This window comes from Cervus elaphus, chromosome 26 (assembly GCF_910594005.1).
Source record: "Cervus elaphus chromosome 26, mCerEla1.1, whole genome shotgun sequence".
NCBI lineage: Eukaryota > Metazoa > Chordata > Mammalia > Artiodactyla > Cervidae > Cervus > Cervus elaphus.
In genome coordinates this window covers 41632140-41757620 of record NC_057840.1, presented here as the reverse complement: position 1 = coordinate 41757620, position 125481 = coordinate 41632140, and the positions used below count along the sequence as shown (strand labels likewise).

At 46.6% G+C, this 125481-nt stretch overlaps 2 protein-coding genes across 2 annotated transcripts; one reads left to right on the top strand and one right to left on the bottom strand.

Moving 5' to 3' along the window:
* Positions 1-23284: 23284 nt before the first annotated feature.
* Positions 23285-48871, bottom strand: LOC122684342 (60S ribosomal protein L3-like). Its single transcript, XM_043888401.1, has 4 exons — positions 48866-48871; positions 48284-48289; positions 31348-31355; positions 23285-24547 (listed from the first exon to the last, which is right to left on the bottom strand). Exon 4 carries the CDS (start codon positions 24544-24546, stop codon positions 23335-23337), a length of 1212 nt encoding a protein of 403 aa, XP_043744336.1. The 5' UTR covers position 24547; positions 31348-31355; positions 48284-48289; positions 48866-48871; the 3' UTR covers positions 23285-23334.
* LOC122684341 (T cell activation RhoGTPase activating protein) lies at positions 25250-111974 on the top strand. The gene is made up of 14 exons (XM_043888400.1): positions 25250-25742; positions 39123-39205; positions 47630-47788; positions 77226-77396; positions 102490-102531; positions 103134-103218; positions 103309-103362; positions 103661-103727; positions 105028-105191; positions 105849-106010; positions 106476-106585; positions 107971-108166; positions 108896-109010; positions 109909-111974. Exons 1-14 carry the CDS (start codon positions 25671-25673, stop codon positions 111171-111173), a joined length of 2745 nt encoding a protein of 914 aa, XP_043744335.1. The 5' UTR covers positions 25250-25670; the 3' UTR covers positions 111174-111974.
* Positions 111975-125481: the final 13507 nt, after the last annotated feature.

Below are 125481 nucleotides of genomic sequence, written 5' to 3'. Positions count from 1 at the left end.
ATATCCTGTCTGCCACCCAAAAAGGTCATCACAGTACCAAGCACAGAGTTCAGTTCAGTTCAGTCATTCAGTCATGTCCAACTCTGCGACCCCATGGACTGCAGCACACCAGGCCTCCCTGTCCATCACCAACTCCTGGAGCTTACTCAAACTCATGTCCATCGAGTCGGTGATACCATCCAGCCATCTCATCCTCTGTCATCCCCTTCTCCTCCTGCCTTCAATCTTTCCCAGCATCAGGGTCTTTTCAAATGAGTCAGTTCTTTGCATCAGGTGGCCAAAGTATTGGAGTTTCAGCTTCAGCATCAGTCCTGCCAATGAATATTCAGGACTGATTTCCTTTAGGATGGACTGGTTTGATCTCCTTGCAGTCCAAGGGACTCTCAAGAGTCGTCTCCAACACCACAATTCAAAAGCATTAATTCTTTGGCGCTCAGCTTTCTTTATAGTCCAACTCTCACATCCATACATGACTACTGGAAAAACCATAGCTTTGACTAGACTGACTTCCAGGAAATGCTGATTGATCAGGTGCCATTCATTTAGTCCATTCAGTCAATATTTATTGTGTATCTGCTCCATGCCTGACACTGCTCCAGGCACTGCAGATCTAAAACACTAAAAACAGCAGTGATTACAAGTTAGCAGGAGATGAGTTTTAAAGGATAAGGAGCATCACAGTAAGGATGTCGCAGGCTACAGTAAGGGCTTGGGCTTTTGTTCTGGGAAATGGTGCATTGGAGGATTCTGATCATAAGAGTGACACTATAAGATTTACATAGAAGCAGAAAGACCAGTAAGGAGGCTCTGATGGTCCAGGTGAGGAAAGATGGTGCTTGGACCTAAAGGACAGCCATGGAGGGGATGAGAACCAGTGAGACTCGGGGTACAGCTTGAAGATGCAGGTTGGATGATTTTCTGACCGACTGGGTGAGAGGGAGCAGAGGGAAAAAGAGAACTGGCAACACCCAAAGTCCTACTGGTCTTAGCCTAGTTATTAATTCTCCACCAGGATGTTTGTTATTTCAGGATTTCACTTTTGGATTTGGTTTTAATAAAATGATCACATGAGAAGCAAAGCTCACAGGGAAGGCTCACCAAAGGGCAGTTTTCTTCCTCTCTCCCCTCCTTCCTTCCTCACGAAACATGCATGCATTCACCTGTCTCCCCAGCTTATTAGAGTCACTTTCTTCTGTGGACATTTCGGGGTAAAGTCTGAGGCGAAATCACCTCCAACTCTCCATTTGGATGACAACTTTCCATTTTGGATCAGAACAACTGGCCATGGACTGTTCAATAGTAAATGAAATAACTAACTTTTATGAGTCTGAATCCTGATTTGATTACAAACTTGAGAATGTGTTTAATCTTAAAAGTCATAAAAGAAACTTCAAAGTTTTCTCAAGCCTTTTGTTGTTGTTCTTTCATTAAGTTGTGTCTGACTCTTTGCAACCCCATGAACTGCAGCACACCAGGCTTTCTTGTCCTTCACTATCTCTCGGAGTTTGCTCAAATTCATGTCCATGGAGCTGGTGATGCTCTGTCATCCTCTGTCATCCCCTTCTCCTCCTGCCTTCAATCTTTCTCAGCATCAGGGTCTTTCCAATGCATCGGCTCTTCACATCAGGTGGCCAAAGTTTTGGAGCTTCAGCATCAGTCCTTCCAATTAATCTTCAAGGTTGATTTCCTTTAGGTTGACTGGTTTGATATCCTTAAAACCTTTTAAAAGACCTCAAAACACCTGACCTAAGAACCGTGGTCATCTATCCTGAATGTGATCATCTCAAATATATAAGCTGTCTGAAGTGTCCTTCCTTCCGGTCATTTCTTTGCCCATTCTATTGTTGCAATTGTCCAGATAGACTTCATTATTTTTTCACATAATTTCTCAAGATCCTAGTTGTTGCTCTATTTTGTTTATCAAAGCAAAACAGAGCAATGTCACTCTTGGGCTAGGCAGATCATCAGCTATTTAATTACGATCACTTACTAGCCTGCCTCCAAGTTATTTCTATGGTTTATGCCTAGTTAAGCAAATCAGTCTGTGTCCACACACACCATCTCTGGTTCTAGTTAGTTTTTTAAACAACCATGCATTCAAAGAGTTCAGCACTCTCCGTACACATTGTCATGGCATTCTTATGTGGCAAAGTAGATTAAAATGCTCTTCTGTTTCGTGTGGAGAAATAGAAACCAAGTTCAAATGCCATCCAGGACCAACTCCAGGAGGGTGTTGACAGCGTGTGTCTCAGACTGTCGTCTGACATCAAGTCTTGTTCTGGCTTCGGTTTGGCTCTTGGCTCTTTGGTTCCTTTTTAAGCCGTACATTTGAGTGTGTATCTTCACTGTGACATTGTACAATACCTATTACACAATGGCGGTGTGCACACGACGTTTAAAAGACTCGACAGAGAAACAGAATGAAGGAGAAAGCGTACTCATGCCTACTTGGGGTGATGCGGGGAGAGTATTCATTCAAGCACATCAGACCTGGAGGAAAACATCAGCCTCTTGGTTTCCATAAACAGAGGGGAAAGGGGGGAAGAGAAAAGCAAAGTAAAATAATGCTTCACCCAGTTGTCCGGAGCAGTGACCATTTTGTTCCACGTCCCACAGTAACCTCAGAGGCACCACTGTGATTTTACAGAGAGAAAACCAAGGCCCCAAGAGGGTGTGTGTCTTGTCCACCCCACTAGTGACCCATGATGGTGAGAGTCCAGCCCACGCATCTGACCCCAAGTGAATGTCTTTGCCATGGCACCAAGGCATCACTGTGGCATCTCCATGGCAACCATCAGATTCTCATGAGGACCAAGGCAGAGAGTGCAGATAAAAATACGTTTGTCTGCCCCATGTCCACTACATTTATCAGACACACCTCCTTTTTGTCCAAAAGGTGAGCGATCCTTCTGAGCCAGCACTTACCAAGACCTGACTACTACATCATTCATCTTCTGGAGTTCAGAAGGTGCTCCTTAAACACACTGTTGTGAATCCATCAATGCCTGAAGCTTGGTTCCTCTGCACAGAAGTTCTGACTTGTTCCCCCTGCAAGGCCACTGTCAAGGCAAGTTCTCCTTCATACAGATATCCCGGGACTTTGTGAAACATTAAGGATTAAGACATCAGATACCTAGCCTAACGTAGAAACTGTTAAATATTCTAATTGAGAATGTTTCTATTGCCATGATAGACAAGCCGACAGACCTGTATCATGGGGTCATAAGTCACACCTACTACAAATGGAAGCAGGTAAATATTCCAATTCTGTCCTCTACCTCTTGTCAACGGGCTTAGGGCTTGGGCTATATTGAGGGAAATTGTTCATTAACGTATTCCTTTGTTGTTGTTGTTCGGTCACTAAGACATGTCCGACTCTTTGGGACCCCATGGGCCAGGCTCCTCTGTCCTTCACTATCTCCCAGAGTTTGCTCAGATTCCTGTCCATTGAGTCAGTGATGCCATCTAACCATCTCATCCTCTGCCACCCCTTCTCCTTGTGCCATCAGTCTCTCCCAGAATCAGGGTCTTTTCCAGTAAGTTGGCTCTTTGCCTCAAGTGGCCAAAGTATTGGAGCTTCAGCTGCAGCATCAGTCCTTCCAATGAATATTCAGGATTGATTTCCTTTAGGATGGGCTGGTTGGATCTCCTTGCAGTCCAAGGGACTCTCCAGAGTCTTCTCTAGCACCACAATTCATAAGCATCAATTCTTCGATGTGTATTCCTTTATAGGACCTTTATTGAACAGATATTTTTGTGTCAAGTGATGTGTTAGGGTCTGAGGATACAAATGTGGCTGAGACTCAGGCAGCCCTTGCCTCAAAGAGCTCATGCTTAGGTCAGAGAGAAACAAGTCACAATCCAGGGGGCCGTGATCTTAGACCACGAAGCTCACAGGAGTTGTTCTCAGTGTGCTTCTCCCTGTGCTGCGCTTAGTCACTCAGCCATGTCTGACTCTCTGCGACCCCATGGACTGTAGCCCACCAGGCTCCTCTGTCCATGGGATTCTCTAGGCAAGAATACTGGAGTGGGTTGCCATGCCCTCCTCCAAGGGATCTTCTAGACCCAGGAATTGAAGTCAGGTCTCCCGCATTGCAGGCTGATTCTTTACTGTCCGAGCCTCCAGGGAAGCCCTGCCTCTCCGTACCCTTACCTTATTTCCTTTTCTCCCCAATGCTTTAAACCCTGTGTGTGCATTCCATAGGCAGACATCGGGCGCATCCACTCTAATTCTGTGTGATTGGAGGGGCCCAGCTGGGGGGAGGTGTTAATAAATTGGGGTGAAACCAGGGCTCAAAAAGTATGGTCTTTGAGTTGCAGTTGGCAGTTTCAGAAGTTGGCCCCGGCCGTGCGCTAAGAAAACACATATGTGGCCACCTTCCACCTACCTGTGCCTGACCCCATCTCATACCCATGACTGAATGGTTACCCAAGGATATTTCAGGCTTGGTATTTTGTATTTCTGCTCGGTTTTTTTTTTTTTTTTCTGTCTATTTTTCAGAAAGATTGCATTCCACTTATTCCAAATGCTGGTGGCTTAAAGCAATGCTCCTAGAGTGTTCTTCATCGTGTCTGTGGGTCAGGAATCTGGAAGCAGCTTGGGGGAGCAGACACGACGTCTGGCAGGTGGACTGAGGAGCCGCACCCCTCACTATCTACCCCCTGCCTTGGCTCTGATACCCACTAGATGTGGACGCTGCTACCCGACCAGGGCTGCATTCATCCGTTCAAGCCTGAATTATCCATTCAAGACTGAAAATTTCAGTCTTGTTTAGACTGTGATGTGTGTAAGGGATTAAATCATACAGTTTCAAAGGTAGGACACAGTGGTAATAGAAGGATGGAAAGGCAAGACTGGGGGGTTGGATTTGCTCTGAAGGCCAGAGGAAGGCACAAACAGAAAGCAGCCAGCTGATCTTTACAAAGTTACTGTGAGGTACAAGTGAGATAACCTAGGGGCAGGACGTTCAAAACAGTGAGAAGCAATACAATCCTAAGGGATTTACACTATAAAATCAGAATTGCACTCTAGAAAGATGAATTGGGCAAACAGATTGGATGGGGAGGGACTCAAGGCAAAGTGGCAGTAAGGAGGCTACTGACATAATCCATAAAGCATAGATAGAAAGCATAAAGGCCTGGGTGAGGGTTTCAGGAAAGAAGTAAATGTGTAGAGAGGATACTGTGAGAAGTAACAGAGTGTGGTATGGGGTGATGCGTAAGAAGCTCTCATGGGGCCCCAAGATTAATCCTTGGGCTTACCAAAAGGCAGAGACTAAATCCAAGTGCCCTCAACCACTACAGCAGCCTATAGTTAGAGATATCTTCCGTCTCTACAAAACAAACACAAAACCTCTCCAAACAAAAGTGCACCCCAAACACCCTGAGAAGAGTCAGCAGAAACAAGACTTAGGCTCCCAAGTACTTTAGATATGAGATGATTAGATTCAAAATGTTAAATGATTATATGTGATCTATGTAAAGAAGTAAAAATAAAATAAAAAATGAATAATGATTTGATCAATAGCCGAAACAACTCATAAATGAAAAGTACTACCATGGATAATAAAAGCTGAGTGGATAGTGAAAGAGCAGATTAGGAATAGTAGAAGAGACAATTAGAGAACTAGAAGACTGGTCAGAAAAAGTTACCAAGATTGCAGCACATCCATACAAAGATCGAAAATACTAAGAAAGAGAACACGGACAAAAGGACTAAGCTGAAGAGCAGTCTTAACAACAGGAGCCTGAAGATGGGGGAATAGTGTCTCTAGACTTTGAGAGAAAATGACCTCAAGTCTAGAGTTGTGTGCCTCGCAAAATTATCTTTCAAGTATCAAACCAAATAAAGGCATTTTCAGACAAATAAAAAGGAAAGAAGGCACAAATAAAGGGTAAATAGGAGTTAGAAAAGGAAGACACAATTGCATAAACAGCAAATATTAAAAGCAAAAGAAAATACTATGAATTATATAATTGTTTTATCTGTTCATCATAATTACTTGACCTGCTCATAAATATAATGGCAATAAATTTGAAAACTTACATGAAATAGGTTCCTGGAAAACTATCTTACTAAACTTGACTCAAGAAGAAAGAGAAGGTCCAAATGGTCCTACTGAAACAATTATTAGAGGAATTTAATCAGTTGTTTAAAATCTTCCTGTAAAGAAAATAGCAAGGTCAGCCAATTTTATGAGCAAATTCTACATAACTTTCCAGGAAAAATTATTCCTATCTTTTAAATGTAAAATGAAGAGCTGCTCCTCCAGGAGAATTCCATGAGGTTAATATAACCTTAATGCCAAAACTAGACAAAAAATGACATGATAAGAGAAAATTAAAGACATTATAATTGGTAAACATTGATGGAAAAATCCTAAAAAACATTTAACACCAAATCCAGTCAAGCATAAAAACAAAAATATATCTTGTCCAAATACGCTCCATCCCAGGGATTCAGGGGGAGGTTTAACATTAGGATAAATGTTATTGTTGTTGTTCAGTCGCTATGTCGTGTCCGACTCTTTCCAACCCCATGGACTGCAGCCCACCAGGCTCCTCCATCCCTCACTATCTTCCAGATAAATGCAATCTATCACATTAATAGATTAGAGGAGAAAGAACATATGCTCTTCTTATCTGACTCAGAAAAAAGTATTAGATAAAGCTTAATATCCCTTCATGTTTTAAAAAGTCTTAAGAAACTCAAAACACAAGGCAGAGTCCAGAAACTGATGAATACTATCTATAAAGATCTTCTCAGAGTTACTCAGTTTTCCTGGGTCTCTCCCACAAATACATGCTATTAAATTTTTGCCTGATTTCCTCTTGTTTAAAAAAAAAAATGAAAAGCTCCACACAGCAAACACCATTCTCGATTATGAAATATGAGAGGCATGGGGTTTCCATTCTCATCAGCTCTCTATACGGGCAGACTTGGCAACTAACCTTTATCTATTTCAGGCACTTGGCAATTTCTCTGCTGTTGCATTGCTTGTCATGTGAAAGGCAATCTTCTCCCCGTATCTTAGTAACAAGACAACACAACTTCATTACTCAAGTGATCCTCCTTTCTAAGATCCTATATAACACACAGTGGTCATCGATTTAATTTTGCCTTGTATGTTCACATACAATTACCAGGTTGGCTGTCAAAGGGGAAAAGCACATTTGACTTTATCTCCTCCCCTCTCTCTACATACTTTTGTTGAAATTTAGAGAATAATGGAAAACGTCCAGAGGAGAGAGAATTATAATACTGGCACAGGGGCTTTGCAAGGTTTTACCTAAGAGCTGGAGTGCTATTCAAAATATTTGACAGCCAATGTGGTAATTGTATATGAATATACAAGGCATAGCTTCATTTCTCCATACTCGCCCTGGTACATCCAATTCCTGGCAGTTAAGTTCTCAATATTGTTCAATTTTATTTATGGTTCCCATTATCCATAAGTCACCTGGGGCAATGAACCCCATGTGTATTGCTTTTAGTGATGGTATTTGCCCACATGGAGGATCTGATTTTTTCAAATGCCTTCAAATTCATATGCCTTCTGCTTCTGCAGACAGTTTTCTTAATATATATTTAAAATAAGAATAAAGCAATTGGCAAACATGATATGAATTAGAGGAACTTTTTGTACAATACTTGCCAATTCTTCTTGCTGACACTTGATGATTATGTCACTGTTTACAGTTGCTAAGGTGACCATGTGAGAATATTCAATTTTGGAATATTTCAAGTCCAAGTTTGTGGTTCATATCCTTTGTGAACCACTCCACTTATAAATAAAATTAACTTGAACCTGGGCCATTTCATCAGCTATACTTCTGGCAAGATAATACAAGCCTGTCGCATTCTAGAAATAATAAATAAGTTACTTATTGGCCAACCCACTGGAGAAAATGACATTTCATTCACTCATTTGTAAATAAAATCACTCTATCAGGAATCGAAGTGCCATAGTTTCAGAAAAACTGAGTAACACCACCCAACTGTTCAAAGAAAATCAAAATGAAGCCCCAAAGCCTCCAACTGTCGGTGGAAGTTTAAATTGTTACTTCAGCTTGGAGAGCAACTAGAGGCATTTGTCAAAATATTAAATACACATATTCTTTCTATTATTGACAAACAAGAAAGACACTCCCAGGCTAGATTTGAAAGAAAAACTAGAAAGCACAGCATTAGGAGAATAGGATTAATAACAAGGTCTCGCTTTTGAACTGTGGTGCTGGAGAGGACTCTTGAGAGTCCCTTGGACAGTAAGGAAATCAAACCAGTCCATCCTAAAGGAAATCAATCCTGAATATTCATTGGAAGGACTGATGCTGAAGTTGAAGCTCCAATACTTTGGTCACCTGATGTGAAGAGCCAGCTCACTGGAAAAGACCCTGATGCTGGAAAGATTGAGGGCAGGAGGAGAAGGGGGTAACAGAGAATGAGATGGTTAGATAACATCATCGACTCAATGGACGTGAACGTGAGCAAACTTCAGTAGATAGTGAAGGTCAGGGAAGCCCGGGGTGCCCCAGTCCAAGGGGTCACAAAGAGTCAGACATGACTGAGCAACTGAAAAATAATAAAAATGGAACAGCAGAGCCTTAGGGCAGAAACATTTAGCCAGATTCTTTAAGGTACCCCTTTGTAACTGATCATCCCCAACTGTTTTCCATTTTTTGTGTTTCTCAGGAGGCAGCACCTGATTGGCTTGGTTCGGTCACATGACTCCACCTCCCCACAAGAGGACAGGATGCCAAGCTTCTTCCCCAGACAGGGCAGGCACAGCCCTCGCTGTATTTGCTTTTATTTATTTGTTTTTTCTTTCATAATCTAGCTCTAATTCATCCCCACATCATCATTCTACTGACAACTCATGCTCTGTCTGCACCTTGATTCTGAGCTAATCTTTCTCCTGATCCACACTGGCAAGACTGCTCTGCCCCATATTTAATGATTTTTTCTGTTCTAATGTCTATGCTACTCTGTGTTTGCTTTTAAATAACAGCAGAAGACAAACATTTGAGGTGTTTTCTTACTGCATCTCCATTTCCCCAAAGGAAAACAGGGGTGCTATTATCAGAAAGGAAGAGAATGAAGGCTTCAGTTCGGTTCAGTTGCTCAGTCGTGTCCGACTCTTTGCGACCCCATGGACTGGGGCACGCCAGGCTTCCCTGTCCATCACCACCTCCCAGAGTTTATTCAAACTCACATCCATCGCGTCGGTGATGCCATCCAACCATCTCATCCTCTGTCGTCCCCTTGTCCCACCCTCAACGAATGAAGGATCAGAAGATCAAAACACACGAAATCAACCTGTGTTCTGTGACAGCAACTCCATGTCAGTCATCCGTCCAGAGAATCTATTCGTAGGTGTCACGAAGGTGGTAAACAATATTTTTGTAATACTATTCTTAATAGTAATTAATACACATAATAGGAATACGGGACTGGTTCAAGATTGTAAATCCAGACCCCAGAATTCCAGGCAGCAAAGAATATCAATGGACTGAAATGAGATGGACACAGGGTGATGTCTCATACAAGCTGGTAAGTGACTAGAAGAGATTTCAGAAAAGCGTGGAAAGTCTAATAATGGTGATGTAAAAAAATGTTAAGATGTATATGGAACAGGGAAGCCTCAAAAGATTTGATAAGAGGATGACTTTAATTTTGTCTTCCGCTGTTTCTTTAAAATGTCTCCAGTGGGATCAGGTCTTCTTCTGTCTTAGGGGGAAAACTCGGGCCAGGTTATGACTTCTGTGAACCTTCAATGTCTGTCTGTGTGTGTGTGCCTGTCTGTCCATCTCTCTCCTCTGTGTTTCTCTCTCTCTCTCCCACACACACACACACATGAGTGAGTGAAGTTGCTCAGTCGTGTCCAACTCTTTGTGACCCCATGGACGGTAGCACACGAGGCTCCTCCGTCCATGGGATGTTCCAGGCAGAAGTACTGGAGTGGGTTGCCATTTCCTTCTCCAGGGGATCTTCCGACCCAGGGATCGAACTCGGGTCTCCCGCACTGTAGGCAGACGCGTTACCATCTGAGCCACCGGGGAAGTCCACACACATATACACACACCCTGATCAAAGTTTATGTGTGTATATGTGTACCTACGTGCACATGTATACCTGCATGCACAGTCTCTCGGTCGTGTCCAACTCTTTGTGACTCCATGGACTGTAGCCTGCCAGGCTCCTCTGTCCCTGGGATTTCCCAGCCAGAACACCCCTCCAGGGATCTTCCTGACCCAGGGATCAAACCCAGCTCTCCCGCAGCTTCTGCACTGGCCAGCAGATTCTTTACCACGGAGCCACCTGAAAAGCCCACGTATATGTATAAAGTTGTTTAAAACAATGTGGAAGGACATGGTCTGTATCCACCAGGGTCCTGGCATTAGAAGAGAATTTGTCTGAACAGACTACTTACAAAAGGGAGGGAAGAATTTGGGGAAAGAATGGGGTTGAACGCAGGACCAACAAGAGCAGGGAACCATGGAGCTTCAGGGACCTGGAGAAGATGGCTTTTGGGGAAGTCAACTTTTGGTATTTGGTGGAGATGCAACCAACCCACAGTGACCCAACAGGGAGGCAACAGGGAGGAGTAAAAAGCCTGCATAAGCACCTCCCACCCTCCAGCCTCCTCCTGGTGCCTCCCATCAAAGGTTGGAGAGTAAAGCAGTGGTCCCCTCCTCCAGGATCTAGTGCCTGAGGCAGAGCTGACATCATAATAATAGAAATAAAGCGCACAATAAAGGGAATGTGCTTGAATCATCCTGATACCATCCCTCCCTCCCCCAGTCCGTGGAAAAAACTGTCTTCCATGAAACCGGTCCCTGGTGCTGAAAAGGTTGGGGACCGCTGCCCTCCATTACTCAGTAAGTGCTCACCAGCATTTAGAGCTAAGTAAACCTCAGTGACATGTATAGTTAAGCATAGGCCATTCAGAGCTCTCTACGGGAGTGTGGCAGAGACAGCTGAAACCCACCCCCTGCCGTAGCAGAACAATGACCCCCAAAGATGTCCTCATCTCCTGAACCTGTGAGGGTGACACCTTGCCAAGAAAAAACAGATCCTGCAGGTGTGATTAACTAAGAATCTTGCGATGAGGGAAACATTTTGGATTAGTTACTTGGGCTCAGTGTGATTAAAAGGCCCTTAAAAATGGAAAAATGAGACAGAGAGTCAGAGAATGATGTGTGACAGGGGAAGCAGAGGTCAGAGTGATGCGACTACAAAACGGGGAACGTGCACAGCCTCTAGAGACTGAGGAAGATTATTCCACTGAGCTTCCAGAAGGAGAGGGCCCCTGCCAAAACCCTGATTCCCAGACCCCCTCCAGCTTCTCCCCTGGGCCAGAGTGACTAGCCAAGTGACAAAGGGCCCAGACCCTACAGGCCCCCACACCATCAAGGTCTGAAGCCCTGAAAATGGATACAGCTTCCAGTTGCATCCTTGGCTTCCCACTTGCTCTTGGTTTCCACGATTTTACACCCATCTTAAGTTCCCTGCTGCCTGCCTTTCAGACTTCAAGCTCTAGCATCACACATAGGCAAGAGTTTCCAGAGAGATCATTGCAGTAGCTCCCAGGACTGCCTGTGGTCAAAGGTCAAATCTCTATAACTGAGCCCTTACAATTTATTGTATATATCTCTATTACTCTATCTATCTGTATGTATGTGTACTTCTATATTTATAGATAGGCGTCATAAGTATACAAACAGATGCTAGACAGACAGACAGGGAGATGTAGTTATCTCCCCTAGTGGGTGTTCTTCTCTGATCAAACCCTGACAGACACAAGGGGCTTGTCAACAAGTCATTGTCAATATCACTGTTGACATTATCTACCATAAAAGCCTTGGTTTTCTCAGGTTGTATTCTAGACTAGCCAAAGTCCTTAAAAGGATTCATCTATTTCCTATTCTTAATAATTAGCAAGGCAAATAACATCCACCTTATACTACCAATAGGAAAATAACTTGATAACAGAAGTCCCTTAAGGACCCAGTGTCTGGCACCCTCACCTTTTATCCATGAAGGAAAGACAAGGAGGAATAACTATCTGGGCAAACGGGTCCCTCGCCCTTTTTCACCTTGAAAAGGTCACAGGGCCATCACACCTCTGGGCCAGATCAGGAACTCAGTAAGTAGGATGCCTTCACATGCATAAGAACTAAATCCTTTGAATATTTTGCTGTGAAAGGGCTGATCTCCCTCTGCTTTGTTAGACAAAACTCTTGTGATTAGTTCTAACCAGGCTTGAATTGGGGATTACCTGGCCTTGAACAAGCTTAAAAGTGGAGCGAGTCCAAGCAAAGTATACCACAAGGGTGTGATTTTTGCACAGGATTTTTCCTACTTGTTGGTTTAATCAACTTTTAAACATCCCTGAAGGTCTAAGATAGACTTTCTAGGACACACACGCATTGCAGATCTTGCACCCATAAAAGTGTCATATGCTCAACACAACAGCTGCCCTCAGCATCATCTATTGGGCGCTTGCCCCCGTGTTGGTGCTGCATTTGGATCTCAGTTCTTGTTCTCTGTACGTTACCTGGATTTCTGTTTTGACGCCTCCTCCTATCAAGATGAAGGGTCATAATCTCAGGTAACTCCCCTCATTTCCCGAAGTTTAGGAAGCTCAGAGGCTGCACCGCCTTTGGGAAGATGCCACCTGACTGCTTCATCTAACCACATGAGGCCCCACTGAGACATCTCACATCCCTGACCACACCATCCTTCATACTAGTGGGTCTCCCTGTGAGTTCTGCGCCACACTTGGGACACAGGACCACTTGGCTCCTCCAGCACTCCACAGGTGGGAGTGAAACAGGAGGGAACTGGGCAGGCCACAACCTTAAAAAGAACGGCATAGCCGTGAAGTGAAGTCTCTTTGCGATCCCATGGACTGTAGCCTACCAGGTTCCACTGTCCATGGGATTTTCCAGGCAAGAATACTGGAGTGGGTTGCCATTTCCTTCTCCAGGGGATCTTACCGACCCAGGGATCGAACCCGTATCTCTTGCATCTCCTGCATTTGCAGACGGACCCTTTACCCACAATGCCACCTGGGAAGCCCATGCTTTACATGTTCCAAACAAGATTTTGATTCCCTCCAGGCCATCAACTGTGCCTTATAACTCTATATGTCCTTATTGGTCAGCAGAGTATCACCAATGCATTTTCATCTTTGGCAATAATCCTGTGTAAACTACATATACTTAGGTATGTCTGATGCTTTCACCATGCAGGGACCTGTGACTTAAGCGGAATACCCCAGGTGTGGACCCCATAGTGAAGACTCACGTGCAAGAAATGTGCTGATTGTGGAAGCAGTGCTCCCAGGGCCAATGGGGAGTGTGGAAGGCAAGATGGAGGAGGGGTGGGTGGACCAGCAAAGGCTCAGTCTCAAGCCATCACACACAGAGGGTCACTGCAGCCTGATCCCTCAGAGGAACCTCGGAGGATGAATTACACCTCAGGGTGGTTCCACAGGAACCAGGGAGCTGGGTCTGTGAGTGTCAGGGCTAAGCTGCTCCCATAGCCAAGGGGAATCCTTTAAAAAGTGTCAGGAAGCCCACAGGCATGGAGGGAAAGGACCCAAGAGGATGTGAGCACTGACCAGTGTAGCGCCCCCCACTGACCTGACAGGTGAAGAAAGAACTTCTGAGGCCAAGTACCGACACTGAAGTGCCCCACGATTCACTGGCCGTGAAGGTAAGACAAACAGAGGGAAGGGAAGAAAATGCTTAAAAACACTTCAGACAAGGGTGTGCACCCCTCCAGTTCACTCAGATCTTTTCATGGATCATGTCAGCAGTACGGTGACTTTTTGAGCCATGGATTCGAGCCAAGAATTTATCAACTAAAACTGCAAAATGTCACATAACGCAAATCATGGTTGTCAACACACACAAATGTCAGCTGGCAGGTGCTGGGACACAAAGTAGAGAATGAATTTTATCTGAAATTCAATTTACAGGTATTTGGAAGTATTGATAGTATGTAAATAATATTTATTCATGCAGATATGCTATGTAGTTTAAGAAAAAAAAAAAACTGGTCTCACAAAAAATTCCACAATTCTTTTACAATATTTTATCTCTAATATTTTAAAGGAGCATTTATTCTAGATAACTTGGAAAAGTTGGAGGAAGACTACTACTCCTAACTTTGAAGCACCTTTCTCCTAATTTAAAACAACGGTTCTCAAAGTGGTATCAGGGTGCTCCCAGGTCAGCAGCAACAGCTCACCCGAAAGCCTGTTAGAAATAAAGGTTCTCAGGCCCCACCCCAGACCTGAAAAGCGAAAGTCACTCAGTCAGTCCATGGGATTCTCCAGGCCAGAATACTGGAGTCGGTAGCCTTTCCCTTCTCCAGGGGATCTTCCCAACTCAGGGATCGAACCCAGGTCTCCTGTATTGCAGGCGGATTCTTTACCAGCTGAGCCACCAGGAAGCCCAGACCTGCTGCGTCATAAATGCTGAGGGCTGGGAAGGCCTCTAGGGGTAAGTTTACCCCACTGCCTTATTATTGGGCTTGGGCTTCCCAGTTGGCACAGAGGTAAAGAATCTGCCTGCCGATGCAGGAGACCCAAGAAACGCAGGTTTGATCCCCAGGTTGGGAAGATCCTCCCGAGGAGGAAATGACAACCCACCCCAGTATTCTTGCCTGGAAATTCCGTGGACAGAGGAGCCTGGCAGTTTACAATCCACGGGGTCACAAAGAGTCAGACGACAGAGCACGCACACACATACTTAGTATTGAATACATATGCTGTTTCCAACATTTCACTATTTAAAAAAAAAAAATATTTGGCTGCATCTTCATTATGCCATGGGGGATCTTTAGTTGCAGTCTGCAAGCTCTAAGCTGCAGCACATGGGATCTAGTTCCCTGACCAGGGATCGGAACCCAGGCCCCCGGCATTAGAAGTTCGGAGTCTCAGCCACTGGACCATGAGGGAAGTCCCCATTTCACTATTTCGAACAGTGCGTCAGGAAGCATCCTTATGCTAGATTTTTGTGCAATTAGCTGAGTGGATATTTCGCAATCTCCCCTCTCTCTTTCTGCCTCTCTCAAACAGAAGCTTTAAAAATGAGGAAACTGTTTTGCCTCTGCTGCTTTCCCCCTCTCTCACTCACTCTATGCCAAACCCCAGAATACACGCCAGGAACACGGGCAGTAGGGGAACACAGAAATAAAAAAAGACTATTAAAAACACTCGTTCCAAAGATTATATTAAGAACTCTAGCTTTTGATCCATCCCCTTGTATTTTCTTTTTACCTCCTATGGAAAAATCTTGCCTGCCTCTCTGGAAAAGCAGCCCATAATTTTTCCTCAACTGAACCGCAACTGATCCTGTCCATTTCTGTTCAGAGTTTACGGACAGGACTCACAAGGAGGCAGAAAGAGCTACGTCCCCTTTTAGGGTAAAGCCAGGGAGAGGATAAGGAACAGAGGGAAACTGAGGAGAAGAGAGGAGCAGAGAGTGAAAGGGTGGAAAAAGAGGTGGGAACCTTTCACAGGCTTGGGTCCTTAGGTGCAGAGCAAAGTAAAGTTGCCACCTGGCGCCCTCATCGCCGGAGCATCCATTATACGCATTTTACAGAGATACCCGGGCAATGCGTGCTTCCATAAATCCTCCAGCGTTTTTTCTTTACAACCTCAAACAAAATTCCATTTCTGCTACCGTGGCTGCCGGCCATCATAAATACATCTCCAGTAATTTCAGCTCCTGACATTGGCAGTGTCCTTGGGCTGAACTTAATCTGAAAAGCTGAGGTTGCAATCTCCTCAGCGGTAAATGTGTTTTCCCTTTGACCACATAATTGGGATAAGAAAGGTAACACCCATGGGAATATAAACGTGCCTCTGAAATTGGAAGAAAAAAAAAAGGTTAAATGAATTATGCATAGGCCAGTGATACCAATTCATCCACATATTTTCCATTCTCTTGTTGTCACTTGCACCGCTAAACTGCCAACTGCAGAGCTTCCCAGTAAACTGGCTGGGGCTATTATAAGTAAAATGTCAAGAGTTACCTGAGCAAGAATGTGAAAGTGACTAAAAATAATAGTACTATGCTACCACCCTGTCTGCAAGTGACGTCAATCGGCTGTAGCTGGTGGCTTCACCTGCCACCTCTCTTCCTTGATACCCACCAGGCACCCCCTGGGCCGCCCGCCTCCCAACCCCAGACCCCTCACAGTGCAGCTGCGGGCCCTGGAGACCCCGCCCCGCTCAGCTGCCACTGTCTCCGCCTCGCAGATCACCTTTCCGGGGCTGCCTGCTGGCGCCTCCGCCCACCGCACGGGGGCTCAAGGTGGGTCACTGTTGGGTTTATTCAGCTCTGACCCAGGATGATGCTGACTGTGTGTCTCCTGTCTGTACCCCCCCACCCCCGCCCTCGCAGACCCCGAGTCCTGTGAAGATGGGGCCAGTGTCTCCGTCCTTGCTTTTTGGATGTGGGGGTGATTTTCCCCCAGAGCCCTCAAGCCCTGGACACACACCCCTTCGCGCTGTGAGTTTGCAGTTGCTTCCTGCCCGGCCAGGTGGCGTCTACTCGCCACGCTCTTGACGCTAGGCTTGGCCACGTGGAGCGTCTGGGCCAATTGGACATCAGCAGAAGGAGCCCAGGCCAGGCTGGCAGAGGACAGCATATGACAGCATCTAATGGGTGGTTCAGGGGGGAATCAACCCTAGACCAGCGGGAGGCGGTGAGCGATCATAAAATGTCCGTGTCTGGAGACCGGTGGCTAATTTACACAGGAGAGGAACAGGGACTGTCCTAGTTTTCACGCACTTGGTAACCTCTGCTTCTTGTTCAGTCGCTCAGTCGTGTCCGACTCTTTGTGACCCCATGGACTGCAGCACGCCAGACTTCTCTGTCCTTCACAATCTCCCAGAATTTGCTCAAACACATGTCCATTGAGTCAGTGATGCCGTCCAAAACCATCTCATCCTCTGTCGCCACCCCCCCTCCTGCCTTCCATCTTTCCTGCTTTCCATCTCTTCCTGCTTTCCATCAGAGTCTTTTTCAATAAGTCAGCTCTTCACATCAGGTGGACAAGGTGCTGGAGCTTCAGCTTCAGCATCAGTCCTTCCAATGAATACTCAGGGTTGGTGTTCTTTAGGATGGACTGGTTTGATCTCCTTGCAGTCCAAAGTCTCAAGAGTCTTCTACAACACCACAGTTCAAAAGCATCAATTCTTCAGTGCTCAGCTTTCTTTATAGTCCAGCTCTCACAACCATACATGACCACTGGAAAAACCATAGCTTTGACTAGATGGACCTTTGTTGGCAAAGTAATGTCTCTGCTTTTTAATATGCTGTCTAGGTTGGTCATAACTTTTCTTCCAAGAAGTAAGCGTCTTTTAAGTTCATGGCTGCAATCACCATCTGCAGTGATTTTGTAGCCCAGAAAAATAGTCTGTCACTATTTCCCCATCTATTTGCCATGAGGTGATGGGACCGGATGCCATGATCTTAGTTTTCTGAATGTTGAGCTTCAAGCCAACTTTTCACTCTCCTCTTTCATTTTCATCAAAAGGCTCTTTAGTTCTTCACTTTCTGCCATGTGGTATCATCTGCATATCTGAGGTTATTGATATTTCTCCTGGCAATCTTGATTCCAGCTTGTGCTTCATCCAGCCCAGCATTTCTCATGATGTACTCTGCATATAAGTTAAATAATCAGGGTGACAATATACAGCCGTGACATACTCCTTTTCCTATTTGGAACCAGTCTGTTGTTCCATGTCCATTTCTAACTGTTGCTTCCTGACCTGCATATAGGTTTCTCAAGAGGCAGGTCAGGTGGTCTGGTATTCCCATCTCTTTCAGAATTTTCCACAGTTTGTTGTGAACCACATAGTCAAAGGCTTTGGCGTAGTCAATAAAGCAGAATAGATGTTTTTCTGGAACTCTATTGCTTTCTCGATGATCCAGCAAATGTTGGCAATTTGATCTCTGGTTCCTCTGCCTTTTCTAAAACCAGTTTAAATATCTGGAAGTTCATGGTTCACATATTGCTGAAGCCTGGCTTGGAGAATTTTGAGCGTTACTTTACTAGCGTGTGAGATGAGTGCAATTGTGCGGTAGTTTGAGCATACTTTGACATTGCCTTTCTTAGGGATTGGAATGAAAACTGACCTTTTCCAGTCCTGTGGCCACTGCTGAGTTTTCCAAATTTGCTGGCATATTGAGTGCAGCACTTTCACAGCATCATCTTTTAGGACTTGAAATAGCTCAACTGGAATTCTGTCACCTCCACTAGCTTTGTTTGTAGTGATGCTTCTTAAGGCCCACTTGACTTCACATTCCAGGATGTCTGGCTCTAGGTGAGTGATCACACCATCATGATTATCTGGGTCATGAAGATCTTTTTTGTACAGTTCTTCTGTGTATTCTTGCCACATCTTCTTAGTATCTTCTGCTTCTGTTAGGTCCATACCATTTCTGTCCTTTATTGAGCCCATCTTTGCATGAAGTGTTCCCTTGGTATCTCTAGTTTTCTTGAAGAGATCTCTATTCTTTCCCAATCTATTGTTTTCCTCTATTTCTCTGCACTGATCACTGAGCAAGGCTTTCTTATCTCTCCTTGCTATTCTTTGGAACTCTACATCCAGATGGGTTATCTTTCCTTTTCTCCTTTGCTTTTCGCTTCTCTTCTTTTCACAGCTATTTGTCGGGCCTCCTCAGGCAGCCATGTTGCTTTTCTGCATTTCTTTTTCTCGTCCTGCGCTCACAGTACGTGCATTTATGCTGGGCTTGCTTCTACTCTAGTTGTTGTTTAGTTTCTAAGTTGTGTCCAACTCCTTTGCAACCTCGTGAACTGTAGCCTGTAGCCTCGTTCTGTCCCTGGGGTTTCCCAGGCAAGAATACTGGAATAGGTTTCCATTTCCTTCTCCAGGGAATGCTCCCCTAACCCAGGGACCGAGCCCGGGTTCTCTTGCATTGGCAGGTGGACTCTACCGCTGAGCCACCAGCGGCTGCGTGCAAACCCTGTGTGGGTGCAGGGAGCCTGAGTCCCACTGGGTCTCCTCTGGCCTCGCAGCAGCACCTGGCAGCAGCCTGACCACAAGCACAAGCACAAATGCAAAAACAGGACAGCCAGAGAGTGTTTAGAAGGGGGCCATCCACCTAGTACAGACTCTGCTCCTGTTTTAGATTACCACCTAAGTCAAAACAAAGCCTGAATCTCATAGAGAATTCAGAGGCTTTCCAAAATCTGTCATAAACGCTAGCTGGAGAAATACTGGAATCAAAAACCTCTAAAAATCCTTCAAGATTTTAGAGTCCGTTCCATTCAAATCGATCCTCCCTGGGCCTCAGAAACATCAGTTGCAGTGCACAGACCTGCCACCAGAGGGAAGTACAGAGCCATCACGGTAAAGAAGAGACAGCGGAAGCCGCCGCCTCCTCCACTTGGGGGAGCAGAGAGCTTGTTGGCAACGGTTCTGCCTTCTGGTCCCATGGGTCCCAAAGATAGGGTAGTTCAACCCAACTAAGCCTGATAGGGGTTCAAATAATCCGAGTTCATCCTTTTATTCAAAGAAGAAAGAGTTTTCTCTTTTTATTATTTTCTATTTATTTGCATCTATTGAACAAACTTCCATCAGATGCCTACTATGTGCAAGAAAAAGCTATGTGAGAAGAAAAAGTTATTCACAGAACTCTAAATACACTTCTAGCATAGGCTGAGTTGATAGCTCTCAGAGATTCTCTCTGAAAAATTCACTAGTTATAGTCTTCAAGGAGCATAGAGAGTGTACAGTAGAAGGAGGAAAGGGTGCCTTGTTTGAAAATAACAAAGTCCCACCACTGGCATCATCGGCTCAACGGACCTGAGTTTGAGCAAACTCCGGGAGATGGTGACGGACCGGGAAGCCCGGCGTGCTGCCGTCCACGGGGTCGGAAAGAGTCAGACAGGACTTAGCGACTGAACAGCAAAGAGGACCACGGGTGTCTGTACTCGGATAGAAGGAAACACCCTGCTTCCTGCCCACAGGGCCCATCTCTGTAGAAAATCACTCTGTTCCCAGCCATTCATTCAGGGAGCAGACAATTCTGGAACATCAAGCTGTGTGCTGGCGGCCCACAGTCCATGGGGTCGCCAAGAATCGGACCCGACTGAGCAACTGAGCCCGCATGCACTCAGAATGTGCTAGATGTTTTGGGCATTGAGAAAAAAAGTGAAACCGGGTCCCCATCCTCAAGACTCCCTCATAACCTAGAGAAGTAAACAAGACTAATATGCAAGATGAGAGAGAAGAAAGTACTAAACTGAGGGGTGGGAAAATAAATGAAATAAGAGTTGGGAGGAAGGGAAAGACACCACTGTTAATTATGAGAGACGGGACCTTTGGAGGAGGCGCGGGAGGAGAGGAGATACAGGGACAATCATACCTGAAATGCAGGCAGCTCAAGATGCTGTGAAGTGATGTGGCCTTATCAGATGTATCTCTAAGACCATTTGACCTTCCTGAAAAACAAAAAAAATATATCCTCTGTGGACGGGAAGTGTCCCAGGGCCTCGCTGGGCTGAAGAGTGAGGCTTAGAGGCATAGGGACCCAGGCTTCAGGACCACCTCCCTGCCTCTCACCCCAGTCTGTTCTGCCCACAAGTATGTGATGGCATCTCTACCTCCCACATCCTATGCCTTGGGCTTCCTGCTGCTGAGCTGAGCATGGGGTAGGTAGGGAAGAGGACGGTCCCCTAATTCTTTGGGGGATTGAGCTTCTGTGCCCCCAAAAGCCACATCACCTGGGCTGCAGGTCACAGGGAGCGGCTCCGCTGACCCACCAGCATCAGCCCGCAGCATCTATCTCTAGAAGAGTCCCCATAGTCATCCTGCTGCCGCCTCCCCTCTCCACCCAGACTGCCCCACCCAAACCTTCTCACCTCTCTCCAACCACAAAAGAAAACCTCATCTCCATTTTAGCACACGAGGAGTCACAAACTAGCTTGTTCTTCTGTGTGACGCTGAGAAGATGGCTGATCCCAGATTCTGTAAATTACTCTGACCTTGACAGGAGTGTGTGCCCCGTGAAAGGAGCCAGGCAGAGAGACCAGGGTGAAGAGTCAGAATCAGCGTGTCGAGCAAGCCTGCTCCAAGAATGATGTCTAATCCAGTTTACTCACAAAGCTTTGCCTCAAGAGAGAAATCCTACCCTTTGGGTAGGAAAGTTTGGTAATGTTTAAATTGTCAGAAGTTATGGCTTTGTTTCTATAAACTTGGAATTTCAATTCCCTCAAGACTATACATCCATCCATTCTTTCAAAAAAAAAAAAAATGTGTATTTACAAAATGCTAGGCCTGCTGCTGAGCCTGGACCTACAGGGAGAAATACAGCGTGGTCCCCGTCCTGGGAAATGCGCAGGTCAAGGAGGCGGTGAATGTGTTAGTCGCTCAGTTGTGTCCTACTTTTTGCAACCTCATGGGCTGTAGCCCACCAGGCTCCTGTCCCTGGGGTCACAAAAGAGTCAGACAAGACTGAGCCACTAAGTATGCATGCAGGGGCCACTAGAAATGGAGACAGCACCCTGAGGGTTCAGATAAGAAACATTCAAGGACAGACAATAGACCGAAGGACCACACACAAGTGAGTTGTGAATAACAGCTGTGATGCCCGAGGAAACCCAGCCGGGACCCAAAGGGACCAGGGGCTGCTTGTCAAACCTCCTGCATCTTTGTTTAGCAGTCAGGGGAAGGGGGAAAAGTCGTGCCTAACCAAATGACAAAACATGCCAGGGAACGGATGGTATAAATAACAGACCCGGCTCATAAATCGGGCCTAGGGATAAGCAAGGCGTGTTCAAGAACCCGCAAAGCCGACAGCCTGGCTCCCCTGCAGAAAGATGGCCCAGGAAGCAGATCAGATTGGATGGTGGGCTGATCTGCTAATCTGCCACAACAGACTACCCCAGACAACAGACATTTGTTTTCTCTTGATTCCAGAGTCTCGAAGTCCAAGATCAAGGTGCCTACTTGCTTTCTCACAATGACCTCTCTCCTTGGGGTGTAGGTGGCCGCTTTCTCCCTGTGAATTCACATTCACCAAACTGTGCACCCTTAGGAAAAGGTTGTAAAAAGTGATTAACCGCTGCCTGAGTAAATGCCATCTGTAGGTTATGCCTTTTGTTGTTGTTGTTGTTGTTTAAACTCACAAAGAAAAGTTTTTGATTTGTTTTGTCTTCCACATCTCCTTTGACAGAGAATTCCTTGTACAAACGAGATAATTTTGCAGAAATCAGCCCTAACCCCTCTACTTGTATGATGATTTATGGGAGTTAGAGATGTCAATTTGGCGGGAGGATTCTGGGGAGACTCACAAAACCCCGAATCAGAAAGCACATGGCCCCCTGGGACCAGCCGCGGCCGTGAGGGTCCCCCACCTCCCGCCCACCCTCTGTGTCTGCCTCACTCTGCTTTCCCCTTTGCAGACTGGCTCCCTCCTCTTCCCCAGAACACATGGGCGTCAGTGGTCCCTTGAAACCCCCCCAGTTTTCCCTCTCAAAGTCCCTAGGCCCACGAGGTGGTGTCTTCTCCTCAGACCATTTGCAAATTTCCTGGGAAACAACTCGGTCCTATTTTGGGTCTGGTGGTTATTCCTGGAGCAAGAATTGACTGTGGCCAGGAGCCGTGTGGAAAAACTTTTGGCCCAGCCAGACCCGACCAGCCACAGCGGCAGCCAGGTCGGAGAACAGCTGCTCCCCCCAACCTGGGGGACAAGCCCCAAAGAACGGGGTGGAAATGCTATCCCAGAATAGACGCCGACACAGACTAATTGGCCAGAGGCTGCATGTATTTCAGATGACCTCACCTTTCAATTGATAATCTCATTAATACTGCTGTGCGGAAAAGGCTGGAAGCGAAGCTGTTTAATTCTCAGAGCTGAGAACCAATCCTAGTTCACTTCAGTTTCTCTTTTCTGAACTGACATCGCTCTGTTCCTCCCACATCATTTAAATAAAGTTAGAAAAGATAGGCTATCCACTCCATTATTCTTGGGCTTCCCTTGTGACTGAGCTGGTAAAGAATCCGCCTGCAATGCAGGAGACCTGGGTTTGATCCCTGAGTTGGGAAGATCCCCTGGAGGAGGTAAAGGCTACCCACTGCAGTATTCTGGTCTGGAGAATTCCATGGACTGTATAATCCATGGGGTCGCAAGGAGTCGGACACAACTGAGCAACTTTCACTTTCAGATGGATGAGGCATGATGCTTTCAATACGCAACCTTAAAACAGGGGTTTCATTTTAAATTTTTTTTTTTCCACTGGAAAATAATTTTATTGAGATTCTACCAGCTGTACAATCTGTTCTATTAGGCCCCTTCTTCCTTGGCAATTCGGTCCTTCTTAAGTGGTCCCATAAAGGCTTTCTTCTCCTCCACAGTCTGGAAGCGACCGTGACCAAATTTGGAAGTGGTGTCAATAAATTTGAGGTCAATCTTCTCCAGGGCCCGGCGTTTGGTCTGCACCAGCAAGGACTTGCGCAGAGTGAGCACTCGCTTCTTGGTTCCCACCACACAGCCTTTGAGCATGACGAAGTCATTGGTCACCTCACCGTAGTGGACAAAGCCGCCCAGAGGGTTGATGCTCTTGTCAGACAGATCGTAATCAGTAGAGGCATTGTTCTTGATGAGTTTGCCGTCCTTGATGAGGTAGCCCTGACCAATCTTGTAGATCTTCTTGTTGATCTCAGTGCGGTGATGGTAGCCTTTTTGCCCAGCCCGAGCCACAGAGAAGGCCACCCGGGCGGGATGCCAAGCCCCAATACAGGCAACCTTGCGCAGCCCTCGGTGGGTCTTACAGGGTAGCTTCTTGGTGTGCCAACGGCTGGTGACCCCTTTGTAGCCTTTGCCCTTGGTCACCCCAATGACATCAATCATCTCATCCTGGCCAAATACTTGGTTGACAGGGACCTGCTGCTCAAGCCTCTCGCGGGCCCAGTCCAGTTTCTCAGCCACAGTGCCTCCGTTCACCTGGATCTCCATGAGGTGGGCCTTCTTCTGGCGCAGAGGAAGCAGGCGCATCTGGGTGTGGGCAATGACACGGATGACCTGACAGCACTTCTTCATGCTGCTGAAGTCCCTCTCCAGTTGCTTCTTGCCATCTACGTCCTGCCACTTCTTGCAGTATTTGGTGAAGGCCTTCTTCTTAGATTTATGCCAGTTCTTGTAGAAGCGTCTTTTGCACTCGTCGCTGATATGCTCAGCAAAGATGGTCTTAAAGGTCCGGAGGCCTCGGGGTGTTTCCACGTAGCCCACGATGCCCACAATCACCATGGGCGGAGTCTCCACGATGGTCACAGCCTCCACAACTTCCTTCTTGTTCACCTTGGACCCTGGCCTATCGACCTCCCTCACAATGTGGGTCATGCCAGCCTTGTAGCCGAGGAAGGCGGTGAGGTGCACGGGCTTGGAAGAGTCATCCTTGGGGAAGCTCTTCACCTTCCCGCGGTGCCGGCTGCTGCGCTTCCGAGGCAGGAAGCCCAGGGACCCATGCCTGGGAGCGGAGAACTTTCTGTGAGACATCCTGCCGTCGGAAGCTGCCGGTAGAGGCCATTTTAAATTTTTAATAGATTCTCTGTACTTCCAAACTACCATAATGGGTGTAAATCTCTGCAAAGATGAACATACTGGGGTCTGCCCTTGCTTCATGCCCATCCTTATCTGCAGCACGCAAACTGCCCTGACATGAAATGCTACTTTTGTACCAAATCCCACTGATGCATGCAAGAGCAGAGAGTATGATATAACATCCAGGTAAATGGAAGCAGCCGAAACCAAGTCAGGCTGCTCAGAGAACTTGAAGAAATTATCGATTTTGAATCTTAGTTTCTTTAGAAAATCGGGTGTTGGGACCAGGTTATCTTTCAGGTTGCCACTAAACCTTAAATTCTGAAGGATCTTCTAAATGACTGTTACAGTTACTGATAGAAAAGTCTTAAGAAATCCGTGTGTTCCATTGATCACCAATATGAATGGATTCAGTCAAAAAGGGGATCTTCACCAAGAAAAAAAATTTAATTAACGGTCTCAAGTTCCCAGAAGAAAGCAAATCATTCGTTTGAGCTTCTATTCTCTCTGAAAAGGTTTCTCTCTGCAAAGGCGGGGAGCCCAGCCCTCCGCCTTCACGCAAGGGGCTTGTACCGGCCACCTGTGCGCGCTATAAAAAGCAATCGCTCCGGAGCCACTTCCTACTGGACACTCAGGGGACCCGTGCGCTGCTTTCCATTCACTGGCCCGCACTGTTCTCTTGGGTAAGAGTGGCCAACAGTTGATGGAAGCTTCTGCGATGAGAGGTGCTGGGCGACCCGTTTTGTGCAAGGATAACCCTACAAGTCACATTTGCTGAAAACAGACCCTGGTGGCATGAAGCTCTTTAGAATTCGACAGGTCAGACCAAGTGCAGGGTGAAAGAGACACAGAGAGAGGAGGAAGGAGAGAGAACTCGCAACTTTCTAGCCAGTTGGCAGATAGAGCGAGTCCCCGAGACAGAGGGCGGGCGCATGCGTGAAGCGCCGGAGCCCTCGGCTGGGAACAGCGCTTCTGACCGCACCGCCGCCCGGAATGGCCAGCGTGGGTCCGGGCTGCTCAGGTCCAGTGTGGTCGTGAGAGTCTGAGCTCCGCTCCTGGCTGTCCTGAGCTGCCCCAGCATGCCCGGTCCCCAGGCTCCGAGAGCACCCCCAGGGAAAAGCCGTGATGGGGTCCCCGCTGCAAAAAGCATGGTGAGTAGGGAGGCTTAAGCCTGAGGGTCCACTGGGTACTCAGATACTAAGGGGAGTGAATATAGCAAGTCTTCCCCCCCGCCCCCGCCAAAGGGGACTAAAAATAGACTCCAACTTAAAGGTCATTATTCAGAACAGTATATATTGGTTGACTCAATATTGGTTTATGTAGCTATCTAGAATATGTTCATATGAAGGTCTGAAATAATCTCTACTGGAATGTTAACCCTGGTTAGTTTAGATGTAAGAATTTTTGTCGATTGTGCGTTTTTGCTGTTTACCTATTACCCATATTTTCTGTTTTTCTACAGTGAGCGTGTATTTCTTATTTTATTTTTTAGAGACATACTTACTTAGAAATCTCAAACTAAAACTCTAGGGGGAGGAGGGGGCCATTTGTTGAGGCTCAGGGTTGGCATTGCATATCCTAACCCCCAAATCTACACCTCTCCTCCTTCTGTTGTTGGGGTCTTCTGCCCTTTATTGTTTTTAGTTCTTCCTCGAAGTACTGGCGGTAGGTTGCACTAGATATTGTGATAAAGAGCTCTCAAAGTGATTTTTTAAATTCACTTTAAAAGAAACATTTAGCATAGAAGAGAAAAAGCAAGTCTTCACATTTTCAGGAACACAAATCTCTGAATTTAGCTTACAGTCAAGAACAGTCATAATTCTGCGTACAGAGCACCAGCCCAGGCAGTAGGCATGATGTTAAATTATTGTGATTTGTTAATTCGTTTACAAATGACGTTAAATTGAAATCAACAGTTGCTTGTTGATGCTAGATCAGTTTAACACTTGTTAAGTGAAATGAAACGTCTGTTTATTTAAGGAGTGGATTTCTTTCTTAAAGATGACTCTGTAGCGTTCACATGATATGGTATATCTCGGAGCAAAGGGAAGGAGAAGGGACAAGAGGTTTAAATTTAGACCTCCTCAGCCAAATTTAAAGGGGCCGCAGGAGCACTTGACCTTGGCCCAGATTCAGGGCAGAAGTCGTTAGGGAGAAACTCAACCACCCCACAAGAGACAAGGCTGAGGGTTTGTGTCACCTCTTGGGACAGCAAGAGCGTGACTCCGTCTGAGGTAGACCCACCGGGAATCTTCCATCTCAGCTGGCCAGTGTTCTTGGAAACGAAGCTTTAGGGGTTGTTTCTTCTTTGTAACTGCACTTAGCAACTGCCCTCTCCACGTAGACACTCGTGCCGGTGACAAGCACAGATCAAATGCAGGCATGTGGAGGACCCTGGGCTGACGAAAGGGAGGAGCCCACGGCTGGTGGAGAAGCCCAGCGCAGACTCTGGACAGTGCAGTGAGGTCACAGGTGTCAGGGGAGTACGGAGAGGAGGCTTTCCCATGGGGAGACAGGGGAGCTTCTAGAAGAGATGCCCTGAGCCAGGTCTTGCAGGAAGCATAGGAGTTTGCCAGGCAGAAACAGGACCTGCAGGCAAGGGAGCATCCAGCCACGGACGGATGGAAGGTGTGTCCAGGATGTGCTGTTGGGATGCAGGGCCTGTGCTCCCGGTGAGGACTCACAGCTCTCCTGCAGGAACGTCACGTGATCAGATCTGTGGTTTAAGTGACAACCTGAGGGATTTCTCTGCAGGCCAGTGGTCAGGACTTCACCTTCCAATGCAAGGGGTGTGAGTTCAATCCCTGGTCTAGGATCTAAGATCCTACCTGCCTCTCTCGGCCAAAACAACAAAACAGGAAGCAGAAAAGATATTATAAAAACATTCAATACAGCCTTTAAACATAGTCCACATCAAAAAAAAAATTTTTTTTTTTTTAAGTAACAATCTGGCAACAATAGAGAGTGTGAGTTGGAGGGGGAGGAGATCAATGGCAGGAACACCTCCTGGTCTTGTTCCTGCAAGAAGAGGGGCAAGAAAAACAAGGGTCTGGGTGGGAGCCCAGAAGATGGGGCAGTTTGTGGGACCTTCTGGAGGCAGAAATCAACATGGCTTGCTGTCAGGTGAGGAGGAGTGGATGTGGGAAATGGGCCACTGTACATGCACAAACCTTTTGGGGGGGAAAAGGTTGATAAATTGAATATTAGTTAATAACAAAACTTCTCATTTGCAAGAAAAGAAAGACTGGTTAGAGTTCAACTTTTTAAATCATAAAGCAAAAGTAGTCTAGGACCTATAATTTCAGGAGCATTAGTTCAGACAGGCTTCTGTTAAGAACCTTCTGGACGCTGTGGTCCCAATATTTGAGTGGAAGCAAAAGCGAGCTAAATTTTTGCTTTTCCTTCTTTATCTCTAAATGGTGGTGTGTTCCTTGCTGAGGATAATGACCTCAAAATTGCAACAGTATCAGATTCTGGAAGAAAAGACAGGGGGATGCCAGGGACACAGGGAAGCCTGTTTGATTTGAAAGAGCTCATTCAGGTCCCCAACCTGCAGCAGCGGCTGGTGTACCCAGCCCTGCCCTCACCCCCCACCCTCCATTCTCCGCTGCCTGGGGGCTGGCATGGGGTGGAGGAGGGAGCCTTGCCCTTTCTGCTGTTTCTCTGTAATGATCCACTCTGGCTTTTCTCTTTGTTGCCTAGTTTCTTTCCACTGTGTGTAGTCGTTATTAAAAACAAAGGCCACGATGGCCACAGGGAAGGCCAGTGGAAGCCACCAAGGAAAAGGTCTGATGCTCTGTCATCACCCGAGGGGCTGGGGCCCTCCCAGGGAGCGTGAGCTGCCCTCCCAGCGCCACCTGGTGCCCTCACTGGTTGTAGCCAACCACTTTGGATCAGGCTGTGACACACCCGTTAGGCTTCACCACAAGCGAAGGCCACCCTCCCAACGCTGGGTCTAGGGCTGCGCCTGGCCCTGGATCCCATTTCCAGCTTCATCAGCCAACATTCCACCAAAGAGGGGCTGACCTCAGCCATCTGTCTCTGCTTCTCGCAGCCGCCCCATTGACTGGACTCTGGGAACTGGCTCCTGGGAGCTTCAGTGTGTAGTCCTTTGGGGACACCCAGGTCCAGCACCTCCCTCACCTCCTCCGACCTTTGGTGGCTTGCCGCCCAGCCCATGACCCCAGATTCCATGTTGTCAGTGATGATCACCTACAGAGGCATGCTGGTGGTCCTGCCAGGACCTGACTTCCTGTTAGCACACATCGCAGCCACTGAAACATCACTTCCGTAGGAGTGAAGGCCTGAGATGGCAGTGAGCAGTGTTGCTGGGCGGGTTGTCTGACATCCACGCATGGTGGTGGGAACTCAGAGTCAGGCTATGGTGCTTCAGATGGATCGCTTTGCAGATCCGGAAAGGGAAGAGCCCTCAGGCTGTGTCTTAGAAAAGAAGCCATATTTCATCAAAGGCTTTCTAACTTGTGATCCTAACTGACTTCATAGCAGAGCCATGTGCCATCAGGGAGGTGTTGCTGAGCGACCTGCAGGAACGTCTCTGCTCCCTTCTCCTTGCCCATTCTCCAAACACAGAGAGCCCTGGGATTCCTGGGAGGGTGGACTTCAGTCGGCAGGACCCTCGTGGGTGTGGGACATGCCGTTTGTTGTTCAGTCTCTCAGATGTGCCTGGTTCTTTGCAAGCCCACGGACTGTAGCCCACCAGGCTCCTCTGTCCATGGGAATTCCCAGCAAGAATACTGGAGTGGATTGCCATTTCCTTCTCCAGGGGATCTTCCCAACCCAGGGATCAAACCCGGGTCTCCTGCATTGGCAGGCGGATTCTTTACCACTGAACCACCTGGAAAGCCCAAGACATGCCCCTGCACAGTTACAGTCCTACAAAGGTAGTGATGCATCTGGGCCTGAAGACCTGCTGAGCTGCCTAAACCACCCTCACTTCCACCTCTTCTTTAGGGAGCTGGCCCGTATTCACGGATTCTGAATTATCTGCTCAAATCTAAGGGTCAGCCTGGTTCTCACGCCCAAACTGTAACTTCATAGAAACAGGCTGTGTGAGAATGGCAGCCTTGCTCAGCAAAATCTCATCTCTGTACCCTCCACCCCTGCAACCCATTTCCTTCAGATGTATTTAAAATTACAAAATTTTTGCCCGTTTGGAAACTTTATTTCCAGTGGGGCACAGAATCAAGATAATATTCAAAGTGTAACAGTCCTTTTATTAACTTGTAACAAACATGCTCCCGGCTCTTCCTAACAGACAAACATGGGTGCTGCTGCAGCTACTAAGTCGTTTCAGTCGTGTCTGACCCTGTGCAACCCCATAGACGGCAGCCCACCAGGCTCCCCCGTCCGTGGGATTCTCCAGGCAAGAACACTGGAGTGGGTTGCCATTTTCTCCTCCAACGCATGAAAGTGAAAAGTGAAAGTGAAGTTGCTCAGTCATGTCCGACTCTTAGCAACCCCATGGACTGCAGCCTACCAGGCTCCTCCATCCATGGGATTTTTCTGGCAAGAGTACTGGAGTGGGGTGCCGTGCCCTCCTCCAAGGGACCTTCCTGAGCCAGGGATAGAACCTGCATCTCGTGTCTCCTGCATTGGTAGGTTCTTTATCACTAGCGCCTCCTGGGAAGCCCAAGATATGACTCAGGTGCAGCGGAAAAAAAAAAAAAAAAAACTAATCCAATACCCATAATAATGCTGTGGGGATAGTTATCATTATTTCATTTTACATTTACATATGAATCATTTCATAATTCAATAATAATTATCATTATTGCCATTTTACAAATGAGAGAGGCATGGAGGTGAAGTAACTTGCCGAAGGTCATGGCTAGTCCGAGAAGAGCTGGATATGAACCCATTAAAGCACAGGCTCTGCTCTACGATCCTGGTCCTCTTTTAATGGTAAATAACAAAAGGTCCCCTGGAGGAGGGCACGGCAACCCACTCCAGTATTCTTGCCTGGCGAACCCCACGGACAGAGGGGCCTGGCAGGCTACGATCCATAGGGTCCAAAAGAGTCGGACAGGACGGAAGCGACTTAGCATGCATGCATGAGGCATATCTTAGTTCCCTGTCTATGGTAAATCACTTTGTGACTCAGCAGAGGAAAAACAGAGGCAGCTCAAAACGTCTCAGCCAGTGTCCTCTGGAGTGGCCCCCATGGGTCCTGCAGTAAGGGTCCTCCACCCCACCTCACAGACCCGACCCCAGTCTCCCAGGCACCAGCCCGCCTCGAGGTTCCCCCATCAGCCAAATCCACACCTCCCACAGCAGAGTTCCTTCTCTGTGCCCTAACTCCTTTTCCAAACAGCCGTGCTCTCAGTGTTGACCCTTGTGGGAGGTTAGAAGAATCTCTCTAAGGCACAGTTGACTGTGAAGGCTTTGGTAGAGTGTTTGCCTTTTTAAAGAGGAGCTTCTCTGATGGGTAGAAATACAGGCTATGTAGCGAAGAGAATTAAGAATTGAATTTGGGACATCGTTTTAAAACAAGTATTTTAATTGCGTTATCATGCACATACTTGGTTGTTCAGCCATCGCCACTAACTCCAGAACATTTCCATCACCCAAATCAGAATCCCCAGACATTAGCAGGAAACCCCCCATCCCATTCTTCCCACCTCCTGGCAACCATTAATCTACTTCCTGCCTCTAGAGATTTGTCTGTTCTAGACACTTCCTATCGGAGAAGGCAATGGCACCCCACTCCAGTGTTCTTGCCTGGAGAATCCCAGGGACGGGAGAGCCTGGTGGGCTGCCGTCTATGGGGTCTCATAGAGTCAGACACGACTAAGCGGACTTCACTTCACAGCCACTTTCTATAAATGGAATCATATGATACGTGGTCTTTTGTGACTGGCTTCTTTCTCTTAGCATGTTTTCCATGCATGTTGTAGCTATCATCAGTATTTTGTTCCTTTTTATGGCTGAATACTATTTCATTGTAGGAATAGACCACATATTGTTTATCCACTCATCGATTGATAGACATTGGGTTGTTCTCATTTTTTGGTGATGGGGAATAATGCTTCTGTGTACATTCACGTACAAGTTTTTGTGTGGACGTAGATTTTCATTTCTCTCGGGTAGATACCTAGGGGCAGAGCTGCTGGATCATAGGATGATGGAATGTAGTATTTAAAATGGGAAATTTAGAAGAACCTATTAAATCATAGTATGTTGGTGACTGCCCACAGCCATCCCACCGCTTACAGCTGTGGGACCTCAGGCAAAGTAAATGACCTCTCCAAATTTCAGGCAGTTGTTTTGTTTTGTCTTTACTGTTATTGTTGTTTTGTATGTTAAGTGTCTTTGAAAACACATGTGCCTCTCAGTTGTGTAGATAAACTAGGACATATACATAAAAGTGTCTATAAACAGTGCGGTGCGAGGTTCCTGAGCTATTATGACCACAGTCCATGTCAGGCAGGGGTGGCCATCGACATGAACCATTCTGCATGCTGGTGTTGGGAATCAGGGCTGGCAGCCCCAAAATGTGCCTCAATGGCATATCGGTTATTTTGAATTAAAGTTACTTAAGAAATGGACAGTGCAAGACAGAGACCCAAACCTGTGTTTCTTTGTCCTGCCAACTCCTCACAAATGCATTGTTTCTTGGTCTAAAAAGTATAAAAACTAAACCTGCTCTCATTTCTGTGGGACCTCCATGCCCGTGAATTAAAATGGGTTTTTATTTTCTCCTGTTAAACTGTCTCGTATCTATTTTATCATTAGTCCAGCCGCAAGAACGGAAGAGGGCTAAGGGTGTGAGGGTCAGCACATCAGGGGATGGTTTCTTTATAGCGCCCTTTGAGGGTCTTTGCCAGTGTTACAGATGTTTAGGTGCCTTCTGCCTCTCCCTAAAGCTGGTCTTGCTCACAATTTTGTTGCACTAATATATTTCTTGCTTCCATCACTCTCCTGATCCAGAACTTTCCATGTGTATAATATAGTTTGAATCCTTAACCCCTTAGTGATCTGGCCATCCTTACTTTCCATTTGTACCTACTTTCTCACTCACCCACTGACTCCTGGACACCCTCCGATTTCCTGCTCCACCGCCTTTGCTAGAACTTCTCCCCCTACCAGCACATGCCTCTCCCCACCCACGCCTGCCACTATCTGCATCATCTGCCCCAACACCAGCCCAGATCAAAGGTCACCCTTCCAGCAGGTTCTATCAGATCTGCTCTCACCAGCCCCAGCTCCATGCCAGAAATCACGTTTCCTCCCTGTGTTCCCATAGCATTCACAGCATTCTTCCAGAACATTCTCTCTGTCTTGGGGCTATTTGAATACATGTCTTGTTACCACACTGTGAGTTTGTTATTGTAACATTGTCCTTCATGATGTAGCATTGCTAGGGCCTTGCAGATAGTAGATATTTAAAGTTTTTCGAATTGAACAATTTGTACCCTTCAAAACAATGGGGTTTTCATAGTATGTCCTTAAATAACAAGTATCACCATGCTACAAATCTGTAAAAATAAGAACTGTAAGTCCTGCATTCTGTTGTTAAGAGTCAGCTCATGTCAGCAGGCATACCTTGGTTGATTGCTGGTTATGTAAACTTGGGCACATTCTGAATTCTCGGTGTTTTGATGTCCTTTTGGTAAAGATGGGAATAATAACTACCAACCTCCGAGAATTGCTAGGAGGAAAACAAATAAGACCATCTACACAATCCACTGGGAAGGTGCCTGACCTGCAAGAAGTCTTCAGTAACTATTAACTGTTACTCATCCCAAGGGTAATTTCCACCTGACTCTGCCTAGAAAAGCCTGAAAAAGGACCCTTTAGGTGACGCAGTTACCAACTCTGACCAGAAGGAGGCGCCCGGCCTCCAGGGCTGTGATCATTTAGCGTCCAGCTGCTGCTGCTGCTGCCAGCTAGAACCCTGCAATAGAGAATTCCGTCTGGGGGTGGCGGGCAGAGGTGTGTTGAGAAACATCAAGAAAACCTCGGATTTTAAAGGTCACCACAAGGGCGTTTGGCAAGTCCCACTGCGCCTCCATCTCCACCCACCACCTGTTTAGAAAGGGCAGTGGTGCTGAGGTGTGGGCCCACGGACTCGCAAGGAAGAAGCTGGATCTGAAGCTGGGGACACATATACTGGTTTTAAGATCATGATTTCTTCCAGGATTAGCTAAAGTGTATCCATCCAGCCTCGCTCGTGTGGTCACCTCCTGAACGTGGGATACAACGGGCCACGTGAAATCTCTTTCCTGTCCTCTCGTTCCCCCGTTTCCTCCTCCAGACAGGCTGTTCATCTGTGCCCTGGCCCTGAGCATCGCTGCCCACTCCCAAGTCCCACGTGCCCATTTTTATCATTCAGTAGCTAAGTCCTGTCCGACTCTTTGCGACCCCATGGACTGCAGCATGCCAGGTTCTCCTGTCCTTCAGGATCTCCCACCAGAGTTTTCCCAGGTTCATGTCCATTGAGTCGGTGATGCCATCCAACCATCTCATCCTCTGCTAACCCCCTTCTCCTTTGGCCTTCAGTCTTTCCCATCATCAGGGTCTTTTCCAATGAGTCAGCTCTTCACATCATGTGGCCAGAGTATTGGAGCTTCAGCATCAGTCTTTCCAATGAATATTCAGGGTTAATGTCCATTAGGACTGACTGGTTTGATCTTGCAGTCCAAGGGACTCTCAAGAGTCTTCTCCAGCACCATAGTTGGAAAGCATCAATTCTTCCCCCTGACCTGCCCCAATCCTACTTTCTAGGTCCAGCTCATAAGCCACCTCCTCCAGGAAGCCTGCTCTCACAGCTCTAATTCTACAAACTCCTCCTCTGCTAAGCATCTCCCACTGGCGTTTCCATGCAGTCAGACACTGTCCCCAGGGCTGCCTGTCAGAAGCTCCCCGAAGACAGGACACGCCTCGTGTGTGCCCTGCCAGTAGTCAAGGCAGGATCTTGCACGGAGCACCACAACTGGAACGACTGGAGAAGGGCCAGGTGTCTTCCAGGTGTGCGAGAACGAAGGGATGGCTCGTTAACCTGCACCATAAACAGAGAAAAAACCCCATCTCCTCCAACTCTCTAGTCAAAATATACACATGAAAGCCACTGCAGTTGTCTTATGTAGGTATGGTACATTACCTGGGTCCAGATCAATTCCACACTATCAGTATGTATTGATGTTTTTTTCACTTGTGGTTGGCTTTATGCATTTAGCATTTGGTGAGTCAACTCATTAGACGTTAGATTGTTGGCCCCCACACTGCTGTCAGCCTTGTGCCGGGAAGACAGGGAGGGGAGCCGATGTACCCTGCCCACCGGGGACTTACAGCTCACCATCAGCTCACACACCAACATCTTCTCTCACTTATACACACCTGACCCTGGGCTGCAAGACTCTGGGGAAAGAAAACAGAATAATAGGATACCGTCTCTGTCTTGGGGACTTACTATCTGATGGGGACGCAACTAAACCAGGTTCAAGGCACTCAGGTCATCAGCTTCTCAGAGGATCTGATGAAGGGCTTAGATAACAGGCTTTATTTGATGCTGTTCTGAGACAAGAACACTTTGAAGCACGGAGTAGTAACAGTTCCCTGGTGGCCTCGTGGTTAGGATTCCAGGCTTTCACTACCATGGCCCAGGTTCAGTCCCTGTTTGGGGAACCAAGGTCCCACAAGCTGTGTGGTGGCACAGCAAAAAATAAGTCAGTAAATAAACTTTTAAAAAATAAAGAACAAAGTTGTAGGAATGTTTTGAGGGAACAATAATCCTTTACACCTACCTCCACCTCCCAGATCTCCTACCTGCTGTCTCATATTTTCATTTCCTTTCATAAGAAAATAAAATATTTCATTTCACAGAAATGAGGCTTAGAGAACTGACTTAAACGAATATCCTATTCCTGATGGAGGGGTAAGGAAAAGCAGGAGAGAACCCGGGGCATGCCCATTTTACAGATGAGGAGACTGAGGCTCTGTACAGAAGACTCAGCAGCTTGGCTCAGCTCACAGGGCAGGTGGCAGCACTCCAGCCGAGACCTCCTGGGTTCAGACATCCCTCTCTCCTGCTCTTCACTTCCTTCTGCCTGCCAACTCAGGGCCCGAGTTACAGGGTATTTGGGGCCCTCTGCTGCCTCAGGGGATCCCAGCAGGATCAACTGTCGTGAAGCCAGGTGGAGAGAGGCTGAGGGGGAACACTGGTGTGAGGCCACCTCCAGGCAGGCTCCCAGGACCCCACCAGCCCCCCAGCCCGTGTGCGGCACCAACCCCTACTCCTGCAGAACCTGCTGGAAGCCACAGACCCACCGTGTCTGGAGCCAGGGAGCTCAGCCCATGCTTCAGGGAGGCGGTGCGAAGGAAACAAAGATCGTGACCCCCTCTGGCTGAGGACTCAGAAGGCGACCCGCCCACCGGGGGCAGTGGCTGGCTCCGCAGCGGCCTGGAGAGTGGGCAGTGTGGAGTGTGCCCGGCCCAGACGGTGCCTGGGATGCTACAAGAGCTTCCCACTGGCCTCTGTAGGTCCCACCAGCCCCAGCAAGCGTGTTTCTCCTGCTCACAGCTTCCCTAACGAAGCTGAGTTTCCCTCTGCCGCTACTTTGCCTTTCCAGAAAGGGCAGCAGGGAAAGAATGACAAGACTTGGGGGAATCTTCCAAAAAGGCCTTGCCTGACCCCCAGAGCTGGATAGAGCAGACAGAGGTGTGAAGTCGGACCTTCTTGGTTTTCAGAGCAGGTTTCAGCATCTTCAGATTCACCCCCTTTTCCCCTCTTAGGAAAACCTGCTTTTACAAAAAGAATAAATCACAGCCTGGAGGTTTAAATGAGTACGAGTGTCTTGTAATGTTATCTTTTATCAGGGGGGGCAGAAAACCTTTTGGACGGGAATGACTCTACAGGGGTGGCGTTTAGGCATAGCTGGGACACAGAACAGGTACCTCAGAGAAGAGAGCTCCTCTTCACTCCCAACACCAGGCTGGCTAGAAGAAACTTCCTTTGTCCTTGTTCCAGTTCAGTTGGACGGTTCTTCACATACCTGCCGCATGGTACTCTAGGGAGAGGTGGCCCAGCCCACCAGCATATCTTCCTAGGGACCATTCACCTCGATTTTGCCATCTGCCTCCCTTTGTTCATACACATGTGAACTCCTCATCGTCCCAGTAAGTTCACCCAAAGCTAGAAGCCATCCCCTACCCCCATCACTCTATCAGTGTGGTTGACAACCGTGAACTTTCTGTTTGACCTTGGAATGAGTTTTTGCATTTGATTATCAGGGGGTGGGTCCAATATTTAGATTTCTACCTGCAGTGAGATCTCATGACATGCCTAGAAAGAACCACAGCACTTAATGCTGAGCCGAGGCCGGGAAGGCCTGGTCCCCGGACACCAGGAAGACACGCGGTCCCCTCTGCTCCTGCACTAGCCGCCTGAACTCCGGGAATGGGCAGGTCCCCTTTTCCCTGCCGGAAATTCCTCAATGCCTACACAGTGGGAGGCAACAGAGGGTGTGCGTGAGTGCATGCTGTCGCTTCAGGCATGTCCTACTCTTTTTGACCTCATGGACTGTAGCCCGCCAGGCTCCTCTGTCCATGGGATTCTCCAGGGAAGAATACTGGAGTGGGTTGCCATTTCCTCCACTAGGGGACCTTCCCGACCCAGGGATCGAACCCACATCTCCTGCATTGGCAGGTGGGTTCTTTTCTGCTAGCACTGTCTGGGAAACCCCCAACAGAGGGTGTGAGATATCTATAAAGCACAATAGATTGGAATAGAAGCCCCCCCTCTCCAATTAAAGCTGAAATGTGGCTAAAGCCTTTAACTGTGTGGATCACAACAAACTGGAAAATTCACAGAAGGGGTCATCAGCAGATGGTTGGATAGCATCACCAGCTCAATGGACATGCGTGCATGTGTGCTTAGTCGTGTCCAACTCTTTGCAACCCTGCTGGACTGTCGCCTTCTCCTCTGTCCATGGGGTTTTCCAGACAAGAAGAATGGAGCGGGTTGAATTTGAGATGGAGATGGTGAAGAACAGAGAAGCCTGGTGTGCCACAGACCGTGGGTTGCAAAGAGTCAGACATGACTTAGTGACCGGACAACGACAGCAATGTGGCAGAAATCTGTGGCCTTTCTGAATAAAGTGCAAAACAAGACTCATTCACACACGTGCAGCTGGGTATCATTGAGAAAACCCTGGGGATCAGTGGATCAGTATTTTGCAGAAATAAAACCAAAGGGCTGCTTACGGGTTGTTGAATTGCCACACCCAAAAGGGACCACGTGTCCAACTTCAGTTCAGCATCTGAGTCGCTAAATTGAGCCCAGAAATCAAGGCTCTTGACTGTACCAAATGGGCAGGAGATGACTGGAAGGGGCATTGTGGGCAGAGCCTAGGCCGGGACTCAGAGACCCGACCTGACTGCACAGAGCGGGTGGTGGGGCGGTGGGGGGGACTGGTGAGAAGCCCCCCTGCACCTGCTGTGCCACAGGAGAGGATGCTCAGGCCAGCTCCGCCCGATGGTCCGTGTGTGGAGGTGCAGCCTCCTCATCCCCCCTCCTCCCAGAGGACTTGGTGTTTCCTGAGGATGGTGCTTTCCTTACGAAGGGGCAGACCAGGGCAGCCCCCTCTCTCTGGGTTCTTTGCACATTTTGGCTTTAATGAAAGATACTTCTATGGACATCTTTTGCAAGAAGGCTTTGTGGATGCCTGTTTTCCCTTCTCTCGAGTATATTTGTACGAGTGGAAGTTCTGATTATGAGGTTGAGATTTATGACATGTAGGTTTTGTCATTCAGATGAGTAATACAGGACTTCCACTCACACCCTGTTTGGCAAAACTGATCTCAAGGACTTGCCTAGCTACACAATGGCTGAGAAATTAAGGGAACACGTAGCTATTAATGTGAAGGTATTAAGAGTGAAGAAAGAATTGTTGTTGATGTTGTTGCTAGGTTGCATCCAACTCTTTGCAACCCGATGGACTACAGCACACCAGGCTCCTCTGTCCTCCCAGAGTTTGCTCAAATTCATGTCCACTGAGTCAGTGACGCCATCCAACTACCTCATCCTCTGTTGTCCCCTTCTCCTCCTGCTTTCAATCTCTCCCAGCATCAGAGTCTTTTCCAATGAGTCAGCTCTTCTCATCAGGTATTGGAGCTTCAGCATCAGTCCTTCTAAGGAATATTCAGGGTTGATTTCCTTTAGGATGGACTGGTTTGATCTTGCTATCCAAGGGACTCTCAAGAATCTTCTCCAGTGGTACAGTTTGAAAGTATCAATTCTTTGGCGCTCAGCCTTCTTTGTGGTCCAACTCTCACATCTATACTACTGAAAAAAACCATAGCTTTGACTATATGGACCTTTGTCAGCAAAGTGATGTCTCTGATTTTTAATACGCTGCCTAGGTTTGTTATAGCTTTCCTTCCAAGGGTTAGGGTTAGGGATTATGTTGGTGTAATCTCCACCATGCAACTGTATGTGGAAATTAAAATGAATACAAGTGAAAATATAATTGAAAAAAATAAAAAGACAACCACACTCTGCTTTGTTTCTGCAGCTCGGGAGCCTGGCCCAGCACTGCCCCTCAGTGCCAGCAACCGGACTGGGCAAGATTTTCAGCAAGGCATGGCTACCCACCAGGTAAGTGAAGACCTCCCTGCACCCCGCAGGTGACCGGAGGATACGGGTGGGGAGCCTCTCTGAGCGGAGGTGCTGCCTGGTTCTCTTCTCATTTCGTAGCCCGTCACTAGGGGGTCTCTGTCTCCAGGGCATGGTCCTCCCACAGCAGAAGGGTCGGCTGGTCCACGTGAAGGTGGACCAAGCAGAGGCCTCAGTTTACCCCCAGGTACCAGGCACCACGGGGGCAGAGTGTTGTTGGGGTGCTCATTGGCTCACCCCTGGGGGTCTTGGCATCATGTGGGTACCCTCCAAAAAGAACCAAAGAGCAGGAAAGAAACAGTTCACCAAAGTGAAAGGTGGATCTAAGACTGATGTTCAAATTCAATCTTTTTTTTTTGCTGAATTGGTCCAAGTTGGATGAGTGTCCATGTCCCTCCTGGGAGCTCACTCACCCCAGGAGGTAACCAGGGCAGAACAGCAGCATGGAAGAGCGCCTATTCTCGGGCATTTCCCATACGATGCCGCTCCTCGTCACCACCATTTACCTTCCAGCTTGCCTTGGGAATGGGCCCAATTTTTATCCCTACAAAAGTGGAGGAGGTTGAGTAGCTTGTCACAGGATGACAAGGACTGGGAGCCCAGTTCAGATCTGAGTGACGCCAGAGTCTCAGGGCTTCCCTAAAACTCTCTGCTTGGAGTGAGTTTACAGGGACCTAAAACATCATGGCAGGACCCTGGGAGGATGACCAAACAGAGCCCGCTCCAGGCAGTGGACAGCACGTGGCCAAGCCAGAGCACCCTTGGAGAAAGGAGGCCACCCCTGTGATCCCACAGTGGCCCCTCCTTTATCCCCAGACCCCATGCTTGGGCACAGAGCCCCCATTCCAGGATGCCATGGACACAGAACTCACACTTACTCAGACACGTGGAGAAGGTTCCCAACTCATGCTGGGGGCCAGGCTGCACTTGAGAGCCCCCGGGACCCCTGTAGAGTGCTCCCTCCCTCCCTCAGAGCCCATAGACCGCCTCCCTGAATGTGAAAGCTTGGTTCTTGCAGACAGTAGTTACTGCTTTCACACATCTCTTGGAAGCTTTTGGACAGAAGCCATAGCACTTGATGGAAGATAAGATTTTCCATCTGTTTCTAAAATCCCTCACTATCTCCTGTCGTTTAAGAGTGAAGGTCATACAGCTGTCATCCTGATGGGAGCCTTTGAGTCATTAGGTTTTGATATCATGACTTTTGTGGAAGGATGGTTGGGGGGCGGGGATCAGAGGGCAGGAGAGGCCTGAGGGGACACTGCGCACACAGCCCCCGCCTCTATCCACTCAGCATCACCTGGAGGAGGTACTGATCTCAGAAGGTTGCCCTGGCAACAGAGCCAGCTGTGGCGTGGTCAGGATCCCAGGAGGGGAGGGGAGGCCGCCCAGAAGGGGCTGGGAGCAGAGCAGAACACTTAGGGGGCTTGCCTGAGGGTCACTGAGCTGGGTCAGCAGCCCTGAGTCACAAACAGGTGGACTCACGGATGAGACACCACGTTGTCCTTGTTCAGTTGCCAAGCAGTGTCCAACTCTTCCCGACCCCACAGACTGCAGCACGCCAGGCTTCTTTGTCCCTCACCGTCTCCTGGAGTTTGCCCAAGTTCATGTCCATTGAGTCCGTGATGCCGTCCAACCATCTCATCCTCTGTCACCCTCTTCTCCTTCTGCCTTCAGTCTTTCCCATCATCAGGGTCTTTTCCACAAAGACACCACAGGTGATGGCAGATTCTCTGGTAAAGTGTTGGGAACTCACTGTCTCCATCAGGCAGATGAAGACGACTTTCCCAGGCTCTCCAAACATGAGGGAGAGTGGACTGAAATCATAGGTGATGCTCTTGGCCTACAAGAGGGCAAGGATGCCTGTGGGGGGGGCCGAGTAGGGGGGACCATGGCATCCCACACAGCACGTGTTGCCTGGGAAGGCCACTCCTTACCCCTCCACCCACTTGAGAGAAGAAGCCTGAACCTCACAGGGTGGAGGGAGGTCAGCAGAAGCCCTTTGAGACTACGGCTGGAGATGGTTAAAATCTGCTAGCTGGGTACCAAATATTTGAATCCATGTACTATGGTTTTGATCATCATCCTTAGTGGTTGAAACTTAGCATGAAGGTTTCTAAGAATATAGGGACTATAATGGTCTCTCATAAGGTAATATCCACAACAGGGAAGGATGAGAAAAATCAGGACTGAAAATCTGGTTAAGAGAAGAGACAATGATGGTGGGTGTTGAGTAAAACTCTCTCGTGGTTAAGCATATTCCAGAAGATAAGTGAAAGTAAAGTGTGTCTGACTTCACTAATGAAGACCGATTACGTACCTTTGCCTCCACGTTAGCACCTGTTTCACCCAGTGCTTTCAGGTGCAGCTTTCAGGAAAGAGAGCGGTTTCTTTCTTCCACTTACAGATCATCTACGATATGCAAGGCACTCTCCTGCGTTTCCTTCTGAGAGTATGGATAAATTCTGTTTGACTCAGCCAAGCTCATATCAAGCTTGAGGTCTGGAGGTAGTCCCATAGCCAGACCACCCAGCGTGCTCCTGCTTAGATACTTCTTAGAGGTACCTCTGTCTCTTAAAGCTAAACATCTGGTCACAGGGCAAGATAACCGTGTTTCTTTGGTAAGTCACTGGAAGCAGCGTGATTTGACTAATGAGTCAGGTTGTTTATTGATCACAGAGAGCAGCACCTGAAAGTGTTAGTTGCTCAGTCATGTCTGACTCTTTGCGACCCCTTGTCCACGGGATTCTCCAGGCAAGAATACTGGAGTGGGTTGCCATTCCCTTCTCCAGGGGATCTTCCTGACCCAGGGATCAAACCTGGTCTCCTGCACTGCTGGTAGATTCTTTACCATCTGAGCCACAAGGGAAGGCCACGCCTGTAGCTATACTGTTTGCTCAAACCTCAACACAGATAACAATTATAACTATTAAGGCTTCCAGGTTATCTTGCCAGTTGACCCCTGAGACCAGATGTTTAGATTTAGGAGATGCAGATACCTCTAAGAGTATCTAAGCACAAGCACGCTGGATGGTCTGGTTGTGGAACCACCTCCAGACCTCAAACTTGATATGAGCTTGGCCAAATCAAACAGAATTTACCCATCCTCTCAGCAGGGAATGCAGTAGAGTGCTTTGCATACAGTAGGAGATCCATAAGTGGCTGAAATATCCGCCCTGCTTATCAGGGTGGTGACCGCACCATTCAAATGCAAGTGACAATTTTCATATGACATTTACCAAGTCCTGTGTGAATCAGGCTAACCACATCTTCTGACCTGATTTAGCTCGGAATTGGTTTTTGTGTCTAATCTTAATAGCCTAGCTTCCAGGCTGTCAATCAAACAACAGATGTACTGAGCCCCTTCTGGGTACCTGGCACAGAGCTGGATGCTAGGGAGGCCGCGATGGATAAAACAAAGGCCCTGCTCTCGACATGGTCCCAGCATGGTGACAGGTGAACATGTAACCACAGGAGAACAAGACAGGCGTTAGAGACAGAGCAAGGTGCTGGCCAACCAAGGAAGCACCCACGTGTGCCGGAGAGTCAGAGCTGGTTTCAGTTGGATGGGGAATGGATTCTGATAGACAAGAGGGAATTGGCCAAGCTGGAAGGGACGACTGCAGATACAGAGTGACATGTCCTAAAGGGCTAGTAGTAGAGTGTCATTTATACACTCATGAAATTCCTATGGAATCATGAATCCTAGTTAGGAGACATAAAGTCCTTTGAGAGTCTAATTTTTTAAAATGATGTCCCCAGCCCCCACGAAGCCACCCTTGGACTCCTGTTTAGAAAATCCTCCTGTAGGATATAAAGATTTAGAGTCTAGAAACCTGGCTTTATCTCCTCCTCTGTCAACATTTATCTTTGGTTCTTCACTTCTCTGAACCTTGGGTTGCCCATCTGTAAATAGGGCTCATGGATTCCCGCCTAATTCACAAGGCAGATGAGAATTAAAATCAAGTGAGGCCATGTAGGTAAAGAGTATTCTAAACTCTAAACCTTCTGAAAGCCATGTATGAATTTTAGAGAAAATATTAGAGAACTAATGATAACACAATGATAACACAATGATAACACAAGGGCTTCCTTTGTGGCTCAGCTGGTAAAGAATCTGCCTGCAATGTGGGAGACCTGGGTTCGATCCCTGGGTTGGGAAGATCCTCTGTAGAAGGGAAAGGCTTCCCTCTCCAGTATTATGGCCTGGAGAATTCCAAAGGGGTCGCAAAGAGTCGGACACGACTGAGCGACTTTCACACTTTCACACAATGATAACATCACAGGAGGAAAAGAGGCTCAGCCCACAACAGCCCTGAGAATCTCAAAGGCAGTGGCAGCTCTGCAGGATTTTAAGTCTGGGACTAGATCAAGCTCATACACTTCAAAAAATCCCCAGAGAGTTATGTGGAGGATGGAGGGGTTCAGAGAGTCAGGGGAATTCAGGTCTGAGACAAGGAAACCCTGAGAAACTATTGAGTTACGCAGGAAAAGGCTTACACCCAGACTTCAGGGGAAAACACGCTGAAACGAAGTGCTTGGAAAGAGAGAGATGTGTCTATGTCTTTACTCAGAGCGGCTCCTAAAGCAGGCCACCCCAGGGTCCTAGGAAAAAGAGGACCCACATCTCGGCTGCCTCTAAACCCCAGCCCCCTGCGACACGTGACCTCAAGCTCAGGCTTCCTACTGCTGAGATCAGTTTAAGAGCACTTTGTTTCTTTTGAAAAACCACCAGTCACTCGGAGAACCCCTAAATGCTTCCTCGTTCTCCATTCCTTATGCCAGATCTAGACAGAGATGGAGTTCAGGTCAGAGAGTTGGACCAGAGTAACCTGGTTCCCGGCCCTTCCAGTGAGTGGTCCCTTTGAGCATACTCACTCTGCTTCCATGAGAAAACTTCTTTCTTCCCCTACCTGAAGCAAAGTGGTGCTGAAGAAGACTCTTGAGAGTCCCTTGGACTGCAAGGAGATCAAACCAGTCCATCCTAAAGGAAACCAGTCCTGAATATTCATTGGAAGGACTGATGCTGAAGCTGAAACTCCAATACTTTGGCCACCTGATGCAAAGAACTGACTCATTGGAAAAGACCCTGATGCTGGGAAGGATTGAAGGCAGGAGGAGATGGGAACAACAGAGGATGAGGTGGTTGGATGGCATCACTGACTCGATGGACATGAGTTTGAGCAAGCTCCAGGAGTTGGTGATGGACAGGGAGGCCTGGTGTGCTGCAGTCCATGGGGTCACAAAGAGTTGGACACGACTGAACTGACTGACTTGAAGCATGCTTGCAAGCTTGCTCAGGCCGGGAGCTGACTCTGAGCCCAGTGGGGGCCCTCAATATACTATATAAGTCCCCAGGTCAGGGTCTAGGGCAGTGGCTCAGGTCTCAAAAAGCGCGGGCAGCCAGCACTTTCACTGTGAGAAGCCGCCATCCGGCCCCACTCTAGGCTGGAAACTCATCACTACGTGGAAAGGCAAAGGGCAATGTTATTTCCATTCACCATGTATTTGCTACATCACTGGTTTCCTATTTCAGCACGTTTAAAAAAATTTCCCTTCAGGGGAGAGTGCTGAGGCACCTTTGTTGTGAAATATGGTTAACACAAGGTGCTTTTTTTTTTTTCACGACGTCACTCAGACTGGGTCTCTGTGTATAGGAAAACTAAAGCCTCTGTGACTGTACAGTCCCCTAGGATGTCGAAGAAATGCAGAGAAGAGGGAAGGGATGGTTAAGGGGAAGAGCAGTGAAATGTGAGGGGAAAGAAAAAACAGTGTCTAGACCAAGATCAAAATGTTGAAAAGCACTTGGCAGGGGCAGCATTCTAAAAAAAGAAACCTACCTACTTCCTCTTGCTGGTCATGGCTTATCTATGTGTCCATAGATTTTAAAGCTGAAATGACTAAATATCTGACAGGTTTAGATCTGTTACTCTCAATATAGTTGAGAGTAACTCTCAACTATATACTCTCAATATAGCTTATAACATCAGATTTTAAATATTCAAATATTTTGCTCAAGTCATCAGAGGCTCTGTATTAATGTATTTATGTGCTCTAAAGCTGCAGGTGACTAAGGTTGAAATGAGGCCAGCAGTCAGAGCATTGCCGTCCTGTGTTTAAATAAATGCTTAGAATCAGTTGACATTTAATAAGATGTCGGCTTTCTGGCTTTTTAAATAGCTGGCAGGGACTCTGGGCCCACATTTCTGTATGGTGCCGGTGGGCCATCCCTTTGAACACAGCAAGGCTTCTGCCATTTTTCCACAGACCCCCACCACTCCCTATTACATGCCACAATCATTCACTTTTCCCCCTGGCCCCTCAGGCATTTGAGGGTGCAGTTTCTGGGTCGGCAGTGAGGCAGGCTCTGCTGGGTGGGTGTAGTCAAAGTCCTTTGTACTCGTGAGCTTTTGTTCCTCCAACATATGGAAATAATGAGGCATTTCCAAATAAACTCAGAGACAACCAAAAGACATTTATTTATCTATTTTTAAACAAGGTGAGTTTTTTCAAATTTATTTAACCATAGTTGATTTACAATGTTGTGTTAGTTTTAGGTATACAGTTTCAGATTCTTTTCCATTATAGGTTATTACAAGATACTGAATATAGTACCCTGTGCTATACAGTAAATCCTTGTTATTTATTTTATATGAAGTGGTGAAAGTGAAAGAAAGGGAAGTTGCAAAGCAGCCCCATGGACTGTAGCTTACCAGGCACCTCCTTCCATGGGATTTTTCAGGCAAGAGTACTGGAGTGGGTTGCCATTTCCTTCTCTATATATAAAGTAGTATGTGTCAGTTAATAAACACAGTAGGGAGTTCTAGTTCCTGGGTCCTGTGGTTTGAGTACCAATTTCTCTACCCTGAGGCTTCCAGGGTCTCTCTATCTAGGGGCTTCCCTGCTGGCTCAGATGGTAGAGAATCCACCTACAATGCAGGAGACATCAGTTCGATGTCCCTGGCTGCGAAAGAGCCCCTGAAGGAGGGGATGGCTACCCATTCCGGTATTCTTGCCTGGAGCATTCCATGGATAGAGGATCCTGCGGGCTAGTCTATAGGGTGGCAAAGAGTCAGACACAGACAGACTGAGTGACTAACACTTCTCTACCCTGGTTCCCTCCCTGAATAGTTAAGTAGCCATCAACCAAGAGCTGGAAAGGCTCTACTGCACACACCCCCAGGCTTCACCCGGGGCCCCATCATTTCTGGACTGGAGCTTGTGCTGAGCGTAACTAAGTGGAGGCAGTGGGAGGTGTCGGGTGGGTGGAAAGGTCAGGAGGCAGAATGGTGCTAACCAGTGGGAACTCTTCATCAGGGCGCTCCGTCAAAGATTCGTGCCACATCATTGATTTCTGGAGAATACTGAGTATTGAAAATGTTCACGTTTGTTTTAAATAACAGAAATGGGTCCTTAAGCCCCAGCACAGCTTTATTCAAACAACACACCTGAATTAAACAGAAGGTTCCCTGTATAAAAGATCTGCCTCCAAGAGTCAGTAGTGCCGCCTTTAGGATGGAAGGAATGTGAGCATAAAATTAAAGCAACCGGAAAACAGGCCAAGCAGACAGCCATCTTGGTTGACTAATTTCAGAGTAAAACAGAAGAGTTGCCCACCTCCCCTTCTCGCCTTCCAAGCACGCACGTAGGCACGTATGCACTCACGTAGGCACGCACGCACGCACGCACACTGAGGTCATCCATGTCTGCCGGAAACCGAGTGAATGACCAGGAAGTGAACAACCAACAGGAACTGAGTGGTCCCAACTTTGTAAGAATCACAAGAAGATGCTGGAATCAAGTAATGAGTTTCCACGGCCTGCGCCTTGCAGCTGGTGTTTACTCCCCACGCTGCAGAAGCATGCTGTGCAGGAAAACCACTGATTTGGAGTCATACATTTAGATTTCACTGCAGGCTAAACCTGACTGCTACAACCTTTAGGGAAAACTTTTCCCAAGTAAATAAGTCCGAGCTTCCCACCCGTGTGCCACAAATGAGTGACAGCGATGCCACCTCACTGCTCCACTCGGCTGCCCCGCGCCTGGGGGCCCAGCCAACCTGTTTGCAGCCTTAGTTCACCTCCTGGGGACACAAAGAGGTTTGGGAAGCGTTGCCTTAGGTTAAAATTCTCGCAGAAATTCTAAACAGTTACATTATCAACATGTACTCACTATTCACTGACACAGGACCAACATTTCTTGACTGATGATGCTTTATTGTAAATCCAGTTTTGAAGAAAAAAACAAACAACTTGCAGTTAGCCTCTTCACTGTTTTCCCTCCTAATTTCCACCCCAGTTAAGCCATACTCCTGGTGACTTGCTGTTCTGAGCTGTGACTCCTCACATCCTATCTGTCTACCGACCACTGTCCCTAGGAGACTCATTCCTACTCTCTTCCACCCAGGAAAGGCCTGGCGTCCGCCATGTCCCTCCAGCAGCTGGACCTGCCCACCCAGCAGAGAGAGTCTATCCTCCAGAGCCCCGTGGTACTGATTCAGGGCCCCAAGACCAAGGAGAGGCATTTCTTCCTCTTCAGGGACTGGCTGGTCGTCGCCAAGCAGAGGTAAGTCACACGACCGGCACCATCTTCCTGTCTGTGAAAAGGCACTTTCTTTCCAAGTCCCCACTGCCTGAAGGCATCTCAAAGAGAGCTCGCCCTTCATTTGACAAGTGAGACCAAGAGACCGGAGAGGCTGCCTGCCTCGGGAAACATCACAGGTGTAGCAGGTAGAAAGCTAGGCCAGTTAAAGTATAGGAGGGTCATCATTTAAAAAAAACTCTTAGTGAACTTGCTCTTTTGGGTTGCTAAGAAGTGCATAAAGTGTTCACAGCAACAAATTTGAAATCAGAAATTTAGAAACTCAGTAATTAAGTTAATGTTAATTACCGTGATAATCATTTTTCTCTTTGGGGGAAAATATGCAATTATATGTCTTCAACATTTGTATTAGATCAGGAGAGGCTACATCAAAAGAAGTGCAGTATTAATTTTCTGGTTTGTAGGCTGACTGTGTATCAGCAATGTCTCTTGATTTCTTTCCCATTCCCCGGAAGGAACACGCGTCTGTATGCTCCTTTGCCTCAACCTGCTCTGGGCAGAGAGAGAAGGAGAAAGACCAGGTCCGTCTACCCAACTCCTCACAAGGAGCCTGTCCCTTCTTTCCTTCCCCCGCCACAGTGTCTGATAGATTAGCTGCACCCAAGTGAGAAATGGGACCAATGGTCACCCAGCAACTAAGTAACTCTCTTCATCTCCTCTGGGAAGGGGGAGGAGAGTGCCCAAGAGGCTGGTAGTGGGTGAAGAATACCCCCAGCAGAGCCAGGGAGATGGCCTGGACCAGTGGGGATAAACCACCCAGTGGGCAGCACCCTGCCCCACCTTGCCACCTCCCTGCCCTACCCTCCTGTCCTTTGGTTTGTGGGGGTTCCTCTCCTCCTTCCAGGGGGCCCTTAAAGCTTAAAGGGAATGAAAAACAACCTCTCCTGCATAGGGGCAAGGGGAGCGGTGACAGGAGCCACCAGGCCAGGCCACCAGTTGGCTTTGGCTGCAAGAGGATGTCCGATTCTGAATGAGGGACACAGCGGCCCTGAGTACGGGACCCAGGGCACCTGGGGCGTGACCCCCTGACCACGAACGAACCTGAGCTCCAGTTCGAAGCCCAGGGCAGTGACTACCCGGAAGAAAGTCACCTCGGAGCCTGGTCGGGTTTGTCTTCTGGAAATGAGCTGTGCCTGCCGGCTTCTGAGTCTTTTATTGCTGCAGCAGAATTCAGAGAGCACTAGACTCAAGTGTGTTACTGGGCCTGAGTGCCTGGGGAACACCCACCTCACTTTCGGAACTGAGCACCTGCCAGGCACATCACACGTGTCAGCTGGCTGAATCCTCCCAACCCATTTCACAGATGAGGAAGGTAAAGCTCAGAGAGGCTGAGTGCTTGTCGCAAGTCCCCCGAGAGGAAGTAGCAGAAGCAAGCCTAACACTTGCACCCCGTTTCTCAGAGGGCAGCACCCGGATCCTGGAGGGAAGCTCTCTGACTTGAGCTGCACTTCCCAGGGGCATGTGCACATCAAATAGGATTCCGCGGATTTTTCAGAAAGAAAAGGGCTCAGGGGATGTGTGACAGCCTTCCACAAATTCCACACTGGCAAAGGAAAGCTGGGATGGGGTTACTGCATATAGACCTTCGAGAACTTGTGGGATCGATTCTCCAGGGAACGTGTGGGCCCCCAGGGGGAAGTCCTGATGTCCACAATCAGTGCAGGGTCTTCATGCAAAGTGCAGGCCAGAGTCGTGAAAAAGATTTGAGAGACCCGGGGTCGTCTGGGCAGCAGTGGAGGGAAAGACCCTCCTTTGCATGGATGATGACTGAGGGGGGTGGGGGCATTGTACTTCTGTCTTATAGGAAGGAAAGCATTTGCAAATTTTTTATACTTTCATTTAATTTCCCTTGAAAAGTTCTATTTTAAGCTTTGGGGGAAAACGTGCCCGTTTTAAAGAGCTTCTCACACCTACCCACCGTGATTAATTTTCTTAGATGCTTAGAGATTTCAAAGAATTCAAAACGTATCTGGCATCCTCCCCTCATATTCCTCCCAGCCAGGGAAGTATTGTTTTCAGAGCCCTGAGAAATCCCCCGAGGCACAAACAGCAGCTGGGGAAGTCCTGCCCAGCACATCCCGAGAAAGTGAAGCGGCCCCTTCCTGCCTGGTGAGCACAGAGCTCCGTGCAGGCTGCTGAATCATTCCTCGCTTTCATTCAAACAAACACCCCGAGTCCTTCCTCAAAAGGCTCGCTCCTGCCCGCAGTCAGGGGAGAAACCCCGAAGTGGGCATCTGTTCAGAAGGACAGTCAGCCACACAGGCTCTGCACCAAGGCGGGTGCTGTGGATCGGCTGCAGGCACCTGGTCACAGCATCCCAGAGACCTTGCCAAACCCGACCACGTGGCTTCCCCAGCTTCAGGGCTGCAGCCAAGCCCAGACCTGAGCCTTCACACACCACTTAGAAAGGATAACACAGGAGCCCTCTTCCTCTTCCCAAAGGAGTCAGGCTGACAGCACTTTCTGAGTAGGTGGATCAGATGTCCACACACTCCCATGGCCCAGCCCTCGAACCCACCGCATCTCCTCTAATGGACCTTGTACTTCTGTCCTGACTGTTCCTGCCACCTGGAAGGCTGCACCCCTCTTCCAATGGCCAGCTCTAGCCCAGGCTTAGGGACACAGCTCAAAGCATACACTCTGAAACTGCACTGTTCTATATGCCTCAGTTTTCTCATCTGTAAAGTGGCAATAAAAACAACACCTCCCTCATAGAGTGGCTTTGGGTGGGGATGAAAAGGGTGGCTACATGTACAGAGCTTAGAATGGGTCTGGCACTCATGTTAAGCCAGGAGTCCCCAATCTTTTTGGCACCAGGGACTGATTTTGTGGAAGACAGTTTTCCCACGGGCTAGGGAGTGGGGACTGGTTTCAGGATGATTCTCATAAGGAGCGCACACAACCTGGATCGCTCGTAAGCCCAGCTTACAGTTGGGTTTGCGCTCCTTTGAGAATCTAATGCCCCCGCTGATTTGACAGGAGGTGGGGCTCAGGCGCTCATGCGAGCAATGGGAAGCAGCTGTAAATACAGATGCAGCTTTAATTGCCCGCCACTCACCTCCTGCCGTGTGGCCATGGACCGGTAGTGGTCCATGACCCAGGGGACGGGGACCCCTGTGTGAAGCATTTGCTATGAGGAACAGTCATTTTCTCAAGTGCTTTCCAGGAAGGATTCTGAGGTCCTACCCTTGGCCCAAAGAGAGCAGAGAAGAAAGGTCATAGCCCTCACTAGCCTGGAAGTTAATTGTTAATAATTAATTAACTAGTCGCTACTGTTATTGTAGAAGGTCTGCTCTGCCCGAGTCATTCTGCTATGTCTGGTGGTGATAGAGTCCAAGCTCTCAGACTCTTTATAATCTGATAGGAAAGGTACGGTGGACAGAAGGGAAGGAATGATGACTGATTCTTGAGTCTACTTTAGTTTGGATTGTTGTTTTTAATTCAAAGAGTGCAACTCCTATATGTTTGGAAAGTACAGTCAACTTATCTAATTTAGTTTAGAATGTTCTACTGTGTTTTTAGGATTTAGTCGGTACCATGTTCAACTGTGCATAATGAGCTATTTTAAAGAAATTTTGCTATACTTTTACAGTGTTCGATATCTGATTTTTAGAACCGTGAGCTGCATGGTTACTTTCCGATCAGTGTGATTAGCATCAGTGAGTGAAAATCTATGACAGTCTCAGCAGCATATTGACAAGAACACGCCCTTTGCCTCCACAGCCAAAGGGAAATGTCTTCAGTTGCATTTTACTATAAATAGCATGAGACACAAAGAAGTTAAGTGTATTTCATAACATGCCCAGTTCTTTTGAAATGTCCTTTTACCCCAAGCAGTAGCAGTTCATGGGTGATAATAACCACCCCCAGGACTGGCTGCAGAGCCTGGGGTGAAATGAAAATGTGGGGTGCTTGGTTCAAAGAGCAGAAAATGAAACCTAGCCCAGGGGTCTTCTGAGCATGGGGTCACCGTGCAGGTCAAATGTTTGTTCGTGGGTCTGGTTCTGGCTATCCCCCTTATGGAGTTGATGTATATTTTAGTACTGACATTAATGTATTAACATACTTAAGGAACTTCCAAGCCTAAGGCGTTTACTTGACATATTTACCAGCAGTTACCAATACTTAACAGGACTTCCCTGTAGCTCAAACCATAAAGAATCTGCCTGCAATGCAGGAGACCGGGGTTCAATCCCTGGGTTGGGAAGATCCTCTGGAGAAGGTTATGGCAACCCACTCCAGTCTTTTTGCCTGAAGAAGCCCATGGATAGAGGAGCCTGGTGGGCTACAGTCCATGGGGTGGCAAAGAGTCAGACAGGACTGAAAGGGCTTAGCACACAAGGACCCAGCCTGCTGAATATTGCAAACATAGTACGTGCTTGATTTGGGGCTTCCTTTGTGGCTCAGCTGGTAAAGAATCTGCCTGCAGTGCGGGAGACCTGGGTTCGATTCCTGGGTTGGGAAGATCCCCTGGAGAAGGGAAAGGCTACCCACTCCAGTATTCTGGCTAGGAGAATTTCATGGACTGTATAGTCCATGGGGTTGCAAAGAGTCAGACCCAGCTGAGCGACTTTCACTTCCTGCCAGTCATTGTACTAAATCCTTCACTTCTAGTAACTCACTTCATTCTCGAAAAATTCCTATCAGATAGGAAAGGACATCTTGTCACTCATCATTGTCTGTTCTTAGAAGGGAGTCCACAAGTCCAGCCTGCACCTGAAAGGAGAAAAATTAAACTTCACCTTTTGGAGGAGGATATGCTAAAGGATTCACGGGCATGTTCATGAGCGTCATATCAACATACAGGTTATGGGGACTTCCCTGCTGGTCCAGTGGTTAAGGATCCACCTTGCAAAACAGGGGATGTGGGTTCGATCCCTGTCTAGGTAACTAAGATCCCACAGGCTTCTGAGCAACCGCCCGCGTGCCACATCGACAATCCCACAACTAAGACTCGACACAGCCAAGTAAATAAATAAATATTTAAAGCAAATAGATGGATAGATCAGTTCAGTTCAGTTCAGTTGCTCAGTCGTGTCCAACTCTTTGCGACCCCATGAACCACAGCATGACTTCCTACTTTTGCATTCTAGTCCCTTATAATGAAAAGGATGTATTTTTGGGGTGTTAGTTATACAAGGTCTTATAGATCTTCATAGAACCATTCAACTTCAGCTTCTTCAGTGAGATAGATAGATAGGTTGTGTTTAAAACCATGAGACTGGTCCAGTTCAGTTCAGTTCAGTCGCTCAGTCATGTCTGACTCTTTGCGAATCCATGAGCTGCAGCACGCCAGGCCTCCCTGTCCAACACCAACTCCTGGAGCCCACCCAAACTTATGTCCACTGAGTCGGTGATGCCATCAAACCATCTCATCCTCTGTCGTCCCCTTCTCCTCCTGCCTTCAATCTTTCCCAGCATCAGGGTCTTTTCAAATGAGTCAGCTCTTCGCATCAGGTGGCCAAAGTATTGGAGCTTCAGCTTTAACATCAGACCCGCCAATGAACACCCAGAATTGATCTCCTTTAGGATGGACTGGTTGGATCTCTTTGCAGTCCAAGGGACTCTCAAGAGTCTTCTCCAACAAATCACCATAGTAGTGAGTGTCCAGAAAAAAAGAGAAGGGGACTCAGGACTGAGCCCTGCTATGCTACAACATGCAAAGGTTCCTTTTCTGCTCTCTAGATAGGAAGCCAGGCATTTCCCAAGGTCAACAAGTCCATGGGTAGTGGAGCTGGACCCAGGCCCCAGGCACTCAGGTCTCAGAGCCTGCACTCTTCACTGCTCGGCTGCTCTGAAGGAAAACCACAAAGGCCCAAGTTCAGTAAATAAACAGACAAATGGAGATCTGTAAACTGATATTTGCCATTTGATCTGGTGTTATGATATCCATGAAAATTATCATTTCTTCTTGGGTTCTTGGCCTTGATGTGCCTGTCCCCAGATGATGGTACCCATCATGGAACCACTCATTGGTCGATATGTTTCTTTGCTGAGCATCTCTCTATATCAGACACCATTCCAGGCACTTAAGATAAAATAGACAAAAAGCCCTGCTCTTGTGGGGCTTATATTGTAGCAAAGGCAGACAGAAAGTAGACAAGAAACATAATAAATGATCTAGAGATTCCTTGGTGGCTCAGACAGTAAAGAGTCTGCATGCACCGCGGGAGACCCAGGTTCAATCCCTGGGCAGGAAGATCCCCTGAAGAAGGAAATGGCTACCCACTCCAGTATTCTTGCCTGGAAAAGCCCATGGCTGGAGGAGCCTGGCAGGCTACAGTCCATGGGGTCACAAAGAGTTGGACACAACTGAGCACCTTCACTTTCAGTATGTTGGAAAGTGGTGTGTGTCATGGGGGAAAAATTAGAATTGGGTAAAAGAATCATCAATTCTGAGTTAAAATGGATTAAAGATCTAAATGTAAGACCAGAAACTATAAAACTCCTAGAGGAGAACATAGGCAAGACACTCTCCGACATAAATCACAGCAAGATCCTCTATGACCCACCTCCCAGAATATTGGAAATAAAAGCAAAACTAAACAAATGGGACCTAATGAAACTTAAAAGCTTTTGCACTACAAAGGAAACTATAAGTAAGGTGAAAAGACAGCCCTCAGATTGGGAGAAAATAATAGCAAATGAAGAAACAGACAAAGGATTAATCTCAAAAATATACAAGCAACTCCTGCAGCTCAATTCCAGAAAAATAAATGACCCAATCAAAAAATGGGCCAAAGAACTAAACAGACATTTCTCCAAAGAAGACATACAGATGGCTAACAAACACATGAAAAGATGCTCAACATCACTCATTATTAGAGAAATGCAAATCAAAACCACAATGAGGTACCATTACACGCCAGTCAGGATGGCTGCTATCCAAAAGTCTACAAGCAATAAATGCTGGAGAGGGTGTGGAGAAAAGGGAACCCTCTTACACTGTTGGTGGGAATGCAAACTAGTACAGCCACTATAGAAAACAGTGTGGAGATTTCTTTAAAAACTGGAAATAGAACTGCCATATGACCCAGCAATCCCACTTCTGGGCATGCACACTGAGGAAACCAGATCTGAAAGAGACACATGCACCCCAATGTTCATCGCAGCACTGTTTATAATAGCCAGGACATGGAAGCAACCTAGATGCCCATCAGCAGATGAATGGATAAGGAAGCTGTGGTACATATACACCATGGAATATTACTCAGCCGTTAAAAAGAATCCATTTGAATCAGTCCTAATGAGATGGATGAAACTGGAGCCCATTATACAGAGTGAAGTAAGCCAGAAAGATAAAGAACATTACAGCATACTAACACATATATATGGAATTTAGAAAGATGGTAACGATAACCCTATATGCAAAACAGAAAAAGAGACACAGAAATACAGAACAGACTTTTGAACTCTGTGGGAGAAGGTGAGGGTGGGATGTTTCAAAAGAACAGCATGTATACTATCTATGGTGAAACAGATCACCAGCCCAGGTGGGATGCATGAGACAAGTGCTCGGGCCTGGTGCACTGGGAAGACCCAGAGGAATTGGGTGGAGAGGGAGGTGGGAGGGGGGATCGGGATGGGGAATACGTGTAAATCTATGGCTGATTCATATCAATGTATGACAAAACCCACTGAAATGTTGTGAAGTAATTAGCCTCCAACTAATAAAAAAAATAAAAAATAAGAAAAAAAAAAAAGAATCAGCAATTCATAGCAAAGGAGGGGTCCTCATTGCAAAGGGGAGTTTTGAGCAAACATGAAGGAAATGAAAGCAGAGTGGATATCAGTATTCCTGGCCCGGAAAACAGCAAGAGCAAAGGCTGGAGGCTGGTGTGTGCCTGGCATGATGAAGGGCAACACGGTGGCCATGGGGGCCGGAGCAGAAGGAACAAGGGCAGGAGAATGGGCGACGTGGCAGCAGGTAACAAGTGCCCAATCAGACACCCCAGTGGGCTCGCAGGAGGCCGGACTCTGGCTTTTTCTCTTTGTTGAGTGAGATAGGAGCCCCTGAAGGGATGGAGCAGGATTGCACTGGCTGCTTTGTGGGAAATGGCCAAGGGTAAGGGTGGAACCCAGGGCAGAGAGAAGGATCGGGCTCACCTGGGGATGCGTGATCCAGGGGAGAGAGGGATTGCCCCATATGGAAGCCGCAGCCTGTTTGTAACCTAATTTCAAAAACGGCATTCGAGTTCTTCTGCCATAATCTGTTCAGTGGAAGTCGGTCAGGAAGTTCAGATCACACTCGGAGTGAAATTAAGATTCACGTCCTGAAGAAAGGTGTACAAAAAGCTGCGGGGTCATGTTTTTAAAACCATCACATCGACATGGGGATTATATTTAACAGCATGAGATTGGATAAGATCACCAGAAAAAGAAAGGGGGACCAAGGGCTGAACCCCAGGATGTATCAACATTAAAAGGTTGAGAGGAAGATGAAGACTACCCAAGGAGGTCAGGAATGAGAAATTTGTGAAATGGGAAGAAAACTAAGAGAGTGTGGTGCTTTGGAGCTAAATGAAGAAAGGGTATCAAGGAGGAGACTGGTCAGCTCTGTCAAATACGGCCGTCAGCAGGGTAACCCTCCTGGCCCAGGACACGCCCAGCTCGCACCTGCTTTTGTCCTGACATCATTACTAACAGTAACCCCTGCCCCTTTCACTCTTAAGAGCAGCCCAGTTTGACAATGAATTATATGCACATCCCAAACAGAAGTAACGTGAACTGTGAGATTTGTGAATTGGATCCGGAAACGCAGAGATCATTGGTAACCAGGGGAGACGATCTGATTAGTGGTTTACTGTGACACGTGTATCAGCGTCCTTTTCATTCAAAGTACTTTTCTATTAGAAGCTATTAATGGGACGTCCCTGGTGGTCCAGTGGCTAAGACTCCACGCTCCCAATTCAGGGAGCCTTCAATCCTTGGTCAGGGGACTATTAATAGATCCCACATGCCGCAATGAAGAGCAAAGATCTGATGTGCCACAACTAAAACTCAGCACAGCCAAGTAAATAAATAAAAATAAATATTATCTCAGAGTTATTAAAGTTATCATTAAGCAGACTATTAGCTATTAATAGCATTAACATAAGTTTGGTATGTTATTTCATGTTATAAGATTTGAAAAACCACAAATGGAGTTAGTTCACTAGATTTTAACTCTTCTCAGTCATCATTTGGTGTAATCACAGTTACACTGACGTCTGAGTCAGCTTTAACCCAAACTCACATTATGAGTTTGGGATCTTGAAAAATTGTGACTATTAACAATGCTGCAGAATTGATAGGTTCTTCTTGTCGTTGAAATGAAAGAATTTGACCAACTGGCCAAAAAGAGCCTTTTCAGTGTAACACAAGTATATAAAGTAGAAACAGACACCCCAGGATTTGTGTTTATTCATGAAATGCTTTTCATTTGATAAAATGCATAAAGGCTATGGGGGCTTCTCTGGTAGCTCAGCTGGTAAAGAATCCCCCTGCAATTCAGGAGACCCCGGTTCGATTCCTGGTTTGGGCAGATCCCCTGGGGAAGGGGTAGGCTATCCACCCCAGTATTCTTGGGCTTCCATGGTGGCTCAGATGGTAAAGAATCTGCTGCAATATGGGAGACCCGGGTTTGACCCCTGGGTTGGGAATATCCCCTGGAGGAGGGCATGGCAACCCACTCCAGTATTCTTGCCTGGAGAATCCCATGGACAGAGGAGCCTGGAGGGCCACAGTCCATGGGGTTGCAAAGAGTTGGACATGACTGAGTGACTGAGCATGTGTGAGTACATAAAGGCTTTAGTTACGGCTGGTGCGGGGCTTCCCCAACAGCTCAGCAATAAAGACTCCACCTGCCAATGCAGGAGATGAAAGAGACTCAGATTCAATCCTGTGTCGGGAAGATCCCCTGAAGGAGGAAAGTGGCAACCCACTCCAGGACAACGGAGCCTCACAGGCTACAGTCCTTAGGGTCACAAGAGTCAGCAAGGCTGACTCTCCTGGTTGCCCTGGCTCTCAGTCTCCCTGCTGGCTCCTTCTGAAGAGTTGACCCTCGTCCCCCTATTGCACCCGTCTCCACTCGGCCTGGGCCAAATTTAATCAACATCTGGCATTTACTTGCTCATCACTTTGCACCTCTTGATGGGTTTAGTCACCTGCCACAGCTGTGTGCGTGCGTGTGGTCCATGCCTGCACCTTCAGACCTGCTCGGGTCACAGGGTTCAAATACTACCTCACAGGGACCATTTGTCAAGTGGAAGATGACTCTTATTAACCTTGTTGAAAAATAAACTCTGGCTTATTTCTGGCGCGTTTCTGAAAAGGAGAGCTGACGTGAAGTTTCATTTTACTAATTTGGTCTGAGATCATTTTTTTCTTGGGTCTTCGGCTTCATTGAAAGAGAGAGTTCCATCCATAGGAAGAGGAAATGATCCTCATGGCTTAAGTGACGCCTGGTTAGAGAAAAAAAAAAATGTTAGAGAGGAAGATTGTTTATAAAATCTTTCTAAGTGTTTCTGGTATGAGTAGCGTTCTCATTTTAACTGTCAGAAACTCTGACATGACTGTTTTCATAAAGGATCCTACCAGATAGTCTCCATCTCTGATTGAGGGGCTCTGTCTGAGGAACTGGTCTGGGTTCATGACCAGTACAGGGTGTCTGGGTTTCTTTTCACAAGAGGGTCAGTCCCAAGCTGAAAAAAAGTCTGCCCGCTGGGAAGAGACAGTTAGGGAGCCCGGGCATGACCCAGAGGGTTGGAAACAGACCAAAAATCCAACCCTGGCTGAGCAGTTATGGTGAGATGAACTCTACAGCCTTTACAAAGAGCATCTAATTTTATCTTTACAGTCACCCTATACATCAGAGCTATATTAGTCAGCTAATGTCACAGAAATGACACAGAACAGATCATCTCAAAATGCAGTAGCTTACAAAAACAAGTGTTTGCTTCTTGTTTACACAGCTGTAAGTCACCTAGCATCTGACGGATGCAGCCAGGTTCAGCTGGGTGTGGGTGCCCACCACAGGTTAGGGTCACACGTTCCCCAGTGTCTCTTCTTCCGGGACACTCAGGGCTTGTGCTTCTGATGGTGATGGAGGTACAAGAGGGCACACTCAACCTCACAGGCATGCTTCAGGCCTTTGCTTGCCTCTTGTACACTAACAACCTGTCCCAGTAGGTCCAGCGGCCAAGGCCAAAGTCGAGGGTCAGGGACAAGATGCTCTGCTCGCCAGGAGGCCACGTCAGGAGTGCGGGTGTGTAGCACTGCTGTGGGAGCATGAAGACTGGGACCCATAACCAGATCCAGCATGAGTGCTGTTGTTACAGTCATCTTAGGGATGCGGATGTACCAGGAGAGGGTAGAAGGCTTGCCCAGTGGCCCGCTAATGTTAAGTGGAGACACTGACATTTAAATCCAAGCAGACAAACCCCAGAGCCCACAGTTACTCAGGACAGCTCAAAGGGGACCAGGCAGACGCTCCTGTGGGCCAGAAAGGACACATTAAAGGTCAGACACAGGGTGGGAAAGTCCAAGGGAAGGAGCAGGCTAGGATCAGCCTAAGAGGACTCCTGCTCATGCCCGTCTTGTATCCACCAGTACAGATCGCTTCCCATAGGCTTGTTCGTAGAGGTGTCTCCTCTAGGCCAGGGGGTGGGATCACAAATTGGCACGCTTATACCCCCAAATAAGATACTCCCCAAATCATTTCAGAATTCCAGTAGCTACATCTCCTTATATTTTTCTGTCATTTAAAATTGTATGCGATGAGTAAAACAAAAGCACCCCTTTATAAATAAACAGGTTGATATATAAATAAAAGTTTAAAAATATAACTATAGTATCTTCCTCCTAGAGCTTGAGAATTGGTTTATGGGAAGTTTTCTGTTACACTTTGGATATGTTTGAATTTATTTTTAAGTACATATCTATATCTATATAGATATATATATTCATTGAATTCCAAAATTTTTTCCTTTTCCAAAAAGCAAATTTAAACTGCGAGAATTTTGATCAGAAGCTAAAAATCTACCCTATTCCCGTGTCTAAGATAGGAATAAATTTCAGTTATTTTAAAAACTGTTTTCTACTATTGTAACCAATTATTGTATGTATTGGGTCAGAAAATTATAAATTCAATATAGCTTATTTTTTAATGTTTAATAACTGTGTTTATCCCTGGTGGCTCAGTGATAAAGAATCCACCTGCAATGCAGGAGATGCGGGTTCAGTCCCTGGGTGGGGAAGGTCCTCTGGAATAGGAAATGGCGACCCACTCCAGTATTCTTGCCTGGGAAGTCTCATGGACAGAGGAGCCCGGAAGGCTACAGTCCACGGGGTTGCAAAGAGTCAGAGACATGACGTAGTGACTCAGCAACGAGTTGGGTTAGAAAGTAATAAATTCAATATAACTTATTTTTTAATGTTTAATAACTGCTTATAACAAGAACAAGGTAAGTATCAAGATTGGTGAGAGGAGTTTTTTCCCACCTAAACTTTTTAACATTTTGGTTTTCTGTTACAGCAAAGTGGTTCCAATTTGGGGCAATATTTCTTAAAGTTTCAGTGAAATACAGTCAGTTGTGTTCTTTTATCAATTGCCTTTGGTCAGAAATAATCTGACCAAACCATAAGAGGCTGATAGATTATGAAACAGTGATTCTAAGAAAGTACCATCAAAGGAGAAATGACAATCCTGTTTTAACCCCAAAATAGATCAAGTTGTAATTCCTTAATATAGAGGTGATGCAACACTACTGCTTTCATGGAAACGAGGGGTTCTTATGACTGATGTCGTTGCACAGTTGGTGCATACGCCTCTCGTTCATTGTGAAAAGTCTACCTTAATTTCTATCCAGCTGCAGATAATTGCATGTACTCATTTTGTTTTCAAAACCTTTAAATATAACTGTAGTAAAATTTCCAACCATATTATTAAGATAAATTTGCTATTTAAAAATGGGATTTCTTGTTTCATTATTAGATATAAAATTTTTAAACTGGTTCTTGTTATATAATATTTTACATCTTGTGTGTGTGCTTTAGTCGCTTCAGTCTTGTCCGACTGTTTGTGACCCCGTGGACTGTAGCCCACCAGGCTCCTCTGCCCACGGAATTCTCCAGGCAAGAATACTGGAATGGGTTGGCATTCCCTTCTCCAGGGGATCTTCCCAACCCAGGGATCAAACCCCAGTCTCCTGCATTGCAGGCAGATTCTTTACCGTCTGAGCCACCATGGAAGCCCCTTTACGTCTTAAATGCTATTATTAAAAAATAATGCTTAGAATACATCAATCAGTCGTTTAACTCAAAAATGTAGAAAAGCAAAATTTAAAAACATCTAAATAAGTAGCAGAATTAAAAAGAAAGTTGAGTTGGAAATAAACAAATTTTTAAATGTCAAAATAAAAGTATTAAAATATCTGGCTTGCAATAGAAAACAAAAGCATTAAAATATTGGAATAAATCTAAGAAAAATGCTCAAGAGAAAATTTTGATTAAATTGGTAAATCTATACCCCCAAATAGAGAAGTTACTCCCAAAATCTTTTCAAAATTCCGCTAGTTATCCAAAAGTTTATTTTTTCGGTATTTTACTCTCATTTCATGTTGTCCACAATTTGAAATAAGCAAAGACTTGAAACCTGGAGAGTTGTACCATATTTACTGATAAAAAGACTCCATTGTGATGCTCTCCTGTCTCCCCCAAATTACTGTGTAAGTGTTGTACTGATCAAAAATCCCCAGAAATTTTAATAGAACTGGTTCTTAAATGTGCAAAAACAGCAAAGACAAGTTTGTCGAGAAAAAAAAAGGAAACAGGCCCAACCATCTACCAGAACAAGATTTGAAGTCATAGAAATTAGAACAGGAGGCTCTGGATGGTGGGATTGTGAGAAAGAAAATGTATGAGTAAACACACCCGTTACTGCAGAAGCAAAGTGGAGGTGGGAGGGGAGCTGTGGACACTTCGGGTGATGGGTCCCATGCTTAGAAATGTGGGCCCCGGGCAGCTCTGATGGGGCCCACATGGTGATATGATTCAGCAAGCTGAGTGTGTCTTCTCCATCTTGGCACTAAGCTTCCATCTCTGCAAGTTACCTGGCAATGCTTTGCATCGTCACAGACCATCATGCCTGATGCCGATACGTGTGTATAAATTTACTATCAGTAGTTTCCAATTTTATCATTTTCACAGAAATAAAATTTTCCTCAACTGTGCTAGTTAACAATGAATCCAGTTGAAATCCACTTTACTAAAAATCCCGTCCTTAAAAATTTTTTGTTTTCTAATGTTACATGGAATGTCAAACCCCTTTCTGTAAAGTATATAGCTAATACGGTAAAAAAAAAAAAAAAAAATAGGCTATTTTCTTTCCTGCCACTGTGCAGTGAATTCTTTGCAGGAGCCTCACCAGGTTTCAGTCTGGTGCTTGGAGGTCATTATCCAACATAATTCGCTTTGTCCTCTTTTCTTGAGAGATGAGCGCTGAGCCAGCAGTGTGGGCTTGCTTGCCTCCTTTGGGTGAGGCTGCTGGGTTTGGTGGTAGGCGGTGTGAAGTCCTGAAGCAAGTGTGGGCTCTGGAGACAGTCCCTCTCGGGTCATTTCTGGGCTCTGTCGTCCTGGGTTCCCTCACCTGCAAGATGACATAATCAAGCTCCCTGGTAGACTCTTAGTAAAAAACGTGATGCTACTGTGTCACCTCCTTGGCACTCAACAGATACTGGTTTTCTTCCTTAACTGTTGCTGTAAAAATGGGACTTCCCTGGTGGCTCAGTGGTAAAGAATCTGACTGCCAGTGCAGGGGACACAGGTTCAATGCCTGGTCTGGGAAGATCCCACGTGTTGCAGAGCAGCTAAGCCCTTGCGCCACAACTTATCCAGCCTGTGCTCTGAAGCCCGGGAGCCACAGCTACTGAGCCCTCGTGCCCTGGAGCCCAAGCTCCAAACAGGAGAAACCACCACCACGAGAAACCCACGCCCCGAAACTAGCGAGCAGCCCCCACTCGCCACAACTAGCGAAAAGCCCAGGCAGCAGCAAAGACCCAGCACAGCCAAACATGAATAAATAAAACTATAAAAAATGGAATGAATCTGTAAAATAGCGTGCGGAGGATTTAAGTGTGAATACTTCTGAAATCTTGTTAAGTTTGGGTTTTTTTTTTTTTTTTCCTTAAGTCATGGAGTCCCTTGTCCCAGGTCTATTTTTCACAGGAATTTGCGAATGTCATATGGGCTTCCCTGATAGCTCAGTTGGTAAAGAATCCGCCTGCAATGCAGGAGACCCCGGTTTGATCCTGGGTCGGGAAGACCCCCTGGAGAAGGGATGGGCTACCCACTCCAGTATTCTTGGGCTTCCCTTGTGGCTCAGCTGGTAAAGAATCTGCCTGCAAAGTGGGAGACCTGGGTTCGATCCCTGGATTGGGAAGATCCCCTGGGGAAGGGAAAGGCTACCCACTCCAGTGTTCTGGCCTGGAGAATTCCATGAACTATATAGCCCATGGGGTCGCACAGAGTTGGACACGACTGAATGGCTTTCACTTCACTTCACTTCACTTCTGAATGTAAGGATAAGAGAAAGCTGAAGGGTGGACACCCCCATCACAGAGTGGGGACCAGGAGAGCAGCCCCGGGGGGTCAGCGCTGAGGGCTCCCCCACTCCCCTTCCCTCTTTCTCGAGTCTCTGTGGTACTGTTGGCAACAGGAAGGAGGCATGAATGTTATGTTTTTTAAAAGGAAAGGAACAAAAAACAAGACCCTTAAGAGTGTTTCTTCCTGTTTGATGGAGATCATTAAGCTAACCACTTGAGCCAGAAGAGAGGGCAGAAGGTCTCTTCCTTTGTGTGTGCACGGCAGCACTTGGTCAGAGGGGACTCCCCGTGACCAATCCCCTGGGCAGGCCACCTTCCCACTGGCGGATGTGGGCAGTTACGTAGCCCAGCGTCACAGAGGGACCACCTCCTGTGATGCACAGGGTGGGACGGGCCCCGAGTTGAGATGGAGTGGGGCAGGGGTGGGGAAGGGAGACGGGCTGTTTACAGTGTCTTGCGGGCTTGGTGTGTCCCATATGTACCGGCAAGGCGTGACCTGAATGGCCTCTGCCGGGTGTCCAGTCCTGTGCTGCAGTGACCCCGGTCCAGCCTCTGTTCTGTTGACACAATGGACACTCGCTGCCCACCTCCTTCTCCAGAGAGAAACTGAAACAGACAAACTCCCGCAGAGAGAAATTGCCGCTGGGCCACGAAAGCTTCCACGTGCCTTCCGGTGCCCAGATGCCACTGTCCATGAGCTCGCTCGCTGTGGATTGAAGGATGCGATAAGAGCTAACATTCTACTGTTTTTATTCTCTGCCAGGCACTGGGCTAACATCTTTTATATTATTTATGTAATTTGATCCACGTAGAAGCCCACTGCTGGCACGTTTATTCTCACTTTGAAAGTGGGGTAGCTGATGCTTGGGTGACTGACTTCCTTGCCTGAAACGGCAGCTCGGGGAAGCAGTGAAGTCTGGATTTGAAGCGGGGTTTGCCCACAACCAAACCTGTGCTCTGAACGGCTCCATGGGGGCCGCATAGGTCTGGGCCCAGGTGTGTTCAGTTCAGTTCAGTTGCTCAGTCATGTCCGACTCTTTGCGACCCCATGAACTGCAGCACGCCGGGCCTCCCTGTCCATCACCAACTCCCGGAGTTCACCCAAACCCATGTCCATTGAGTCGGTGATGTCACTAGTTAATTTAGGCTTTCTTGATATACTAGCGAAAAAAATTGCAAAACAAAATTTTTAAGGAGAAACTCTAAACATTGGGTCACAGGAGGCTGTAACCCAGTTTTACCAAGGGACTCTGGCCACAGAGGCCATCTAAACTTGCCTTCCCCTCCTCCTCATTCTAGAGCCCAGGTGTTCTCTAGGAGCATCGTTGAATTCTTGGCAATTCAAAGGTCCTGGAAGATAGTTCATCTTTTAATTGTCCTGGGTTAATATTTATTCACTGCAGATCTCTGTTTATTTTTACTAAGTGCCAAGTATTTTTATTTTCTGCCAAACTACGAGCCTCAGAATGCTGTACTCTCTAACCCCAGGGAAGACCCAGAGCAAGGCCAGGAGGAGGAGAAAGGCAAAAGGAAGGCCATGCTGTCTTTGCCGGCTGAATCCCGTTGTCTCTGCAAGGACTTCAACTTCCTCCACCACAGTTTTCACTGGGGCAAGTTTAACTTGCAAATTTATACCAGGCTGACAAATAATAGAAGTGAGCAAACGAAATAATAGAGGAACTTGAAATTCTTCATCCTCTACTTAGATCATGCCTCTCCTGGACACTCATTTAGGGTATGTGTGCTGACTCAGCAGTAAAGAATCCACATGCCAATGCAGGAGACTCGAGTCCTATCCCTGAGTTGGGAAGACCCCCTGAAAAAGGAAATGGCCACCCACTCCAGTATTTGTGCCTAGAGAATCCCATGGATAGGGGAGCCTGGCGGGCTACAGCCCATGGGGTCACAGAAGAATCCCCCACGACCTAGTGACTAAACAACAATTCTCACAATGTCAAGACAGAGGCTCCTCTTTAGGGAGGGACTGAACAGTGTGGCTCAGACAAGAGCAAAATGTCCTCCTTTCCTTTGTGTGTGTGTGTGTGTGTGTGTGCATGTGTGTGCGTGTGTATGCACATGCTCAGTCATTCAGTTGTATCTGACTCTGCGACCCCATGGTCTATAGCCCGCCAGGCTCCTCTGTCCATGGGATTCTCCAGGCAAGAATACTGGAGTGGGTTGCCATTTCCTCCTCCAAGGAATCCTCCCCTCCCAGGGATCGAACCCACGTCTCCTGCATCACAGGCAGATTCTTTACCCCTGAGCCTCCTGGAATGCCCCCTTCTTCACTTCCTTCCCCCCAAATCCATTCAGTGCTCCGAACCATGAAACCAACCCCTGCCTGGTCTCCCTTGCCTGCCCAACCCCATCTCATCCTCCAAACCTTTAAGACTGATCCCAGCACACCTCCCCACTCACCTCTCTGCCATCATTTCCAAACCTCAGTGTCAGACATCTGAGCTAATTAAACCACCAATCACATCTCACCACTCCTGCCGAAAGCCCAGCACCTCCATGCGGCCTTGAGAGCACTCTGCTCTCCGGTCTGATGGTCTTTGCCTGTCCACCCCTACCCCACTGTGCTGGGATACTTAAGTTTCCAAAACTCTCCGCAACTCCCATTCCTGGGCCTTTATCCTTGCTGACTTTATCCTTGCTCCACCACGAATCCCCCTGTCTTCCTATAATTGTGCTGGACCACAGGCACCTCCTGGGTGGGGTGAGCCTTAGTCATCCTGGACCCCCACAAAGCAGGAGCTTGGCAGAAGGCCTCCCCCTGGATAAATGGAGACGTGCCCACCCAATAGGAGGATTTAGTAGTGTCAGTCTCTGTCATGTCCAACTCTTTGCGACCCTATGGGCTATAGCCCGCCAGGCTCCTCCGTCCATGGCATTTCCCAGGCAAGAATACTGGAGTGGGTTGCCATGCCCTTCTCCAGGGGATCTTCCCCGCCCAGGGATCGAACCCAGGTCTTCTGCATGGCAGGCAGGTTCTTTACCATCTGAGCTACAGGGAAGTCCCTATCCCACGAAGTCTCTTCAGCCAGAACATTTCAGAACAGCAGTACAGGGCAATGCATCATGGTCACGGGCGGAAGCTGGACCCGAGTTCAGCCCCATCTCTGCCCTCCGCAGAGTGTGGGGAAGTAACAGAACCGCAGCGCAGAGTGATGGGAAGGTTAGGAGAGACGGCAGTGCCAGGAACCGTGGGGAGAACGCCTGGATCCATGTGGCTCTCATTTTATTTCTTTATTTCCTCTTGATCTCTCTCAAATCAAAATCCAGCTTGAGAAGTGCTTTCCCTTTTCCCTGGGAAGGCTCCAGATGTCCGCTTCCGCCAGGGGAAGAGTCTTAATGACAGAGAGACCGGCATTGGGTCTGGAGGGTCAGAGGGTGGGCAGCCGCAGTGTGGTGGGCTCTGGATTCTGAAGGCCTGGAAAACCCATGGTTTACCACGGAAACCGTGACAGGACTTTAGATTAACACCCGCCCTCCCTTCCTCCCCCGGGGCCCCCCGGGCCCCCTCGAGTGAAAGGACAGAGGCCCCCGGCGCCCGCGGCGGGAAGCCCACTCTGCGGTTTGGCTTTTCCGGTCCTCCCACTCGCCGTGGAGTGGGCCGAGCTGCTGTTGCTCAGGGACCACTTCCCTCGGAGCGCGCAGGCAGCAGAACCTGCAAGGCCAGCGCCTCTGACGGGGCCCCTGAGGCTCAGCAGAGGCCAAGACATTTCCTGTGTCCCCCAGCACCGCTCCCTTCTCTTCTGAGTCCAGGAATCTCGCCTCCAATTGCTTTTGAGAAAAGTCCCCCATGGCAGCATCATTTCCCTGCAACAGCCACATCTTCAGAGGAACTACGGCCCGACTTTGAAAAGCTCCAAAAGGTGCCCTAAGAGCCATAGATCTGGGAAACGTTTCCTTTAAGCACAGGCCATAAACTGCATCGCTGTGCGCAGTGATCCCTGAAGGTTTCAGCATTAGAATCCTGTCCATTTCCCTTCCTCAGCTCTTCTGGAATCAGCTCTTCACGCCCCTCTCTGCCTGTCCAGCGCCGGCCTGAAAGGAAGTTCCCATGGAGATCAGTGATAGTTCCACGGACCAGTCAGGACCTTATTTGACTTGAGCTGGAGGCATAAAGTACTTAAAGTGCTTAATTTGATTCCCAAAGCAAGAAGCTGCTATCGAAAATAAGTTAATGACTCATTCTCATGGATGGGCTTGGAGGTGCTGGGAATGGATTAATGTGTTTTATTATCAACAAGCTTTTGTTAAACTTAGCCCTGTGCCAGACGCTATGCCAGTCCCTGGGTGCTCTGTCCATTCCATCTGGAAGGGCAATTGATCTAAATAAATAACAAGAGTTCAGGTCTCAAAAATCAGCTGAACTCAGAATCCTATTCAGTGTGAGCTTTGAAAGGTGTCCTGTAGTTGTTGAAACTGAAACTGCGGTGTTTATTTAGGGAGATGGTATTGTCTGTGCAGAAGGCAAAGGATCGATTTGGCGTCAGAAAACCTGGGTTTCTGTCTCAGCTCACCTGTGTATTAGCCGTCAGGTTTTAGCAAAGTCCTTGCACCCTTGGTTTCCTCATGAGAGCACCTCCTCGGTGAGTCAGAGCTGGAATTAAATGAGACAATGTGTGCAAAGCGTGCCTTGCAAATTCAGCTTCAACACAGGCTGATTCTTTCATAGGGTTTACACATGAGGTCATTGAAACTTTACAGAGTCATGTTTACAAGTTGTTTTATAGGAAAGCTGGCAATGCTTCCAAGCATGTTCACAGACTCAGTAGATTTCAAGGTTGAACAATAACATTCCAACCCAAACAACCAAATTCTGGGCAGCCAAAATTCAAGGGGGAACTGATAAGAAGCTAGGGAAAATGTGGAAATGATAAAAACAAAAAAAAAAAAAGGAAGGATGTGAGACAGAGGGACAAGAGAAAGGATGCATATGTGGTTGCATCTGACTCTTTGTGACCCCATGGACTGTGGCCCACTGGGATCCTCTGTCCTTGGGATTCTCCAGGCAAGAATACTGGAGTGGGTTGCCATGCCCTCCTCCAGGGGATCTTCCTGACCCAGGGATCGTCTCTTATGTCTCCTGCGTTAGTAGGCAGGACCACTAGCAACACCTGGGAAGCCTGAGAAAAGATGCAATGGAGGGGTAGTAGGCCGAAGAAAGGCCAGGGAGAAAGCCAGCCTCCCTGAGCGGAGGATGGGGACCTAGAAAAAGTGGGGGATGTTGAGGCTGGGGTACCCGATGGCTTCACGCAGGAAGGGAACCATGGTTCCTCAACCCAATAAGATCTTTCCCATCTCAGTTTCTTTGCATTTGCTCCTCCCTTTCTCTGGAATATTCTTCTAACCTCAGCCAACCACTCCCCTCACTCGTAACAATACCTTCATTCCCCCAATAAGTCTTCAGTTCTCAGCTGAATTGTCTCTTTTGCAGAAATGTCTCCTCTACCACTTTATCTGACATCACTTGACTGAATGGATGAGTGAATGGCAGGAAAAAGTTGCAGAAGCAGATGGAGAGCCTGAGGTCTAAGATGCTGAATTTCAGGTAGTTTAGCACCTACTACTGTGATCAGCGTTGCTGTTACTTTTTAACAAAGTGGCAAATATCTTCATGAGTAATGAAGAATTCAAATACCCATAGATTTTTTAAAAAAAAGTCTGATGCAGTGTTTTCATCTCCAGTGGGCTCCACTGAAGGTAGAGGCTTTGTTTATTCCCTGACACATCAACACTTAGTATAGTTTTTGACATATGGCTGGCACTTATCAAAAATTGATTGAACAGAGGAAAGTAGATCAGTTTTAGCAAAACTTTGTGGCACTTTGGCCAGTTGCTTCTGTTATTCTTTTCCTAGCTTCACGAGGAAATCACAGCAGAGTTGATGCCAAAGTTGAGTGGCTGACGATAAAGCTAGAGCCAGGAGTCAGCCACGCTGTCCCCTCTCATGTCACTTAACTACTACGTGTGTGACCAGGGGCCAAGCACAGCCCTGCATCAATAATGTGGATGTAGCTTTTCCTTTCTTCAGATGACTTTGATCCCTTCAAAGGATCGCAGTGTACTCACAGATTAGTTAAAATTACTGTTAGCACTAAATTTTTATCATCTAAATTTAGACATCATTTTATTTACATTTTCTTTGTTGAATTGCTTTTATTCCCATTTTTTTTTTCTCTTGTGAAAAGAAGGATAAAGCAACAGAAAAGCACGTCGTGGAATGTTAGAGCTGCGTCATACCTGGCAACAAAAACAGAATTTGCCTTTTGTGAAAATGTGAGACAGTTGTGGAGAAGATAATCAATGATGCTCCATCAAAATATGTCTCGCCAAAATTCACCCTTTACCATGTTTGGTTTTGTTTTTAATTATCCTTTCTCTCTCTTTCCTTTCAACAGCCCTTGAGGAATTTCTGTACTGGATTCTTAACTCTTGAGTCTTTGAAAATTTGAAATCTTTGGGAGTGTTAGTTTTAGGTGTACATATCTCATTTCCTGCTTTCTACTAGAACTCTGATTTTGTTCAGGAATCTGCTCCACCCACTAAGCCCATGTTTCTTAAAAAAAAAAAAAAACTTAGCTATTTGTTTATTTTTGGCTGCACCACGCCACATGCAGAATCTGGGTTCGCTGACCAGGGGTCGAACTCATGCCCATTGTATTGGAAGCACAGAGTCTTAACCACTGGGCTGCCAAGGAAGTTCTAAGCCCATATGTCTAAGAGGAAGCTGAACCACCCTCAGTTTAACTGGGGCGGACTTGACCAGTCTAAAGCCTTTCTCTCTTTTTTGTGAGTGACTGGCCCTGGGATAGACATACAGGCATGTGACTCCATTTTGCTTTATGAAATGAGGCATCTGGTTAAAGATACCTGTAGATGCTTTACCAGAAGCTTCTAGAAAACACCAAACAGCTCCACAGGAATATTCCCATAAGCAGTATCATCTATGGCAAACAACCTTTTCTAAAACTATATTCAGAATCCAAATCACAATAGGAACCAAATTACCAAAAGGGGCAGTTAGTAAATATAAATAAAAATATTTTCACATCAAAAACTGGAGGACATAAAACAATCTAAACATATTTAAAATACAAGGAAAGAGTGTGAAGGGAAAATATAGATTAAAAATTCAGGTTATACAAGTGAAACAAGAATAATGGATATGAAGCCTCAAAAGGTAGGCTTAATAGAAAGTTACATACAGTTGAAACAAAGATTAATGAATTAGAATATAGAACTAAGGAAATCACTTAGAATGTGGTTTAGAAAGAAAATGTGAAGTATAAAAGGTACAAGGGTGGAACGAGAAAGGCTAACTTGCCTAATTAGAATTCTAGAACAAGAAGATTAATTTTGAAAAAATTAGAGACTATAGTCAGCCAATAAGTGTCTGAAATTTTTCCAGAAGAGAGAAAAAATATGAATCTTCAAGTTGTATGAATCTAGGATAGTGTATGGTAGTAAAACTGCAGAATATCAAAGGTAAAGGTAAAGAGAAAAATCAGAAAGTTATTTTAGAAGAAAACAGACAAGTTACAAAGGAATAATTAGCTGACAGTGGATTTCTAAGAAGCAATAATAGATGCCAGGACCATAAATAATACCTTTTATAGTAAATACTCAGGGAAAAACAGTTATTGTCACAGGAATCTTATTTCTAGCTAAATTACCATTCAAAGTTAAAAGTTAAATACAGATAATTTCAGACATATAAAGTCTAACAGTCGAGCGCCCAGAGTCTTGCTGACAAAAATTACTGAAAGGTATACTTCAGCAATGGAGAAGGATTTGGCAACCCACTCCAGTACTCTTGCCTGGAGAATCCCATGGATGGAGGAGCCTGGTAGGCTACAGTCCATGGGGTCGTTAAGAGTCGGACACCACTGAGCAACTTCACTTTCACTTTTCACTTTCTTGCATTGGAGAAGGAAATGGCAATCCACTCTAGTGTTCTTGCCTGGACAATCCCAGGGACTGGGGAGCCTGGTGGGCTGCCGTCTATGGGGTCGCACAGAGTCTGACACGACTGAAGCGACTTAGCAGCAGCAGCAGACTTTAGCAAGAAGGATATTGAATCCAAGAGGAAAGATGGAGCTCCCAAAACACAATAGTGGCCAAAGAAGTCCATCAAATGCACTGTCAAGTCTAAATAGTTACTGACTGGTACAGATAATTATAATAGCTAACTGAGTGTGTGAAACTAAAATCAAGAGGGACCCTGTATAATACATGATAATATCATAAAAGATGGAAGAGAAGCTCAGATGTTAAGTCATTCTTGACTTGTTCAAGAAAAGAACAGACATACCAATCATCTTTAGATTTCGTTAGAAAAACATAAGGTCAAGTTTAAATTTTAAAAAGTAGTGGATGATGGCTAATTTTTTAATGTATGCTTTGCAAACAATTATACAGGGAAATAAGGAAGTAAAAGAAAATTTGGTCCATTCAGCATCAGCCAGGAAGGGAGGAGCAAAAGAAGCAGAGCTATAAGATGCGGACAAGAGCTGTAATTATTCCTCAAATTCAGTCACAGTCCCGCCCAAATATCATGTTACCTGAAGACTGAATTGTAAAGTTGGTTTCCAATAACACTGTTCAAAGAGAAGGACAGAGAAGAAGGAATATGTTAGCATATGCACACACATGCATGCAGAAGGAGCACATAAAAAATAGACATAGTTCCAACAGTACCCCCTCCCTCTAACTGGTTGAGACACTTAACTTCCTTCCCCTATAGCTCCTTCTGTGCTTCCTTCAGCCTCAGCGAGGCTTCCTTCAGGCTTCAGCTGGTTGAAGTCCTCTATCTGGTACAGTGACTCAGCCCCTCATTCCAAAGGGGTCTCTGAATCCTCACTGCCCTCTCTCTCTCTTTCTTTCTTTTTTTTAGTTGCTACAGTTTTCCGCTGGACATAAAAGTACTAAAGAACAACTCCAAATGCTCTGGGTTCCAAATAGAGCTCCCCCCACCCACATGGTGTTGAGCAAACAAGTTTCCTCTCAGTGACTGACCCAGCCCAGCCTGGCAGTGGTAATGGGGCTACCACATGATACTTCTGACATCCGATGTGTGGAGTTTTTCCACCAGCTGGGCACCTACAGTTCACTTCAGTCCTGACACTAACTGGAATTAGTGCAGACTAAAGCTCAGTTGGCAAAGAATCTCTGCCTGCAATGCAGAAGACCGGGTTTGATCCCTCGGTCAGGAAGATCCCCTGGAGAAGGAAATGACTCACTTCAGTATTCTTGCGTGGAGCATCCCATGGACAGAGGAGCCTGGCAGGCTACAGTCCATGGGGTCGAAAAGAGTCGGACCCGACTTAGCGACTGATCCACAGATTAAAGGCTCAGTTCCGCCAACTGGCCCCCCGGACTTCAGATGCCAGTCACAAATCCCGGGTTGTCACCTGTGCTTTAAATCTGGGTTCCAACAACCCCTCCTCGGGTTCAGTCATTTGCTATAACAACTCACAGAACCCAAGGAAGTTATTTACATTCATCAACTTATTATCGAATAAAGGTTGTGAGAAAGGGACTTTGCCGATAGCTCAGTGGGTAAAGAATTCACCTGCAATGCAGAAGACACAGGAGATGCGGGTTTGATCTCTGGGTCAGGAAGATCCCATGGAGAAGGAAATAGCAACCCACTCCAGTATTCTTGCCTGGAGAATCCCATGGACAGAGGAGCCTGGGTTGCAAAGGGTCGGACATGACTAAGCACACACATGCACAGGTGAGGAGGTCCACAGGATGAGGTCCAAACGAGTCCTGGGCACAGAAGCATCTATCTCCGTGGGGTTGGGATGCACCATCCTCCCAGCTTGCGGGTGTGGTCACCAACCTGTAAACTTTCCAGACACCATATTTTTGAGGGTTTTGTGGAGGCTTCATCATATAGGCATGATCAATCACTGACTCAAGCTCCATCTTCCTTTCCTTCTCAGAGGATGAAGGTGTGAGCCCGAAAGCTCGTGTTTCTGATTATGGCTTGGTCCTTCTGGTGACCAATATCCCCAGAAGCTATCCTAGAGTCCACCCAGAGTGACTTCTTGAAAACAAAATGACATTCTTATCACCCAAGAAATTCCAAGGAACTCTGTCAGGAGTCAGGATCAGAGACTAAAAGTTACAATATTCTCCTAAATGCTCTTAGCACTTAAGAAATTACAAAGATGTCAGGAGCTGTGTGCCAGGAACGGGGGGCAGAGACCTAGAGATGGATTTTCAACGATTCTTTTCCTTTCGGTTCTGTGGCACCTGGCACCCCCACTGGTCAGACGGCCATCTCAAGTGCCAATTCAGCAGGTCCCCTGGGGACACATTCCTCCCTTATAACAATCTCCTAGAAGACTTTAAATTTCGGGGCAAGAGGAAGAAGCAAAAAAGTCTAGACGTGTTATCAGACGTAGTCTTGAGATTCCTGACCCATGGGTACTGGCTAAGGCAGAAACAGCATGGCTTGAAGAAACCCAATGGGCTAGCACAATCACATCCATTAACTGAGAAGGTGAACCCAGTTCACTTGGCTCTCCTTTTCTTCCCAGCTACATAGGCATTCCCCATGTTGTTTCACCAGCCTCACCTAATGAGACCTTGTAGGTGATCCATGTTTTTAATTTATCTCCCTAGCCTGAGGGACTGGGAGCTTTGACTTCTCTGAATTTCTCAGCCTCTCACCAGACAGTGTAGCCATCCACACTACCAGCTCGTCTCGGCAGAGAGAGGACCTCTCATGGCACACTCCCCTACTCTTGAGGATACAAAAGCTTGTCCTAGGAGTAGCAGGGCTGTCCTTCCAGGAGATGATGAAAGCAGCTCTTCCAGGGCTCTGAGCTGCCTATCAGTTGAAGACACAGCACAACACATTGAGTCCACTCTACCTGATTTCATCACCCTCTCGGAGTGAGACAAGAGCTTGGGCACTTCAGAGAGCTTGGCCACACCACCCAGCGCGCATAAGCCCCTCGCAGAAAGGCCCTGCCCCTTGCACTCCTCCGATTGGACTCTATTGCTTTAACAACCACATAGCAAGTATAGCCGCAAACAAGATGGTAGTCTCCTGGGTCACTTCTGACACCCATGTCACTACTTTGTAATCATATTTCACAGTTTATGTTTTCATCTCCTCTCTTGGCAAAAATAGAAACAAAGTCCAAAAAAAAAATAAAAAGATAAAGCCAAGGGCTGATTTGGTGGGGATTAAACACCCCACTCTGTCTCCCAGTAGAAAAAGACATTGACCATTTCTTTTTTTTTTTTTTTCCCAGTGGGTTTTGTCATACATTGATATGAATCAGCCATGGATTTACATGTATTCCCAATCCCGATCCCCCCTCCCACCTCCCTCTCCACCCGATTCCTCTGGGTCTTCCCAGTGCACCAGGCCGGAGCACTTGCATTGACCATTTCTTGATTTGCATTTTCCCTCGTGTGAACGGAAAATGTAACATCTTGCTGGGTTGATGTGTCCTTGGGCCCCTGCTGTCAACTGAGTTTGTAGAAAAGGGAGAAGTCATATATTTGGCTTGTAGTTTGCAGAGTCACCTACAGGGAAGCCAAAACGAGGCAGACAAACACAAAATAAGCCAGGCTGCCTCCATCGCGAAGAAATCGGAAAACACGGGCTGGGGATAAAACAGGAGCTGGGAGAGCATCTGGCAGGTGTTGACAACATATCTTTCAAAGTTTCAAGTCATAGAGGAATCGGGCCGTCTCTGGGGTGTGAGTGCTGTCTCAGCGTGTCTTGTTGACAGGCCAGAGATTCGCTTCTTGCAGTGCGTGCTAAGTCACTTCAGTTGTGTCTGACTCTCTGCGACCCCATGGACTGTAGCCCGCCAGGTTCCTCTGTCCATGGGATTCTCCAGGCAAGAATACTGGAGCGGACTGCCTTGCCCTCCCTCCTCCAGGGGATCTTCCAGACCCAGGGACCGAACCCGCATCTGTTTACATCTCCTGCATTGGTAGGCAGGTTCTTTACCACTAGCGCCACTCTGGGAAGTCCTGTGCTTCTTGCAAAGAGCATGCCAAGACAATCTTCCTTGGCAACAAAAACATGCTGGGGGAGAAGATGCTGAAGACAGCCGTTATATCAAAATCTGGTCCTTTGTGTGCTCCGGCTCTCACAAACATAGATTTAGGAGGAAGACGTTGATGTCTGTTTTCTCCCCAAGATCAGTCTGTGATCTCCCAGTAAGGGTGAAATCTTTAAGGAGAATGAATTTACACGATGATTAAAAAAAAAATCACAGAAAAATGTAGGGCAGCATCTTCCTTGGGACCTGAGGGTGCTGCCAGCCTCCTGCCCTAAATCTCTGCTTGCGAATAACCAGAGGTACCCTGGTGGCAATGTGAGAGACGGGAACTAAATGCAACTGTAGTTCTTGTTTATTATTTCAAGCAGAAAATTGTTGTTACAAATATATTTAAGACTGACAGGTCAGCCTGCCCTACAGAGTAACTGGACTTTGTCCAGATGGCCAGCACAAGGCCTTATGTTAATCTCTGGAAAAATGAGAGAATTGCTACAGTGACCTTGTCCCTACCCTCTCCCCTGCCATCCACCTCTCCCTCCCCACCAATCAGAAGCCGTCCCCACGCCTGCTATTATCAAAGTTTGCTGTTCTGTGTTAGCACTGCCCTGTACCTCTGAGATGCTTGAAATGTTTTGAAAATATGCTGAGGTTAAGTGATATTTATGGGCCCGTGTTTTGCACTGGCTATTATTCTTATATTCAGTTGAGAGCTACATCCAGATAAAGTGGTCCTCCTCTCCTAAATCAGGAGCGATGAGGACCACTCCCCACCCTTGGCTCTCAACTTCATCCCTCCCTGCCAAAGCCATGGTTCTTTTCTGCCCCCAGTTCTCCTGGTGAATTGCAGTTAGGAGCTTCATAGAAAGAAAGAGCTTGATAAGGGTCCAGAAGTCCAGACATATCTTGCTTTTAGGGTGAATGTTTCCTGCACGTCCAGAATGTCTTTTCTCCCCTGCCTGACAATAACGATGTTGTGGTACACGGGTGGCCACTAAGATTGAAGGGGAGACTTTCAAGTTTGTTCTTGTCAGGAGGGAATGTCTCAACACTAAGCCGTACCTTATTCATCCTTCAAAGTGCCTGCTAAATTCCATTTCTTTTTTGTAATTTTTTCTTTTCATTATTAAGTGCCTACTATCTGCCTGGCCTTAAGCTTTTCTTTTGATCTACCATATGGTGCTTTTTATTTATTCTTACAATAAAGCTGGGAATCTCTTAAAATGAGGCAAGAGGAAATGTCCTTTGACATGTCCTGCTGACTTTTGGCACTTACCACAGAAAAACGATGAAGACAAAAGGCCCCATCTATTATCATGGCTTTTATTGATCAAAACCCTTGGCCACTGAGAATGTCAATGTATGAGTTGGGGGCTGAGATGGGGATGGCACCCACTCAACTCTACTGACGCTGTATCTCTGCTTCTGTGCCAAACCTCCAGCACAGACCTAGTCTCCGCTTGGAACTGGGGACCTGGGGGAATCTCAAGGCATTTGTGCCAGTGGGCGCCTTGTCGAATCAGACCCACTGACAGCTGCTTCCTCAGAAATGATCCACAGAAAGTTTTGCTAGTGCTCAATCTTTCTTTCTGAGTACTGTCTGGATCCTGGATGGACGGCTAACCAGATGACAGCAAAGAAGGCAAGAGGACCCCGCCTCTGACCTGGGGATGCTCAGGTCTTACGAGGCCGCTGGCTTAACCTGGCGCGTGTTCACAGGAGCATTCCCGAGTCAAACAGAGAAGACAAACCAGATTCTCACTTGCTTTTATCCAGGTCTTCCACGAGCTACAGATTCGAACAGAAGCTGCCGCTGTCTGAGCTGGGGGTGGTCTCCTGTGACAGCGAGGAAGAGCTGGACAAAGATGAGGCTGCCCGCCTCACCCCCAGGGGAGGAAACACCGTCTTCTTTACGATGGCCTCGAAGCCTTGTGTCACCGAGTTTCCGTAAGTACCACCAAGTTCAGCAGCAGGTTTTCAACCCTAAGATCCACAGGAAGGCCTGGTCCTTTAATAAACTCACAGCTGTTACAGCAAATCAGAAAGTGAAAATTTGTCCCCTCCAGGAGCAAGCAGGGGGAATCTACATTATTATTAGCAGCAGGCTGCCTCAGAGTCTGTTTTGGCTTTTTCCTGCATTTCATCCAAATCAGTTGCTTTTAAAGAAATACGTAGGTTGTGAGCAAAGATGAGAAAGGAAGAGAGACAGCTGAGTGCTGGTCATTCACTACCGATTCGAGGACTCAGGCTACCAGTTAGGTTTATTTCCCTCAAAAAGATTTATTACACAAATAATAGTACTTCTTTTCCTTAAAGCACGTTTGTGAGCCGGGAACCCCATGAGTAAGAGTATCACATAGGAGGTTCGGTGTGGGAACAAAAGCGGCTTGCTGTCCCAGTCTTTCATGAGAAGACTCAGAGCAACCTTAGTTTTCTGCTCACAGCAGGGTTGATGGGGGTGTTAATTTCCTTCTTACACACCATCCTCTCCAAATGCCTTTATGCGTCACGGAATTCTCACATATATAAAAGCGCTGCAAGAATGATGATACAAACATAAGCATTATTATAACTTCTCCTTCTTGGCATTGGGAATGAGTGTCCATGTCAGCTGTGTCCAAGAGACTGAAGCCTCAGGAAGGGCAAGGCTCGTTCCTTCCTGTGGGACTAGAAGGTAACCTAGAAAAGGTCCACTTTGTCTCCCACGTTCTTCACCCCGTTGACCCTCACAATCCACATGCAGGGCTGGGTGTCCTTGAATCATCACCCTGCACGGAATCGGGTAGTCCAGCCCAGCCCAGGGTTTGCTGTTGGCCACTGCGCCTGGCACATGATAGCACTCAAAAAATTAGTGTTGAAGTGAACTGAATCGTCCTGCTCTTCCCCGGGGATTCCTCAACACCATCTTCATCTGCGCTCACCATCCAAACTCAGCTGCGCCCTCGGTTGGCTGGCAGGAACCATCTGACTTAGAGACCCAGGTGAATAGCACTCAGAGCCCATGGGGTAAGTAAAGTCTCAGGCTTTATACACACCCGCACCAAAACCAGATTTCGAACAAGGAACTCCGGACAGCTGGAGAGAGCGTGTGTGTGGGACCCTCAGTGCTCACCATCAGTCTTGTCCTTCCTTCTCTGGACGGTGCCTGACTCGGGTTCTGACTCAGGTTCTGACTCGGGTTCGCCGGCCTGAGAAGCCTGCCCATGTGCTCGGTCGCTTCCGTCGTGTCTGACTCTCTGCGACCCCGTGGACGGTAGCCCACCAGGATGCTGTGTCCATGGGGATTCTCCAGGCAAGAATACTGGAGCGGGTTGCCATTTCCTCCTCCAGGGGATCTTCCAGACCCAGGGATCGAACCTGCGTCTGTTACCATCTCCTGCATGGGCAGGCGGGTACTTTACCACTTGCACCACCTGGGAAGCCCAAGAAGCTCTATGGGGCTGGAATCCCAATCCGAGGAGACCTAGGTTAGGATCCCGGGCCAGTCTTTTCCTGCCTATTTTCCATGGCAGATCCTCCCACATTCCCCAGCCTCGGTTCCCTCACCTGGACAGGAGGTGACCTTAGCTGCTGGACGGAATTATGAGGATGGGCAGGGGTTGCCACACACGGAGTCTGGAGGATTGAGAAATGATTCTGCTCAGATGACATCCTGCACACTCGGCAGGCGCGTGGATACCTACGCCAGCCTCTCACTGTTTTTTCTCGGTGGGGAAAATCTGAGTCAGGGAATGTGGGCTTCGTTGCCAGGACAGTTGATAAGATTGGAATCATTCCTCAAGGCGTCTGATCTCAGCCACTCGGGGGTGACTCCAGAAACTTTCTAACAAACCTCCCTACTTGTTTCAGCTTGTTCTGGCAAACCACTTCGCGGCCCAGTGTGGAGTTCGGTTGTGTGATATAGAACAGGTACACACCTCCAAAGGGGTCGAGGAGAGGGTTCCCTTTGCAGCCTTGGAAGGGACCGTTTACACCTAAAAAGTAGGGGCATGTAAGGATAGAGACGCTCACTGGGCACCTCTGTCAGGGTACTGGGTCCTGCCAACTCTGTAGCCAGAGGCTCAGGGCTTGGGCAGGAAATGGCTGGTGTTACGTCAGCCTCCTTTACTTGCTACAGTCCTCTAGAAAAGTGGTTCATGTTTTATGCTTGCAGGAGGTAACTGCGGCCCTATAAACTTTATAGGAGCAGCTCACATGTATGAGGTAGGAGTCAAAGTTAATGTTTCTGGTGCACAACCTTGGGAGGGGTCTTCAAAGAAGACTAAGCGCCAGCAGTTACTTAGCACTCACTACGTGCCCAGCTCTGTTGTAACCACTTGACATACACTTCCCTTCTGACACACAAGCCCGAGTCTCAGATGAGGTAAGAGTCTTTCAAACCGGGCTTCACAGACAGACTTTCTTTTTCCAGAAACTTCCTCTAAGTCATGCACAAAACTGTTTCTCTTGCTAACGTTGGAAGTCCCATGCCATCCTCTATCAGGTGACCACTAGGTCCTCCGTGTCACACTGGACTAGGTGCCCGAGGATGGACATGCGCTTTGACCAGCCCCTGCAGTGTGGTCACCGGGATGTTACGAAATCTTACACCGCTGTCTTTCGTTTGCCCAGAAGAACTCTATTTATTGATATAACACCCCTGTGGGTCAACCTGCACATGCAATGCTTCTTTTTATGAAAAGGAAGTTTCCAGATACCATGCTGTTATGAAAATTAAATGAGGAAATACCAGAAACCTCCTTGCCCAGAGCCTGCCACATAGTTGTGCTTAGTGAAAGTCAAGGATTTCACACCAGTGATATAGAGGGACATTCCGACCAAAGGAAACAGCATACGTGAAGGGAGAGGCTGAGCGATCTGAACTACGGGGAGGTACTGGTCAGCTCCGGCTGTGTCACAAAGCGCCCCAGACTGCAGGGCTCAAACAACAGCGAGCTACTGTTGCACAGTTCTGGAGGCTTGAAGGTCAAGGTCAAGGTGTTAGCAGAGTGGCTCCTTCTGAGGGCTGAGTGTCTGCAGTGGGAAAGTTGATGGGGACAGGGCAGGCCAAACAAACAGATAGGACAAAATGACCAGAGACCAAATCCTTAAGGGCGTTAGAAGATACACAGTGACTATCAATATGTCCTCAGTACCAGGATAAGGAAATTCACAGGTGGATAAGGTGTGACCTCTGACCCCAGGGAGCTATAAGCCTGGTGAAGTCAGGCCCTGGTGAGATCACCTGAGTGGTGGGTCGAGTTGACAGTGAGGATGACGGGGAGCACCAGGAAGGTGCTTCTCACCCAGTGCTTGCCTGGCGTGGACCAGAGAGACGGGGTGAGGACACCCCAAAGTCCTGAAGCAACAAAGAGTCCTCAGGGCTGGGGCAGAATCGGGCTGTCCCCCTGCCATGGGGGGGATGAGCAGCCATGGAGGCTAGGCTTTGCTGCATGCCGTGCTGGTCCCCTTCAGGAGTGTGAGTTGTTCTGTGCTCATACCCTCACACGCCTGCCCCAGCTCTGCTGGAGGCACACCCAGACACCCAGGGATAATCAAGCTGGATCCGGTAGGAGAACGCAGCCATGGATGTGAGAGGTGAAACATGGAGGCCAATTGATGGGTCTCAAGAAGGAATCCTAGAAAACCTAGACAGCGAATTAAAAAGCAGAGACATCACTTGGTCAACAAAGGTCTATCTAGTCAAAGTTATGGTTTTTCCAGTAGTCATGTATGGATGTGAGAGTTGGGCCATAAAGAAAGCTGAATGCTGATGAATTGATGCTTTTGAACTGTGGTATTGGAGAAGACTCTTGAGAGTCCCTTGAACAGGAAAGAGATCACAAACCAGTCCATCCTAAAGGGAATAAGTCCTGAATATTCATTGGAAGGACTGATGCTGAAGCTGAAGCTCCAATACTGTAGCCACCTGATACGAAGAGCCGACTCACTGGAAAGGACCCTGATGCTGGGAAAGATTGAAGGCAAGAGGAGAAGGGGATGACAGAGGATGAGATGGTTGGACAGCATCCCCAATTCAATGGACATGAGTTTGAGCAAATTCTAGGAGATTGTGAAGGACAAGGAAGCCTGGCATGCTGCCATCCATGGGGTTGCAAAGAGTTGGACGTGACTTAGTGAACGAACAACAACAAAGAAAGAGTCAGGTGGGATGGTGGGCGCATCTTGGTTTCCTGAGGCTACAGTTACAGATCGGCACAGACTGGATGGCTTGAAACAACAGATATTTATTTTCTCGCTGTTCTGGAGGTCAGAGTCCAAAGCTGCAGCATCGGCAGGGTCGACTGCATCTGCAGACTGAGGAAGAGCCGCTCCAGCTGCCCTCCTGACTCTGGGGACGCGGGCGGTCCTTGGTGTTCCAGGCATGAGTTCAGCCTCTGCCTCCGTCCTCACAGGTCCTCTCTTATGAGGATGCCCTTCACTGGATTTGGGGCCCACCCTACTCTGGGGTGATCTCACCTCCAAAATCCTTACCTGAGTTACATTTGCAGAGACTGTTTTCCGTACGAGGTCACCTGCACAGGTACAGGGGGTTAGGACTTAGACTGTTGGGGGAGGGGCCACAATTCAACCCACTGCAGGCAATTAACCTCAAGTCCAGAGAAAGGGGGTAGGATTTGCTTTTCTGTTGCTTTTTTTTAACCTTTTATTTTGTATTGGGATATAGCCAGTTAACACACAGTGTTGTCATAGTTTCAGGTGAACAGCGAAGGGACTCAGCCACACCTATACAGGTATCCATTCTCCCGCAAACTCCCCTCCCACCCAGGCTGTCCCATGACATTGAGCAGAGCTCCGTGGAAACAGGGGGAGGATTTGGGTTGGGGAGCCACTAGCATCTGAGCTCAGCCTTGCAGGGACAGGCAGGTTGGACCTTCGAGAGGAGGGAGGGGCGTTTCAACAGAGGGAAGAGAAGTGAGCGTTCAGAGGCACAGAGCACCGTCCTGTACAGAACACCAGCCATGTCAGAGGGGGGTGAACTGGGTTCTGCCTCTGTCTTTCTCGCTGTTTCGTAAGTTCCCTCCATCACGGCCATGGCCGTGACCCCACACTGAGTTCAGCCATGTGGCGGAGATATCGTCGAGGAATGCCCCCTCCTCCCACCCCACGGGGCAGTTCCTGCCTGGCCTGGCCCTGGACCACTCTGCTCCGGGTCCCCCACAAACGTTTGTGCTCAGTCATGAGTGTCCAAAGAAACCAGGGTGACCCACAGGATAAGCATCTCCCGACACCCCAACCTCAGGAGGTACTTCGATAGTGAAAAGGTGTTATTTGTATTGGGAAAATAAGCCTTGGTATCTGAAGGAGGAGACTACAAAAGCGCCATGAGATTTTAAGGAAAAGAGGGTAATGATTCCCACCTGGTGATTGTGGCAAGGCGCTGATTGGCCAGTCTGCGAAATGCCTAGCCCGTAGGAAGACCCTGGTGGCGGCAGAAAAACAGTCACCGGAAGAGTCCAGAAGACTGTTTCGGGCTCTCACTTGTTGAATCTGTTCACTAGAGAGGCTTTAGGGACACTGGCCCCGCAGGAGGCAGAGTGGGGCGCTGGGTGGGAAAGGCACCATGTGACCTCACTATGAAAGGGCTCAGCTGTCAGCCTGAGGGATCGTTGCTTTATCCTCCAGCTAAGGGGAAGCTCTGGAGAAGGAAATGGCAGCCCCACTCCAGTATTCTTGCCTAGAGAATCCTGTGGACAGAGGATCCTGGTGGGCTGCCGTCTGTGGGGTCGCATGGAGTCGGACATGACTGAAGTGACTTAGCATGCATGCATGCATTGGAGAAGGAAATGGCAACCCACTCCAGTATTCTTGCCTGGAGAATCCCAGGGACGGAGGGGCCTGGTGGGCTGCCATCTATGGGGTTGCACAGGGTCGGACACGACTGAAGCGACTTAGTAGCAGCAGCAGCAAGGGAAAGCTACGTGCTTAGTCATGTCCGACTCTTTGCAACCCGTTGGACTGTAGCCCTCCAGGCTCCTCTGTCCATGGAGTTTTTCTAGGCAAGAATACTGGAGCAGGTTGCCATTTCCTCCTCCAAGGGATCTTCCTGACCCAGGGATTGAACATGCGTCTCCTGTGTTTGCTGCATTGCTAGGCAGAGTGTTCACCGGCTGAGCCATAGGGGAAGCCCAAGGGAAAGCTAGTCCTTAACCATCAGCAAGGTCACTGTTTTGTGCTAGATTAAAACAAAGCAAAGGATGAACAATTGTCTGATGCTCTGGGGCAGGCTCGGTGAGTGTTAGGTCCTGTGTCTCTCTTCTGCTCCCATCAGGGTAATTCAGGACTAGCCAGAATGTTATTATCTAACTAACTGGAGACATTTCTTTTGCCAGCAGATCGGGTTGATATAGTCTTTAGAAAGTTGTGTTTGTGAGATGAGCCATCCGTCCTAGCTGTCAAGAGAATTCTTTTCAACCAGTCATTTAGCTGCTAGTCATTTTGTAACCCACTTGCGCTCTTACTGTTAAAATTTTGTTAATTTCTTAATTAAAAAAAAAAAAAAAGACTTGTAAAAAAAAAAAAACCCACGTTGAGTCAGATTGAGTTAACTCTGCCCTGGGCATTTCCATCCCTTAACAATGAGCTTCTTAGCAACAGCCAGAGGTGGGGCTTTTTGGCAAAAGCTGTTTATTCACCTTTGAAAGAAGACACTCATTGCAAGCAAATTTAAAAGGAAATTCCTGTAAAAGCTTTTTTTTTTTTCTTCAGTGATAGTCTTTGGTTTTCTTCACTTGCCCATAACTTTCTGGAAAATTCTACTTTGGGCTGAATCTTCTCATTATTGTTTTCAGTATAAATTTGTTTTGTTTTTCATTAATGGAAAGTTCAGGGAGTGGGGGAAAATCCCTTCAGTAGCTTTTGAGTTATAAGACTATGAAAAATTTACTTTTTCCAATTAAAAGAAATCTTTGGACTTTTTCTTCATCAAAGCTTTTACCTGTGAGGACTGCCATTAGACTCTAAGCAGTCTGGCTTCACCTCAGAACTCCTTGAGGGGCTTTTAAAGATATGGATACCTGAGTCCAAAGATTCTCGAGAAGTTGGCCTGGGTCCAACCAGGGCCCTGGGATCATTTCAAGGCCCCTAGGTGGCTCTGACATCCAGGCAGCGTTGAGCAGTGCGTACTAGGACACAGCCACCCTGACAGGCAACCTCGAAAAAGGATGCAGCGGTCTGGAGATTCCAGAAGGGAGAACCAGTTCTCACTCAGAGTAGTTTTCTTCCTGTTAAGAAAAAGCTAGTTATACAATGTGAAACATACAGCTCTGAGGAAGACGTGAAGGAGTGAAAGCGTTTCTTTTCCCCCATAGCATCACTAATGACCACGGGCACGGCACCCCACTTCCTGTTGGTTGGGGGGAGACGGGCTCATCACTAACACTAGCAGTGAGGAATCCCCCGAGCAGCTTCAGACAAGGTATTTCTCTCCGGGCTTGTGGACACCGGTAAATAAGAGAAGGACTCCGGGGGACCAGCCAAAAGGCTTCCTGGCCACTTCCTCCCTCTGTTCAGGGCCTTTGCCTGAACTCTTGTAAAAACTGTCTATAGAGTCCCTCTACTGGGGCAGCCGAAATAGACTTCTCTCCACTGGTCACACTATTAGTGGGACTTTCGAGGCAGACCGCAGAGAAAACCAGACTCAGTGCTGTGTAGGAAGTACCTCCCTTCCCATAAAGGCCCCCCGGTGGGAACATGACCCCGCTTCCTCCTCCCTCCTGACTCCAGGCCAACACTTGGATGAACCCAGCTAGTGAGTCTGCCACCACTTGGGGACCTCCGTCACCCTCAGCGGCAGAGTCAAGGCCACATGTGCTCTATACTCATGGATGTCCCCTAGAGGAATTCATTTCTTTAACCAGCCTTAACTGGATGCCCCTACACGCCAGGCAATGTGGAGAGAGTATTGCTTTTGTACTAAGACACAGCCCCTGCCCTGACAGAGACAGAAGCAAAGCACTGCCTGAGATGCCCCCCAGGGCTTCCCCATCAGCCTTGTTTGAGCATCAGTCACCTAAAAGTCTGAAGGAAGGGTTTTGATCACTATGAAGTGTTACTATGCTGACTTTAGAATAACTATAATGTTGTACCAAGTCAAATAGCAGCACAGAGTAGATTAACAATACAGACAAGAGTTGGTGGCAAATTCCCAATAAATATGGCTGCATGTGCGTTCAGTCACTCATTTGTGTCCAACCCCTTGCGATGACCCCACAGACTGTAGCCCGCCAGGCTTCTCTGTCCATGGGATTTCCCAGGCAAGAATACTGGAGTAGGTTTCCATTTCCTCCTCCAGGGGATCTTCCCGACCCAGGGATCGAATCCCCACCTCCCACAGCTCCTGCATTGGCAGGCAGACTCTTTACCACTGGGCCACCTGGGAAGCCCAATAAATATGGCGGAACAACTTAAAACAAGTTATCTCTCACTTAAAGTCTGTGTAACAGGAAATGACCACCATTCATCTGTTGAGCCACAGACCCCTGGAGACCCGTTGAGAGACACCAGGCAGGCTCCCCAGGAAGACAGTAGGGGACCCTCTGCTGTTTGACCATGCCACATGGGTCCCCGTACTTCCTCAGGGGAGACTCAGGCTCCTGTGTGACTCTGGGTCCCAGATTTGGCTTCTTTTTTAGGGGAAGAAGTAAATTCCTTTCTTGAGAAACAAAGCAGTACAGGAAATATTTATATGTTTTACTCATTTAATGAATTCTGAGCAAAATTTGTAATCTCCATGTCCAGAGATGATTGCTGAGATACCGTAGAAGCTCCCTTCCTTCTTTAACGTCTTTCAACCCATCATGACTAAAACCAACCAAACAAGCAAAAGTAATGCAGGAAGGCAAACAAACCACAAAATCAAAACCCACAGGAAGGGAGGTATCCCAATCGGGACTCGAAGGACACAGGGGGCCTGCACCCAGGCTTCTCGTGCCGACCTCTGCCTGGAGGACTCTTGTCCACAGGGGTTGATGTCTTCCATCTTTGGCCATTCTCGTTGACATTTCCAGTTTCAGGATTTCCACATCATGTTGTCCCACTGTTCGTTCCTGGGTGGACTTTGCTTGCTTCCTTTTTGAAACCCTGTCTGCCCCTCCCTCCATGGCCAGCAGGAAGGTGGGACCTCCTGCAGTGATGGCTCCAGCCCTTCTCGGGAGCAAAGAGAAGGCCATGGGAGCTCCTCTGGCTGGCTCCAGAAGCACTCCACTGTGGAGGATGAGCGAAGATCGGCTAGACAAATTTGGGAGGCGTTCCCTCAGACTTGAGTGTTGAATAGATTCCATAGCACGGTCTGTTGAGTTTGTAAATTAATTCCCGTTGTTGGATTTAAGCAAACATCCTCAATCCTGCTCTCAGAGTCCCTAGTTATCTGCAGAATTCCCCCGCCTTCAGCTAAGAAATGTCTCACATATCTATCTGGCAGCCTGGCTTTTTCTGTGAAATGCTTCCAATTAGAGAAAATGGGAACTGAGTGACTTTGGTTTAAGTAAGTCCCATCTGCCTAATCACATTTAGGAGAGTGTTTGAGAATGATAAGGAAGAGAAGAACCACCAACATTTCCTCTTTGACGATTATCTCTGAATCAGAACTTGAGCAATCTCACTCAAGAAGGTGGGGTTTTCGTCCCAGCTAACTGACGCCCCTCTGGAGAGCCAGAGCCGGCTTACGAACCCCACCACCCCCCCGGCCCGGGCCCTCCAGACTTCCTGCCCCTCTTCCTGCCCCTCTCCCAGGCCCTCACCTCCAGTAACTCAGGCTGGAGTGACTGCTGCTTCACAGCCACTTGCTTTTCTCTTCCCTCTGTCTTTATCTGTAGATTTTAACATCAGGCAGAGAGCTGACGCTAACTCCTTGACAGGGAAACAAATGCAGACATACTTCCTGTCAGTGAAATATATGTATATGGATTTACCCACACACATGAATCCATATGCCAAATCCTTAACTCGAATGAAGTACCTTAGAACATGATGGTGTCTCGAGCGGCCTGGCCTGAGGTGATGCAGCTAAAATGAGGCCGTTGGGATGTGCTGTGACGCAGTAAGAGCCAGTGTCCTTATGAGAAGAGGAGGTTAGGACACCCAGAGAGACTCCGGGGATGTGCACCCCAGAGGAAACGCCATGTGAGGGCACCGCGAGAAGGCGGCCGCTCTGCAAGCCAAGGAGAGAGGCCTCAGGAGAAGCCACAGCCACAGACACCTCGGCCTCGGCCTTCTAGGCTCTGAGTTTAGTGGCTCAGTCGTGGCTGACTCTTTGCGACCCCGTGGACTGTAGCCCGCCAGGCTCCTCTGTCCTTGGGATTCTCCAGGCAAGAATACTGGAGTGGGTTGCCATGTCCTCCTCCAGGGGATCTTCCTGACCCAGGGACTGAATCCAGGTCTCCCACATCGCAGGTGGATTCTTTACCGTCTGAGCCACCAGGGAAGTTCTAGCCTCTAGAACTGTGAAAAATAAGTTTCAGTTGTTTAAACCACCTAGTCTATGGTATTTTGTCGTGGCAGCCCTAGCAAACCAGTGTGTGTGTGTGTTCATGCACACACAGGCACATGAGTGTAATGTGAGTGGTTAGTTCCGAGGCACAGCCTTCTGGTTTAATTGTTTCTAGATGCTGAATCACACGAGTATGTTGCCCAGTAGAGGCCCTTTCGAGACTGCTGCGTGAGAAGTCCCATTCCCCACCCCGGCCCAGCTCCACCCTCCTGTCCACAAAAGCCAACTGGAGCTGGGGCTCCCCTCCTTCCACTGAAAAACCACAGACCGTCTCCATAAGAGCTAGGTTTGAGTTCCCACCATCAGAACCAAGATGATGAATGCTGTCAGCAGTTACTGACTTGGAAAACCGAAGTGATGGGAGTGGAACACAATACATGCTCCTTGAGCCTGGGGACCATGTCCTTTTCCCAAACTTTTCAACACCCACTTAAGCACTTCACCCACTGACTGACTATAAATAATATCAGAAGTAAATTTACAGAAGTAGTTCAATTCCCAGAGTGCTCAGAGACAATCATTCTTTTCTGGAATTTGTTTTCAACGTATTATTCAAAGTTCTGGCTATTTTAGCTTTCAGTTTTGCATCTGAAAGCTTCCTGATATATAATTTGTATCCGTGGGTACTGATTTTTTTTTTTTTAGCATCCTTCACTGGTTGGTTTTTATTTTACATTTCTACAGTCTGCTTTAAATTTTGTTATCATGAAAAATGCACCACACTCAGTGTGAGAAATACCATATCAATAGTTTGTGTTTATTGTTGTTACTTAGTCGCTAAGTAGTGTCGACTCTTTGGCAACCCCAGGGACTATAGCCTGCCAGGCTCCTCTGTCCATGGGATTCTCCAGGCAAGAATACTGGAGTGGGTTGCCATCCCCTTCTCCAGGGGACCTTCCCAACCCAGGGATTGAACTCATGTCTCCTTGCATCTCCTGCATTGCAGGCAGGTTCTTTACCGCTGAGCTACCAGAGAAGTCCCAATAGGTCATGAAGCTGCTTTAAAATGAAGAGTCCCGCTGAGAAAGAGATTAAATCAGTGCTTTTTTAAAATCATTACTGGCAATGCAACACAGAGCATTGTGCAGATTGTGGCCCTTGTATAGAAGTCACGAGAACAGTTGCTGGAGTCCGTGTTGGTTTCAGGCTTCTACTCCTGAGTAACAACCACCCCAAAATACAGTCTCTTACACAACAGCAGTTTCTGATTTTCCTGACTCTATTGGCTGGAGCTCCTCTGCTGGTTTCACGTGTCCTCACTCAGATGACACCCTTTAGCCGGAGAGTCCCTGTGGTCTGTGAGCGGGTGCTGGCTGGGCAGGGCGCCTGGCCGCTCCTCCACGCAGCCTCTCATCCTCCGGGAGGCGAGCGTGGCTGCCCACACGGCCATCTCAGAGCCACATGCAGGAGAGCAAAGGTTGGAGCTTTTGGGCAACTGCAGACCCAGGCTTCAGAACACACACGACATCCCTTTTGTCACACCCGACAGGGCAGAGCAAGTCATGAAAGCAGCCCAGCTTCAGAGGGTGGGGAAGTAGATGCCATCGCTTGCTGGGAGCAGCTGTAGAGAATCCGTGGCCACTTTTGATCAACCGCAAGATTGCAGCAGATCCTAAATTACTCCAGCTCCCTCCCCTCTGTGAGCAGAAGAGGGTGGGTCAGGACAGTGGTTCTCCGGGACTGGTATTCTGAGAAGGGAAATGGACCCAGCCTTCCGCCCTGCACCTGCTGCTTCGAAGCTCGTCCAGGGCTGGGATTGCAGAAAAGGATCCAGGTGTAGAACTAACAGATCAATTTACCCCAAAAGCTGTTGCTAAGATCTCTGGACCTCAAGTTTGGCTGCCTATTGCAATTCTCTGTAGAATTTTTTTTTTAATACCGATGTCTGGATCCCATCTTCAGAAATGACAGTTTCACTGGTTGGTATAAGAAGTGGGTTGGGTATTGGGGATTTCTAAAAGCTCCCCCACGGGATTCTAGTATGCAGCTAAGTGTGCAAGGGACTGCTGTTTAAACTTGAAACTGCCTTTTCTTGTATGGCAAGAAAGATTCAACTAACACTTACGTATTCTATCTACCTGGTCATTTGTGATGTGTAAGTGAAAGGACAATGTTATACACACACACACAGACACAGCATGTTCTGGTAGATAGCAGTAAAGGAAGCTCTCCTTCAAGTGTTTAGGAATTTGCAGAAGGGCGTTTGTAGATAGCCCAGCCCTCCTAATGAGGAACAGACACCCTGTGGGCAAACAGCCGACTCCAAGTTTCAGAACGAGCCAGTGTAACTTGCGGTCCATTTGGTTTCCTTAACCCAGGGCCACTGGAAGTGAGTCACCAACAGGTGATTACCACATTTATCAGAAAAAAAAGTAAAATCAGCAAAGCTGTTTCGTTAGATCTTAGGCCTCTAAGTGAATCAACAGTGGCTGTTATCTCTCTGGCTGACTATTAAAGATTCTTGGGATTATTCTCGACACGAGAGGTTGCACAATTCCTTTGGAGTAGCCCCTGCCCCAAAGTTTTTTTCTGGAAAAAAAGCATCGAGCATAACAACCAGGATCTGAGATGCATTCACTACCTGATAAAGCAGAAGTGTCACTTCTGACTGGGGAAGCTGTTATTTTTCTCATTCTTACAGATGAACATTTGTGAACTTCCTACTGGGCCCCCCGGGGCTGTCTCAGGGTGTCAGAATGAATTTCTCCCTTGTAAGGGCCTGCAGGCTCATCTCAGGGGCAAGACAAATGCTTGCAAGCCAGCAAAGTGCTGGGATTGTGGCATAACCCAGTGATTATAAAGATGTCGCTACGTAAACCACCCCAGTGCCGAGGAAGCAGGAGTAAACACAGTTACTTTTTCCTGACACTTCTCTCGGAGGCTTCCCAAGTATGGTCTGCAGCCCAGGCTGGGACTCTTGGGGGATATACAGTTCCTGGACCTTTCCCCAGACCTGCTGAGTCAGAGGCAGTGGTTTCAAGGCCCACCATCAGGGTTTTAACATGTCCTCCAGGTGATGCTGGGCTTCCCTGGTAGCTCAGCTGATAAAGAAACTGCCTGCAAAGCAGGAGATCCTGGTTTGATTCCTGGGTCAGGAGGATCCCTTGGAGAAGGGATAGGCTACCCACTCCAGTATTCTTGGGCTTTCCTGGTGGCTCAGACAATAAAGAATCGGCCTGCAATGCAGGACACCTGGGTTCGATCCCTGGGCTGGGAGGATCCTCCGGAGGAGGTCATGGCAACCCATGGAGAAGGAAATGGCAATCCACTACAGTATTCTTTCCTGGAGAATTCCTGGCGGGCTACAGTCCATGGGATCCCAAAGAGTCGGGCATGACTGACACACACCGGGTGATGCTGAGAGGTGCTCAAATTTGAGCAACACTATTTGGCAAATTGCGCGGGGGGGCGGCAGGGGAAACTGTTGCGTTTTGAGATTCACTGAACTTCTCACAAAGGATACATCTCAGAGAAATGGCATTTGGGCTCAGTTTTGCCATCAACATCTACAAAATTTAAGACAGATACAAGAACAGTTTTTTTTTTTTTTAATATGTGGTTATTAGCATTTTGTATAATGTTCTGTGGCCCAAAGGGAGGAGGCAAAACCTGGTGATTCTTTTATATGTAGGAAAAACCCAGGAGTCACGGGCCTCAAAGATTCACAGCGGGGCCTGGTTCAGCTCATCCACTCCCAGAAGGGGAGGGCTAAGGAATTAAGAATATCAATGGTGTGTCCTGGTGACCACACACTCTCCCATGGCTGAGTGTAAATTTGTTCTTATTCTTTCGGTCCATTTTCTCATACCCCTTCCTCTAAGGGAGGTTATCAGGCTTACCAGAATCGTCATGGATTCGCCTTGACCCCTCTGCCGAAAGGCTCTTGCTGTTCAGTCACTCAATCATGTCCGACTCTTTGTGATCCCATGGACTGTAGCCCACCAGGCTCCTCTGTCCTTGAGATTTCCCAGGCAAGAATACTGGAGTGCATTGCCATTTCCTACTCCATCTGAGCAACATCCCGAGATCTAAATCAGAACCAGTCTGGACTAGAGCATCCTAGAGTCTCCCATTACCAAGGGAAAAAAGGCACTCAATGTCCTCACCACTAAGGGGTGGTTGGTGGCTGAACCTGAAAACGGGAAGACCAAGCCATCCGTCGATCACAGAACCCTCATCACTGACAACCTCGCTCAGGCGAGGTTGGAGCTCGCATAGAAACCCCTGCCTCTTGTGGGAGCTGTGACTACACTCCCCTACATACGGCCACAGCATCCTCAACCCCCAGCCCCGGGCGCCGACGCCACCTTCAGAGGCCATTCCCAGGAGACTTTCTCGGGAGGCACCAAATAAGGCACAGTGTCTGAGAAAAGGACCACACAGATTCAAAGTGACAAATACTACTCTTTTTAAAAATTTAAGCAGGGAGGTAAAAACCCTGGATAATTTTTTTCACATGACAAATGAAAAAAGCATTAAGTTTAAAAAAAAAAAAGAAAACTAGAAGAACTATCTCTTTAAAAGGTATTTTGGAAACTTAGGCTAACTAAACATTTTTCCACAGTTACTACTTTTTTAGTTCGGATTTTTTTTTTTTTTTAACAACTGCCGCACATGAATTTTGTAGACTGCTAACAAAGAACCTCAGTTGTCATAATTTTCTCTGTTTTTCTTCAAAAAATCTGCTGAATTATTCTGTAGTTAAATGATGCTCAGGGTTGCCGACTTATCTTTTTTTGACATCGTGTTTTCTTTGTGCAATTTTGGGGGCCAAAATACAATCACAAAGGAAGGCTTCTTTAGTTCTTAAAGTGATCTATGCAAGTAAGTTGGAGTGTTGCCTTACCTATGACATTGAGCTGGTTATATCATCAGCAATTCACAGATTCTAATCTCCTAATCTCAAGATAGTTTATTCCTAATTCTTTATTGTGATCTCAATAAGTGGGGAAGGCAGTTTAAAAAGAACATTCTGTTCTAGCCTTTCTTATTTATCAAGCCAGCTTTCTGAAAACACTGAGTTCTTCAAATGTTATTTTATGCTGAGGCGATTTTGTATTGCAGTACAAAGATTAATTATCACAAAGATCTGGAAGGCAGATTTAAAATATATATGTATCCACCGCAAAAATGCAGGCATTTTGTGGACACAGCAAATGGTTCTGCAAGACACGATGACACCTGCAATACTAGGGACGCTGTGGCCCCAGCAAACCTCGAGGATGTTCGGGTAACCGTTGTGCAGGAGCAGAGTTAAAGTCTGGCTGGAAGACAGCCCTTTTCCTACCAGGAAGAGGAATGACCCTAAAGGACATAGACTGGATTTCCTCTGCCCCAGCCCAAGCCCCCACATGCCCTCCATCCACGAGCCCTGGGCTGGGAGAAGCTGGGACATCTCTCCCCACCCCATCCAGGCACCCACAGACTTTGATGGATGGTTCTTAGAGGAGAGGCAGGCAAGGAGTTTTACTGCTAATTCACTACAACCGCAGTCATCTAATAAAAGGAATTTAGTGCTCTGCAAGTCAGTGAATCCCATGCCTTCACTAAAAGGTGAGACCTGAGCCCAGCCTGGCTGGAGGACTCAGGACAGTGGAGAATTCACAGCAGAGAGAGGAAAAGCCTTGGACCATGGCTGACTCCACCGGGCCCTGGTCCTTGATTCTAAGTCCTGGTGTCCAGGCCTCCTTAGCTGCACAGAATGGAACCTGATCCCCGGGGTCGGTTCAGGTCAGTCGCTCAGTCGTGTCCGACTCTTTGCGACCTCATGGACTGCAGCACGCCAGGTCTCTCTGAGTTTACTCAACTCATTTTACAACTCCCGGAGTTTACTCAGATTCATGTTCATTGAGTCAGTGATGCCATCCAACCATCTCATTCTCTGTCATCCCCTTCTCCTCCCACCTTCAGTCTTTCCCAGCATCAGGGTCTTTTCCAATGGGTCAGTTATGCACATCAGATGGTCAAAGTATTGGAGTTTCAGCTTGAGCATCAGTCCTTCCAATGAACACCCAGGACTGATCTCCTTTAGGATGGACTGGTTGGATCTCCTTGCAGTCCAAGGGACTCTCAAAAGTCTTCTCCAACACCACAGTTCAAAAGCATCAATTCTTTGGCCCTCAGCTTTCTTTGTAGTTCAACTCTCACATCCATACATGACTCCCAGAAAAACCATAGCCTTGACTAGACAGCCCCAGGGCAGGTGAATCCAGAGGATCTGAGAGGAAACATCACAGGATTTCCTGCCCCCAGAGGAGCGAGGCTTCGGTTGGTGGAGGGCGGGAGGTGATGAGACAGTCGTGATTGTGCCCTCCAAGTTCACCGACACAGTCAGCACCCAGGCGCTGAGCCCTGCTGTCTCAACCCTGTCTCAGGTGAGGCCTCCTTACTTCAGCCAAAACCAGAAAGTCTGTCGGCCTAATTCTAAAGGGCTGGTGTCAGCGTCAACCTGCCAATCATGATGGCCAGACCTGCCAGGAGCAGACGTCCTTAAGGTCTTAAGCATTAAGCACTCCCCCATCACTGTCACTTCACGACAGAGGGAGAAAGAGGCTGAGTAACACCTTTCAACCCCAATAAACATAGAGCGAGATTTAATTGCTTTCATGTAATAACAGAATTTTGTTGTGGAAGGTAATAGAAGTGTAGTAAGTGCCTACTCTGTACCATGTACTGTGCAGGGCACTTGTCAGGACAGAAGGTGGAGGTTGGCCCCTGGTTTCTGGAGATGCAGGGTGAGCATCTGCAGAACCAGGGAAGGGAGCTTATTCCTTCTGGAAGAGTCTGTGGGATCGGTCTTAGGGAGATGGGGCTTCAGCTGGACTCAGAGGGCGGGAGCGAGAGGATTCCACTAGGCTGTGGTGAGCAGCCTTCCAGGGAGGGGAGCAGCTTCACCACAGGACGGCAGGAGAAGGAGTGCACCTTTATTGTTGTTCAGTCGCTCAATCATGTCCGACTCTCTGTGACCCCATGGACTGCAGCACACCAGGCCTCCCTGTCCATCAACTCCCAGAGCTTACTCAAACTCATGTCCATTGAGTTAGTGATGCCATCCAACCATCTCGTCCTCTGTCGTCCCCTTCTCCTTTTGCCTACAGTCTTTTCCAGCATCAGGATCTTTTCCAGTGAGTCGATTTTTCAAAGTAAGTGGCCAAAGTATTGGAGCCTCGGCTTCAGCGTCAGTCCTTCCAGTGAATATTCAGAGTTGATTTCCTTTAGGATGGACTGGTTGGATCTCCCTGCAGTCCAAGGGACTAAAAGTGCAGTGTACTTTCTAGGGAATAACAAGATTCTGTGGCTAAAACATGACAGGTTGGGGAGGGGGGCTCATAATCAGAGAAAAGGCTCAATTATTTTGAAATTTTTTTATTTGTAACTTGAAGAACTTTCTAGAAGGCCAGGATATCCATCAGTCATTAGGCACTGCCATGATGCAAAAGTCCTTGAGGAAATTGTGACCTCTCTTGGGGAAAAGACTCCTCCATGCAGGAAGTAGTTGCTTTACATGCATGTTCAGTCATGTCTGACTCTTTGCGTCCCTATGGATTGTGGCCCACCAGGCTCCTCTGTCCGTGGGACTCTCCAAGCAAGAATACTGGAGAGGGTTGCCATTTCCTCCTCCAGGGGATCTTCCCAACCCAGGGATCGAACCCATATCTCCTGTGTCTCCTGCATTGCAGGTAGATTCTTTACCACTGCACCACCTGGGAAGCCCTAGGAAGTAGTTGATATCACTCTAATTAAGAAACTCAGGGCTGTGGGTCACAGAGAGAAAGGAAGAGTGAGCTTAGAATGGAAAGACTGGTTCTGCAGTGGTCTCCCATCAATGGTCCAGTCTATAAGAAGAGCCAAAAGGTATTACTGCTCTGCACTTGCCAGGGCTCTAACTTACTCTTCTTTTGGCATATGGGAGTGTGTGTGCTCAGTCGTGTCTGACTCTCTGTGGCCCCATGGACTGTGGCCCACCAGGCTCCTCTGTCCATGGGATTCTCCAGACAAGGATACTGAAGCAGATTGCCATTTCCTACTTCAGGGAATTTTCCAGATTCAGGAATCAAACCTGCATCTCTTGCGTCTCCTGAATTAGCAGATGAATTCCTTACCCCTGCGCCACTTGGGAAGCCCCTTCTTTTGACATACTTACTACTAACTTCACTAAATGTTGTTGGCTGATGGAAGATTTACAGACAAGTGGAAAATGCTAATCTGTCTATGGAACTGTTTCTGTAGGTCACTGAGTCTTTGGTGCTGTGTATATTTTTAAAGATGATGTGAATTGTATTCTGGTGGTTTAGCCGCTAAGTCGTGTCCGACTCTTGCGACCCCATGGACTGTAGCCCACCAGGTTCCTCTGTCCATGGGATTCTCCAGGCAAGAATACTGGAGTGGATCGCCATTTCCTTCTCCAAGGGATCTTCCCAGCCCAGGAATCAAACCCAGGTCTCCTGCATTGAAGGCAGATTCTTTACCAACTGAGCTATGAGGGAAGCCCCTCAAATTGTATTCAATTGATTATTATTAATGAAACTGACAGAAGGAGATTGTGAAGCTTCAGGACAATGTCCTAAATCTGACTCTGTCTGTTAAGTAAGAGCTCCCCATAAGGATCCACCTGGACTCGTGTGGTCTATGTTGGTATACTGGGTTTAGACATCGCATTTCCACTAATAAATGAATCACTTGAAGGATTATCCTTAAGAGAAATCATGGAAAGACTACTGGCCTTAGTATCCAAAGACTCAGGTTCAACAGAGTGAACTTGGGTAAATGAACTGACACGTGGAGCCCCAAGTGACTCAGCTATAAGACAAGGAGAGTGACTACTCACTGTTGTTCTAAAAATGATGTCAGATGAGGTATCTGAAAATGCCTAGGACAATACAGTGTATGTAGTAGGTGTTCAGTAAGTGTCTCACCAGCCCTCTCTTTAGCCTTGAACTGTTAGAATGCAGAGCTGATGATGGATGTCATGTAAGAACGTTGCCTACTGAGACGTGTCTTGGTCTGTTTTGGGGGTGGGAGGCATGGGGGCAGCAGGGGTTAAATAGAAGAAGCTGGAAGCCTATATCCCAGGAGAGAATAGGATTTAAAACAGGGAAGGTTTACAGGACAGGGGACAGGTTTCACTTTGACATAGCCAGGAGCCTTCTGCTGAATCAGGGAATGGCTTCCTCAGGAGTAGGAAGGCCCTGAGAAAGAGAAGACTTCAAGAACAATGTCAAAGAGACGATTTGGAGGGGGTGCTGCAAAGATAAAAACATCGGGATATGAACAGGGTGTTAAATTAATTGCTCACTTAAAACCCATTCAGCCCTGATTCAGGGTCAGTAAGTATCCATGTCTAGTCCCATAATTCAGTCTCCAAAAAAAGAAGAGAAAAAAAGAGGAGAAGAAGGAGAGGAAGAAGAAGGAAAAAACAGACCTGAATATAATTTATAGCATTTGCATTTTAAGCATTTTCTTCCTTTTGAAATGGCCCAAAGTTATCACAACATAATTAACAAACATATTATTGTTTTTTCAAAAGAGTTGCTACTGAAACACATAATGGACATGCTCATATGTGTTTCTTATAATAATAGATTCAGTAATTCATAGTAAATTTAAAAGACATGATCCTCTACATGAAAACATATATTTATAACCCCCCAGCAACAATCAAATTTCATTTAAAAATTCACAAAGTTTTGAATGACACATCCCAAGAGAAATAGCACTTCTCCTATATCCAGCTTCCTCATTTTTCATATGGCGATGGCTGAGTTTAGAGTTTATATACAGAAGGACATTTGTATCATCAGGAGAACTGAGAATAAGTGTAGTGAAGTGACCACCATACTGGACACAAGCCTCGGAAGTGGAGGAAAGCGGGTGAGGACCACCCTGGGCAGCTGCTAATACAGAGTCATCATGGAAAACGTGGAAAATCACAGTGCAGCAGATGTGAATGAGCAGGAGAGAATCCTGTCTTCCCTCTAAGACTTGTCGAAGCTGTTAACAGACGACATGCAGAGAGGAGTGATGGACCGTCAGACAACGCACCTTGGCAAGGATTTGCATTTGAAAATGGTTACGGAGAAGGAAATGGCACCCCACTCCAGTACTCTTGCCTGGAAAATCCCATGGATGGGGGAGCCTGGTAGGCTGCCGCCCATGGGGTCGCGAAGAGTCGGACAGGGCTGAGCGACTTCACTTTCACTCTTCACTTTCATGCATTGGAGAAGGAAATGGCAACCCACTCCAGTGTTCTTGCCTGGAGAATCCCAGGGACGGGGGAGCCTGGTGGGCTGCCGTCCATGGGGTCGCACAGAGTCAGACACGACTGAAGCGACTCAGCAGAAGCAACAGCATAGTAAAGATAATAGGTAAACAAGACACGTATGTGGAATTTTCTTACATGGAAAGATATGATGGATATTGGCAGTTCCCAAACTCTGTTAGTCTCAGGAAAACCTCACAAAATTACTGACAACTCTAAAGCTCTCTGATTTATCTAAGTTATATCTACCAGTACGTATCTTAGGAGAAAGGAAAACTGAGAAAAATTTAAAACACAGGAAAATGAAAGTCCACATTCCCGTAGCTGTCAAAACATCCCATATCGTGTGGCTTCTGGAAAACTCCACTGTATACTCTTGAGAGAATAGAGTCAAAAAGGCAACTAGCATCTCCGTATTGTTACAAAATAGTTTGACCTTGTGGACTCTGCTGAGAGGGCTCCAGGGGTCCCTGAATGCACTTTGAGAACCACTGGTAACATGAGTTTTTGAGCCCCAGCTTGGAGAAGGAAATGGCACCCCACTCCAGTACTCTTGCCTGGAGAATCCCATGGATGGAGGAGCCTGTCCATGGGGTCGAAAAGAGTCGGACACGATTAAGCGACATGTTTGTTTGTTTGTTTGTTTGGGCTTTTCAGAAAAGGCAAAATGGGTGGGTCCACGATTCCCCCACCTGTCTCTCACTAGAGCAACCAACTTTAAAAAATGCTTTTTTTTTTTTTAATTCTATATATCTGAATTCTAGATTCATCTGCCTGTGAATATGGGGATTTCCCTGATGGTCTAATGGTTAAGAATCTGCACTTCCACTGCTGAGGGCCTGCGTTTGATCCCTGGTTGGGGAACTAAAATCCCACATGCTGTGCAGTGTGGCCAAAAAAAAAAAAAAACAATCCCATGGCAAAAGAGAAAAAAAAAGGTTTTAAATCACAGGTAGAATGTGGGGCATAGGGCATAACATAAGCTGCTGTACAGATGAGGAAAAAATATGGTCTCCATTTATTAAAAAGAAGGAAATATGTCAGTTGAGACTGGATGGTTTAGTTGTAAGAGCATTGTCAACATTAAGTTTCTTAGAATAACTTAAAAAGGTATCCAATGAAAAATTCATAAAACACACATATATTGTAGTAATACTCTATTGTGACTACTTCATAAGTGAATGTATTTGTATAGAAATTATTAATTGTGCACCTACCACTTCCTGACTCTAGGATAGGATAGCATCCTGTGCTGTGCTTAATTCTGTTTGACTCCTTGTGACCCCATGGGCCGTAGACCCCCATCAGGCTCCTCTGTCCACGGAATTTTCCAGGCAAGAATACTGGAGTGGGTTGTCATTTCCTCCTCCAGGAGATCTTCCTGACCCAGGGTTCAGACCCATGACTGTTGTATCTCCTGCATCGGCAAGCGGATCCTTTGCCACGAAGCCACCATAACGCCCTTTTTTGTAACAGTAAATTGAAATCAGCGAGTTCATTTCAGAGTTTTCTAAGGGGAAAGGGAGGCTGAAAGAGCAGCAGAGCATCTGCAGTTGTGGTAGGAGTGCTGCGTTAACCCTGGCAGTTTCAAGAGAGGGTGCCTCCAGCTGGAAACCTGGCCGCCAACTCCATCCTGAGGTCACCCCCCGAGACACCGGGTTACGGGGCAAATTGTAACAGCTGTGTGCTTCAGTTTCTCAAAGCGTGCCTCATCATGACCTCCTTTCAGTGTAAAGACAATAGTACCATCCATATGAAAAAGGCGTAGAACTCCAGGTGCTAATAATGAATTAAGTCAAGGTACTTGTCAACTTTTTGTTGAAGAATAACAAACATACAGAAATGTACACTTAAGACTAGCAGCACCAGGTTCAATCCTTAAAGGTGATGCTGTTAAAGTGCTGCACTCAATATGGCAGCAAATTTGGAAAACTCAGCAGTGGCCAGAGGACTGGAAAAGGTCAGTTTTCATTCTAATCCCAAAGAAGGGCAATGCCAAAGAATGTTCCAGATACCATACAGTTGCACTTATTTCACATGTTAGCAAGGTTATGCTCAAAATCCTTCAAGTTAGGCTTCAGTAGTATGTAAATCAAGAACTTCCAAAAGTACAAGCTGGGTTTCAAAAAGGCAGAGGAACTAGAGATCAAATTGCCAACTTTCACTGGATCATGGAGAAATGAGTTGTTCCAGAAAAACATCTATTTCTGCTGCATTGACTACCCTAAAGCCTTTGACTGTATAGATCACAACAAATTGTGGAAAATTCTTAAAGACCTGGGAATACCAGACCACCTTATCTGTCTGCTGAGAAACTTGTATGCAGGTCAAGAAGCAACAGTTAGATCCAGACGTGGAATAACTGCCTGGTTCAAAATTGGGAAAGGAGTACATCAAGGCTGTATATTTTCACCCTGCTTATTTAACTTATATGCAAAGTACATTATGCAAAATGCCAGGCTGGATGAATCACAGGCTGGAATCAAAATTGCCAGGAAAAATATCAAGAACCTCAGATATGCAGATGATGCCAGTCTAATGGCAGAAAGTGAAGAAGAACTTAAGAGCCTCTTGATGAAGGTGAAAGAGGAGAGTGAAAAGCTGGCTTAAAACTCAACATTCAAAAACCCGAGATCATGGCATCCAGTCCCATCACTTCATAGCAAATAGAAGGGGGAAAAGTGGATTCAGTGACAGATTTTATTTTCTTGGGCTCCAAAATCATTGCAGATGGTGACTGCAGCCATGAAATTAAAAGATGCTTGCTCCTTGGAAGGAAAGCTATGACGAACCTAGACAGCACCTTAAAAAGCAGAGACATCACTTTGCCAACAAAGGTCTGTATAGTCAAAGGTACAGTTTTTCCAGTAGACATGTACCTGTGAGAGTTGGACCGTAAAGAAGAGTGAGCACCAAAGAATTGATGCTTTTGAATTGTGGTATTGGAGAAGACTCTTGAGAGTCCCTTGGACTGCAAAGAGACCAAACCAGTCAATCCTAAAAGAAATCAGTCCTGAATTGGAAGGACTGATGCTAAAGCTGAAGCTCTAATACTTTGGCCACCTGATGCAAAGAACTGACTCATTTGAAAAGACCCTGATGCTGGGAAAGATTGAGGGCAGGAGGAGAAGGGGAAGACAGAGGATGAGATGGTTGGATGGCATCACTGACTTAGTAGATAGAATTTGAGCAAATTCCTGGAGATAGGGGCTTCCCGGGTGCTTCCCAGGTGGCACTAGTGGTGAAGGACCCACCTGCCAATGCAGGAGACATAAGAGACGCAAGTTTGATCCTTAAGTTGGGAAGAACCCCTGGAGAAGGAAATGGCAACCCACTCCAGTATTCTTGCCTGGGAAATTCCCTGGTCAGAGGAGCCTGGGGGACTGCAGTCCATGGAGTTGCAAAGAGTCGGACATGACTTAGCAATTGAATAACCACAACAACCAGATCAAGAGATGGAACCCCCCTTGGAGTCAAGAGATGGACCATAGGAAAGACCAGAGATTCTCTTTTATCCAGAAGGTGGGATCTACAGATGAAACTCACCGTCTCCTTTCTACTCTCAAATGTCCGATCAAAGGATATCGTTTGTTTACCTCCCACATCAGAATTTAGAGCTGACCTGACTATGACTTAGTACTGAGTTAAGGAAGGGAAAGGTTAACATGTAGACAGCCTGCTCTGGTGGACTCATCGTAGTCCCAGAGAAGACTGACTTTGGATGATGACTGCATTCCAAAAGAGACAGCACGTCTTGGCTTTCTTGGAGGGGCCATATCCCACACCCAGAGGGAGCTTATCAATGTACTGATGAACACAGGAGACGGTGGGTGGGTGGGGAGACTGCACCCAAACAGGATACCAAAAAAAAGGGCACCTGAAATGATCACTTTAGAAAATACGATGATGTTTACGTACAGAATAACACAATTTCTTATTCACACATCCCACCTGTGACATGAATCAGAGCCTTCACCTAGGGCCATATGTCATCTTTTCCACTCTCGGTGGTTTACAGATGTTTGACTTTGAAGTTGAAGAAGAAGAAGAAGAAAAAAAAAAAAAAAGAAGCAGAGCTGCCCTAAAAGAAATGAGGAAGTGAGAGCTCTGCAGTGTCTGGCCTGGGCCACAGCCCATGATGCTCTTTCCGGTCTCAGCAGCATTCTGAATTTCCACCTGCCCGCCCCCTCTCCCTTATAACGCAGAGCACGTGAAGTTAGAGCCATTCAGTCTCCTCACTCCCCTGGATTAGTAGGAGCAGGGTGTCATGCTATTTTTCCAATTTTCCACAGTTCACGGGAGGTAAAAGAAGTCTGGCTGGAGGCCCTCCGGGGGTAAGTACCATAAATTGGCCTGACACGACAGTCAGCTGCCTGGCGGGGTCACTGGGCTTTGAGGTCGTATCCAACAAAAGCTGGTTTCACCATGCAATATGCAACACGTAGTGTTATGAAGAGTAAACTCGGACAGCTTCGCTTTCATGGGAAGCCTGCACTTCAGGGGCTCTAGGAATTCTGTACGTGTTATCTTTGTTTTATGTCTGCCATAAGCAGCGTCCTGGGGATCCACTGTTTTCCTTTCTCAGGTTACATGAGAAAATCTGTGCAAAGCCCTTGACACAGTGCCCTGGCACATCGTGAACTCTCCTCCCAAAACGTTAGTTGTCACTGTAGCTGTTACTCAGATTATCTCCTGATGGGAGCTTAATAAATGAAAAGCAAAGTTTGGTGTTGTGAAGATGTCACGTTTAAAGCTTTTAGAAAGCAGTGTGTTCAGATGCTGTGTTTAATAGCGTGAGACATCTGGTAACACATAACTGACCTTAAATGAACACTAACTAGTAGTTTCAGACTTTCTGTTTTGTCAGAGTGGGGCTGAAACTGGCTATTGCATTCCGTGTATCCCTCCTCACTCTTTCCCGAATGATTTTTCATAGACAGAGCCAAGGCCACACAGGAGCAAAATTCACCACTAAACCGTCAGCCCGAACTCCAATGAAGCTGACAAGCAGCTGCCATGCTGTATGTGCCCTTTTTACATTTACTACCTCAGATTTTCTCATTGGCAAGGGTCAAAGATGTTTACTTAATTTGACTTTTTCTCTCTTGTAGTCAAAAACACTAAATGCCTGTGATATGGAGACATTAATTGAATGTCAATCAGAGGTAAGAGAGCTGTTTTTCAAACTTTTTATCTGCACTGTGAGATGGAAAACGTTGTTTTAATTAAATATCATGCATGTTGTTTAGTTATCAGAATAGAAAATCAACATGATAAGTTGTAGTAAACACTAATGTTAATTGAGATCTTATGTCATGATAAGCAAGACGTTAATATTGATTCTGAAAAAAATTAATGGACTACTAACTGTTTATATGAATAACATGTTGAATATATTTTGTGGGGAAAGACTGGGCAGATTTCTTCAACCATTAATTTTCATTAAAATAAATATATTTTTAGGGTAATATCAAGGAACATCCTCTGTTGGCATCATGTGAGAGTGAAGATAATATTTGCCAGCTAATTGGTGAGTTTTGAAAACACACTGATCTTTTATGTAAATGCTAACAACCAGCGTTCTTGGTTTGCCAAACCACAGTGCTTTACTGGGGATTTTTTTTCCGAAGTATTCTCTTAAAGACCACAGAACATTAACCCTTGCCTGGCAGGAAGGCTCCAGCTCACTAGACAGCAAGTGTTCTGAGAGAAAACATCCTTCCCAAGTCAACCTTTCCCGCATCCAGAGGGGTTTTAGTGGGGTTGCAGATCTCCTGGCCACTTCGGTTCCGACAATTGAAGTGTGCATACGTGTGACAAATATACAGTTGCCTTTTCCACTCTCTCCCTCCTCTAATGGAGAATGATTCTAAGAGTACATGAAGCCACTGTTGCTATCTTAAATCCCAAAGAACCCACCGTTCAGTCAAATTTTTCCACAATTCATTGTGTTGTAATGTAACCCTGACCCAGTTCTCTTGAACTATAAGGACAAGCCAATTCTCTATCCACCCCCTTCCACTTGCTGGTATAAAAAGTATAGAAACATGTGCTAATGCATTTAGAAAGTATAGCTTTTTTTTTTTAATTAGAAAAAAAAAAGGAGAAGGAAGGAGAGAGAGGAAAACAGAAAGAAGTAAACTCATGAGTGGTGATACCCATTGTGCAGACATCTTCAGGATTTTGCAAGGACCGATTATCCTGGAAAATTCTTCCTGAGCATTTCCAATTGCCAGGTCTAGGTTCTAACCTCCCTGCCCGGTCCTAACGCATCCACTGGGAAAACCCTGCCGCTGACTGCAGACAGACTAGCTCCCTCTAGTGGTGAGTGCTAGCGCGGCCGCTGAGGTTTAACAGCCCGCCCAGCCTAGAACCTTCAAAATGGTTTTGAGCAAGTCACTTCCTGTTAAGTTTCGTTTTCTTCACTGGTCAGAGGAGGAATTAAAATAATCTGTTTCACATCAGAAATAGCCACCAGCTATCCACCGTGGTTATTAAGGTCAATATGTTAGGATGATTGTTTATGACCTGCCTAGTTAGGTTTTGCTCCTTTTCTATAGCAAACAGCTGGTAAAGAGTAAAAACAGGAAAGGTGGAGGCTTTGAGGAACCTTGGTGTTGCTGTTGAGGGGCTGGTTGCCCTGGTAACCATGTTGTTGTTTTTTGGTTCACACTAGATTAAGGTTCACACCCTTTGCTTCCTCAGTTTTTCAAAACTGTTTCTCCCACATGGCAAACCATAAATGACACTATCTGTTGTCTTATCTGGATCCTTCCTTGCTTATCAGTATGTTAATCTAATTTCTCTTTGCCTTGTTTTCTCGGCCGTAGAAATCAAGAAGAGAAAGAAGGTGTCTAACTGGCTCTTTCTCATGAGAAGGCTTTCTTCTTCATCAGATGTTTCTGCAGCTTCGGAGCCAGAATTGAAGACATCCCTTTTCGAGCAGCCCTTGTCAGCCATCTGCAGTGACAACACGCTCCCGGGACCCATTCAGGTACGCACACGTTCACCCTTCAGTTTTCTATGAAACGTCCTCGGGAAACCTGAGCGGCTTTCTCATGCTGAACTTGTTGGGGTGGGATTTTCAGTTTTTTTCCCATGTTTGGAAATGGTGTTCCCACCTAAGAATGCAGTCAGGGGAACTTACACAGCGGCTTACATTCTAGAAATCAGTCGTATTTGCCAATGAGCTCAGGCCGATGGTACCTCCATCCTTCTGACTTAATGGAGTGAAGAAGGCTAAAAATGGGTAGCTTCTGAAAAACCAACAGATTTATGGAGCTTGCGATCATACATGGAATGACTCGAGAGGAGGGAGGCCCAAAATCATTTTAGGCTGTGCAAATTCCAGCTTTCCCAATGTACCTGCTCTTAGAAAAATGGCAGGGTTGAGAGAGACAGTTGAAAGTAACAGACTGAAAGGAACCGGACTGGGATTAATAGTCTCTTGTTAAGATGATCTTAGTATCCTGGAGAACTAACTTTTATGGAGAGGATATTGTATAGCAGGTAAAGTTAGCTACTGTTCATGTACACTATTTAAATTCTTTTTCCTACCGAAATACAGATTTTTTCCTCTATCTGTAGCAGCAAAGTGTGACTTCAAACCCCGGGTAACCATTTCCTATTTCTGTACCCCTCTTCCTTTTAGGATATTCTCACTATTCTATGCCTTAAAGGCCCTTCCACTGAAGGAATATTCAGGAAAGCAGCCAATGAGAAAGCCCGCAAGGAGCTGAAGGAGGAGCTCAACTCCGGAAGCGTGGTGGACCTGAAAAGCCTCCCAGTGCACCTCCTGGCCGTGGTCCTCAAGGTGAGTCCCCAGCATCGGTGCCAAACAACAAGCTGACGGGCTCTGCCCCACTGACTCTCAGGGGATGAGAATCGGGCTCTTCGCCCCACACAGCAAAGGCGACTGATCTGGAGTCGAACTGTCTTAGTTCAGCCTTCATTTATGTGTATCAGCATGTCTGTTTCTGTGATCCCAGATTCCAACCAAAAAGTGCTGCATTCAGTTCTCCCCAGATGTCTCTGAGAACAGGCGCTCGGACTGTCCCACGACCCAGTCCGTTGTCCTGAGTCTGGTGGCCCCTTGGATGGTGGCCTTAACTGTGCCCGTTAGGAAAGTTGCTGAGAGACAAGCTGGGGGGAGACTTCAGGCTCATTGGATGCAGGCAGGAAGGGGTGATGAGCAGAGACTCCTGAGAGGGGACGAATGAGACGGAAGTTAGGTTGGCAGCGTGTTATGTAACGTGAACGGTCCCCTTCCTCCTGCCAGGACTTCCTCAGAAGTATTCCGCTGAAGCTCCTGTCCTGTGACCTGTTTGAGGAGTGGATGGGCGCCCTGGCCAAGCAGAGCGAGGAGGACCGGATCGAGGCGCTGAAACAGTAAGTCACCCATGCAGTCTCCGCCCGGGGTTCCTCACCCAACTGTCAGAGTGTTTCATGTTGCAACATTGAAGGAATTCACGTGGACTCGCTCACCTGCTCCTAGAATACAAATCTAAAGGTCCCCTGGAAATGTTTAAAAAGTAGGGTTTTTTAGCCAAATGAAAGGAGGCACCTCTGTCAAAAGGTAGAAAGTGAACTTCAGTACTCACAAATCCCAACAGGTAGGGAGTCTAAAAATATAAGTAGTTCAAGAAGGTATGAAATGAACTCACAGATGAAAGCCTCGGAGCAGGCTGACCAGCCACGTGTAGGAATCTGGGGTCTTCACCTGTCCACACTGATGCGGTGCAAAGCAACAATTCTCCCATAAAATGTCCCTTAGTAAACAGTCTGCAAGGGCTTGTTTGTTGACAAAATTCCATAGTGTATTTATTCCATATCCTTATAATCAACCAAAATGAAAACTCTATAAAAATAAATTCCAACGGCAGCAGAAAAAGTACCATATATAAATCAAAGTGTGACCTGTTAGTGCCTAGAAAATCTTACACACCTAACTTCACAGTATCAGCACTTTTGCCAAATCCTATAAAACTGTGTCTATATATGATGATTGTCTCACATGGCTAAGTATTATCAATAGCATATTTATTGAACTGAAGGCATTAGTGTGTCTATCCCAAAATAAGAATCCTGAGATTACCACAATAAACTTCTGCTTACAGACACAAAGGTCTTTCTTAACAGTATCTTATGAGAAATGAGTGATCCTTATGTTAGAACCACCATCTCTTTTTTTGAAAAAATGAGGTTTTACAATTCTAATTTATTAGTCATTGTACCAATGTTGCCCTTTTAGTGCTGACCTCATTATTTTTATGAACATGCTCTTCTAAACTGATTTATTCTTCATAAAGCTTTCTCAGAATGGTATAAAAATGTGTCTTCTTTGTTTGATGAGCACAGTTCAAAAGAAGATTGTATTCTTTAGAAAAACCAGCCTTGCAGTGTTAGAAGCAGGAAGACATTCCATATGGCTAAATGGTTTCTCAACAAAATGATTTTCAAAATGTGTTAAAGTTTATTGCAGGAGTTAATGATTCGTAATCTAAGATCTGTGTAAAGAGTAAATGGCCGTGTTACTGGTGTCAGGATCATAGAGGCCAGTTTTCTAGGGCTTCAAGCTCTTGTGGTTCAGTGATTCATTCCATGTCAGTTGCCACTGCAGGTATCTGAATGAATGTTTCACAGTGGTTCTTGTGAAACAGACCTTCCTCATTTTAAAGGAAGCCTGGGTCAGGCAGCCACTTTCAACTTGCTCCCCTCAAGCTAGATAGGCCATGAACCTCCCCTAAAACCAGCTTTTCCCACCTCCGTTCCAGTGTTGCAGACAAGCTCCCGCGGCCCAACCACCTGCTGCTCAAGCATCTGGTGTCCGTGCTCCACGTGATCAGCAAGAACTCTGAGGTCAACCGGATGGACGCCAGCAATCTCGCCATCTGCATCGGGCCCAACGTGCTGAGCCCGGAAAACGAGCACAACCTATCGCTGGAAGCCCGGAGAGACCTGAACGATAAGGTTTGTGCCCGGCTATTTCTGCGAAACTCGACATCTGCCTGTCAAAGCCAAGCAGTGAGGTCTGCTGTGGCCCCAGGTCAACTCTCTGGGGTGCATCCACTGGATGAGACCCGGTAAAGCCAGGTCATCCTCCGAGACAGAGGGCAAGTGATGCCCGTCTCCACCGCTGTTTCCAGAATGGAAAGGCCCTTTCACTTTGCTCTTTTTTGTGCATCACACTCTGTCAGTTCAGCTACCAATCCGGGCAACTCCTTTAGTGAACATTTTGGTTACTTTAAAGTAATAGGTCTTTTAAATTCACAAAGTTAAAAGGCATATCTCAAAAATAATTTTCATATAGGTGATTGTTACCAATTTTCTGAATGCTCCTTTCAGACACGGTTAAACATCTCTTATGTCGATTTTGAAAGTAAAAATGTTGGTTGCTCAGTCATGTCTGACTCTTTGCGACCCCATGGACTATAGCCCACCAGGCTCCTCTGTCCATGGAATTCTCCAGGCAAGAACACTGGAGTGGGTAGCCATTCCTTTCTCCAAGGGCTGTTCCCAACCCAGGGATTGAACCCAGGTCTTCTGCATTACAGGCAGATTCTTTACCATCTGAGCCACCAGGGAAGCCCATTTTGGCACCTCCCTAACTGCTGACCCTCCCTATATCTCCCTTGGTAACCTTCTTCCTTTAAAAATAAGATCTCATTAAGCTGACAAGCTGTTAACTTCTCCTCACAGGTTAAGACACTGGTGGAATTCCTCATCGATAACTGCTTTGAAATATTTGGGGAAGACTTTCCAGCACATTCCAGAATTGCTTCTGATGAGTCCCTGGAACACACAGACAGTTCAGGTATGGAACATGTTCTCAGCTGACTCTGACTGTGGGGTCAAGTTCATGTCTGGCTACCAATCCAGCCCAGTAACGTGAAACACCCCTGGGATCTGAAGAAGTTACCAACACACATGACGGAATCAGAGTAGATGCAGGTCTGTTGAGAAGTCAGCAAGCAGGGAAGCTTTTCTCTTGAATTTTCCTGCACTACTTCCTCAGGCTACAGCCTGGCACCTTCCCCTTCCTGTTCTAAATCATGAAGAACTGCTCCTTTTACCAAGTAACCTTTGGCTAGAGGGTTGGGGCAAGAAACTTTTGTTTCCACACAATGGAATATGGGTCTAATGGGGGTCTGTTAAAATAGGGATGAAAGTGAAAGTGTTAGTTGTTCAGTCCTGTCCAACTCTTTGACCCCATGGACTGCAGCCCGCCAGGCTCCTCTGTTCATGGAATTCTCCAGGCAAGAATACTGGAGTGAGTTGCCATTCCCTTCTCCAGGGGATCTTCCCCACTCAGGAATCGAACCCAGGTCTCCTGCCTTGCAGACAGGTTCTTTACTGTCTGAACCACCAAAATGGGAATGGATCCAATGAAAAGAGCCGTCCAAAGGATCAGCTTTTAAATCTAAGATCAATAAATTTTCAGTGGAGAGCTGTTTTCTCTCTTCTCATTTCTTCCCTCCCTGTCTCTCTCTCAACTTCTCTCTCTTCATTTTCCTACTTATCTTCTCCACCTCAAAATAGTAGGCATGGCAAGAAATGAAACTTGAACATGGCCAGTTTCTTTCATAACAAGCCCCAAATTAGCTTCACCGAATTCCCTAGGGCCATACTTGATGTGAGTAGGGTGGACGGTGCTAAAGTGAATTTCTAAAAGGACCTGAACAAACACTCAACTGTCCCTTACCTTCCCCCAGACATGTCGACCCTGCAGAATGACTCGGCCTACGACAGCAACGACCCTGACCACGACGTGGAGCCTGCGGGCTCCCCAGGCTCGCAGCCCCCAGAGCTCCCAGAGCTGGCTGCTGGCCGCTCAGAGCCCAGAGCCCCACTGCGCCCTTGGGAGCCCGTGGTCAGCACCACGGCCAGACTGAAGGGCTTCCTCGGCCAAGTGGACAGGAGGTACTCGGATCCCAGCGCCGCATCCTCCCCGGAGTGCCTCGACGTCAGAAGAGCAAACCCGAAACTCACGCGAAGCGAGGACGACTTCACCGCGGTGGCCCAGGCCGCCTCCCGCTTTGCCGGCGAGGAAGCCGAGGACCCGTTTCCCGAGGAGGTGTTTCCTGCAGCCGAAGGCCGGGCGCAGAGGCCCCGGGACCTGGGGGAGCGGAGCCCAACTCAGGACTCGGCGTCACCGTGCGCACGGGTCCCCAAAGCCTCCTCCAGTGGCTCCCTGGACGCTTTCTCCGACAGCTCGCCCCTGGCCTCTCCTTCCAGCCCCAAAAGAAACTTCTTCACGCGACACCAGTCTTTCAGCAAGGCTGAGAAAAGCAAGCCCAACCGAGAAATTAAAAAGCACTCCATGTCATTCTCCTTCGCCTCCCACCAAAGAGTGCTGACCAAGACGCGCAGCTTTGGAGCCGCGAAGCCCAAGGGCTGCCCCCGAGACCCAGAGAAGCGAGGTTCCAAGAAAGAAAGCCAGCTTGCCGGCCGGATCGTCCAGGAAAGCTCGTCGGACGCCCCCGGCCGAGCCGCGCTGGGCTTTAACTCGGGGGCCTACACCCTCTCGGTGGAGGATGTGTTCCAGCTGGTGGATCAGAGGCACCCCGGCCGCCCCCCGTCTTACGAGGAGGCCGTGCGGCTCCAGGCGCTGGAGCTCGCCCCGCGCGGGGGCCAGACGGTGGGCAGCCTGCGGGCCCGTGTGCTGAGCCTGGACGCGGGGCTGCTGCCTCCGCTCCCCACCCGCCCCCGCGGGGACTCGACAAACAGCCACGGGCCGGAGCCCCTGGACGGGCTCCGACGGGGGCCAGGGACCGAGCCCTGGAGGCAGAGCTGGATCGACTGCGCCCCTGGGGCCGCGGCAGGACAGGTGACGGTCCCCAGGACACCCGAGCTGCAGAGGCTGAGAAGCGCCTCCGAGTCGCAGCAGAAGGGCAGGCAGGCTCTGCTGGCCCGGCGGTGTAGCCAGCCCGTGTTTGACGCTGAGCAGCTCCGATTTGCCAAGGAATCCTACATCTAGCGCTCCAGGCCCTTCCGTACACAATGAGAACTGCCTTTAGACTCTTGTTTTCCAAAAAGTCGTGAATAAGCTGCTCTGGCAAGTTGTGTTTGAGACCTCCTCCAAGAGGACAGCCACACAACTTCACACCGGCACTCCATGCGCCTGATTTGTACAACACGTAGCACATGTATAAAACGCATCCCAGACAAGGCACTGGGTACATGTATGCAGATATGTGTGTATATATTTGTTTCTGAACTTGTGCCAAACTGCATTGCTGTTCTTTGCCTCCTGAAGTTTTTTTGTTTTGTTTTGTTTTAGTGGTTAGTGTCTAAACATAATGTTTTCTTTTCTTGGCATTGCTTCAAAGGGCATGCCAAGTTTCATATTTTCCACGAACTCCATTTAGGAGAAAATGTCTAAGTCTCTGTTAGGAGTTTCCTCTAATAAGCCGCTTTGTGATAACTAATCACCTCAGTAGGATGAAAGGAACAGACTATAAGGAATAGAGTTCAGTGTTTGGAGTTATCAAAGGGCATTATAAACTCCAACAAAAAAAAAAAAAAAAGGTTGTTAACAATGCATGAAAAATACTTCAATGTGTCCTTTAACTGTCTAATTTGAAATTTGGGTAAGTTAGTTAAAATGCATTATATTATGCATCATTAACTGATGTCAAGCACTTTGAGTTTCTTTGTAGTTCAATGGTGTCTTCTCCGATAGTGTGGAGGAAATTACTTCATACGCATCGGGGCGGTCGTATGTAAAACTTCAATATTATCTCACTACAATAAATTGCCTTCCTTATTTCAAAGTAAACGTGTTCATTCTTTACTGATATGTTGCCTCCGCTCCCCTCGGTTCGTAGAAACCCACCAGAAAAATCCTTTACATGTTGGTTCATTCAACCAGCATTTATTGGGACGTCCCGGGTGATACAGTGGATAAGAGTCCACCTGCCAATGCAGGGGACGCAGGTTCTATCCCTGGTCTGGGAAGATCCCACATGTTTCGAAGCAACTAAGCCCAAGCACCCCAACTACTGAGCCTGCACTCTGGAGCCCAAGCTCTGCAAGAGAAGCCAGCACAGTGAGAAGCCCACACACGGCAACTGGAGGTAGCCCCCACTCTCTGCAACCAGAGAAAGCCTTTGTGCATAAACATAAATATAAATAAATTTTAAAGAAACAAGCATTTATTGACTACATATCCATTATTTCTCCTTGAATAATGAGACAAGGAGATCAAACCAGTCAATGCTAAAGGAAATCAACCCTGAACATTCATTGGGAGGACTGATGCTGAAGCTGAAGCTCCAATACTTTGGCCTCCTGATGCGAAGAGCTGACTCATAGGAAAAGACCCTGATGCTGGGAAAGATTGAAGGCAAGAGGAGAAGGGGGAGACAGAAGATGAGATGGTTGGATGGCATCACGGATGCAATGGACATGAAATTGGGCACACTTTGGGAGATGGTGAGGGGCAGAGAGACCTGGCGGGCTGCAGTCCCTGGGGTTGCAGGGTCAGACACAACTGGGCGACTGAACGACCACTCCATTATTCTAGACTGATAGGCAGGGCAAGATGTGGACCTTGTGCATAAGAAAAAGGGACAAGCCCTGTTCTCTCCACAAATTTGCAAAACCATAAAGATGTACCTTTTTAAAGCTATTTTTGGGCAAGCAGTCACTCAGAGGCTAGAAAATTTAGTGTACAAATATAATATCAGTATTTCCTGGTTTTAGTGACTTTAAGTTTTCAGTACTTTCAAAAATCTTATTTTTACAATGCTCAGTTTGCTTGGTTATTAGCAAACACAGTGGTAAAACATCATACATTAGAACATTCATGCTCAATGATTAAGATATTTATCCAGTATCTTGGATACTGGACTTTGATTTTCCTTATTTCATCAATTTCTTTCATAAAACACTGCATATTTTTGATATGTTAAAGAAGGATTTTTGTGCTGGCTAGCTACCAGGTGGTGAAGACCTAGCCTTTTGAGAAGTGATTTATTAGTAACGTGATATACAGTTTACAATGTTTTCATCCAGACTGCTCAGATCTGTTAATCATGTTCAGATTTATTAATGTCATTTAAATACCTTATTAAGCACCACCAATCATGCCTAAATTTCAACTGGTAGACATTCCCCTTTTGACTGCTGACTTAAGAAAAGCAATCCTTGTCCCATAATTGGACACTTAACAATGATAGTTGGGACTTGCCTGGTGGCTCAGACAGAAAAGGCAGTTTTCAGCACCTTTCAGTTCTGAGCATTGTGCTAAATATTTCAGGATTGAAAGGAAAATCCTCCATTGTGTTTTTAGCAACTTCTCATTGAGAATCAACATTTTCATCAATAGATGACTAACACAGTAAGCTAGGTAAGCTCCTATCTATTCCGTGTTACCACTGACCTAACCTCCACGTGACCCAACTCAGATCACGAAAACTCTACCCCAGTTTCCTTATTTCACCAAAGCAGAAGTAAGACTGAAAGTCTTCTATTGCATGTAAGCAGTCTAGTTTATTGACAAACATTGATGAGCTTCTTGTAGTCAAAAAGCTACTGTATTTGCATAGTGGAGGAGAAGGTATGATGTGTGTGTTAGTCACTCAGCCGTGTCTGACTCTTTGTGATCCCATGGACTGTAGCCCACCAGGCTCCTCTGTCCATGGAATTCTCCAGGCAAGAATACTGGAGTGGGTTGCCATCTCCTCCTCCAGGAGATCTTCCCAACCCAGGGATGGAACCTGGGTCTCCCACATTGCAAGCAGATTTTTTACTGAGCCACCCAATGCATGGTGTGGTATTCCACTTCTAACCATGAAGTCCACTCACTTTTTAAAATAGGAGAACCCAACCTGGTCTCCAAGCATGGTCGTAGGTTAGGGCTGCCATAACCAAGTATCACAGATGAGTAGCTGACACAACAGAAGTGCACAATCTCACAGTTCTAGAGCCCAGACCTGAAATCAAGGTGTCAACAGAGGGCCTGTGCTTGCATTGAGATTTGGATGCTATTGAAAAATGATACGATAGACAAGGACCCCAGAACAGCACAGTGCTGCCCTCCATGGACCCTGTAAGGGCCACACAGTCACACATGGGTCTGAGACGCTAATGCAAGGTGAATGGTAAAACCAGGTTGGAAGCCATGGCCTATATAGGGGCTTTCAACCTAAAGGCAGGTCTGATCCCCACTTCCCAGCCACGGGACCTCTCCATCACCAGGGTAACCCTGTGTGGATCAGCTTGGGAGGGATCCTGACCCTCTTAGCAAGGGAAGAGGCGGGAAGCACGTACATTTCACGTGCCTGCTGGTAGACACTGGCATTCATGCCTTGGAATCTGGCTGAACAGACAGGAGAATTTCTTCCTCTTGGGGAAGGTAGGAGGTTTTCTCCCCTCCTACAAAGAGGGGGACGGGTGGGTTTCCGAAGGCATTCTGAATGCATTTCCTGCCATTAAGCCCTGTGCCCAGCACCACCCAGGACTTGGTCCAGAACCTGTGGTTGTTAACCAAGCTGAGGGCTGGCCCTGGAACTGAGCGAACGCACAATCGCCTACGAGCTCAAACCCAGCAAACATAACCTATGTCACTCGGAGTCTGAAAGCATTGAAGTGGCAGCCATGGCTTGTATGCTAATAAAGCAGATAATAGTTATTGACCACAGTGCTTCCCATGGCTGAGCAGGAAAACAGCGAAAGGGCGGTTAGCACTGTTTGTCCTAATGCACTATTAAAAGAATACATTCTAGCTGAAGTTTCCTGATCATGATCTCACAGGGGACCGCCAGTACACGCTTTCCTCCTGAAGGGTCAAGTGCTGGAAGTGATGGAAACCCATATCAGATGAGATCTCACATATTTTGAGTTTCTTTTTTAATTGACTTATGTAAGATGGTAACGCTTTATTTACAAAGGGAGAATTACTGAGGTATCAGAGTATGAACATTTCGCTAGAGACAAAAGTAAATCACTTTTTGGCATGGTATTGTAAATGCCTGCATTATGTCCTCTGGACAAATGAAATGTGAATGAGGAACCACCAATGGGATGAAGAGCTACCCTCTTCCTATTACAGGCTTCAAAGAGAGACCAGATGAGACTAACAAACCTGCAGAATGCAACAGCTTGCCAGAAAAAGGAAACACAGAACGATTATATCTCTAGGAAAAGAAAGACAATTGTGTTGGCACAAGAATATGTGAGCCAGATTCACAGAGCCTGAGTCCACAGCCCAAATGGGCGACCATGGGTCACTTTCCAAACTATCTGAGCATCAGTTTCTCCACCTGTAAAATGAAGACAGTCAGAGCACTGCAGCAGTTTCGGAATGCACCTCACAGCAAACCCACATCACAATATAGGAGAGGTCTGTACAACACAGCTTAAAGTCCAGAAGGTGTAAAAGCAAATGACAAGTTCACACTGTCAAAATAAAAAAATGTCTATATGAATAAAACACCATAAACAAAATCAAAAGACAAAGGAGAAACTTGAGGAAATATTTGCAGCTTATATAACGGAAGAAGAACTAATTTCCATAATAAAAATAGTTCCCATAGTTTGATAAGAAAAAAAATTGAGTTATTTTTTATTGGTGTATATTTGCTGTACAATAGTGTGTGAGTCTCTACCGTACAGCAAAGTGAATCAGCCACATGTGTATGTATATATGCATACCCTCTCTTCCTTGGATTTCTTTCCCATTTAGGTCATTACAGAGCTCTGAGGAGAGTTCCCTGTGCTGTGGAGTAGGTTTTCATTTCTCTATTTTATATGCAGTACTCTATACGTGCCAATCCCCATCTCGCAATTCATCCCACACTCCCTTTCCCTCTTGGGGTCCATATGTTTGTCCTCTACATCTGTGTCTCTATTTATACTTTGCAATTAAGTTCATCTATACCATTTTCCTAGATTCCACATGTATGTGTTAATATATATTTGTTTTTCTCTTTCTAACTTCCTTCACTCTGTTTGACAGACTCCAAGTCCATCCACATCTGCAAATGGCACACATTTAAAATTCAGTTTTAAAATGTGAAAGTGATATGACCATAGAAAAAGAATAACAAGTGGCCTTTAGACATTTGAAAAGACGCTCAATCTCACTCTTTTTCTAAAAGCTACATTAAGACACTTTCTCTCCTCAGGTAGGCAAAACTCTAAAAGTTTAATGACACAGTATGTTGGTGAGGCTGTAGGGGAACTAGTGATTCTTGCCTTCTTGTTGGAAGTACATTCTTGACCCCTATGGAGCACAGTTTGGCAGTAAGTATTAAAATTACAAGTGCATAAATCATTTTTCTGACCAGTTCTGCTTCTAGGGATATACTTCATCAATAAGTTCTTAGGCATGCAAAATTATATGTGAATATTTTTAGCATTGTTTATGATATAAATGTTTGGTCAGAGAATAAGTTATGAATAATTAACTTATGACACATTCATACAGCTATAAAAATTTCTTTCACCTACTGATACAAAACTATCTCCAAGATATATCCAGTAGAAAAAAACAACATGTAACAGGTCAATGTATACACTGCTATAATTTATCTTTAAAAGAAGGAATTAATAATAGTAGCTTACACATCGGAGAAGGCAATGGCCCTCCGCTCCAGCACTCTTGCCTGGAAAATCCCATGGATGGAGGAGCCTGGTAGGCTGCAGTCCATGGGGTCGCTAAGAGTCGGACACGACTGAGCGACCTCACTTTTGCTTTTCACTTTCATGCATCGGAGAAGGAAATGGCAACCCACTCCAGTGTTCTTGCCTGGAGAATCCCAGGGACGGGGGAGCCTGCTGGGCTGCTGTCTATGGGGTCGCACAGAGTCGGACACGACTGCAGTGACTTAGCAGCAGCAGCAGCAGCAGTAACTTACACATTGGGGTGGAGAATGGGAACTGAGATGATGGAGTCAAAAATAAGCAGAGGACATTTCAATAATACATTTCCATATTTTTGGTGTTTGAATGATATAACTCTATTACTTATTCAAATATTAAATAGAAAATAATGCTGCTGCTGCTAAGTCACTGAGTTGTGTCTGACTCTTTGTGACCCCGTGGACTGTAGCCCACCAGGCTCCTCTGTTCATGAGATTCTCCAGGCAAGAATACTGGAGTGGGTTGCCATTCCCATCTCCAGGGGATCTTCCCAACCCAGGGATCAAACCTGCACCTCTTAGGTCTCCCGCTTTGGCAGGCAGGTTCTTTACCCCTAGCGCCACCTAAGAGGCCCATCTGGTGCTCAACTAGTTTTCTCTGTGAACATAAACTGTAGATTGTGTGGGTGTCAGCCTCTCAGTCATGTCCAACCCTGTGATCCCATGGCCTATAGCCCACCAGGCTCCTCTGTCAAATATTTCCCATAAACTCATTTGTTATATTATTCGTTTCCCATAAACTCAAGTGAAGAACCCTATATAACTTCAGATTCACAGGGAAAATTTTTAGACTTCTGAAACAATGTGATTAATTTTGCTGTTTGGATAACAAATGCTTTTTAGAAATGTAGTTTGAACTATGCAGTTCAAGCCCTTTGTGTACATAGTTAAGTATCAGAAATCATGAAAGGTCATCATTTAACTTTGCTTAGATAATGCAGGTGAGCTCAAGTATGAGTAAGGGCTCATCCTTTGAATTGGGCTTCCTTTGTGGCTCAGATGGTAAAGAATCCGCCTGCAATGCAGGAGACCTGGGTTCAATCCCTGGTGTCGGGAAGATCCCTTGGAGAAGGGAAAGGCAACCCACTCCAGTATTCTTGCCTGGAAAATCCCATGGACCGAGGAGCCTGGTGGGCTACAGTCCAAAGGGTTGCAAAAAGTCAGACATGACAGAGCAACCAATACTTTCTTCTTCCTTTGAAATGGCAGTTTCATTTTTCTTACCGTGAAATTTTAACATTAATGTCAAACTTAGTGTAACAATCATTTAGGATATCAGCAAGTTCAAAATGACGAAATTGACCTTTTGAGGAACACTATCAAATTTCAGTTAAAAGTGTTCCTAGAACCAATTCCAACCTGTGTGTGGTAGAGCCTCCCCCACACCTACTAGCAAGTCTTGGAACACCAGCTGAGTGTCCTACGACTTCTGACACTATTTACCTGGAGATAACCTAGATTCCATAGTTTAAGGGTTCAGCCCTACAAGGCCCCTCTGTCCCATGTCCTGTCCAAAGGCCACTCTTCCAGCATCTCCACATGGTCACCCACCTAGAGGCTCTCTGAACCTCTCCCTTCGGGTTTTCATGAGGGTTCATTACATAGCCATGATTAACTATCAATAAATCATTAGCCATTGACAACTGATTTGACCTCCAGCCCTCTCTCTAATCTGGTGGCTCAAATGGTAAAGAATCTGCCTGCAATGCGGGAGACCCAGGTTCAATCCCTGGGTCAAGAAGACCCCCTGGAGGAAGGAATGGCTACCCACTCCAGTATTCTTGCCTGGAGAATTCCATGGACAGAAGAGCCTGGTGGGTTACAGTGTATGGGGCTGCAAAGAGTTGGGCAAGACTGAGAAGCTAACACTTTCTACTTTTCACATCCTCCTTCCATCACCTGGTATATTCTCCTCCCAACAAACCCCTATCCTTAAGGTGGGATCCAAAATTCACCTCATTAACATAACAAAAGACACACTTATCACTTCAACACTTAGGAAATTCTGAGGGTTTTAACAGCTATGAGCCAGAAACTGTAGATGAAAACCAAATATGTAGAAAAATATTAGTGGGTCATCTGAGTGCCCAAATATATTTCTCATAAATCACAATATCACAGAATGAACTTCTTCTTATGCCCAAGAAAAATGTAGGAAAAAAGTAAGATATTACATTTAATAGATTGGAATATATTAATATAATAATAAGCAAAAAATAACGACAAACTTACATACTAATTCTAAACAGCATTAACTCAACACATTCCCTGCATTTGCTGATTCTTCCTAAATTCTTTACACACTTTTCTTTTCAATTACTTATCTATTTTTATTTTTGGCTGTGCTAGGTTGAGTTGAGTTGTGTGTGTGCTAGGTTCTAGTTGAGTTGCCGGGGCGTCTCACTGTGGTGCCTTCTCTTGTCGTGGAGCGCAGGCTCCAGAGCGCGGGCTTCAGTAGTTGGAACACGTGGGCTCAGTAAATGAGGCTCCCTGGGTTCTAGCACACAGACTCAACAGTTGTGGCGCATAGGCTTAGCTGCCCCAAGGCATGTGGGATCTTCTCAGATCAGGGGTGGAACCCATGTCTCCTATAGGCGGAATCTTTACCACTAAGCCTCCCGGAAAGCCCCCTTTACACATTTTTGATGCATCTACATAACTTAAGTAGAACTTAAACGTTCTGAAGGATGTTCACTGGTGATCTCAGAAACTGATCGAAAGCATGCCCCCAAAGTTCCTCGTTCACATATCCTAACGGTATATGGTGTAGGTCACTTGAACTTTCTATTTCAATGTCTATAATTCAAATTGAGCCTGTTACAATTAGGGAAGAGAAAGGAAAACAAGGAAGCTATTTTGAAAGATTGAAACTTCTCACAGGTGAAAACAAGACGTGACTTAACTACTGTAGGGAAGTGTTTTGACGCCACCAGTTGGGACAAGAGTAAGGGTCTGAGTTACAACAGATCGATTCTCAGGACTCTTGTTTCTCTTCTTGATTTTCCCTCTTCTTCATTCCTAAATTCGATGCACAGCAGTATGATCTAATTGGAAGAGAAAATAACCTGGATGAAAGTCCGATCCTAGCTACACTTACTACAAGAATATCATCTTGAGCAAGTGCCTGAGCATCTTTGTATCTTTGGTCCCTCATCAGGATGATAAACAATTTTATTCTTCCATCAGCCTCTTTAAAAATCAGCTTCACTGAGATATAATTCACATATTGTAAACTGCATCCACTCAAAAATGTTCAATTTGATCAATTTTGCCTGATACATATACTCATGAAACCACCACCATCATCAAAATATGAAACACATGGGTAATATTGGTATTGTCATATTTGTTCATTTTGTTTTACCCATTCTAGCGGGTATGAAATAGTATCTCAGTTCAGTTCAGTTCAGTTCAGTCGCTCAGTCATGTCCGACTCTTTGCAACCCCATGAACCGCAGCACGCCAGGCCTCCCTGTTATCTCACTGTGGCTTTAATTTTTATTTTACATTGGCTAACAGTGTTGAAAATCTTTTCACATGTTTATTGGCCATTTGTGAAGTACTCAATCTATGCCTATTTTTTTTAATTAAGTGTTTAAGTACTAAGTTTTCAGCATACTTTATATATTTTATTGACAGTCCATTTTAATATGTTTTAGTGCTTTTAATGTTCTGTTTAAAAAAATTTTTCCTCTCCAAGTGTCACAAAGATCTTTTATTCTGTTATCTGCTGTAAGTTGTATACCTTTTTAAGAGTCTGCATTTATAGATCTAAATGTAAAAATAGAGATTTTATTAATGCATTTAAGTCTATGACCCATTATAAGTTAATCTCTGTGTATGATGTGAGGAAAAAATTAATGTAATTTCTTTCCATATGGAAAGACTACTTTTAAAAAAACTTTTGATGACTAATGAGAAACTAGTTTGGGGGGTTTTTGGGGGGGGTACCACACTGTACGGATGTGAGAGCTGGACCATAAAGAAAGCTGAGCACCAAACAATCGATGCTTTCAAACTGTGGTGCTGGAGAAAACTCTTGAGAGTCCCTTGGACAACAAGGAGATCCAACCAGTCCATCCTAAAGGAAATCAGTCCTGAATATTCATTGGAAGGACTGATGTTGAAGCTAAAGCTCTAATACTTTGGCCTCCAGATGTGAAAAGCCGACTTACTGTAAAGACCTGATGCAGAGGAAGATTGAGAGCAAGAGGAGAAGGGAGGACAGAGGATGAGATGGTTGGATGGCATCATTGACTCAATGGACATGAGTTTGAGCAAACTCTGGGAGATAGTGAAGGACAGGGAAGCCTGGCGTGCTGCAGTCCATGGGGTCGCAAAGAGTCAGACAAAGACTTAGCCACTGGATGACAACAACAACACTGTGTGGCATCGGGACCTTGGTTTGTTGTGGAAAGCCCAGCTTCTCTGTACACAGATGTGGAATCAAATCTTCAGAGACAGAGTTCTGGGTGAAGCAGAAAAGGAGACAGCTCTATTGCTTAGCCAGGCACAGAGGGCAAAACGGGCTCATGCCCTCAAAATCATGTGTCCCAACTCGGGAAAGATAGGGAGAAGTTTTATAGTACTTTTCAAAGAGGGCATGATCAGCTTGTGGACATTCTTCTGACGGATTGGTGGTGAGGTAAGTAGGAGTCAGCATCATCAACCTTCAGGTCCAACTGGTCTGGGGTCTATATGCTTGTGGGCAGCTTACCATCATTAACTTCTCCCATCTAGAGGGAGTTTCAGTATTTGCAAAACAGCTCAAAGATACTATCACATCTGCTGATGGAGAAATAGGACCTTGCCCCAAGGCTGCTCTTGACAGTTTCTCCCAAGTCTCACATCCCCTCCCTTCCTTAATTTACAACTGCATGCTTCTGCCCGATCCCTGGGTTGGGAAGATCCCCTGGAGGAGAAAATGTCAACCAACTCATATCCTTGCCTGCAGAATCCCCATGGACAGAGAAGCCTGGTGGGCTACAGTCCATGGGATTACAAAGAGTTGGACATGGCCAAGTGACTAACACTTTCACTGAATCTACTCACTGGAACCTGCTCACCTGCTCACAGGTTGTCCCTCAGGGAGGGTCATGGAGGCTGAATGAAGGCTGTTTCCTACAATCAAAGAAACGGGGGACACAGAAAGGCTCTGTGCCCAGGAGCCCCACAGTTTATCAAGTTTCCCCAACCAGGGATCAAACTCGTGCCCCCTGCAGTGGAAGCGCAGAGTCCTAACCACTGAACAACCAGGGAATTCTCTCCAAATTCTCATATGATTTCCCATAAGCCTGTTGAATCAGTAAATTTAAGTATTCCTTTAAACTTGGGAAGTTTTCTGTTGTTACTCCTTCAGATATTTTCCATCTCATTCTCTTTATCCTCTTCTTCTGGAACTTCAACTATCTATATGTTAGCCTTTTTGATATTGTCCCACACATCCCGGACGGCTCTCTGGAACGTTTTTATTCTCTTTCTCCATCTCCTCCTCCTCTTCTCTTCCTTCCTTCTCCACTTCCTTGTCTTCTCTCTTGACAACAAACAGGCCACTTTTTTCTGGTTCTTCTTGTCTTGAATAGTTTGGGATTATAACCTGGACATTGTGAATGTTTTGTAGTCAAGACTGAGTTCTGTTGTATTCATCCCAACATTGTTGATACTTTTTCTAACAGGCAGTTGACTTGATTAAATTGAAACGGCAAGCTCTGTCTCACCTGTGGTGGGTGGCAATGCAGATCTCAGGTTGTCCCTCAGGATCCTTGGGGGATTGACTCTGGAATCCCCACCTCCTCCATCAAGACCCCTAGATGCTCACAACCCTTAGTTGACCCTCCTGTTCTCAGGGTGTAACCCACGGAGAACCAGCTATACTCCAAACCCAAGTCTGCCTTGTGCAGTGTTCAAACACAGAATTCAGGTCACCTCTCTTCTGGGTAATCCCTCACTTTCTCATTTCTCTGATTGCCCCAGGCTACACTCTCTGCTTCCTTGGGCCAGAATACAATCGACCTTCCATTGGAGTTTCAGCCTGTCACACACGTGACCATGTCCCATCCTCCAGTCAGAGCGGATGCCAGGAAATAGACACCTTCCTCTGCCGTTCAACTCCCCTCTGCCTTCATATCCTTTTGTTCACTCTCCATATCCCTTTGTTGATCTTTGTGGATTGTCTGGAGTTTAGAGTTGCAATATGCTGGGGGGTTTGGCCCATTCAGCGCCCACTCCACCATACAACTGGGCATGTGTCTTCTCCAATGTGTGTGCATACCTAATAAAGAGCTCTCAGCCTTGGGCTGGTGTCCCTGACAACACACCCCCAGTAGGCTTATTGAAGGGATAAGATGTGATCTTTCAGCATGTTCCATATTTAAAATATATGGAGGCACATATTTACACACATAAAAATTGACCAGCCTGTAAAAAGGCAATGTAGTCCAAACAAACTTTAAGAAAAATATGTTAAAGTTTTAAGGAACCAGAACCAAGTGGAGGTCCTCACCTAATGGATATGAAGGTATTCCCTTTTATTTTCTCAAAAAGTGACAGAGTTTTCATTGTAACTGGAAATGAGAAAAAGTATAGCTTGGTTTCTGGCAGAATTGTAGGTGATACAACACTTGGATAGCATGCATTTAATTGCTAAGAAATATTTTCTTTCTTTTTTTTTTTTTTTTAAGAAACATATTCTATGGCAAATCCTGAAAAGTACAGTAAACATCCACAGTACTCAAAACATACTGAGACCTTAATGTATTCCTTCTGGGATTTTTAATTATAAAGTTCAAAAACCCCTTTAAAGATAGGAATTGTTTGTTCAACAAACATTACATCAGAGCCAAGCAATAATGCAATCTGCAAAACTGGTCTTGCCAGGTGGCTCAATGGTAAAGAATCTGCCTACCAATGCAGGAGATACAGGTTTGATCCCTGGCTTGGGAAGATGCCCCGGAGGAGGAAATGGCAACCCACTCCAGTATTCTTGCCTAGAAAATTCCAAGGACAAAAGAGTCTGATGGGCTACAGTCGATGGGGTGGAAAAGAGTCAGAAATAACAGACCACGCGCACACACACGTACACACACACACAAGTCACAGGCGAAGGAGCCTGACCTGCTTTAGGCCACTGTTCACTGCGTTGGGTTCTTCTGCTCATACAAGGAGCAGTCAGGAAGCCTCTTTGCTTTCCCAGTGTCCGACACAGTGCAGCTTTCAAAATTGGACATCTGGCCCCAAAAGAGATCCCCGCTCTCAAACTGCTAAACCAATGTTGCTAAACTTAGCAGCTCTTGCCTAAGAATTTTCACAGGTGTTCATTTGCATGTATGCAATTCCTCTTGTTACATTAGCATTTAAACAAATTGAGTCATGTTTCAAATCTAATTTGTGAATGTTGGTGTAATTTATGAACGTTTATGTCTGACTATGCAACCCCATAGTGGAGATAGTAATTTTTCAAAATTTCTGGCCATTCCCAGAGATTAAAGAGTTAGAAAAGAGGCAAAATTTAAACTACCATCTGCTGGCCCCTGCTCATATTATCAAATGCCCAGGCTTTAAAAATGTCATCTTATTAAATACCTTTGCCTCTGTGGATGAAAAAATGTTGCTTGCCATATCATTCAACAAAGGATGTTGTGGCCAGCAAGCCAGCAGCCACCCACAAATATGCACCCTGAAGGCATTTAAGGTAGAGAAAAGCATGATACTGGCCCTGGAGAGCTAAATTTTCAGATTGCTCAGTCCCTAAGTCATGTCCAGTACTCTTTAAGACCCCATGGACTGTAGCCCGCCAGGCTCCTCTGTCCATGGAGATTCTCCAGACAAGAATACTAGAGTGGGTTGCCATGCCCTCCTCCAAGGAATCTTCCTGACCCAGGGATTGAACCTACATCTCATGCATCTCCTCCATTGGGGGTAGTTCCATTACCTGCTGACCCAGCAGGGAAGTTAGTGGTGAATATTAGCATCTATATTTTATAGATAAGAAAATTAAGTTACTTGCCGAAGAATGAAGTCGGCATTTGAACACAGATATTCTGAAGACATGCCCTTTTTCTTCATATCAGCATTGGCCGGCAGGGGGAGGGGGGAGGTGTGAGGAGTAAATACTCTAGGCTGGATACTAGTTTTATGTTCTTTCTGTCATAAACCTGCTATAAATAATCTGTAATAGAGCTTCACAGACCTGAAATATTTTTAGAACCACAGAGTAATTCCTGGATTCAAATTAAAATCGCATCTATGTAAAAGCGATTTTGTCATGCAAGTCTATTTTCTTCCCTGTGTTTTGAAACTGTAAGACACCCAAGCACGTGTTACAGAAGGAGCACGGTGGAGGGGCTGCCCCAAGGCAAGAAACCTGGACCCACGGGCCTTATCACAGTCTGCCAAATGCATTTCAAAAAATGTATTTGGGTCTCAGATCCTCTGACAAAAACAACTTTTATTTTCAAGAATAGGAAGAGTGAGGGGGTTTTGGTATCTTTTTATAGGAAATTTCCATCCACTGGCTTTAAATTGTACTTTTTTATTCAAAAGCACAGCATGTTTTTATATTTAAAACTTCCTAGGAAACTGAGAGCCATTTTCTCACACTCTGACTCATGGTTTTACTCTGACTAGGTGAACAGCATCCCC

Coding starts and splice junctions, on each gene's coding strand:
- LOC122684342 (XM_043888401.1), bottom strand. CDS start 24,546: ATGTCTCACAGAAAGTTCTCCGCTCCCAGGCATGGGTCCCTGGGCTTC.
- LOC122684341 (XM_043888400.1), top strand. CDS start 25,671: ATGCCCGGTCCCCAGGCTCCGAGAGCACCCCCAGGGAAAAGCCGTGAT. Junction 25,743..39,122: donor TCCCCGCTGCAAAAAGCATG/GTGAGTAGGGAG, acceptor TTGTTTCTGCAG/CTCGGGAGCCTGGCCCAGCA. Junction 105,192..105,848: donor CGCTCCCGGGACCCATTCAG/GTACGCACACGT, acceptor TCTTCCTTTTAG/GATATTCTCACTATTCTATG.